The sequence below is a fragment of the Myodes glareolus genome, chromosome X (assembly GCF_982192425.1).
Source record: "Myodes glareolus chromosome X, mMyoGla1.1, whole genome shotgun sequence".
NCBI classification, from domain to species: domain Eukaryota; kingdom Metazoa; phylum Chordata; class Mammalia; order Rodentia; family Cricetidae; genus Myodes; species Myodes glareolus.
This window is the reverse complement of record NC_142053.1, coordinates 144,059,236-144,200,779: the sequence shown is the minus strand read 5'-3', so window position 1 is coordinate 144,200,779 and position 141,544 is coordinate 144,059,236. Positions and strand designations below refer to the sequence as shown.

The 141,544-nt window shown below is 44.6% G+C and overlaps 5 protein-coding genes, 2 long non-coding RNA genes and 2 other non-coding genes across 23 annotated transcripts in view; 4 read left to right on the top strand and 5 right to left on the bottom strand.

The window, feature by feature from the left end:
• Window positions 1–7,681, top strand: part of LOC125417941 (uncharacterized) — a 9,437-nt gene extending 1,756 nt beyond the window's left edge. For both annotated transcript variants that reach the window (XR_015000188.2, XR_015000189.2), the window contains exon 3: window positions 4,486–7,681. This is a non-coding gene — a long non-coding RNA (uncharacterized LOC125417941). The remainder of the gene's footprint in view (window positions 1–4,485) is intronic.
• A 21,469-nt stretch (window positions 7,682–29,150) lies between these two features.
• Window positions 29,151–46,886, bottom strand: Usp11 (ubiquitin specific peptidase 11). The gene is made up of 21 exons (XM_048461380.3): window positions 46,693–46,886; window positions 38,983–39,092; window positions 38,678–38,808; window positions 38,398–38,515; window positions 37,872–38,017; window positions 37,673–37,734; window positions 37,452–37,551; window positions 36,890–37,063; window positions 36,645–36,803; window positions 36,097–36,321; window positions 35,906–35,989; window positions 35,717–35,811; window positions 34,068–34,274; window positions 32,018–32,067; window positions 31,562–31,837; window positions 31,411–31,481; window positions 31,059–31,171; window positions 30,641–30,790; window positions 30,437–30,552; window positions 30,166–30,254; window positions 29,151–29,916 (listed from the first exon to the last, which is right to left on the bottom strand). Exons 1-21 carry the CDS (start codon window positions 46,842–46,844, stop codon window positions 29,785–29,787), a joined length of 2,760 nt encoding a protein of 919 aa, XP_048317337.1. The 5' UTR covers window positions 46,845–46,886; the 3' UTR covers window positions 29,151–29,784.
• A 4,617-nt stretch (window positions 46,887–51,503) lies between these two features.
• Window positions 51,504–62,784, bottom strand: Cdk16 (cyclin dependent kinase 16). 3 transcript variants are annotated; one of them, XM_048461341.3, is made up of 16 exons: window positions 61,969–62,784; window positions 57,338–57,545; window positions 56,677–56,810; window positions 56,451–56,576; window positions 56,273–56,329; window positions 56,062–56,176; window positions 55,173–55,267; window positions 55,013–55,075; window positions 54,636–54,759; window positions 54,298–54,418; window positions 54,123–54,220; window positions 53,936–54,041; window positions 53,813–53,855; window positions 53,582–53,672; window positions 51,853–51,930; window positions 51,504–51,768 (listed from the first exon to the last, which is right to left on the bottom strand). In XM_048461341.3, the coding sequence occupies exons 1-16, from the start codon at window positions 62,767–62,769 to the stop codon at window positions 51,731–51,733; spliced, it is 2,298 nt and encodes a 765-aa protein (XP_048317298.2). In that variant the 5' UTR covers window positions 62,770–62,784; the 3' UTR covers window positions 51,504–51,730. The 3 variants fall into 3 exon arrangements, with proteins under 3 accessions (XP_048317298.2, XP_048317299.1, XP_048317295.2); XM_048461342.2 differs by having other exon boundaries at window positions 62,403–62,541; XM_048461338.2 differs by lacking the exon at window positions 61,969–62,784 and adding an exon at window positions 57,725–57,979.
• Window positions 62,785–67,735: 4,951 nt separating this feature from the next.
• Window positions 67,736–90,161, bottom strand: Uba1 (ubiquitin like modifier activating enzyme 1). 2 transcript variants are annotated; one of them, XM_048461623.2, is made up of 27 exons: window positions 90,021–90,161; window positions 89,203–89,298; window positions 81,570–81,686; window positions 81,393–81,451; window positions 81,127–81,295; window positions 80,904–81,038; window positions 79,855–79,961; window positions 79,539–79,629; window positions 79,307–79,439; window positions 78,710–78,807; window positions 78,285–78,431; window positions 77,975–78,151; window positions 77,762–77,866; window positions 77,595–77,675; window positions 77,204–77,359; window positions 74,433–74,598; window positions 74,110–74,306; window positions 72,071–72,135; window positions 71,643–71,838; window positions 70,958–71,032; window positions 70,656–70,845; window positions 69,594–69,682; window positions 69,264–69,356; window positions 68,950–69,141; window positions 68,434–68,535; window positions 68,219–68,319; window positions 67,736–68,061 (listed from the first exon to the last, which is right to left on the bottom strand). In XM_048461623.2, the coding sequence occupies exons 3-27, from the start codon at window positions 81,684–81,686 to the stop codon at window positions 67,926–67,928; spliced, it is 3,177 nt and encodes a 1,058-aa protein (XP_048317580.1). In that variant the 5' UTR covers window positions 89,203–89,298; window positions 90,021–90,161; the 3' UTR covers window positions 67,736–67,925. The 2 variants fall into 2 exon arrangements, with proteins under 2 accessions (XP_048317580.1, XP_048317579.1); XM_048461622.3 differs by lacking the exons at window positions 89,203–89,298; window positions 90,021–90,161 and adding an exon at window positions 86,396–86,604.
• Window positions 90,162–90,279: 118 nt separating this feature from the next.
• On the top strand, window positions 90,280–91,218 carry LOC125417990 (uncharacterized). 2 transcript variants are annotated; one of them, XR_015000451.2, is made up of 3 exons: window positions 90,280–90,357; window positions 90,525–90,598; window positions 90,723–91,218. It is a non-coding gene; the product is annotated as an uncharacterized LOC125417990 (long non-coding RNA). The 2 variants fall into 2 exon arrangements; XR_007237289.2 differs by lacking the exon at window positions 90,723–91,218 and having other exon boundaries at window positions 90,525–90,694.
• Window positions 91,219–99,027: 7,809 nt separating this feature from the next.
• On the bottom strand, window positions 99,028–127,913 carry Rbm10 (RNA binding motif protein 10). Of its 10 annotated transcripts, none has more exons than XM_048461616.3 (24): window positions 127,538–127,913; window positions 125,494–125,635; window positions 114,951–115,134; window positions 113,171–113,398; window positions 111,394–111,463; window positions 109,584–109,657; window positions 108,100–108,186; window positions 106,175–106,235; window positions 105,879–106,055; window positions 105,349–105,509; window positions 105,100–105,197; window positions 104,920–105,007; window positions 103,337–103,520; window positions 103,097–103,236; window positions 102,864–102,981; window positions 102,686–102,777; window positions 102,421–102,585; window positions 100,636–100,785; window positions 100,476–100,541; window positions 100,212–100,400; window positions 100,052–100,126; window positions 99,653–99,759; window positions 99,447–99,576; window positions 99,028–99,366 (listed from the first exon to the last, which is right to left on the bottom strand). In XM_048461616.3, the coding sequence occupies exons 1-24, from the start codon at window positions 127,605–127,607 to the stop codon at window positions 99,241–99,243; spliced, it is 2,982 nt and encodes a 993-aa protein (XP_048317573.1). In that variant the 5' UTR covers window positions 127,608–127,913; the 3' UTR covers window positions 99,028–99,240. The 10 variants fall into 10 exon arrangements, with proteins under 10 accessions (XP_048317573.1, XP_085540850.1, XP_048317571.1 ...); XM_085684724.2 differs by having other exon boundaries at window positions 105,352–105,509; XM_048461614.3 differs by having other exon boundaries at window positions 127,569–127,847.
• Window positions 127,914–128,209: 296 nt separating this feature from the next.
• Window positions 128,210–130,304, top strand: Ndufb11 (NADH:ubiquinone oxidoreductase subunit B11). Its single transcript, XM_048461617.2, has 3 exons — window positions 128,210–128,558; window positions 129,774–129,904; window positions 130,085–130,304. The coding sequence occupies exons 1-3, from the start codon at window positions 128,358–128,360 to the stop codon at window positions 130,206–130,208; spliced, it is 456 nt and encodes a 151-aa protein (XP_048317574.1). The 5' UTR covers window positions 128,210–128,357; the 3' UTR covers window positions 130,209–130,304.
• Window positions 130,305–134,150: 3,846 nt separating this feature from the next.
• Window positions 134,151–134,341, top strand: LOC125418019 (U2 spliceosomal RNA). The gene has a single exon (XR_007237303.1). It is a non-coding gene; the product is annotated as a U2 spliceosomal RNA (small nuclear RNA).
• A 4,233-nt stretch (window positions 134,342–138,574) lies between these two features.
• LOC125418008 (U6 spliceosomal RNA) lies at window positions 138,575–138,681 on the bottom strand. The gene has a single exon (XR_007237295.1). It is a non-coding gene; the product is annotated as a U6 spliceosomal RNA (small nuclear RNA).
• Between the last annotated feature and the right edge of the window lie 2,863 nt (window positions 138,682–141,544).

Sequence of the window (141,544 nt, the reverse complement as noted above, 5' to 3'; positions counted from 1 at the left end):
TAATAAAGAAGCTGTTTTGGGACTGTGATAGGCCAGAGTAGAGCTAGGTGGGGAAAATTAAACTGAATGCTGGGAGAAAGAAGGCAGAATCAGGAGACGCCATGGAGCCGCCAGAGGAGAAAGATGCAAGCTGCCAGCCAGAATCTTGCTGGTAGGTCATGAGCCTCGTGGTCAAATATTAAATAATAGAAATGGGTTAATTTAAGAGATAAGAGTGAGCTAGAAATATACATGAGCTAATAGACCAAGCAGTGATGTAATTAATACAGTTTCTGTGTGGTTGAGTCTGGGCAGCTGGGACCACATAAGCAGACTCCTACAACAGGGGAGGAGAAGGAAGGGGAGGAAAATGAGGGGAAAGAAGAGAAGACGGGAGGGGAGAGGAGTGGAAAGGAAAGGAGAGAAAAGGAGGGGAAAGGAGAGGAGAGGAGAGAGAAGGGAGAGAGAGAGAGAGCTGCTGAGCCATTTTAGGAATCTAAACAGGTTCTGTGGAGAAGATAAAAATAATGGTGAATCAATCCCACACCAATTATGTTTTAAGGGGGTATTTATTTTGGGGGGTAAAACTTACATACACCATAAACCGTCAGGAAGGGAGCCTAGTCGCTGGAGCAGGAGCTGGGAGCAGGAGCCGGAACCAAGCACCGAAACCAAGAGGCCCAGCTGAGCTTGCCGCTCTTCTTTTAAAGAGAAATATACCACGCCCCAGTGGGCTGGTATTTCAGCGGCTATTGGCTGACGGAGCGGAAGGCACTCCCGCAACATTGTGGGCTCATGCTTCAGCGACTATTGGCTGAAGCAGCGGAAGGTACTCCCGCAGCATAAACTTGCTTCTGATCCCAGCCACACTGAATATTTTGTTGCAAATGGCAAACATCAACCCTAGTATATGGGGAAGTTGCATAAGTAAGGCACTCTCAGTCTCTCTTTTAACAATTTCTCTCTCTCTCTCTCTCTCTCTCTCTCTCTCTCTCTCTCTCTCTCTCTCTGTGTGTGTGTGTGTGTGTGTGTGTGTGTGTGTATGTGTCCCTGTCCCAATGTGTGTGTGGAGGTGAAAGGAAAAACTGTGAGGAGTTGGTTCCTGCCTTCTAGCTTGTGAAGCAGGATAGCTATTTACCACAGAACACAGTTACTCCAGGCAAGTCCTCTTCCCAGTTAAGCCATCTCCCTGAGCCATCTCTCCATGGTCTTTCTTGACTCCCTCCTATAGGATACTTGTCTTGTCTCCTGACATCTCAGAGTACTTTGGTGGGCCAAACATAGTGACAAATGTCTGAAAGGTCAGCACTCAGGAGTCTTGGGCAAGATGGCTGTGAATTTGAAGCTAGTCTGTCTCAAACAAATTAACAAACAAAAAGTATACTTTGCTAAATTTGTCCTAAGCTCCATGTTAACAAGATCCTGTTCTTTTGGTTTACTATGCGCAGGCTAAGGTGATGAAGCTGTGTGCTATCTGCAACAAAACTACCACCATATCCCAAGAGTTCAGACAACAGACACTGCTCACAGTTTTGAAGGCTAGGATCAAGACCCTGGTAGATTTGGTGTATATTTCTGCTTGTTTGTTCAAGATAGGGTCTCACTAAGTAGTCCTGGCTGTCCTGGAACTTATTCTGTAGACTGTAGGGCCCTGTCTCCCCTTACTCCCTGGGGTGCATCTGGAGGACAGTTCTGGTCAGCCAGCTAAAGCTTCCTGCTGTCCCGGTGCTCACTCTGCTATAGCCTGGTGATTTAGCTGTAGGGCTTTGCTTCATCTTTGGTATGGCAATTTCCCACCTGCCCGGGAGAATTCCTACATGGCACCAAGTTCTCTCTCCACTGCTGTGCTGCTCTCCACCCACAACCCCCTGCCTGGGGAGGAGTCCCTACGGTGCCAGGTCCCATATGGCGCCAGTTCCCCTACAGCGCCAGTTTCCCCTCTGGCTGGGAAGAAATTCCTTTACTGCGGCCAAGGTATATTAGCTTGGCATTAAGCTGAATAAAGTGGCATTCGGTGATCTCCTGTCGAATGACCCTGGTCTCTTGTGTCTTTGTTCAATCTCCAGGCCTTTGCCCAAACTCTCGTAAGGTATGGAGGTGCACGACCCTTACCGAGAGGGTAACATGAATTCGGCTGTTACAGTAGACCAGGGTGGCCTCAAACTCACAGAGCTCTACCTTCCTCTGCCTCCCCAAGTGCTGGAAGTAAAGGTGTGTGCCACCATGCCCTGCATCTAGTGAGGGCTAATAGATGGTGCTTTTCCCTATTCCCTCACATGGTGGAAGGGGTCAGAAATCTGTCATGGGATGAAATAAGGTGGCCTTACTCCCTAACCACCATCAGTTTCTAACTCTACTGCCTGAGGGGTTAAGATTTTGACATAGAAGCTTTGGGATGACACAAATTAGCAATATTGTTCCCTTTAGAAATACTTTAACTCCAGTCATTCAAAAGGTTTGTTTGTCATAATGGATACTAGCTAGGTTAATTCCTGTTGAAATAAATGGTACAGGGCTAGAGGGACAGCTCATGGGTAGGGTACTTTCCTGCTCTATTTGAGGCCTGAGTTTGATTCAGAGACCTTACCAGTCAGGCTCTTGCTACATAGTACTCACAATTCTGATCACTTGATGCCTACATCATGGGTTTCAAGCCTTTACTTGCCTGCTATACACAAACCAACTCAAAGAATGCAAATACAAATGGTGCTGGGAAGTCACTCAATCCTAGGCTTCCTGATCTAGGCTTTCTGCTGTGGTGTGGGAGAATTGTCTGTATTCTGTCAATCATGTTTTAAATAAATGCTGATTGGCCAGGCAGGAAGTATAGGTGAGTCAACCAGACAGGAAGTAGAGGTAGGGCGATGAGAATAGGAGTATTCTGGGAAGCAGGAAGCTCCCTCTGCACTCCTGTCCAGATACTGAAGAAGCAGGATGTGACCTGCCCTGCTGGAAAAGGTACTGAGCCATGTCACTAACATAGATAAGAATAATGGGTTAGTATAAGTTACAAGAGCTAATAAGAAGCCTGAGCTAATGGGCCAATCAGTTTTATAACTTATGGAGATCTCTGTGTGATTTTCTTTGGGGCTTGCTTGTTGTGGGGTACCGGGTGGGACAGATATCCCAACAAGCAAGCCAGACCTCATGTTACACTGCTGAGGGTGGTGTGGAGCTGTCCACTGTTATGAATACCTCTTACTGGCACTGCAGTAATGGCATACTTAGCTGGCCTAGCTCTAGACCAGGATATGGCAGTGCTATACCTTCCAGGCAGGTCTTAGCATTCTACTCAGGGGGGTCTTTGCCACAGCTGTTGTCATTTAATATCACCTAAAACAAATTAGTGGTAGAATGAATTTGGACACTCCGTGGTTTAATGGGCTGGCATATGTTTTCTAAAAACTAAAGCTCACCAAGGCCAGCTGGACTGGGACTGATGAAGCGTGTGATCAAACCGGACTCTCTGAATGTGGCTGACAATGAGGGCTGACTGAGAAGCCATGATAATGGCACTGGGGTTGGATTCTACTGCATGGACTGGCTTTGAGGGAGCCTGGTTTCTTTGGATGCTTACCTTCCTAGACCTGAATGGAGGGGGGAGGACCTTGGACTTTCCACAGGGCAGGGCACCCTGACTTCTCTTAGGACTGGAGAAGAGGGGAAGGGGAGTGGGAAGAGGGGAAGGGAAATGGGAGGAGGGGAGGAGGTGGAAATAGAAAAAGAAAAAAGAAAAACGAAAAAAGAAAAAAAGAGCTCTCTCTTCCTCTTTCTGAGACAGGGTCTCACTTTGTGTTCAAACTTATGAGAATCTTCCTGCCTCGGTTTTCCAAGTGCTGGGATTACACCATGCCCAACTACTAAAAAGAGTTCTTGCTTGACAGATGGCTGGAGATTGTAGCTGCAGGGGAACAGGCTATGATGCTTTGTGGCCTTGTTCATCTCTGTACAGTCCATGTAGGGAAAGGCTTGCTGGTCATCCTACAGGTATCTTGCTAGAACAGTTTAACAGTTTTCCCTTGAATGTGGCTTGATGAGCAGCCTGATGAGAAGCCTCCATGAGGCAGTATCTCACTAGTCTTGCTGGCTCTGATGAGACTCAGGGCTTGCTTTCTTGACACACTTAAAGTTGATTGGCAGGCTTCTGTGTAAGGCTATTTTAAACATGGCTGTGATTCACAGTTGGCCCCTGTGACAGAGTTACCTACCCATCTGTGCCTATCACCTGACCTCCTCAGTTCAGTGGTACCCTGTGGTACAGAATGTGACAGCTGACACTTATCTAGAGTGTCTCCTTAAGTGATAAGCAGCTTGTATGCCTAGGCTTAAGGTATCTGTCAAGTTGAATTCATGGGCAAGTGACCAGCTGACCTAGCAACCACCTCTGTGTTGCTTAGGAACCACTTCACCATTTGACATCCATGTATGTAAATGCTAAGGAGGATGTGCTTCCACATGTTCTGGCATTTTGATGAATCATCTTTCCATTGTCACCTTTTCCTACAGTTCTTCCCCCAGTGGCCTTCTGTGTTGAATTGCCTTGATAGCTCAACACCCTCAAGGGATGGAATTCTGTGAGTCACTGGGGACTCAAATGTGGAGTGTGATGGAAGAATTTCTAAAAGGAAGACAAGAATCCATAATTGTATATTTCCTAGAAAAATTTCAATAACAAATACTTAGAAGACTGAGGTAAATGGAACATCATTGATTCAAGGTCACCCTGAGCTAGCACAGTAAAACCATGTCTCAAAACATTAGAAAAAGAGCCTGGTAGTGGGGGTGCATACCTTTAGTCCCAGTACTTAAGAAGCAGATGCAGACCAGTCTCTGTGAGTGCAAGGCCAATCTGGTATACAGAGAGAGTTCCAGGACATTCCAGGATATAGAGAAACCATATTGCAAACAAAACAAAAAAGCAGGGAGGAATTCTAGCTACTCAAGATGCTAAGGCAAGAGAAGCAAGAGTTCAAGTCCTACCTGGGCAGTCTAGTGAGACCTCAAAAAAAATGCGGGAGAAATGGCTCATCAGTTAAGAGCATGTACTGCTCTTCCAGAGGTCCTGAGTTCAGCTCTCAACATCTGAATTGGGCAGTTCACAACTGCCTGTAACTCCAGCTCCAGGGGATCTGATGCCCACTTCTAACCTACACAGGCACTGGGCATGATTGTGCATGTGTGAGTGCATACACAGAGACAGACAAACAGACAGACAGTACTGGAAAGAATGCCACTCAAGGCCCCTCACCTCCCTGAGATTCCATTTGCTACCACAGAGGAAATTAACAGTTGACTATAATGAGACTTCTCCATGGTGCAGCTGTTGGCAAGTCATCTGGGGACCTCCCCACACCCTGGTGGCACAGTTGTCTCTGAATTGCCTAAGATCCTGTAAATAACCCCAATGAATTTGCTAGTTCATCCAAACTGACCTTGGATGGAATCCTTCTTTGGTATATTGGTGGTCTCTCTATCTGAGGTCAATAGATATTTCTTTATGTCTTCCCAAAAAGTCACCCAATGAGCCCAACAGAACAGGGAAGAGGGACTGGTGAGATGTGTCAGTGGGTCAAAGCATTTGTTGTCAGGCATGATGATCTGAGTTCAGTCCCTACAACCACATGGTGGAAGGAGAGAATGAACTCCCAAAAATTGTGTTCTGACCTCCATTTGTGCACCATGGCCTATGAGCATTCGAACACATACATAGAAACACATACACACACACACACACACACACACACACACACACACACATGACAGACAGACAGACAGACAGACAGACAGATAGATAGATAGATGTAATTTAGAGGCAGGTGAATTTCTTTGAGTTCCAGGCTAGCCAGGGCTACATAGTAAGACCTTGTCTTAAAAAATTATTTGAAATAGCATAAAATATCTCGGAGTAACTCTTAACCAAACAAGTGGAAGACTTGTATGACAAGAACTTTAAATCTTTGAAGAAAGAAATTGAAGAAGACACCAGAAAGTGGAAAAAAACTCCCATGCTCTTGGGTAGGCAGAATTAACATAGTAAAAATGGCAATCTTACCAAAAGCAACCTACAGATTCAACGCAATGCCCATCAAAATCCCAGCAAAATTCTTTTTAAAAATTATTTATTTATTTATTTGTTTATTTATTTATTATGTATACAATATTCTGCCTGTGTGTATGCCTGCAGGCCAGAAGAAGGCACCAGACCTCATTACGGATGGTTGTGAGCCATCATGTGGTTGCTGGGAATTGAACTCAGGACCTTTGGAAGAGCAGGCAATGCTCTTAACCTCTGAGCCATCTCTCCAGCCCCAAAATTCTTCAAAGACCTCGAAAGAACAGTACTGAACTTCATTTGGAAAAGCAAAAAAACCCATGATAGCCAAAACAATCCTGAGCAATAAAAGAACTTCTGGAGGCATCTCAAGCCCTGACTTCAAACTCTACTACGAGCTACAGTACTGAAAACAGCCTGGTATTGGCATAAGAACAGACAGGAAGACAAATGGAACCAAATAGAAGACCCAGATATCAATCCACACATCTTCGAACACCTGATCTTTGATTTAAAAAAAAGCAAAAAAAAATCAAATGGAAAAAAGAAAGCATATTTAACAAGTGGTGCTGGCATAACTGGATATCAACATGTAGAAGAATGAAATAGACTCATATCTATCACCATGCACAAAACTCAAGTCCAAATGGATCAAAGACCTCAAAATAAAGTAAGCCACACTGAACCTTATAGAAGAAAAAGTGGAAAATACACTTGAACACATTAGCACAGGGAACCACTTCCTAAATAGAACCCCAGCAGCACAGACACTGAGAGAAACAATTAATAAACGGGACCTCCTGACACTGAAAAGCTTCTGTAAAGCAAAGGACACAAAACAAAACGACAGCCTATAGAATTGGAAAAGATCTTCACTAACCCCACATCAGACAGAGAGGTCTGATCTCCAAAATATACAAAGAACTCAAGAAATTGGACACCAAAAGATCACACAATCCAATAAAAATAATGGAGTAAAGACCTGAACAGAGAACTCTCAACAGAGGAATCTAAAATGGCTGAAAGACACTTAAGGAAATGTTCAACATCCTTAGTCATCAGGGAAATGCAAATCAAAACAACTCTGAGATTCCATCATACACTTGTAAGAATGGCCAAGATCAAAAGCACTGATGACAACTTATGCTGGAGAGGTTGTGGGGAAAAGGGAACACTCCTGCATTGCTGGTGGGAATGAAAGCTGGTACTGTAAGACTTTAAGACAATTCTGAAGCCATTTCTGAACACTCTCAGCCTCCGTGCTTTAGTGCTTACCCTCCTCCCCTGGGAACCAAGGACCTAACGGCTACACATGCACGTATGTTCTCCAGAAATTGGAGCAAGATAACCTTTAAGATGTTGACTCAGTTCCTGAACAATTACCCATACATGTATGTTTTGACTCAGTCCCCTGGGAAACGGGGTCAAAATGACCTCTTACCTCATCTGATCTGACAATAGCTCTCCAGCCAATTATTGGTATTAGCCCTTTTCTAATAAGCCAATCATAATGGTCAGAGAACAACCCCCCTTGCTTCTGTGCCCTTCTCCTTTAAAAGTAGACTGTACCAGCTATTCGAGGTCTCTTGGCTTCCTGAATGCTGAGGGACCCTGTCATGACAGAATTAATAAAATCCTCATGCTTTCGCATCGACTGTGGTATATGAGGTGGTCTCTGGGGGTGACTCCTTCTCAGTGTTTGGATGCTAGGGTTCAACAGTACAACCCCTTTGGATGTCAGTGTGGCAATTTCTCAGAAAAGTAGGAAACAAACTCCCTCAAGACCCAGTAATACCATTTTTGGGTATATATCCAAAGGATGCTCAATTGTGCCACAAGGGCATGTGCTCAACTATGTTCATAGCAGCTTTGTTTGTCATAGCCAGAACCTGGAAACAATTTAAATGCCCCTCGATTGAAGAATGGATAAGAAAAATGTGGTACATTTACACAATGGAGTACTACACAGCAGAAAAAATGACAGCTTGAATTTTGCAGGAAAATGAATGGAACTAGAAAACATTATTTTGAGTGTGGTAATTCAGACACAGATAGACACAATTATCACTCATAGGTGGTTTTTAAACATAAAGCAAAGAAAGCCAGCCTACAAACCACAATCCCAGAGAACTTGGACAACAATGAGGACACTAAAGAGAGACTTACATAGATCTAATCTACATGGGAAGTAGAAAGTAGAAAAAGAGAAGATCTGAGTAAATTGGGAGCATTGGGACCTTGGGGGAGGATTGAAGGGGGGAGGGGAGTGACAGGGAGGGGAGCAGAAAAAAATTAATATATAAATATCAATAAAAAGAAAGAAAGAAAGAAACCCTATTTCGAAGAGGAAAACATCAGCACACCTCTTTTAAAAAGCATTTTGCTGTACTTTGGGGTGAGTGGACCAACAACTGGCTGAGACTAACCAAGATGGCAGAACAAAGGCTGAGATTATTTTTAAGTTCTAAGGAAAGGAATGCATCCTAAATGCTACACATATTTTTGTAAAAAGACAACTTTGGTGCTTGATCTTTGGTGAAAAAAATAGGGAATTTTATAAATGCATCCAAATGTTACTGGAGAGGCAGGAGTTAGGAGGATTATCAAGAATTCACAGGCGGCTGAGGAGCTCTTCCCAGAGAGGTGAGTGGGTGCTCGCCTGGGCAGCCTGCCTGTCCAGGAAGAGAGCACAGCCCCTCCCCCCTCAGCTTCTGTGGCAGGGTCTTCGGTGTTCCAAGGGACCCCTCCCCTCCCCCCACTGCTGCGGGCCCTTTGTCTCCCGGGTCCTGGGAAGACCAACTAGCCCTGTTGCACTGCTGAGGAGCTCTTCCCAGAGAGGTGAGTGGGTGCTCGCCTGGGCAGCCTGCCTGTCCGGGAAGAGAGCACAGCCCCTCCCCCCTCAGCTTCTGCGTCAGGGTCTTCGGTGTTCCAAGGGGCCCCTCCCTCCCGCCACTGCTGCGGGGCCCTTTGTCTCCCGGGTCCTGGGAAGACCAGCTAGCCCTGTTGCCCTGCTGAGGAGTTCTTCCCAGAGAGTGATGAGGAGCTCTATCCAGAGAGTGCTGAGAAGTCCTACCCAGAGAGTGGTGAGGAGTTATATCCAGAAAGTGCTGAGGAGTTTCATCTAGAGTGGAGGAGATGGGCAGGCGCCAATGCAAGAATTCCTCCAACAACCTGAAAGGCAACATGACATCTCCAGAATCCAGGGAGCTCGAAACTAGAAGAATTCAACACCCTACTCCAGAAGAAATAGAAGAAATCGACTCTAAGTGGATCTTTATGAAAATAATAGAGGAACTTAAACAGGAGGTGAAAATCTGCCGTAAAGAAATGGAGGATAAGTATAACAAAAAGATTGAGGAAATGAGTAAAGAAATGGAAGAGAAATATACCAAAAAGTTTGAAGAAATGAGTAAATTCGTAAATGAAATTCTGGGAAACCAAGAAAAAACAATCAAACAGGTAATAGAAACAGTTCAAGATTTGAAAACTGAAATGGAGTCAGTGAAGAAATCACAAACTGAGGGCCGGCTAGCTATGGAAAATCTAGGTAAACGAACAGAGACTTCAGAAACAAGCATAACCAATAGAACACAAGAGATAGAAGAAAGAATCTCAGACTCTGAGGACACCATAGAGAAATAAAACACTCTGACCAAAGAAAACAGCAAATCCAACAAATTCTCATCACAAAACATTCAGGAACTGTGGGACACAATAAAAAAACCAAATCTAAGAATAATAGGAGTAGAAGAAGGAGAAGAATTGCATTTCAAAGGTCCTGAAAATATACTCAACAAAATTATAGAAGAAAACTTTCCCATCCTAAAGAACGATATTCCTATGAAGGTTCAAGAAGCATACAGAACACCGAATAGACTGGATCAGAAAAAAACATCCCCTCGTCATATAATAATCAAAACACAAAGCATTCAGACTAAAGAAAGGATATTGAGAGCTGCAAAGGAAAAAGGTCAAGTAACTTATAAAGGTAAACCTATCAGACTTACACCAGACTTCTCTATGGAAACCATGAAAGCCAGAAGGTCCTGGATAGAGGTACTGCAGAAACTAAGAGACCATGGATGCAAGCCCAGACTACTTTACCCAGCCAAGCTATTGTTCACTATCAACGGAGGAAACAAAATATTCCAGGATAAAAACAAATTTAAACAATACGTAGCTACTAATCCAGCCTTACAGAGAATATTAGAAGGAAAATCACAACCCAAGGAATCCAACATTCCCAACACTGCCTACATTAACTCAGACATCTAGCGACCCTTCACAAGCACAACTCAAAGAAGGAAAACACATACACTCTACTACCCAAAAAAATGACTGGAGTCATCAATCACTGGTCATTAATATCACTTAATATCAATGGACTCAACTCACCTATAAAGAGGCACAGACTTAGAGATTGGATACGAAAACAGGATCCAACATTCTGTTGTTTACAAGAAACACACCTCAACCACAAAGACAGACATCTACTCAGAGTAAAGGGTTGGGAAAAGGTTTTCCAAGCAAATGGACCTAAGAAACAAGCGGGTGTGGCCATTCTAATATCTAACAAAATCGACTTCAAACTAAAATCAATCAGAAGAGATGGAGATGGACATTTGATACTCATAACAGGAACAATTCATCAGGAAGAAGTCTCAATCTTGAATATCTATGCCCCTAATATAAAGGCACCCACATATGTAAAAGAAACTCTTCAAGAACTCAAGGCAGTCATCAAACCACACACACTAATAGTAGGAGACTTCAACACTCCTCTCTCACCAATGGACAGGTCAATCAGACAGAAACCTAACAGAGAAATAAGAGATTTATTGGAGGTATTGAATCAAATGGACTTAACAGACATCTATAGAACACTCCACCCAAATAGGAAAGAATATACCTTTTTCTCTGCAGCTCATGGAACTTTCTCGAAAATTGACCACATACTTGGTAACAAAGCAAACTTCCACAGATACAAAAAAATATTAGTAACCACCTGTGTCTTGTCAGATCACCATGGATTAAAATTAGAATTCAACAACAATGGTACCCCCAGGAAGCCAACAAACTCATGGAAGTTGAACAGTCAACTACTAAATCACCCCTGGGTCAAGGAAGAAATAAAGAAAGAAATTAAAGTCTTCCTTGAATTTAATGAAAACAAAGACACAACGTATTCAAACCTATGGGACACTTTGAAAGCAGTGCTAAGAGGAAAGTTCATAGCACTAAGTGCTCACTTAAAGAAAACGGAGAAAGCACACATTGGAGACTTAACAACACACTTGAAAGCTCTAGAAAAAAAAGAAGCTGATTTACCCAGGAGGAGTAGAAGACTGGAAATAATCAAATTGAGGGCTGAAATCAACAAAATAGAAACACAGAAAACAATCCAAAGAATCAATGAAGCAAAAAGCTGGTTCTTGGAGAAAATTAACAAGATTGACAAACCCCTATCCAAACTAATCAAACGGCAGAGAGAGAACTTGCAAATTAATAGGATCAGAAATGAAAAGGGGGACATAACCACAGACACAGAGGAAATTCAGAGAATCATTAGATCTTACTACGAAAGTTTATATGTCACAAAGTTGGAAAATGTAAAAGAAATGGACATTTTTTAGATAAGTACCATATACCAAAGTTGAACCAAGAACAGGTGAACAATCTAAATAGACCTGTTAGTCGTGAAGAATTAGAAGCTGTTATCAAAAATCTCCCTACCAAAAAAAGCCCAGGACCAGATGGTTTCAATGCAGAATTCTACCAGAACTTCCAGGAAGAGCTAATACCTATACTCCTTAATGTATTCCACAATATAGAAACAGAAGAGTCACTGCCAAACTCCTTTTATGAAGCTACAGTCACCCTAATACCAAAACCACACAAAGACACAACCAAGAAAGAGAATTACAGGCCAATCTCACTCATGAACATCGATGCAAAAATTCTCAATAAAATACTGGCAAACCGAATCCAAGAACACATTAGAAAAATTATCCATTAAGATCAAGTAGGCTTCATCCCAGAGATGCAGGGATGGTTTAACATACGCAAATCTATCAATGTAATCCATCATATAAATAAACTGAAAGAAAAAAAACATATGATCATTTCATTGCATGCTGAAAAAGCATTTGACAAAATTCAACACCCATTTATGATAAAGGTGTTGGAGAGACTGGGGATACAAGGATCATACCTAAATATAATAAAAGCAATATACAACAAGCCGACAGCTAACATCAAATTGAATGGAGAGAAACTCAAAGCCTTTCCACTAAAATCAGGAACACGACAAGGCTGTCCACTCTCTCCATACCTCTTCAATATAGTGCTTGAAGTTCTAGCAATACCAATAAGACAACCTAAGGAGATCAAGGGGATTCGAATTGGAAAGGATGAAGTTAAACTTTCGTTATTTGCTGACGATATGATAGTGTACATAAGTGACCCCAAAAACTCTACCAAAGAACTCCTACAGCTGATAAACACCTTTAGTAACGTGGCAGGATACAAGATCAACTCCAAAAAAAAATCAGTGGCCCTCCTATACACAAAGGATAAAGAAGCAGAGAGGAAAATCAAGAAACATCACCTTTCACGATAGCCACAAATAGCATAAAATATCTTGGGGTTACTCTAACCAAGGAAGTGAAAGACCTATTTGACAAGAACTTTAAGCCTTTGAAAAGAGAAATTGAGGAGGATATCAGAAAATGGAAAGACCTCCCCTGCTCTTGGATTGGGAGAATCAACATAGTAAAAATGGCAATTCTACCAAAAGCAATCTATAGATTCAATGCAATCCCCATCAAAATCCCATCAAACTTCTTCATAGACCTTGAGAGAACAATAATCAATTTTATATGGAAAAGCAAAAAACCCAGGATAGCCAAAACAATCTTATACAATAAAGGAACTTCTGGAGGCATTACTATCCCTGACTTCAAACTCTATTACAGAGCTACAGTATTGAAAACAGCTTGGTATTGGCATAAGAACAGAGAAGTCGACCTATGGAATCGAATAGAAGACCCGGATACTAACCCTCAAACCTATGAACACCTAATTTTCGACAAGGGAGCTAAAGGTATACAATGGAAGAAGGAAAGCGTCTTTAACAAATGGTGCTGGCATAACTGGATGTCAACCTGTAGAAGAATGAAAATAGATCCATATCTATCACCATGCACAAAACTCAAGTCCAAATGGATTAAGGACATCAACATCAATCTGTCTACTTTGAACCTGATAGAAGAGAAAGTGGGAAGTAGTCTACAAGATATAGGCACAGGAGGCAACTTCCTAAGTAGGACCCCAGTAGCACAGACAATAAGAGAAACAATGAATAAATGGGACCTGCTGAAACTGAGAAGCTTCTGTAAAGCAAAGGACACTGTCAGTAAGACAAAAAGGCTGCCTTCTGACTGGGAGAAGATCTTCACCAACCCCTCATCAGACAAAGGTCTGATCTCCAAAATATACAAAGAACTCAAGAAACTAGACACTAAAACTCTAAATAATCCAATTAAAAAATGGGGTACTGAACTGAACAGAGAATTCACAACAGATGAACTTCGAATGGCCAGAAGACACTTAAGGTCATGTTCAACCTCCTTAGCGATCAGGGAAATGCAAATCAAAACCACTCTGAGATATCATCTTACACCTGTCAGAAGAGCTAAACTCAAAAACACCAATGATAGCCTATGCTGGAGAGGATGTGGAGTGAGGGGAACACTCATCCATTGTTGGTGGGAATGCAAACTTGTGCAGCCACTGTGGAAATCAGTGTGGCGGTTTCTCAGGAAACTGGGAGTCAACCTCCCTCAGGACCCAGCAATTCCACTCTTGGGAATATGCCCGAGATGCCCTATCATACTACAAAAGTATTTGTTCAACTATGTTCATAGCTGCACTATTTGTAATAGCCAGAACCTGGAAACAGCCTAGGTGCCCCTTAATAGAAGAATGGTTAAAGAAGGTGTGGAACATATATACATTAGAGTTTTACTCAGCGGTAAAGAACAATGACATCTTGAATTTTGCATGCAAATGGATGGAAATTGAAAACGCTTTACTGAGTGAGGTAACCCAGACCCAAAAAGAGGAATATGGTATGTACTCACTCATAAGTGGATTCTAGCCATAGTTAAAGGTCTTTGGGTCTATAATTAGTGATCCTAGAGAAGCTAAATAAGAAGGTGAACCTGAAGAAAATTTATATAGTTATCCTCCTGGATAATAGAACTAGGCAAGATTGCCAAGCAAAGTCGGGTGCATGGGGGGTGGGGGGGTGGAAGTAAGGGAAGATGGTTAGGGTGAGGAGAGAGGGCGAGAATTGGGGATGGCTTGGGGGAATGGGAGGGGGGAGGGAGGAAGGATGGTTATGGGAGCAGGGAAGTTTATATCGCAACTAAGAGAGCCATTCTAGGGTTTGCAAGAGACTTGATTCTTGAGGGGTTCCCAGTAAAAATTAAATAATAAATAAATAAATAAATAAAAAGAAAAAGAAAAAAAAGAAAAAGAAAAAGAAAATGCTTTACTGAGTCAGGTAAGCCAGACCCAAAAAAGAGGAATAAGGTATGTATTCACTCATAAGTGGATTCTAGCCATAATTAAAGGTCTTTGAGCCTATTATTCGTGATCCGAGAGAAGCTAAATAAGAAGGTGAACCTGAAGAAAATTCAGGTAGTTTTTCTCCTGAAGATTGGAAATAAACAAGAGTTCCAGGTAACCAAGGGTGCATGGGGGGTTGGAAGGGTAGTTGGAAGGGTAGGAGGTTAGAGAAAAGGGAGCAGGGAAGGAATGGGAAATGCTCGGGGGACTGGGAGGGGGGGAGGGAGGAAGGATAGATATGGGTTCAGGGAAGAATATATCTCAACTATGGAAGTCAGTTTAGGGTTACTAGAGACTTGATTGTAAATGGGATCCCAGGTCCAAGGAGAGATCCCCAGATTGTTCTCTGGACAGAGGAGAGGGTGCCTGAACTGGCCTTGGCCCATAACCATACTGATGAATATTTTGCTTATCACCATAGATCCTTCATCTGGCAATAGAGGGAGATAAAGATGGGGTCCCACGTTGGAACACTGGACTTAACTCCCTAGGTCCAACCGAGAAGCAGCAGGAAGAAGAACGTGAGCAGGGAGGGCAAGATCAGAGGGAACCTTCATCTGGCGATGGATGGCGATGCAGACGGAGACCCACATTGGAGCACCGGACTGAGCCCCCCAAGGTCCAAAGGAGGAGCAGAAGGAGGAAGAACATGAAAAAGCAAATCAGAACGGCAAGGGGAGCGATCACCCACTGATACAAGGGGACTGATCTAATGAGAGTTCACCAAGGCCAGTTGACTGGGACTGAAGGAGCGCTTGATCCAACCAGATTCTCTAGAGGAGGCTGGATTCTCTGAATGTGGTTGGCCCGAAGTCTTTCTAAAAAGCCATTGACAATGACTCTGGGACTTGTTTCCTCAGCATATTCTGGATCTTTGGGGATCCAGTCTGATTAGATACTCACCGTCCTGGTCCTGGAGGGAGCGGGGAGGAACTTGAACTACACACAGGGCAGGAAACCCTGACTGCTCTTAGGGATGGAGAGGGAAGAGGAGAGGGAGTGGGGGGAGTGGGAGGGTGTTGGGAGGAGGGGCGAAAATGGAAACTTTTATATTTTAATAAACTTTGATAAAAAAGGCAACCTGAGATACACATTGAGATCCTTTCTCAAAGCAGAAAGTTTTCTGGGTCTAAGCACCATAGCACAGATTTAGAAAAATATATGAGAACAAGTGTGGGAGAGTTAATACGAAAGAGCCTAAAGTTTCTTGGTAAAAATAAAGCTGTGAGGCCAGACGGTGGTGGTGCATGCGTTTAATCCCAGCAATCAGGAGGCAGAGGCAGGTGAATCTCGGTGAGTTTGAGGTCAGTCTGGTGTACAAGAGCTAGTTCCAGGACAACCAGGACTACTACACAGAGAAACCCTGTCTTGAAAATTTAATAAAGGAAAGAAAGAGAGAGGGGAGGGAGGGAGGGAGGGAGGGAGGGAGGAAGGAAGGAAGGAAGAAAGAAAGAAAGAAAGAAAAGAAAAAAAGAAAGAAAGAAAGAAAGAAAGAAAGAAAGAAAGAAAGAAAGCAAGCAAGCAAGCAAGCAAGCAAGCTGTGATGGAGGCATTCAAACCCACAGCATCAGCCAGGTATGGTGATACCCACCTGACATTCCTAATGGGGAGGCTGAGTCTAATGGGCTACACAGTGAGATTTTGTCAGCATGGGCTACACAGTGAGATTTTGGCTCAAACAAAACAAAATGAAAGCATCATTTTTCCACAATAATTTTGAAAAATAGCTAATTGACATTTCTGTGTGGTTGCTCAGGTTTCTTTCATAAGCAAAATAACTCTAAGAAAAGTAGCATTTCTTGTGGCAACAGCTTATGTGGCTCATTTAGCCCATGGTCCTCAGCAGTATTCAAGGGGTAAATCACGCTTCCTTTGGCCACATCCTTTCCACAGCTGGTAGGTCACAGAGTTCATCCTGAATCTCAGGGATCCTTCTCATTACCTATATTTCACAGTCAAGGCAAATTCATCAGGGAACATCAGTATGGGGGAGTTGTGTGTGTGTGTGTGTAGGTCAAAGGACAACCTCAGCCATTGTTGTTTTGTTTTGTTTTGTTTTATGTTAAGACAGGGTCTCAGGCATGGTGGTGCACTTTTCATCCCAGCACTTGGGAGGCAGAGGTAGGCAGATCTTTGTGAGTCTGAGGCCAGCCTGGTCTACATAGTTAATGTCAGGATAGTCAAGGCAATGTAGGGAGACTCTATTACAAAACAAAACAAAACAAAACAAAACAAAAAAAAAAAAAAACAAAAAAAAAAACCAGGGTCTCTCACCAGCTGGGAATTTCCCAAGTAGGTTAGGCTGGCTAGCCTCAGGGATATGTCTACAACTTCCCCAGCACTGCAATTACAAGTATGCACCATCATGCCAACTTTTTTTACATGGATTTGGGGGGCTGAACTTGAGTCCTTGGGTTTGCAAGACAAGCACTTTGTCAAATGAGGTATATACCCGAGTCAGTTTTTAACGACATACAAACTAGTGCACTAGTAAGAGAACTGATTGGCTCCTTGTGTTGTAAGACTTTAAGACAATTCTATTTTGCTTATCACCATAGAACCTTCATCTGGCGATGGATGGAGATAGAGACGGAGACCCACATTGGAACACTGGACTTAACTCCCTAGGTCCAAACGAGAAGCAGAAGGAAAGAGAACGTGAGCAAAGAAGGCAAGACCAGAGGGAACCTTCATCCGACGATGGATGGCGATACAGACGGAGACCCACATTGGAGCACCGGACTGAGCCCCCCAAGGTCCAAATGAGGAGCAGAAGGAGGAAGAAAATGAAAAAGAAAATCAGGACTGCGAGGGATGCTATCACCCACTGATACAAGGGGACGAATCTAATGAGAGTTTACCAAGGCCAGTTGGACTGGGACTGAACGAGGACACGCTCCAACCAGATTCTCTGAATGTGGCCGGATTCTCTGAATGTGGCTGGCCTGGAGTCTTTCTGAAAAGCCATTGACAATGACACTGGGACTTGTTTCCTCTGCATATACTGGATTTTGGGGATCCTGTCTGTCGGGACACTCACCTTCCTGGACCTGGAGGGAGGGGAGAGGAACTTGAACTTCCCACAGGGCAGGAAACCCTGACTGCTCTTAGGGATGGAGAGGGAGGAGGAGAGGGAGTAGGGGGAGTGGGAGGGTGTTGGGAGGAGGGGTGGAAATGGAAACTTTTATAATTTAATAAAATTACTTTCTCATAAAAAACAAAAAAAAGACTTTAAGACAATTCTGAAGTCATTTCTGACAATTCTAAACCCTCTCAGCCTCCGTGCCTTAGTGCTTCCCCTTCTCCCCTGGAAACCAAGGACCTAACAGCTACACATGCACGTACACAGTTCCTGAACAATTATCCATACATGTATGTTTTGACTCAGTCCCCTGGGAAATGGGGTCAAAATGACCTCTTACCTCATCTGATCTGACAATAGCTCTCCAGCCAATTATTGGTATTAGCCCTTTTCTAATAAGCCAATCATAATGGTCAAAGAACAACCCCCTTTCTCCTTTAAAAGTAGACTGTACCAACTATTCGAGGTCTCTCGGCTTCCTGAATGCTGAGGGACCCTGTCATGACAGAATTAATAAAATCCTCATGCTTTTGCATCGGCTGTGGTATATGAGGTGGTCTCTGGGGGTGACTCCTTCTCGGTTTGGACACTAGAGTTCAACAGTGTCCCCCAGATGTGGTGGCCTGACTCTATAACTGTCTGTATTAGTTGTAACCCCAAGATGCCTCTAATAAGCCACATTATGGATTATGAAGAAGCTCAGTAGCAGATTTTAAGCTCTTAACATTAGCCAAGGAGGTCCTCAATGAGCAGGAAACAACCAAAGGGCTTCCTCCATTGAGATTAGTCTTGAATCACTTCATTCTGAAGTCTCCACCAAACTGCAAAGGCAGGCCAGGCCTGAGAGCAGTGGTCAAAGGACAAGGTCAGCACAAATAAAGTAGTATCCATCACTAAGAAAAGCTTTCCGGTGGTGAGAAGAAGCAGATGGGGCAGTTCTTTTTTTTCTGAAGTAATCATCTTATTTGTTCCAGAAATGATTAAAGTGGGTCATCCATCTCCCATGTCTCCAACCACCTCCCCCATAGCTTTGACAAGATCCCAGAACAGAAACAGCAGAGTCACCATGGACACAAATAACTGATGATCCAAATTCATGCTCAGGAACATGAAATCATTTATATTTGAAAATAAGATTCACCACAGTGACTAAAAGCATATGCAGAATCAACAGAGATTCCAATAGAGACTGCCTGGCATCACGCGCCCAGCTTTTACTGTTTCTCACTGCTCAATAATTTATGCATTGTTCTATTCCTCCTAGAATACTAAAATACACACAATTCTAAGAACTCTGACAACGCATTTCTATGAAATTTAGATTACACTGTGGTTTCATTCGTGCCCTTGTAACCGTGAAAACTCAGAGCAGCAAGATATTTGTTTTGAGAGCATCATCATTCAACATGCTTCTTCTATAGCTGCAGAGAAAGAAACCAAGGCCAGAAAGGAAAATTGGACTAGGCAGCAGGCCATATCGGAGTAGACTCTGTCTCCTTAAGTGAGATGATGTGGAAGATACTACTAGAAAATGCTAATTGCAGGTGAAGGAGGCAGACTATGTGACATTTGAGAATGAGCTTTGTCATACATCAAGCACTATTTTGAGGACATCACTGAGCTCTAGAAATTGGATCGTTTATTTATCTCTAATGCTGGTGTTTAGCAATGCTCTAAAAGTGCTGATAGATCACTTTGGGAGGCTATGTTCTCAACAGGGTGAATGCATATGTAACTGTTGACTGTTTAAACTGTGCTCCAGGCTGATGCTATAGCTCACTGGTAGAGTATGTGCCTGGTGTATGTGAAGCTCTGAGTTTGATCTTTAGTACTAAAAATAAAATAAAATAAAATGGAAACAAACCAGGAATGCCATGTGCCTGTAATTCCAACACTGAGGAGGTGGAGGTAGGAGGATAACGAGTTCAATTCAATATCATCTTCTGTTGTATAGAAAATCTGATGCCAGCCTAGGCTATATGAAACACCTCAAAAGATAGACTTGCCCTGCAGTGGTGGTGCCTTAATCCCAGCATTCACAAGGCAGAGGCAGACAGATCTCTGTGAGTTTGAGGCCAGCCTGGTCTACAAGAGCTAGTTCCAGGACAGCCAGGGCTATTACACAGAGAAACCTTGTCTCAGAAAGAAAAAAAAAAGTAAATAGGCCAGCACGGTAGCACACGTCTTTAATCCCAGCACTCTGGAGTCATAGTCTCGGCAGCTCTCTGGGCTAGTCTACATAGTGAGTTCTATGTCAGCCAGGGCTACACAGTGAGGCAGTGAGATGTTGTTTCACAAAACAAAACAAAACAAAATTGTCCAGAAGGCAAGAAGATTGAAAGTTCAAATTTACTGAGGGCTACCATTCAAAGTTAATCTGACAAATTTAGCAAGACTCATCTCAAATCTAAAAAAAAAAAAAATTAAAATGGTTGGGAATGCCAGGCATGATGGGTTCAATTTGGAAGCTCAATACATGGGAGGCTGAGGTACATAGAGTGCCACAAGTTCCAGGCCAGTCTGAGCTAGAGAATGAGGGCCTGGCTCAAAAAGGAAAAGGTGACTGGGAAATAGCTCAGTGGTAGAGAGCTTACATAGTGTGTCAAAAGTCATAGGTTCAATCCCAAGGTCATGATTATTTATTTTCAAAAAAACTAAAATTGAGGCTGGTATGTAGCTAAGTTGGTAGAGGGCCTACCTAGTATAAATCTGTATGTGGTATCCCATGCCTGTAATTCTAGCACTTGGAGCATGGAGTCAGAAGGATCAGAAATTCATCATTCTAAACTGCATAGAAAGTTTGAGACCTGCCTAAGCTATGTGAGACTCTGTCTCAAAAATAAATAATACATGTTATGTTTCTAGCTGAACTTGATAGCAAATACCTGTAATCCTGGTATTTTTGAGGCTGAGGCCTGAAGATTCTTAGTTCAAGGCCAGACTGTCCCAGAAAGCCAAAAGAGGAGGAGTCTGAGGGGTGATATATCAGAGACTGTGTTGGTAGGCCAGTGATGTACAGGCTGTAAAAGAATTCAGCAAGAGAGCAGTAGCATGTATTAGCTACACTATCATACAACTACAGTGGGCAAGACAAATAGAAACTGTTTCTGTAGGGGCTTCTGTCTATGTAGGCAACATGGAGCCTTATGTTATGGAGCCGTGGTTAGCAACAGCCTAGCCTTGAGGAGGGTGGTCTTGTCCTGAGTCTAAAGAATCAAAAAGGGCTCAGCACAACCACCCATACTAAACTGGTATCTACATTTTGCAACTGGAGCTTGTTATTATTAACTATTTCTTATGAAATAATGATCCTGTTCTGTTTGGAGGAAGCAGTAACCTTGCTCTGAGCCCAGCCAGCTGTTCAGGGAAAGCAGCCTTGTTCCAAGGTTACAACAGCTCAATGCAGCCTTTCATCTCATGTGGCATTCACACTGGGGAGATAGTGTGATTGTAGAGCGTTTCTCTAGCGTGAGCAAAGCCCTGTATTAAGTTCCCAGCAACACACACACACACACACACACACACACACACACACACACACACACACACACATTGCACTTTGAAAACAGACCTAGAACTGATTTCTTGAAGGTATTTACAAAATTCTAACTTTCAAAAAATTAACAAGCCCAGCAGTGGTGGCGTACGCCTTTAATCCCAGTAGTCCAGGAGGCAGAAGCAGGGGGATCTCTCTGAGTTCAAGGCCAGTCTGGTCTACAGAACGAGTACCAGGTCAGGCTCCAAAGCTACAGAGAAACCCTGTCTCGAAAACAAAACAAAATCAACAACTACCACACATATGTAGAGGATCTAGGTTGGTTCCATGCTGTCACTTCAGAGTCTGTGAGCTCCTATGAGCCCAGGTAAGTTGTCTCTGTGGGTTCCCTTGTGATGACCTTGACTACATCCCTGCCTCACCCTTCATCCCTCTTTTTAATAGGATTCCAGGACCTCAGCCCAGTGCTTGGCTGTGGATCTCTGCATCTGTTTCCATCAGTCAGTATATGCTTGATCTACCTGTGTGACTCCTAGAGGTCGAAGCAGGGCCTGCCCCTAATGCTTGAGCTGGTTTGGGGGAACCTATTCCTTATAGTGGGTTGGCTAGAACAGCCTTAAACAAGGGGAGATGCTAAATCCTACTTCAACTAGATATGCCATATTTTGTTGATATCCATAGGAGGCTTTCTCCTTTCTCAACAGAAACAGGGGGAAGTGAATTGGTATAGTGGTATATTATTTGTGTTTTAATAAATAAAGCTTGCTTGAAGGTCAGTGCAAAGCCATGCAGGCCAGGCAGTGGCTGCACACACCTTGAATACCAGCAGCCACACTAGTCAGCCACAGAGTCTGGGCAGCGGTGGTGCACACTTTTAATCCCAGCACTAGGGAGGAATATAAAGCAGGATGAGACAGGCCTCAAACTCAGTCTTATTCTACAGATTCGTGGAGACAGGATCATCATTTCGGTTTGAGGTAGAGGTAAGAGTTAGTGGCTGGCTGTTTGCTTTTCTGACCTTCAGCTTGAATCCCAGTATCTGTCTCTGAGTTTTTATTATTTGTGCTACAATTGGCACCCAACATTTTTCATGAAAAAGCCACTGGCACAGGCTGGAGCTGCACACCAGCCCCACCCGGCTAAGCTTTCTTTCCTTTTTTTCCCCAAGCCTCCCAGCGAGTTTGGGATTTTCCTGTTGTAGACTCTCTGAAACAATCTCCAACTGCCACTCAAATTCCAGAAGGACTTGGGCTCCAAATGCTACAGGACTCACCCACCTTTGGTTGGTTCTGTCTTCAGGAAGCCATCCACCATAGGTAATTTTTCTGAGCACTCCCCTGTGTGTTTTTCAGACAGATAGTGCTCTCTCTCTCTCTCTCTCTCTCTCTCTCTCTCTCTCTCTCTCTCTCTCCTGTCTCTCCCCCTCTCCCCACTATGGGTTGCGGGATCTCCCTGAATCCCCTCCTCAAGCTGCTGTCAAACTAGGTAGCTGCCTTGAAATCCAGTCAGGCTTTTACTGTTCCACACAGCAGCAATCAGCCTCTCATCTCATCTTCATTAACATGGTCGGTAGATTTGCTTAGACAATTGGGAATTCTTAAAGGAGGAATAGTTAACAGAGAGAGCTTTTACCCACAATTAAAAAAATGGGAAAAAACCATTACAATGGAGAGATTTGGGTCTCTGTATGATAATATTCTGGACAATTTGAAAATGGAAGGATTAAATGAAAGGATATCTAATTAAGATGGGATTTATGTAATGTCAATTGTAAACATTATCAGTTTTAGAATAAAAAGACAAAAGTCTTAACATTTAAAAAGTTGATTAATCTGAGTGCTAAGATACAGGCCTTATAAAAACATAATAAAACAGATCACAGAGATATTCAAATACAGAGAGGAATTTAATAGAGAGCCGATTTGAGCACTGCATTATAAGAATAGAGAGAAACAGCCTAAGGTTTTCAGACAATCCTTACAGGATTTGTCAAATCCTTACTGGAATTGTCAAATGGCAAAGACTTTGTTACAGTTAATTGGACTCCTGTGCCAAACTTAGAGTTTCATATGGTATGCATTCACCTTTTGTGAAGCAAATGTTCAACTCATGGTCAATTTGTAATAGAATTATCCCTAAAGACTGGTTAGAATTAGTTAAAGGTGTTTTAGAGGCTAAGATTATTGGATAATGGAGTAAAGTTAGAGGTAGGGAAATCTCCCAAGATCAAATTCTTAGAGAAGGAGACCATGCTAAGATAGAAAGGCAAGCTGCATATGATGACCACACTGGATTTATGCCGTCCAGCAGCTTTGAGTGTTTGAGACAGAATTGGAGAAATAGGAAGGAAAATTGAGTCATTTGCTAAAGTTATCCAGGACCCAAAGGAAGCCTTTACAGATTTCTTACAAAGAGTGACTTCAGCAGTAATAGAATTTAACCAAATTTAGAAACTAGACAAATAGTAATTGAATCTCTGGTTTTTGAAAATGCTAAGTCCCTATGCAAAAGGATAATTATGCCATTAAAGGCAAGGTCAGCACTTTTGGAGGAATGGATCTGAGATACAATTAATACTGAATCTCATGACCATGATGATGCATGGACAGGAGAGCTGATTTCCAGAGGTTTGAGGAAAAATCAAAATGTCATATGTTATAAATGTGGCAAACAAGGTCACCTTAAAAGGGATTGTAGACAGGGCATTCCTAGAAACAATTTTTTTTTCTAAAAACAATTCATTCAGAACTTCCCTCCCTTCTGGGTTATCCAGAAGGTGTGGCAGAGGCAAGTGTTGGACTAATGAATGAATGTAGGTCAACGAGGAATATTCAAGATAATCCTTTGTAGTTGTGAAACTCCATGAGGGGCCTCTTGCAGGCCCCTATGCCAAATCCGGTTCAATCTTTACTTGCCATTGTAGAGGAATTGTACAGGAAAATCCTTCCCATAGCATTTAAAGACCCTAATGCCTATAGTAAGAAACCATACTGCTCTGGATAATAGAACAGTTATAGAAGAGAGAACAAAAATTCAGGAGAAACCATAAAGTGAGTATTTTGGCAAACTTCTATAAATGAACAAAGGCCAAAATTAAAAACATAAATAAATGACGTTGTCATTGAAGGTCTGGTAGACATAGGTACGGATGTAACAATAGCTTCATCAGAATCTTGGCATCCAAATTGGCCTATTCGGGATGTAAATGTTCAGTTTTTAGGGATTAGAACTCTAATCCCATGGCAAAGCAATACACGCTCTTAACTACTGAGGTATTTCTCCAGCCCTGAGACAGGGTCTCTATATGTAGCCCTGGCTTTACCAGAACTCACTGAGTGGTCTTGAACTTGAGACAATGCTCCTGCCTCAGCCTTCCTTGGGGAAGAGTTAACTTATTGAACTTTATATGCAGGACTTTATTTACTACATATTCATATATACGTTAAAACACACAAGACATTTATTTAGTTTTGTATTTTTTATTAACCTTTTATTTTTTTTCCGGTTTCTAGAGGTTTTTGCTTTTGCACTCCCGAACCAGCCATCTGACCATATGTTTTATTTCTGTTTCTGGCTAAGAAGAATTGAAGATGGAAGAGACCTGGAACTTTATCTAGGCACTTTATCTCTCCTGAAATATGACCATTTCATACTTGATCATTTCAATTTTTTAAGATTTCAAGTCAATGCTTTTGTGATTTTTTTTTCCTGTTAACAGATTTCTTTGCCTCACAGGAGAATCTGCCCTAAATAATCTCCTCTATCATAAACATTTTTGTTGTTGTTGTTTTGGGTTTTTGTTTTTGTTTTTCGAGACAGAGTTTCTCTGTCGCTTTGGAGCCTGTCCTGGAGCTAGCTGTTGTAGACCAGGCTGACTGCGAACTCACAGAGATCCACCTGCCTCTGCCTCCCGAGTGCTGGGATTAAAGGCGTGTGCCACCACTACCCAGCATAAACAAAATACTTTTGTTTTTAATTCTTTATTAATTCTCTGGGAAATCCATACAATGTGTTTTAATTATATTCACCTTCTTTCCTAGCTTCCCCATATACAACCTCTTTGATACCCACACAATTTTTTGAAGCCCGTTTCTTTTTGACCTCCATCAAACCCAGTTTGTGGTGCTCATATATTCTTACATGTGTGGCCTTTCACTAGAGCATGCAGAAACTATCAAGGGATACCTTCTTAAAGAAAACAATTTCAAACATTAATTGTATTGGTGCCATGGAATAAAGGGGTAATATTTATGATGGAGGAGGGTTATCTGTCTATTGTGTTATTTTCATTGGTCAATAAAGAGACTGCCTTGGCCCCTTGATAGGACAGAAAATTAGGTAGGCGGAGTAAACAGAACAGAATGCTGGGAAGAGGGCTATGAGGCAGACGCCATGGAGCCAGTCACCAGGTCAGACATGCTGAATCTTTTCCAGTAAGCCACCACCTCGTGGTGCTACAGATGATTAGAAATGGGTTAATATCAAGATATGAGAGTTAGTCAGTAACTAACTCTCTAGAGATAATGGGCCAGGCAGTGCTTAAATGAATACAATTTGTGTGTTATTATTTCTGGGGCTAAGCTAGCTGTGCGGGAGCCGGGCAGGATGAAAAGCAGGCCTGCCCGCAGCCCCTCACTACATATTTACATGAAATTGGAGTCCTTGAATATGGACTGCATTTCATCTTATAAAGCAAAAAATCCTCTTATAGTTTCCACATTGTTTCTGTCATGCAAAAGTTTTAGGCAGTTAGTAAAGAGAATCAAGGATAGGCGAGTGACTATGAATTCAGCCTTCTAAATGCTGAAACTACAGGTGGGAAGCACTCCATCTGGCTCACATAGAAGGATTCTAGGAAGCAACTCAATGCTTGTACTATGTGGGAAGCAGTGTTGATGTCACCAGTCAAACAGGACACACTCATAATTACAGTCACCACATAGAGAACTCAGAAAGTTCTCACTCACCTCAGTCCCAAACTAAACACTTTTTTGAACTCGCTTAACAAATCTTGACAGTAATACCTGAAAAGACTACATTCTTGCTAAGAAAATGTAATTCTCAAGACCTGAAGATTCAATGCAATCCTTATGGGCACCTCAGTGGCATTCTTCACACATATAGATAAAACAATCTTAAAATTCATATAGAACCACAAAAGACTCAAATAACCCTGAGTGGAAAAAAAAACAGAGCTGAAAATGCTACACTACCTTATCTCAAAACAGCTGTAAAGGCAAGAGGGTACTACTCTGTATAGTGTAGTACTAGCATAAAAATACTTAACTGACCAGTGGAGCAAAAGTGAGAGCCTGGGAAGAAGTCCTTATCCTTGCAGACCAGTAGATTTTTGACAAAAATGCCAAGAACAGGCAATGGGAAAGAACAGTCTTTTCAATAAATGATGCTGGGAAAGTGGAAAGAGACATGCAGGAAAATGGTAGTTACTTCACACCATATACAAGAATCAATTTAAACCAGGCATGGTACCACACACTTGTAATCTCAGCATTTGGGAGGTGCAGGCAAGATGATCTGACATTCAAACTTGGCGACACAGTGAGCTCTAAGCCAGCCTGTACTACATTTGATCCTGCCTCAAAAAAAAAAAAAGTCAGACCTGTGGCGGGGGGGGGGGGGGGACCAAAACTGTGAGCCTATTTCTACCTTGTCTGAAGGTCAAAGAGTTTCAGCTTGCTCACATTTGTTGCCATTCCTCCCTGACTAAAGGTCAGAGAGTTGGAACTTCTATTCCTTCAAGGTTATTGTTTGTTTCTATCTCAGAAGGTCTCACTTAGATTTAGCTCCAAGAGTTCTGCTCTCTCAAGATTATTGTCAACAGCTGTGGCTAATATCCAGCCCTTGTATTTCAGGAATAGAGTATATCTGTTTCCACCCCAAACAAAAGTCTAAGGCTCCTACTAAGTTTCTACTCCCTTAGGAAGATAACAATGGATTCCACCCAGGGAGTGGTTTACCTATAGAATATTTTGATCTAGTTACTTGTCTTGTTCTAGCAATAGAATGTTTAACTAAGAATGTAGCCCACAACCTTCAACTAGTCTATTCATTTCCTTGTATCATGTTAATGCAGTTTTTTATCTTACTCCTACCTTTGGGGGTTGGGATACTTTAAGCAAATGGAAATTAAACATAGGCGATTTCAGTATTCATTGGAACTTCCTCCCAGTACTATCCTATATGTTTTCTGTTTTATTATTTTCAGTCGTGTTCTCTTTACTATTTTTCTAATCCCCACGCCCCTACCTTGGTAAGTGGTATTTTTGTCGAGGCTGGTCCCCAACACAGACCAGACCAGGCATGGTAAGCTCAATATTTGGGAGGTAAAGACAAGGCAGTCGGGAAATGAACGAGCAACCTCCATCAACAAGCAGAGAACATTATTGCATAATAATAATGATATAATAAATATTCTTGTTCTTTGATTCTGGCTTAGAGTTAAAACTCTGGGATTCCAGGTATATGTTACCATACCCAATGTGTACATTTTATTCCTTTCTTTCCTTTTCCTTAGTGACAGTGTGGGAGGAGCCCATTGTTCATTAAAAAACCCTTTCAAGCATACTTGAACTTATAGTAATGAGGAGGACCTTGGTGAATCACTGGATAGCTTTAGAATAGGGGCTCATTGCTGTAGGAAATAACTTAGTGATTAGAAAGCTAGAAGTTTAGAACTAGCATGATGGTACATGACCACACCCCAGCAGGAAGAACAGGAGTTCAAAATCATCCTTAGCTACATAATGAGTTTGAGGTTAGTCTGGGGTATATGAAATTGTTTCAACACCCTCTTGCCCACCCCTAGGCTTTCAACCCCCACCACCCTAGATAGGAGAGAGGGGCTGGAGATTAAGTTAATTACCAATAGCCAGTGATTTAAGCAGTTGTGTCTACTTACCTGTGTAATGGAATTTCTATAAGCACCCTTATATTAGGCTTAGAGAGCTTCTGGTCAGTGAGCATATATATAAAGGGGCTGGAAGGTGCCCACTCCCCATATCTCACCCTATACATGTCTTCCACTTCACTGTTCCTGAGTTGTATCCTTTACTTTTTTGCCAGACCACTGCAACCTTAGTGGGAATAGCCCTTTGGATGCCATTAATCAGTACTCTCTCCCTCACTAGGGCTAAGTAGCTAATTTATATCCAGATGCCACACATTTATCCTATCTATTCCACCCACAGCTGTTCCCAGGGGTGATGGTTGGTTCCTCTGGGTAGCATTCTATCTTTTGACTATTCAGTCATGTCCTTTGGCAAATAATCCCACTGTATTTTTCTCTGAGGAGATAGGAGGACAAATTCCTGGTGGGGGTTGTGGTGGGACAGAGGACCAATCCCAGAGATAATAGAAACAGTTGGCTGATCTGGCTCAGGTATACTAGCTTCATAGTTCCTCTGAGGACAGGATCTTCTCAGGGAGTAGTATTAGGACGTGACTGGTGGTTGGGTGAGTATCTTTATGTTCCCAATGTTTGCCCACAGCTATGCCTGTCACTTCGTGTCCTCAGTATCTCAGATCCCTCAAAAGATCTTCAGCTCAAAAATCTAGACTAATATGCAGATACACCAATAAGCTGACAGAACCAAAGCCATTCCTTTACTTCTGTACCTGTTTTCAGAAACTAGAGATGACGACTCTAGTAAGAATCTATTATGAAGGCAGAGTAAATATTTGTAAAATGCTTTGGAACCAGGTGTGGTAATGTATGCTTATAATTCTAGTGTTCAGGAGACAGACAGGAAGACTGCTACAAGTTCAAGGCCAGCCTGGTCTATATAGCAAGTTCCAGGATAGTCATATAGTCCCTACAGCAAGCATTTTAAAAGCCTTTGAAAGGCAGTCCCTGTGGTATAGGTGATTAATAACCACTCAAAAGCACCAAGTGTTGTGGCCATGCCTTTAATTCCTGTACTTGGGAGGCAGAGGTAGATCAATCTCTGAGTAGAGGGCCTAGTCCATACTGGGAGTTTCATGACAGCCAGAGCTACATAGTGAGATCCTGTCTCAAAAACAACATACCTACTCAAAAAAGCATCAACCACATACCTCACCTGATCTTCAATAAGTACACAGAACAAAGACCTATGACTAGCACGTGGTAATTACATAGGGAAGAAGAAAAGCAGCACTGCTAAGCATGGGACAGACTGGAATGTTTTATGTATATTTAACACAGGGCAGAAGGTATATGGTGTCAATAAGAAAATACACTCTGTGTTCATGTGAACCCCCATTATCAGCCACTAAGAACACTTTGGGGTGAGGAAAAGATGAGAAGGGGTAACATAAATAAGACTAAGAGGGAAGTCACTGCTGTACAGGCACACACAGGCAGGAGCACACTGCCAGGGGCACAGGGCCTCTTCTTTCTGAGAGAGTAAATACAGCGGTACAAGAAAACAGTAGCCACGGACTAAGCCTGCAATGCTTGGGGGGCAATGAACACAGGTAAGAGGAGGGGTAGACATAAGGGAGTGTTGAAGGGGGCTTCCTTATCTGTGGTAGTCCCAGGACCCCTTAGTTAACATCCATGATTTCAGGATTGGGTGTAGAACCAGAGGCAGACGTCGGGATGTCAGATGAGACAGTCTGAGACTGGCGTCGAGCCACATCTTGGCGTTGGTAGAACAAGACATAGGCTGCCTTGGACTGCAGGAAGAGGACATGGGTCAGTTTAGAAGTCAGAAGGGGGTAATAGAAAAGGGGGCAAGGCTGGGCGGTGGTGGCGCATGCCTTTAATCCCAGCACTCGAGAGGCAAAGGCAGGTGGATCTCTGTGAGTTCGAGGCCAACCTGGTCTACAAGAACTAGTTCCAGGACAGGCTCCAAAGCTACAGAGAAGCCCTGTCTCGAAAAACCAAAAAAAGGGGGGGGGCAAGTGGGGATACAGAAGCTATACCTCAATTTGATTCTCATTCACAGGTGAGACACTATTGTCATCAAAGTAGTGCCACTGGCCACTGTCCTTGTTGCAGGCAAATGTTGTATCTGAAATAAGCAAAAAGCCATCCATACCACCTTTCTGGCTCTCTGGGGTGTCCACATCTACTTTTCTGCTCCCCCTGCCTTGATGATTTTGTCTCTGACTGAGTCACACACTGGGTACATCCTGAGCCCTAGTCTAGACCCCCCCCCCCAGGACATGTCCCTGCCCACAGACTGGCACATACAGTGTCCATCACGCATGCCACCATAATGGTTGGAAACTGCGATGAGATCGTATTTGTACAGATCTGGAGCAGAGTCATTCTTTGGTTTGATGACAAACTCAGAAAAATCCAGATCCCTGTGGATGAGAAGATAGAAACTATGGGTGGGCTCCACCTGTACCTTCCCATTTCCCATACACAGCCTTTCACTCCAAAGCTCCTGACCGGATAGGAAACTGCACCAGGGTGTCCAGCTTCTCCCGAGATAATTTGGAAAAGGAAAACCGCTTCAGGTGGATAATGAGAACTTCAGGCAGCATCCAGAGGTCCAGCTTCTTGGTGGCCAGCTGGTGTTGCTTACAGGAGGAGCAGTACCTACAAATAGAACCCAAGTCAGGAATGAACATGAGCACCTGCCTCATGCCTTGTGTGCTCTTCATGTGCACCATCTGGTCTACAGAGATTCATTCTCATCCATTCCGCCTCCCTCTCAGACAGCTTCACTAAAAGACTGAAGGCATGGATTGCTTCTTTTAATTTTGTAAAGGTTCTCTGACTTTCTGTGTGCCTGGTACTCTCAATTGTTCTTGTTTGTGAGCTAGTACCACTCACAAACTCTCTTTTGACCATGCCAGGCCCTTACCAAGGGTTCTCCTTCTCAAGTGTTTCCACGGTGGTAAAGAGTCTGATGCACTCCTGCAGCTGCACTGGACTTTTCTTCAGCATATATCCCACACAGTCGTGTTTCACATAGCCCTGGGGAGGAGAGTTAGTGTTCAGAGGATCAGGCATGAGGAAGGTCAAGAAAAATAGGGCAGTGTGAATCATAGACCATGAATCATGGCACTCCCAGAAGTGTGCAGGGCCCAAGACCAGGCCAGTCCTGGGCCCAAATCTCTTGGTTCCATTCCTAGCTGAAGTTACGGGGAGCGTGTATAAAGGGTTGATGTTGAGCTGCAAGGGTCTCCCATCCCTAGGGTCCCATTTTCATTTACCTCAGCTTCCACTTCATCGTAGTAACGCCTTTTCATCTCTGGTTCCCAATCCATGGCAATGTATGGCTGGGCTAGGGGTGCAGAGAAGATGGTTATGCTCCTGTTGCTAGTAGATTCTTCTGCTATCTGCAACCCCAGCCAAATGACATACTTTGAATTTCCTCAGGGGAGGTGGTTCGGTCGCTGGTTCCATTGGAGTTCACCGTTTGCAGGGTAAACAGTTGCTTATGCCGTCGCCTTGGGGGCCACTGAGATGTGTGAAGGCTGTTGTCTAATAGGAATGGGCATCTCCTAGTGACCCCAGAGCTGGGTCCAGCCTGCTCCTGCTCTGTTTCTTGGACACTATTGGTAGTGGAAGGGCCAGGCATTTCCTCTTTTTCTTCATCACTGCTGCTATCTTCATTGCCATCATCATCATCCTCATCACCTAGAAGGACATCAGGGGTGGGCACTCCATGGAACTGGGCTTTGATACACATCCTGAGGAACCCTATATGGGTCATACATATCTCCCAAACCTACTGCTCCTCAACCCTTTACCCATACTAAGCAAGATACACACATTCTTATTGGGCCTCTCTCCCTTCTCACCTTCGTGGGGCCTCACCTTTCTCATCCCCATCATCCTCATCTGAAGTGGGTTTGGTCACGTATCGTCTGTAACAGAGCAGAGAAGACTTCCCAAGGCAAGGGGCACAAGGATGGTGGGTCACCCCAAGGTTTTACTTGAGTATGGTAGAGAAGTCAGTGGTAACTTACATACATATAAGCAGGTTTCTTTCTTCCCTTCCTTCCTAGGTATTTTGTTTGTTTGTTTGTTTTGCTTTGTTTTTCGAGACAGCGTTTCTCTGTAGCTTTGGAGCCTGTCCTGGAACTAGCTCTTGTAGACCAGACTGGCCTCGATCTCACAGAGATCTGCCTGCCTCTGCCTCCCGAGTGTTGGGATTAAAGGCATGCGCCACCACCGCCCAGCATGTTTTGCTTTGTTTTTTGTTTTTTTGATTTTGGGTTTTTTTTTTTTTTTTTTGGCTTTTCAAGACAGGGTTTTTTTTTTTTAAAAAAAAAACACTTTATTTTATGTGCATTGGTGTAAAGGTGTCAGATCCCCTGAAACTGGGGTTACAGACAGTTGTGAGCTGCCATGTGGGTACTGGGAATTGATCTCGGGTCCTCTGGCTTGACCACCGAGCCATCTCTCCAGTCCCTGAGACACAGTTTTTCTGTGTAGCTTTAGAGCCTGTCCTAAAACTAGCTCTAGCCGGGTGGAGGTGGTGCATGCCTTTTAATCCCAGCACTCGGGAGGCAGAGGCAGGTGGATTTCTGTGAGTTCAAGACCATCCTTGTCTACAAGAGCTAGTTCCAGGGCAAGCTCCAAAACTACAGAGAAACCCTGTCTCAAAAAAAAAACCTTAAAAAAAAAAGAACTAGTTCTGGCCTAGGTTAGCATTCTTAAGACCTAGAAGGAGCCCGGCGGTGGTGGTGCATACCTTTAATCCCAGCACTCAGGAGGCAGAGGCAGGGGAATCAATGTGAGTTTGAGGCCAATCTGGTCTACAAGAGCTAGTTCCAAGTGAGGCACCAAAGCTATAGAGAAACCTTGTCTGTGGGGGAGGGGGAGGGGGGAAGAAGGAATGCTAAACTAATGTTTCAATACTGAGCTACATTCCCAACCCTTATCTGAAAAAATTTTTATTCTGAGATAGAATGTTTTTGCTTGGTTCTTTGAGACAGAGTTTCTCTGTGTAACAGCTCTGCCTGTCCTGGAACTTGCTCTGTAGACCAGGTAGACCTTAATCACAGAGATCTGCCTGCCTCTGCCTGCCAAGTGCTGGCATGAAAGGTGTGTGCCACCATCATCCAGCTTTGAGACAGTTTTAGTAAATTACACAAACTAGCCATATGATTCTACCACAGCTGCCCAAGTAGCAGGGATCATAGGCATGCACCACCATACCTGGAAAATGGTAAAGTAGTAACATAAATGCATGAAGAAGTTAAGAATACCAGTAGTGGCCTACGTATAACTATTCACATACTGGAGTATGGAATTTAAATCTAAAGTCACTGGTAAACAGATATACAATTAGTTATGAATTTGAATTGACCTCAGAGAAGCCTTAGGATGAATTTTTTTTTTATTTCTTGAGACAGGGTTTCTCTGTGTAATAAGCTTGACTCTCCTTGTCCTAGAACTTGCTCTGTAGATCTGGCTGGCTTCGAATTCACAGAGATCCACCTGCCTCTGCCTCCCAAGTGCTGGGCTTAAAGGTGTGTACCATCACCGCCTGGCAAGGATGAACTTTTGAATTTGAACGAAGGAGAAATTAATTCAGCTAATAATTGCCTTCCATGGTAAGGACTGGATTTTAGATACAAGAATAAACTACCAGTAAAAATACATCCAAGTCTCTCTGTAGAGACAATTACATACAAAATGAAATTGTCTCTACTTTGTCTTGTTCACCTCTATATTCCCAGAACCAAAGAGAAGCACTAGAGGAGGCAGAGGTCTAGAAAAAGTCCTGGAAGTTCTACTGCTATGTTCAATTTGAACTGTCATTTGGATGTGCCAAACTCAGAAGCCAAGTCAGAGTGTTAACCGTGGTCTCCTCACTCAAATCCACCTCCCCTAACTCTAGTAAAGTGGCAGTACTTACGAAAGCCGATACATGAGGATGTTATATAGGCCCTCCCAGGAGAACCGGTCCCGGGGCACAGATACCAGGAGAGGGTGCCCAAAAAGTATCAGACCGTAGTAGGAGTTGTTGTAGTCTCGGGATGGGGTGCGTTCTCGCAGGTAAACAGGAACCACAATATCATCTCTTGAACCCTCAACAGGCTCAATCCGACCGGTCACCTCATATCTGTGTATGTGGTGGGGATGGGGAGGTGGGCAGTCATTAGTTTATTCTTGACTAAGGAATCCCAAGAAAGAATCCCTGACTTTGCCCTCCAGTTGTCTATTCATTCACCTCAGTCCAAAAAAAGTGTAGGCTTTATTCATTTATTATTAGTATGTGTGTTTAAGTATGGGTATACACATACCAAGACACATTTTTAGGTCAGAATACATCTTGCAGGAGACAGTTCCCTCCTTCCATTACAGGTTCAGATTTTCAGGCTTGTGGAAATGTTTTTACCCAGAGCCATCTTGCCTGCCTCACCTAAATACTTTATCATTACTGTTTTGTGTGTATGGGTGTTCTGCCTGTATGTATATCTGTGTATCAAATGTGTTCCTGGTGACTGCAGAGGTTAAAAGAGGACACTGGATCCCGAGACTGGAGTTACTGATAGTCGTGAGTCTCCATGTGGGTGCTGGGAATTGAACCTGAGTCCCTGGAAGACCAGCCAGTGCCCTTAACCACCGAGTTAGCTGCCTAGCCTTTTTCCAAAATATTTAAAGGGTCTAAAAATCTGTGAAATATTGCACTTTATGAACTACTAGATGACTTTGTCTATATATTGTTTTAGGAAGAGCTTTAGTAACAGGAATACTGAGGGGGTTAATAAACAAGGATTAAAACATCTTTTTTTCTGTAGAAAACACTTTTGTTTACAAAGAAAAGTTCCCTTTTCTTTTTTCATTCTATCTATCTATCTATCTATCTATCTATCTATCTATCTATCTATCTATCTATCTATCTATCTATCTATCTATCTGGTTTTTCGAGACAGAGTTTCTCTGTGTAGCTTTGGAGCCTGTCCTGAAACTCACTCTGTAGACCAGGCTGGCCTTGAACTCACAGACATCCACCTACCTCTGCTTCCAGTATGCTGCGATTAAAGGCGTGTGCCACCACCACCACTAGGCTACAAAGAAAATTTCTATTCACAAAGCACTGTTTAGCTTTTAGTTGCCCAAAGTTTTAAAATTGTGGGAAACAAAGCCTAGTTCAGTGGTAGCACACTTGCCTAGCATGCAGGGGGCTTGGGTTCTAATTCCAGCACCTACAAAATAAAGAATGGATACATTTTAAAAGGAGCATATTGCTGGACATAGTGATATACACTTTTAATCCCAGCACCTGGGAGGCAGAGGCAGATGGATCTCTAAATCTGAGGACAGTCTGGTCTACATTTTCCAGGTCAGCTAGGGCTACATAGGGAGACCATCTCTTTGTCTCTGGCTCTCTCTCTTGACATATTTATTTACTTTTGCATATATTGGACTGTAAGTGTAGCTCACGTATTAAGAGTACTTGTCTAATATGCTCTTGAGTTCTGAGTTCCATCCCCCAGCAAGGCAAAACAAAAGGTAGGGGGAGCTTTTCCTTTCTTCATTCCCCTTAGTCTTTTCACTCACACAAAGATATCATCACGATCCAAGATGCTACTCAGAGGATCCTCCAGTTGGTAGAGCTTATAGAATCGGTGACTGAAGACATCAGCTACTATCATCTGGGAATAGGACAGGGGCATGGGGAACAGTCAGTATGCAAGGCCCTTTTTCCTTTAAAACCTACCTACCCAACCTCTCTCTGCAAAGTCTTACCTTGTCTGGTGCAACACTTGTGTGTGTGGACAGGGCCACACATAGATCTGAAATATTGCCTTTCTTGGGGACCACAACCCGGTGCTGAGGGAGAAATAATATCCACAGAAGAGGTAGGTTAATGCAGAAAACCTTGAGGAAAGCAATCAAATTCTGACTTCATGTCCCTCATTGTGTTCCCATACCCCCACCTGTTCTGGCTTGCGGCGGGGATCCATGGGGACAAAGAAGACCTCCAAGACCCTCCTGGGGCAGACAGGCAGTGGGACGCTGAGGTAGCAGAAGGGGTCAAAGGTCACAGACACATTGCCACAATCAGGGCAAACCAGAGTGGACTTGAAGAGGCCATGGAAAGTGTCCACAATCACAGAATCATTTCGTCGTTTGTGGTTTTGCCAGGCTTCCTGTGCTACTTCCTGTTGACAAGTATGGTGGGTTGGAGTAGAAGGAAAAGTTGGGGGTGAATTCATAGGGGTTTTAGGAAAAGGACCTATTGAAGCCTAGTGGCAGAAGGACAGCTAGGTCTCTCTAGAATCTATGTTTACTGTCAGAGCCGGGACAGGATAGGAGCCTAATTGGGGTTACTCTGAGATAGGTATGGGAACAGACATGGTGCTATGACAAAGGTTGTAGTAAAGGTCAAGATAGGGGAACTGAGGAAATAGTAAGGTGTTAGGTAAACCAGGGAAACCAGAGAATTCCCAAGGCAGTGGTCATGCAGCTTTAGTGAGTAGCCTACCAAATCCGGTCGTCCAGCACCATTGCATAGCTCAACATATTCTTTCTTTTTGACTCGATTGAGGTCCTCATGCAGTCCATCCAGGAGGAATGACAGTAGTTCCTGTGAGTCATGCTGCTGGTAGCCCAGAAACTGGGATGCAAAATGGCCAACCTTGTTCTGAGGAGACAGTCGGGTAGTAGAGTGAGCAGGAGTTAGGAGAAGAAAGAGCAAGGAAGGTGAGAGCCCATGGGGTTGAGTCACACCTTGAACACATTCGGCACAATGGAGCGGTGGTAGCCAGACCAAGTCTGCTTTACCAGATCAGCATAGGCCTCAGCAAGCTCACCCTTCATGCCCAGAGGGTTCCGGAAGTTGAGTTCCTCCAGGTAGCGGTTGTTGAGAAAGTATTCCGTAAGCTGTGGCACATTGCTGAGGCACTGTGGTAGTAGGGCCCAGTGAAAGAGGTAGAGGAGAGGTGAGGTGGCTCAAGTGAGAAAAGAAAAGGAAGGAGGAAGGAAAGGGAAATGGAAGAGAGAAGGGGAAGGGTTGGTGGTGGGGATGCAGTAAAAGGATCAGGGAAAGACATCAGTATCTCTGGAGGAGGAAAATGGTAGTGCCAAAGGAAAGAAGGGAGAATGGGGAGCAAGTAGAGGGAGAAGGTGTTGATACTTCAGGAGAAAATGTGGGCACGCTAGATCAGATTTGTGGAGCCTTGGCTTTCAACCTGACCCCTTGTACTGCAATCATCATCCCCCTCCATCCCCTAGCTCTGTCCCCAATACCTAATCCCTGCAGCTGTGCCAGACATAGATCTAATGGCCCAACCTGTAGGGCCGAGTTCATGAAGCATGTGTTGCCCAGATTGGTAAGGCCACAGATGCCCGGCTGGCCCTGGAAGTCTTCATCCTCTTCTGGCATGCTGTTCCTGGGGTTGAATGAGAAACCCTATGAGCTAAGAGCCTACTACAGGTGGGTGCTCTGTATCGGTAGGTTCTGTATGCCTACAATGGGGTACCCCAACTCTGCACGACACCCCCAGGGCTCACATGCCACATAGCTGTGCGCTGGGCCAAGTGCCATCTTTGTTTCGGGTCTCCATGATGACCAACTAGGTTAGAAGTAGAGAAAGGAAAAAGAGAACTATTAATGAAAGGCCTAAAGTGCACCCTACCCTTCCCTGATCTGACTACTGCCAGGAATCTGTCCACCAGGCTACCTGTGCAAAGAAATCCTCTCTATTGTTACCTGCCCAGTCTCAAGGGAAGCATCAAGTAGTGTGATCTGTGTGTTGCACAATCGATCCAAAGAGCCCTCTGAGTTCTTGATCCAGAGGCGTGTATCTTCCTGGGGCTCCACCAGAAATTGCTCCCGAGCTGTTTGCAAGACTAGGTCTGTGGAGGGTGATGGAACAAGACCATATATTCTGGGATCCCAGAATACTGACCTCTTTGATAGCTTTAGCTCATTTTTAGACTTTGTTTACTTAGCCAGTATCTTGTGTCCTCAAATCAATTTCCAAATGAGTGACCCACACACTTAACACACTCATAACTCCTTTGCACCCCACTCAAACAACTGGAATACAGCTCATCCTCTCTGGACTCTAGTAGACACCCAGTGTCCGTGCTCAATTTGGCCACCACTTTTGTCTTCCATGGTTTGATTGGTGTCTTCTCAGGATGCTGTAACTTGATCCTCACACATCCTCAGGTCATTGAGATGTGACTCAAGATTAAAAACAGGAATTTATCCCAGAGGCCCTGAGACTCACCCAGAGAATCAGTATGGCTGAACTGAATGGTGAAAGCTGTTTCCATATCACTGTGCTGGACAAGCAACAGCTCTATTGGGTATAATTCCACCTTTCGTATGCCAGGAAGTTCTATAACCTGTGAAGGCAGAGGAGCACCAATACCCATAAACCTACCCAACTGACAGGGAAATACAGGTACACACAACTCTGGACCTACCCCAACCCTACATGGTCTTCCTCCGCCCCAGTTTCCATAAAAATCTAACATATGCCCCTAGTATCTGCCCCACCCATATACCTTGCGCTCAATAGGTGGCTGGCCATCTTCTAGACCATACCAGCTGACCAGGTAATTCCAAGCAGTCGCTGGGAGCAGCACATAATCATCTCCTTCTAGCAGTCCCTCCCTGAGGTGCCAACTTATCTGATCTGCAGGGAGTAGGGGGTGTGAACAAGACAGGGAATGGATTAAGGAAGAAACTGTTAACTCTGGCCACCCCACAAATGACTAAGCTTAGAGAATGGGAGTATGGTCACTTGTGGGAACAGAGAGGATCAGAACTCCAGAGCAAGGTTGATGGGGGAGATACAGAAGCTCGGTACCTTCGAAGAGTCCAGCATTGTTGATACAGCCAGGAAAGGTGTCAGCATCCTGGTCCCCTTCCTTCACATACACCTCCCACTGTTTATACCAGTGTTGCGCCACAAGGAACCTGGAACCCAGACAGACAACAAGGGTGTCATATGATTATTTAGGAGCTAGCTATACAACTTCTCATCACTTGCACAATTAACCACCAAGCCACTATAATTTAAGAAAAAAGTTTCCAGCAGCATTTAAAAAATAAGTAAAAAGCAAAATTTATTCTGTGAAATGCATATTTGGACATTAGATTATTCAAATTTTTTTTTCATTCATTTCCCCCTTTTTCCTAATGAGGTCTTGTGCCATCCAGACAGGCCTGGAACATACTATATATGTAGCTTAAGTTGACCTTAAGCTCTTCGGATCCTTCTGCCTCAGCTTCCCAAATGCTGGAATTAAAAAGGTGTGTACATAGCCCCCATGTGCAGCTATGTTATGAATTTAGTTTGAATTTGAGACAGGGTTTCACTACACACTACTGGTTGGCAGTGAACTTGTTGCCTCAGCTTCCACGCTAAGATTACAAACATGAATCACACCTGACTTTGAATTTCTGCATTTGTGTTTTTCGACTCTACATTACCCTCCCTACTCCCCAGACCATGCCATATTACTCATTCCAGAAAAGTACACATTCCCACCTAGGAGCTAGCTCAGGCCATAAATCTATCATTCAGCCTATCAGCGCATACACCGCCATTCCTCCTTCCAGCTTTACTGGCCTTTACAGTCAGTTTATGAGGTTCACTTATGAAGTAAAGTTAATTTAGTATTTTCAATGCAAAGGAAGATCCTGCTCAACTTTAAAAACAAGATGTTAGGGGCTGGAGAGAGATGACTTCGTGGTTAAGAGCACTGGCTGCTCTTCCAGAGGACCCAGGTTTGATTCTCAGCACCCACATGGCAGCTTACAACTGTCTATAACTCCAGCTCCAGGGGATCTGAAACCTTCACACCAATCAATGCACATAAAATAAAGTTAAATAAATTATCTAAAAAGTAAATAAAAACAAGATTTCATTTCTAATTATGTATATCTCTATGTGTCTGTGGGTAGAAATGTGCACACGAATATAAGTGCTCATAGAGGTCAAAGGCTTCAAATCTTCCATGGAGCTAGAGTTACAAGCAATTGTGAACTCCCTGACTTCAGTATTGGAAATTGAAGTTGGCTCCTCTGCAAGAGCAGTAAACCGTTTTAACCACTGAACCATCTCTCTAGCCCCTCACCTTAAAACGCAGATTTTTAAAAGAAAATTTAACACTAAAATCACCCTTTGGCAAAACTTCAGTTAGTTTAGGATTGGGGGCTATAGTTTAGTGATAGATCACTTGCCTAGCATACAATAGGTCTTAAATTGAACTCTCTCTCTCTCTCTCTCTCTCTCTCTCTCTCTCTCTCTCTCTCTCTCACACACACACACACACACACACACACACACACACACGCACACTCACACACACCTAACTAGCCAGGTAAGCACTTGGGATGCAGGAAAACTTCTTTAAATGTGGGCCCGGCCAGGCTAGCATAAGATTTAATCTCATAAAAACAGAAAAAAACAAATGTAGACACCACTCTGGAACAGATATCCTCAGAACAAGGTAGTCACTGATGCAGGGATGGATGGGATCAAAGCATATCTGATCAGAAAGAGTTAACTCTGCCTTAAGCCCCAGCTACAAAACACTGCCTGCACACAACACTCCTGCCTCAGTGAAAGCTGCCTCTTACATAAAAAGCTCTCTACTTGTGCCTTTTTCCATCTCTGTGAATTTTCTTTCTTCTTTCTTTCTTTCTTTCTTTCTTTCTTTCTTTCTTTCTTTCTTTCTTTCTTTCTTTCTTTCGGGTTTCTTTGTGTAACAATCCTGGCTGCCTTAGAACTCACTTTGTAAACCAACCTGGCCTCGAACTCACAGAGATCCACCTGCCTCTGCCTCCCAAATATTAGGATTAAAGGCGTGTGCCACCACCGCCCGGCAATCTTGGTGAATTCTTTCATTACTCCTATCACCAGCCTATCACCACCATCCTGCACAACAATATAAAAAGTTATAGATAATAAACATAACATTGCTCGATCAAATTTACTTAAATAAGTTTACTAGTAAGCTCTTTACTGTTCATTATCCTGTGGCGAACATATCAAAATATGATTTGAGTCTTTGGTATAAAATTACTATAGTCTTTTTTTTTGCCACCAAACTATTACCAATTCTTAATGTTTTCTTTTTCACACTTTTAATTATGTACTTGTGTGAGAGTATGTGCACGTGATCTCAGGGGCTCTTAGAGGCCAGGACGTCAGATTTACTGGAGCTAGAGTTACAGGTGCTTGTGAGCCACTTGTGAATGTTGGAACCAAACTCGGGGCCTCTGGAAGCAGTATCTCTTCTTAATTGTTGAGTTATTTCTCCTGTCCCCCTCTTTAACGTTCTTTTTTTATTTTGAGACAAAGTCTTACTATGTAGCTCTGGCTGTCCTAGAACTCACTACATAGACCAAGCTGTCCTAAAATTTGCCTGCCTCTGCCTCCAGAGAGCTGGGATTAAAGGCAAGCGCTATCACCACCTGGCTGCATACTCTTAATTCATCTTATTTGGGTGTTGAGACAGGGTTTTTATGTAGCCCAGGCTGACCTTGAACTATATAAGGAGGATGGCGACCTAATAATCTTTACCACTATGCTCTTATAAAACTAACTATACTTCTCATCTTGCCTGTAACATTTTTGAGACAGGGCTTCACTTTATAGCTCCAGTTGGACTAGAGCTCATTATGTTGCCCTGGATAGCCTCAAACTCATGGCCCTCCTGCTTTAGCTTCCCAAATGCCAGGATTTCAGATGCTTTTGTTGTTGTTGTTGTTGTTGTATTCTTTCTTTCTTTCTTCTTCTTTTTTTTTTTTTACCATGCTCATCTTGTTTCCTAAATATTCTTCCCAGACTGGCCTCAAACTTGTGGCAATCCTCCTGCTTCAGCCTCTTGAACACTGAAATCACACACAAGCTACCATACCTACATCTCTTAAGTACTGCTTATCTGTCTTCCTAAACTTAACAAAAACGTTCTTTTATGTCTAAATTATCTCTGGGAGATAACACAAAGGCCAATAAGAATATATATATATATATATATATATATATATATATATATATATATATACTCACACACACATATATATTCATCCATTTTTGAGACAGAAACTCAGTGTATAACCTGGAACTCACTTTGCAGACCAGGCCTGCCTTTGCTTTCATGGTGTTGGCAGTAAAGCAGGAGCTACCATTGGGAACTTTTAATTTGAAATTTTTGCAATAACTTTCATTTTTCCAACTTCTTTTAAAGATCAAGCTCTCATGTAGCCTACGTTGACCTTGACTTTCTGATTCCCCTGTCTCCACCTCCTTAATGCTGGGATAAAAAAGGGCCTACAAACATGTGTCAGCATTCCCAGTTCTTCCTATTTAATATTTTTTAAATGGCACATCCAAAAAACTTAGCTTTGGAGGCTATCAAAGAACTGTCACTAGTCTGTGGCCAGCCTGAGACCTCAAAAGAACAGTTTATCTTCCCCAGTTAAGAACAACTGATCATGTAGGATTAGACATACTACAGCAAAAACCTTTCTTAATGTCCTATGAAACTGGTTTCTCTTCATGTACTGTGCACCTCTCTAAACCTAGCTACCTTTCTTCCTTTACTTGGTAACTCCAGTCAGGCCTGGTGGAGGTGGCGCACACCCCTGATCCCAGCACTCGGGAGGCAGAGGCAGGCATATTTGAGTTCGAGACCAGTCTGGTCTACAGATTGAGTTCCAGGACTGCCAAGGCTACACAGAGAAACCCTGTCTCGAAAAACAGAAAACAAACAAAAAAGAACTCATAGTTGCTTACTGTTAGGAAGTTGTCTGTGTCCTGTACATTTCTGCCCAGGGTTTCTCAACTGTCCTTGATTCAAATGTGTAGATAATTCATTGTCACAAGAACTAAAACTTTCTTAGGAACTTATTTAAATGTGTTCTCAAAACCTTTAGGGCTGGGTCAAGTGGTTTGCTGTGTTCAGATCCTCAGTATCTATGTAAAAACTGAGCAAAAAGTCTGGCATGGTGGTAATCTCAGCACTTGGGGCAGGGGAGTGGAGACAAGTTTGTTGGCAGTCTAGCTGAAACAGGGTTCCGGGTTCAATCAGAAGCCCTTTATCAAAAAATAAGGTAGAAGGCAGGTAAGATGGTCCGTAGGTAAAGGTGCTTACCACCAAACCTACTGACCTGAATTTGATCCCCCAGGACCTACACAGTGGAAGGAGGTAACTGATTCAGTTCTCTGGACTCCTCAGCAGAGTCACATGGTGTGCCCCACCCCCAAATAAATGCATTTAAGACGTTTAATCAGTAAAGACAACCAAATTAATGAACTGCACTTGTTTAAATCTGCTACAGAACCAAGCAAGGATGGGAGATGTAGATAATACTGACACAGATGCACAATTTGGAGCTAATCCTCGAGTTTAAATGCTTTATAAATACGTATTTCCCAACTAGGGCAATATATATAACATTGAGATACTTTGCTCTTACTTAATTTAGATAAGCATCAAAAAGTAGAGCTTGGCAAAACATATTCATAACAATTCCAACAGGAGAAACAAATTGGCTTTAATATTCAACCAACACTGGTGTGGTAATTTTTTTAATGATGTGAAATTAACATAAAAACCCATTTTAAAATGAACAATTCATTAACATTTAGTACATTCACAATATTGTGTACCCACCACCTCTACTTATTCCAAACCATTTTCTTCACTCCAGAGAAGATCCACTACTGGCAGGGTAATTTAAAAGGCCATTAACAAAGAAGACAAGGCATGAATCAAAGCTTTGAGGATCTTTTGGACATCTCCAAATGAGCTACAAAAAAAAAAAAAACCAGTCTGCTTATTGTTTATTTTCAGGATGAATTGAGGCTATTTCTTTTCGGGGAACTATGATATAATGGCATAAAATCATTATATCCTTCAGTTTTGGAACTGTAATTTATCTCCTCAATCATGTATACACATTTCACTGGCACTGCTATTTAGGACCTCTGTAAAGTGGGAAAACCTAGAAAAGGCCCTAAAATGTAAAGAACAGCAACAGTTTAATATGGATGGCCCTGAGAGGGAGGGGCTGGTGGGCTGGTAATCAGAGCGATTAGAGAAAAAAGTTAGAATGGAAGTAGGGTATCAGCCTCCAAGTCTTGCAAGTCACTCAGGATTTTACCATTTATGCATGAGACAGGAAACTGTTAGACATCCTGGGGAACAGATGGACATGATATATACATATATATTTAAATATGTATTTAAAAAAAATCACTGCTTAAGAGAACAGCATCTTAACATTTGAGAAACCTGGCAGACAAAGCTATAGTTAACAGATCAAGGTTAATGTCTCAAATTAGATCATACAGATTACCATTTATCACGTCATATAAGGGCTCATGGTATGTATCCAGTCTACTTTATAAACACTCTGTGTGTGTGTGTATACACACATATAAATATGAATGGTGGAAAATCTTATGATAATGAAACATGTGAAAAGAGCCCTTTAATGCAAAATTTAGGGTGGCAGTTTCTCATGAAGCAGGGACATTTAGTACATTCACAGGATTTTTTTAAGGTCATGTTATGCATCTTCACATGGGTGATGAATCCACACATAAAATTTTGCATTTTTTAAAAAATAAACTCACTGAAAACAGAAATCAGAATAAGCAGCAGCAGCAGCCAGGCATAGTGGAGCACGCCTGTAATCTCAGCCAGATTTCTGAGTTTAAGACCAGCCTGGTAGACATAGTAAGTTCCCTGACAGCCAGGGCTACATAATAGAGAGACTCTGCCTCCAAAAAGGAGGGGGTAAAACAATACAAGGACTTCTCTGTAAGCCCTTAGATTCCCCAAATCTAACACACTTTATCCATTTGCTCTATTCTTATTTTCCCATATCATTTCTGGGTTATTTTTATTTATCTTAAAATAGACAAAAATATGTGCATTTGTGGTATACAGCATGTGTTGATATATACATTGAAAACACTAAAACAAGCTACTTAACATAGCAGTTGTGTCATAGTTTTTTGGGTTAAGAACATGTAAAATCTATTAAGCAATTTTCAAGTATAGACTAGGTTGCTATTCATTATTATCACCATTTTGTACATGGGTTTCTTGAATTTGTTCCTCTTGTCTAACTAAACTTTGCATTCTAAGACATATATTTCCATAATCTTCTGCCTCTCATATACATTTTTAAATAGGCTAGTTTTTCAATCATTTGATGTTGCTTACACCATGGTTCCTTATCCCTAAATTTTTAGCATGCACTTTTCATTAAACAAGGGATATTCTTTCATTACCACATTACAATTATCACAAGTAAGAAATTATCAAGTAGCGATATTTTATCTACCGACCTAAGTCAAATTTCACCGATTTTTTTCCCAATGAAATTTACAGTGAAAGAAATTATGAGAAAGAACCCTGATTTTTAAAAATAATTTATTTTTCCTGGTTCTATGATCCAACTGAGGATCAGAAGTCGTATTTAATTGTGACTTGTTAAACTGCATTAATTCCTTCAATCTGGAACAGTTCTTCCGCATGTCTTTCAAGACCTTGCCATTTTTGAAGCGTACGAACCATTTCTTTCAGCAGGATGTCCATCAATTTGTGTAAAAATGTTTTATACTATATTCTTTGTAGGTCTTACAAATTTCATAATTTAAAAAAAGGGGCGCAACTCGGAGAGAAATAAGAACCCGGGAGCAGTAAATTTTGAGGCAATGATTAGCAGTTTTTAAAAAATCAGTAAAAACAATTTGTCAAAGCTGTAGATTCTTTTTAAATAACCATTTTCTACTTATTACAAAAATTTCTGAAATAGGAATTTTCTTTCAAAGAACCTTCCTTTATAATCACCTGCGCTTTCTCCTGTCCTAGGAAGGAGATCTTGGCTACGATGAATTTAAAAAAACAAACTATCGCGTCACAATCTTTGCTCTTTTGCAGGCGCCATTTTCTGTCCTAGGCGCCGCCCTCCTCCACAGTTCGCCCCACCTCAGCCCTTAGCCTCGTTCCCAGGAGCCGGGCACCCTCCCCCAAAGCACCTCCCCCTCCGCCCCTCGGCCCACAGCTATAGGCTAAGGAGTTGCTCTTCAGCTGACGCCACCAAGCTCGTCTGGTTCCCAGGCGCTTCAAGAACTCGTCGGCCGTTCCTCGCAACCGACGCAACGTTTCGTAACACACGCCACGCCCCCGAGTTAAGGACGGAGCCAGCCTCCTTTCCAGGCTTCAGGTTCCGAAACGCAGTCCCCTCTCACCCCCTCCCCAGAAGATGCAGTCCCCAACCTCCGAGGTCTTTCCTTTCACGCCCCACCTCTGCCACAAACAAACCCCATTTTGTCCTCAGGCGGCCGACTGCCCCTCTCGGGCCCCGCCTCTTCCCCAAACGCAGGGATTCATTCACTAGCACCTCCACGCCCCCTATCTCCCGCCTGCCCACCCAGCCCCTTCCCCGCCTCGCACGGCTTCTTCGTCAGAAATTTGGCTTCTAAGTACCCCACTGATATTAACGCCCCCACGGTCCCCTTGGCCAAGGCTTCATTGAAGCCCAGCCTCACCAGCTTTCGCCAGCTCGCAGTGGACGCTCTCGCCCATTCTCGACTTGGCGCCACTGTTCGTCCAGGCCTGGCATTGCCTCGCGCTGTCTCTCTCTCTCCTCAGCGGAGGCCGGGATGGCAGCTGCAGCTGAGTCCGCTGCGACCGCCGCCATCACCGACCGTTCTTCTCCAGCTGCCGACGCAACTGAAAATAGGAAGAGGACCCTCAACTGGCACTTCCGGATTCTGTCCCGGAAACGGAAGCAGAGCCCCCCAACAATCAGGGGGCTACTGCCATCTTGGAAACGTCGCAATTAGGCAGAAATTGGGTGATGGGCCAGGAGTTAGTCTGGAACTAAGACACGAGTGCCTTGTGTAATTCTAATACTAGGTCAAAAGGTCTTATGGGAAGGTGGAGGCCAAAGGTTTTCAAGATGAGCAAAAATATGTGTTTAGGGCCTCAGAATGCTTATGGCAACTCTTCCTGCCCCTTGTTCTGTTGAGGACTGCAGCCCCCTATTGTGAAAGCAGCATTTTTGTTAGCCTAAGTAGAATTACCTTATTGCACTACCTTTCTTGTCCATCAAAACCAAATGTAGGGGCTGGAGAGATGGTTCAGCGGTTAAGGACACTTGTTGCTCTTTAATTCCTAGTACCCACATGGTGGCTCACAACCATCCAAAACACCAATTCCAGGAGATCAGGAATGCACAAGTTGCACATACATGCATACAGGGAAAACATTCATACACATAGAGTAAACTAGTTAACTTTTTTATTTTCGTTGTTTTTGTTTAAGTTTTTCCGAGATAGGGTTTCTGTATATCCCTGGCTGTCCTGGAACTCGCTCTCTAGCTGGCCTCGAACTCACAGAGATTCTGTCTCTGCCTCTTGAGTGCTGGGATCAAAGGCCTGTACCACCACTGCCTGGCTCTAATTTCTTTTAACTCAAATTCAAAAAGTTTACCAGCTCCTGAGAGTCGTAACAACTGGAAGGCTTGCCTTCCTGAACTAGGGTGTGTGTGTGTGCGTGTGTGCGTGCCTGCCTGCCTGCCTGTCTGTCTGTTTTTGGACAGGACCTTTGCTAAACTGCCCAGAACTGCCTCCAATTCTATGAAGCCCAGGCTGGCATCTGATTTGCCTTGATCCAACTGCATCAGCCTCCAAAGTGTGGATTCCTGAACTAGAGTTACTCATCAGACAAATCTGATGCACTAAACCACATTTGTTGGAGGCATAATACCAGTTTGCGCGGTTTAAGTGACTTGTTGGGTTTAGATGATGGCAGGTACTGTATTTTTTTGGGTCATGATAAACAATGGGAGAAACTGAGAGCCAAAAATGTCAAATCATTAGTCCCCAGCTAGAATGTGCTGTAACAGTGCAGACCTAGTTGCAGAACTGTGACTTTAAATGCCAGACAGATCCTCAAACTGTGGTCACAGGCTATCAGCTTAAGAAACCTCCGGGTTTCATAAAGTCAAAACTATTTCTGCAGTATCTTCGCTCTCATTTTTATACATAATGGAATTACCCAGAGAGTACTTTGGAATAAGCAAAAATTCTTTGGGTGTCCTCAACCTTTATATAAAGGAAATCTGAAGCCAAAACATTTGAGAACCACTGAAAGTGCCAAGGCTTCTTTTGGTGTTTTTCTGAAATAGGGTCTCAATGAAGCTCAGGTTGGCCTTGAACTCATGGTGGTCCTCCTGCCTTTCAAGTGCTAGGAGTACAAGGTTACAGGTGTGCCAGGCTCTATGCTAGACTTTAACTTCAGCACTATTTTAATTTCTTTGCTGTGGTAAGCACTACAGGATATTAAGCTGTGCCCTGATCTCTACTTCTAGAAAGCGGTGGCAACCCTCAGGACAAATGCTGTGTACCTCCAAGTCATTACCAGATGTCCTCTAGTGGGAAGGTTGTCTCTGGTTGAGAAGCATCCTACTAGGCCGTTACCCTTTTCTATTAGGGCTCTCAGCCCTATAGGTTGGTGATGACTTTAATTCTCTGTACCTCTCTACCTACTTTTCTTTTGGCTGTCCTCACCTGCCAACAACCCACAAAGTTCACAAGATCATGGCTTTGGCGCTGGTTTAGTGATTACCTTCACTATTAATAGTATATACAGGCAAGAACAGACTTTAAGACTTGTCTTTCCATACCTACATAAACCCATGTGCATACATGCCTGCTTGCACATTTCAACTCTCCTCACTCTCACAATGATCTAATTTACCTCTTATTTTCAGTGAGCTTCTGTAGGGACTTTGATAGTGATGGTAGGGTGTCTGTTACTCTAATCCAACCTGACACAAATGAGGTCACAACTTCATTGCATGAGCCCTGAAGAAAAAAAGAGTGAACTCCTTTAAGTTGCTCCCCACCCCCAAAGAACATAGTATTGAAATGGGAGTTTGGCACAACTAGATAGCTGATTTTTAAACCCATCTGAATCGACTCCTTTCATTGCCTCTCTGCAATCTGCTCCTCCCCATCCTAGAGCTGGTTTCTTTGCCTTCCAGAGGCCAATCTCACCCCATACCAATTTCAAGAATGGGGATAGGAAGTTTGCTGAAGAATTTGTAGACATCCTATCCATTACAAAACTGACAGGGAACAGGAATGTGTCCTACTTTTTTTTTTTTTTTTTTGAGACAGGGTTTCTTTGTAATCCTGGCTGTCCTGAAACTCCCTCTGTATATCAAGCTGGCCTCAAACTTTGAGATCTGTCTGCCTCTACCTCCTGAATGCTGGATTTAAAGGTGTGTACTACCACCATCTGTACTACTTTTCCAACTCTGGAACTGGACAACCATTGTAGTTTCAAATTGAGATTTCTAAGTGCTTACAAGGACAGTAATTAAGAGGTTCATTAGGTCACCACTGCTGTGCTCCCAGATAGCCACTAGGCTTGCTAATACTTGCATTTGCCTGGCCTTGCCCACCCCTTTTCTGTTTCTCTTCTTGGTTTTTCTCAAGATGGTGGGATGGAGTATTATTCATGGACAGAGAAAATTAAGGCTGTGCCACTTTTTGTGCAAAGTTACATGTGGAAGCCAGATGAACAGGATGCCATCCTCAATTACTCTCCACTTTGTGAGGCAGGGCCTCACCTGAAGTTCAACAGTTTTTCAGACTGGCTGGCTGGCCAGCAAGTCCAGGGATCCTGTCTCCACTCCCCAGTATTGAGATTGTAAGTGCCCACTACACCCAGCTTTTTTTTTACACCCAGGTTTTTTTTTTTAAAAAAATTAATTTATTCTGTCTGCATATATGCCTGCAGGCCAGAAGGTACTAGAAATCATTACAGATGGTTGTGAGCCACCATTTGGTTGCTGGGAATTGAACTCAGGACCTTTGGAAGAGCAGGCTCTTAACCACTAAGCCATTTCTCCAGCCTCTACACCCAGGTTTTTAATCATGAGTGCTGGTAACCTGAACTCAGGCTTTCAAGATTACATAATAGCAAGCATGTTTGCTACCAACTGAACCATGTTCAAAGCTCAGGCTGTTGAAAACTTCATCATGTAAACAACTTCAAGACTTTCCAGAAACTAGTAGTCCAAACTTCTGGCAGTATGACCTCACTACTGACCTTTTTAAAGTCTATATTAAAGGATTCCTTTATATAACCAGTAGTCAAAAATCTCCCCAATTGGCCTTTTAACTTTCTTCAAACTTCCGTTCTATGTGCAATTCCTCCAAAGTTTTTTTCACAGTTCTACCACACTTCCAGAAACTCCTTCCCAATGCTTCTTGGGACCAGATATGAATTCACCAAGGTCCCAGTAATCAACTGAGCTTGAGCCCCCTTGCCTTTATGATGATTTACAACCAGACTTTTCACTTTAGACTTTTTTTTTAATATTTCATACAGCGATTATGATGCATTCAGGAACCCAATCCCCCCAAACCCCACTAGAAGGGCACCCTCCCTTGCCCTCCCACCCCATTTAAGGGTCCCAAGGCTTAGGGTGGAGGAAGAGTAGCAAACCATCCATCCAGGAGACTGTTCTTGCCCTGCTTTACCCTCCCAGGGATTGGGATATAACAACCAGGCACAAGCTCCCACTCATGTTCCCCTGCTTGTGCTCATATACATACTATATATGGCTCCTCACTAAGCTGGTCAATTCCTGGCAGAGCCCCTACTCAACAGCACCGAGTAGGACAGGGCAGGAGGGCTAGGCAGAGCTGGGCTGGGGAGACCCTGAGAAGGAAGGAGGCCCCAGCTACAGGACTGAAGGAGGGAATAATAGACCCCCAAAATGTCCATCTCCCAGTCTCTGCTAGTTCTCAGGTCCCCCTACAGCTGGGGACACTAGATGGGAAGAAAAGTGGCTGAGGCATGCTTTCCCATAGTCAATCCCAGGGTCTAGTGATGGTTGGATTTGAATAGGGTCTGGGTCCCTGCCTCTGAAAGGCTGGGAGTGGGACTTCATTGCACAAAATACTGTAGGAAGGCCAACACTCAGGAAGTAGGGCCCAACCAGTCTGTATACAGAGATATTGCATTAAAAAGTGAGAACCTCATTTAAAATAATAACAAAAAATAAGGAAAGAAACTAACAAAAAAGAAGTCCCATACAGAGGCAGATGGGACAGGTGGAAACGCAGGCAGAGGATGCCTCAGACCCAAGGCCATCACCACCTTCTAGTCAAAGTCAATCAAGAGCCCTGGCCTGGGCTAGCTCCAAACCTCTGGCTGGCCATAGGGTAGTGGTCCTGTGGGAGAACGTGATGAAGAGGGGAAGGCCTAGCCTCAATGTGAGAGACTGACATGGCCATTCCGTCCGCCGGCAACTACTAAGACAGAGACACAATCAAGCAAATTAGTGGTGAGAGCTTTGTTAGCACCCAGCAGACAGGCCAATGGTTGACAGGCCAGTGGTTGGGTGTTTAGGCAGGTGGCAGGGGACAAGTTGGTAAGAAAGTGTGGCTCAGGCAAGTAGGCAGGCAACAAGCAGGAAGGGCTGCAGATGGGGACTGCCCTGTGAGGGGTGTGGCATCCCCCCAGCTGCTGCCTGCTGGGACCTTGGTCTGTGGCTTAGAACTTGGCTTAGAACTCGGTATCCACCACACGGAAAGCTGGCCTGCCTGCAGCAGAAAACAGAATGAATGGCTATTAGTGGGCAAGCAGGTAGATAGGTGGAGCAAGAGGATGGGGAGGGTCACACTTACCTGAGTCAGGCATAGAAGAGGACCGAATACTGGCCTCCTTTTGTAGCTGTACCTCCTTTAGTGCAAATATGGAAGTAGCTGTGGATGAAGAGACATAGAGACATGTAAGTAGAAGATGATCCATGTGTCTACCCAGAAGAAAACCCTATATGGCCCACCCCATTCTGTGAATTAGAACAAGTTTCTCCTTCTTTAAGACTTTCTTCTATCAAAATGTCTATAACTAAAGAAGATGGGACATGGACTACTTACTACTGGACTACTCATTGAGACAAATAGTATTAAGTTTATCAGGTATGATAATGCCAATATAACTACTACCTACAAATCTACAAGAAAGGTGATGGCTTGGGATTGAATCATTAATTCTGTGGGTAGATATGAAAGGTGATCAATTTTTGTGTAATGAACTTTTATTTTTGGGACATGGTCCTTATAACCCTGGCTCTGCTGGAAGTCACTATGTAGACCTGGCTGGCCTTGAATTTACAGAAATTCACATTCCTCTGTCTGCTGTGTGTTGAGATTTTTAAGCCAGGCATAGTGGCTCAAACCTGTAATCTCAATTCTTAGGAGTCCGAGACAGGATTGTCACAATTCTAGGATAGCCTAGGCAGTACAGTGAAAGGGTTAAGACTGCCCCCAAAATAAAAATAATAGCCCACCAAAATGAGGCTTTTAAAAATCTTTATAGAAAGTCAAGTATGGCTAGGCGGTAGTGGTACACGCCTTTAATCCCAGCACTCGGGAGGCAGAGGCAGGCAGATCTCTGTGAGTTTGAGACCAGCCTGGTCTTCAAGAGCTAGTTTCAGGACAGTCTCCAAAGCTACAGAAACCCTGTCTCGTCTCAAAAAAAGAAAGTCAAGTGTGGTGACATGCAACCTGATCTCAGCACTTGAAGGTGGTGGCAAGAAAAGGAGTTCAAGGTCATCCTAAGCTATGTAGCAAGCCTAAGGTCTACCTGATCCACAGTAATACTTGTCTCAAAAAAACCATACCACCACAAGTCAGGGCTACCTAGTCTTTTAATTTAAAAAAGACAAGAGAAAGATGCCATGCGGTAGGGTTCTCATGGAGGGGCTGCTATGGTGGGGGAGGGAATGGGAAAAAGTGGGGAGGGGAATGGGGAGACTATCTTCTAGTGACAGGAGTAGGAAAAGAGAAGAGAAATGAGAAGAGAGACAGAAAGAGGAAAAGATGGGAGGTGGGCAGGACCCTTTTAAAGGGAACACAGTGAATGTGCACAGGAGGTGCTCTTAGTGGCTGCAGTTGAGGACGCTTCCTGTCAGAACCCCAAGGACAGGCCAGTACAGAAGCCTGAACACTAACATCTAGTACAACCTTACCTCAACAAAGAATCTCCCAAATCCAAAGTCCCCCAGCTAGCTCTATTATTCCAGGAAGGGACCTGGAATGCCAAAGACAATATAAGGAAGCTACAAGGGAACTTTCCCATTGGCTTTGAACGGTCTGAAAATTACATGGGTGTTTAGTTCGCAAAAACTAGTGTAGACTTTTTTTGGATATTGCAACTATATGTACTATATGAGAATTTTCATAAAAAGTGGAAGGACTCCAAGATAAAAACAAAATTTCTTCCTAATACATACAACCTGCCACATGTACGAGGCTGTTTCCGCCTTAGAGATGGTACAAACTAGCACCCTAAATCCCAATGGTTCTGCTCCCCAACTCCAACTTGAGCCATCCATTCCCCATCTCCACTCACTGTCAGGAAGTTTGTGGATCCGCTCCCCCAGGCTGAGGAAGAATGGATGTTTCATGGCATCCTCAGCAGAGATCCGATTGCGACCCTCAAACTGAGTTGGACAAAAGAGAGTATATTGGTATTTTCAACACATAGGTCTCTTGACCTGCTCTCCTCCAGAGCCTGCCCATGGGGAAGGTCCCAACACCTGGAACCCCACCCGTTAAGGTTGGCCTCAAAAGATGGTCTCACCTGCAGCAGCTTGGTGAGGAGGTCAGCTCCTTCGCTATCAAGTCTAACATAAAGATAAGGGGATGCACTTTACATTAAGTTCAGATACCCTGGCCCCTAAATCCACCTACCCATCAGCCTCACCGGGGTGCATGGCTCAAAAGGGCCTCAGCTCGGTACTTGGGATAGTTGTATGTTCTAAACTCCTCATTGGATAGAATGCCTGGCCATGTCTCCTCAGTTGGGGTTCCTAGTACAAAACATGAGTTAACAAGACAAGTCAGGTCCTCCCTGCATGTCCCCACAGTTCCTTAGGCACAAACTTCCTCACCCAAAATTCGGAAGATGAAGTGCAGTTGTTCTTCCACTGTGGAGCCTGGGAAGAGGGGCCGGCCTGTGGCCATCTCATAGAAGATGCAGCCCACACCCCTGGGCAGGAAAGGCACCATGAGTAGGGGACAGTTGGCTGGGCAGTCATTCCCTTCCACACTTCCACCTCTTCTCACCACATGTCAATTTGGGTAGAGTAGTCTGTGGATCCAAGAAGGATGTCGGGGGGCCGGTACCACAGTGTCACCACTTCGTTGGAGTATGTTTTAGTAGGAATTGACTTGGCACGTGCCAGGCCTGGGAGAGGGGAAAAAGAAGAAGCAGCTGAATGAGGCAGCTGTGGGCAAAGATTGGACCAGAGAACAACTGGGACTAAGAATGCCTGTCATAATCAAAGTTTGGAGAGGCTGGAGGAGAATGAGGCTGGTTGGTCATGAGGCTTGTTGGTCATAAGGAAGTTGAGTTGCTTAGAAAATAAGGCTGAGGAGTCAGCAGGAAGGGGGGCTGGTGGTACCAAAGTCTGCCAGTTTGAGCTCTCCCCTCTCGTTGATGAGTAGGTTCTGGGGCTTGAGGTCTCGGTGTAGCACCTTCTGCCTATGGCAGTAGGCCAGGCCTCGGAGCAACTGGAACAGGAACAGCTGTAGACCCAGGAATGGCAGGCAGAAGTCAAAAGATACCCACAAGCCCATCCCCTGGCAGCAGGCAGGCACTGATCCCTCCCAACAGACACTGAGTCCAACCTCTTATCATACAAAAGATGACAGACTCCTAATACCCCCAAAGATCTCCCAGCAAAAACATCATACAGGAAAAGGCTGTTTCTGGGAGATCTGTACAATGAGTGGGTAAGTTGGGGATCCCTCCTAACCCTGCTTTCTGTCCCACACCCACTTTCACATTGTGCATGTTGATGACATTCCCACAGTCATCCAGGTACTGCTTCAGGTCCTTGTCCTGAGGACAAAAGAGGTAGTACAGGAACAAGAGTCACATACTATGTCCCCTGGTCATTTCCCCTTCTCCCTGGGGCCTATCTGTTATCCAACCTTACCAAGTATTCAAAGACCAGGGTGAGGGACTTCTCTGTGTGGATAATGTCATGTAGTGTGACGATGTTAGCATGCTTGAGGTCCTTCAGCAGGGACACTGTAGAAAGTATGGGTCAAAATAGAGCAAGAGTGAGAGCCCCATCTTCAAAATAAAGACAAGAACCAGACAGATATAAGCGTAAGGGTTTCCTTCTTTCCCTGTGCAGTTTAAAGTAATATCTCAGAGCATCTAGCTCTGATCTATGATATGCTAAGAAGTAGGTGTGTCTCAATGGTCCAAGTGTAGAAAGTAAAGTTTAGACAAGAGTATTAAGCAAGAGCATGAGACTATAGGCCCAACTTCATGTGACACCATATTTTTTTTTCGGTTTTTCGAAACAAGATTTCTCTGTAGCTCTGGTGTCTGTCCTAGAACTAGTTCTTGTATACCAGGCTGGCCTCAAACTCACAGAGATCAGCCTGCCTCTGCCTCCTAAGTGCTGGGATTAAAGGCGTGTGCCACCACCGCCCGGCCTGTGACATCACATTTTTACAATCTGCTTTTGCTCTCTGGGAAGAGGCCTTGTTCAAACCTAAGTTCAGAGGCTGGAATTTGTACCTTTTTTTGTGTGTAATTCAAATCTATTCCATGTGACTTTCTAACACTTTAAGGAGTGCTCGAAGAATGAAAACAAACACCATAATTTGCAATTAATTGACCTTCCTTGATCCATTTAGATCCCTAATTCTCTTGATTGTTACCTGGGAATGTAGATGGTATGTATTCTCATGAAGGCCACAATGTTGCACAGGTGAGGAGAGACAGTCCAAAAAAACCCCAGTCTCTGTCCTCACTCATCATAGAGACTGTGTGTGCCATGGAGTCAAGAAAGTCTAAGACGGGGTCTGTACCTTCCCGGATAGCAGTGCAGGGTGCCCCTTCTTCGTGTTCCAGTCTGATCTCCTTGAGTGCCACAAGGTTGTCTGTAAGCTTGCTTTTGCCTTTATAGACAGTGGCATAGGTACCCTGGAATGCGAGAAAGTACAACAGCAGAGGTGCAATGAGATTGCATGGAGTTCATACTGACCCCCATCCTCACCATGGTTCTTTTGACAGTCTCACCTCACCCAGCTTGTCCAGCTTGATATAGGTCTCCAGTTTTCCAAAGCCAATCTCAGACTGTGGGGGTAGAGGAGGTATGCTGAAGCAGGGTTGGAGAAGGGCTCTGGGAGAGTGGGATAGGTGGTAGACAAAAAAAAAAAAAAAAAAGAAAATAAAAAGAAAATAAAAAGATGCTTACCAGGCTGACACGGCGGAGGCGCCGGCTAAGAGGCTTGTCAAAAATGGGACTATTGAGGGTCAGCTTCTCAAGGTAGCCCTCAGGCAGCCGGATGTCAGCTGGTAGTGACAGGCGTTTGTTGATGTCCTAGCAGCCAAGATAAAAGAGAAGCATGATCATAAGCTCCACCTCCCCAAACACAACCCCATCCTTCAACTCTTCCATCAGTGAGACAGGGATCAAGCACCTCAGTGGAGATCTTGCGAGGTGGGTGGCTGCGCATGCGTACTCTCACTGGAGATTGCACCTCATCTGAGGATGTGGCTGAAGCCTGGTCACTCTCCCCATCAGACCCCATCTTCATGTCCTCATATACAATCTCTGGTGGTGGAGAGAGGGAAAAGTAAGACCACTGGAGTCAAGAATACTCCCTCCCACCCCCAATATAATACACTCCTTCATTATATCCAAGTGTATGTACATGGTCCCTAGAGCAGACTAGGATATCCAGGTAGGCCCAGGATAGATACAGAAGGGGCATGGTCATCTAGTAGAGTACTCCATCAAAGATGATGGTAGCTGCCCATAGGTCAGAAGGCTAGTGGTGATAGGCATTGCCAAGAGCCCTGAGAAGGTAGACCCAGGGAAAGACAGACCCAACGAGACTGACAGGGCCACCACAGTTCAGGAAAAAGGCAGAGACAGCCTTGGAGTAGCTACAATAGGCTAGGTACCATTCCTCCTCCTTGGGCCTGAGTATAAAGTCAAAGAAGGAGGTACAGAAAGAGTGTTAGAAATGGATGACAGGAGAGGAGGAGAAAATGAAAAAAAGGAAAACAAAAACAAATCTAAGGAACACACTGGAAGTATCTGGGAGCAAGGAGAGAGAATGATCAAAGTGGATCCACCTGGTGCAGAGCTGAGTGGGCCCCGACCAGAGCGAAGTTCCCCAGGGGCAACACGGATAGGGGCCTCTCCAAGGTCACTGCCACCACCTCCACCACTCTCATCCAGGCCTATCTGCTCAGCGGCACCATTGGTCTTGTCTATGCCTCGGCCCCCTCGGAGTGTCATTGACAGCTGCCGTTTGATCTTCTTCATCCGATCCATGGCAACCTGGACAGGAGATAGGAATAGAAATGGGGATCACATTAGCATCTTCTTGACTATCACGGGCCCCTGAAAGACTACAACAACCAAGAACATGTCAGTGCCCACTCAATCACTACAGATTCTTGAAAATTTGGCATGGATAGGGTCCTTTGTCATTGTTAGACCACCCCTAAGTAGTCTACCTGGGTACTAAGACTTGGGTGGCTGGCTGAGGGCAAGGGTCCACTCAGTAGATTGTTGGTCTCTAGGGCAATAGTCTCACTGTGGGAACATAGGACTCCACAGCAGCTATCTTCAGGTGCAGCCGTAGTGACAGACGCAGCCACAGCTGGGACAAGGGGTTCAGTTAGAACCCAAGGACTAGTGTCAAGGTCCTGGGTACGCCCATAGACTGGCATGTTTTGCTGGCACCAGCCCCACATTGCCCCCAACTGCCAGGCAGAAAGCTCTCTGTGGCCCACAGGGACCCTCCCTCCTTCCCCAGCAACCACTGTCATGGTGACTAATGGATCTCCCCACTTCTCTATCCAAATGGGGGGAGGGCTGCTGAGGCCCAACCACTGGAGTTGTGGTGGGGGTATGTCTCAGCACACACCAGTTATCCTCATGGCTGTTAGACAGGTTCCAAACCCAGATTTTTACAAAGCCAGGTCATATTTCTTTTCTCCTAGAGAATATATACCAGATCTTCCTTATCATCCCAAATAAACACAGCAGTCCTCACTGTGGCCCATGTCTTATATATATCTCATTCATTCCTATTACTTATCTGGTCTCACCTCTTCCTTGATCATTCCTAGTTGTGGTTCTGTACCACTCCCAGCAGTTTATACCTCAGGATCTGTACACTGGTTGTTTCACAGACTGTAAAACATCTCACTCCCAGTCCTCTACAGCCCATTGTTCAAATATCATCTTTTTCATGAGGCTTTCATGAGTTATCTTATTTAAAGTCTCAGTCATCTTGAGCTCCCTCACCTTGCCAATGTGTCCCCTAGCTCTCACCACCACCTCAGAAATAATAATCATCTTCAAGAAATGTTGTGTAGGAAAAAAAAAGAAATAATATCATCTACTTATTGGTTTCTTTTCTTTTTACTGTCTTCTGACCACTGCTACTAGAAGGTCTACTCCTCCACCAGGGTAATTTCTATATGTTGAGGTCATGGCTATATCCTAAGAACCTGGAATAGTGACTGACACTGAGTAGAAACTCAAAAAGTACATAAAGAAGCAGTGAATAAAGGGGCCGAGAGCTTAGGACCAACTTTTATTGAGGTAAGTCCCAGACATTTACAGACTACCCCAAAGAAGGCAAAGGGATGCTAGAATTGACAGGAAGATGACCTAGATGGGCTGCTGAAGGGAATAGGGCCACCAAAAGGTTTAGGTCGGCATTCCCCTGCTTCCTCCTGGATCAGCAAGGAGGGGGGAAAGACCTGGTTCAGGAACCATCTGTACTCACAGCAGGGCTTGAAGATGGCCCAAGGCCCAAGGGAAGCAGAGCTAGATAGGAGGTTGAGGATAAGGCCAGGGATGGATTCAAGAAGAGAAATAGTTTATCTGTTACCTTGAAACAAAGTACTTACTTACCACAGCAGTTCCCCTCCCATTTCTGACTACCACCTCTAGAAGGTGAGGCAAAGCCAAACCTAGCAGAAGAAACCTCAGATAGATAAGGGTAAGATCCACCCACAAAGAACCCAGAATACCATAAAATCCTTACCTTAGAGACTGAACACTGGATCTAAGGCCCAAGAAGCAGCCAAAGACTCCCTTTGTCCCCATATGACACTCCTACTCAGTTATTTTGTGTGTGGTGACAGGAATAAGGTAAGGGGTTAGGAAAATGAGGGCTAGAGAGGGAGTTATGAATTAATTCATGACCTCTAACTGGAACTCTCAATGACTGGTCATTTTCCAGAATTCATCTTTTGGAGGATTTTAAGACAGTTATACAACATTTGAGGGAGCAGACCCCTAAAAACAGATACACTTAAACATTTATGAGCTGCAAAACTTAAATACCATAATTTCAGTTTTCTGAGCTTATAGACTTCAGAATAAGTGAAGGAATAAGAATCAGGACTTAGAATTCCACAACTATATGGTATTTGTTCTTCTTGGTACCCCCTTAAACACACACTCACCCGTCCCCAGGCTACTTTTATAGCAAGGACACACTAACTCCAACCACTGAGCATACAGTTGCCATACTCTAATATGGCAACATGTTCCATTGTGCCCTGACCTCTATAGGCCCTCACTACATCTTAACTTCTAAAACACTCATGATTTCTCTTTTCACCTCTAACTCCCTTCAGCACTCAAAATTGTTCGCTTGTATTTGTCCCCTTTAAACAACTCCTGTCACCACCACATTCTACCACATTCTGAGTCCCTTCCTAGCCTAGATACTTGTTAGCCTCTCTGTAGCACTGTCCTACCCCAATAACATAGTGTCTCCTCTGGATTCTGATCCTCATTAACATGCACTCAAGGTGTTCTAGAGCTGACCCAAATTAGCATTCTCTGGACATTCACATGGCTCTGAGTCACATCAGTACACAGTGAATCTTGTACAATTCCTGACCAATTTTGCTCACACTTAGGCTCCTTCACAGTTGTGAGCCTCTTGATGTGCATGCTGGAATCTGAACTGAGGTCCTCTGGAAAAGTAGTAAAAGCTCTTAATAGCTGAACCATCTCTCTAGCCCTTACTTTCACAGTTGTGTACATCATAACACACTTTCTGTCCCGTACTTCCACTACACTGTCCCTCCCCTCAGCACAAACTGAATCTTCACTCTATCTTGACCCTTGCTAGCACATACTGGGCCTCAGGGAGTCCTGATTCCCTATTAGTATACCTTGAGACTGACCCTCATTTACAGTTCCTCTATTTAACCCTGACCCCCATTAACATACACCAGTTCTTTGGTGTCAATTCACTTTGGCACACTTACTTATTCCAGGCCCCCCTGCTTCAATACCACTCCACACTATTAACCCTTTGGTTCACAGTCGATTTCCTTCACAGCTCTATTCCTCCCACCACACACTAGATTCCCATTCCCCAAACTCTATCCCTGTAGAACTCCCTGAATCAGCTCACTTCAGTGGCCCACGGACAGGAAGAACACAGTATTCACTGGGTTTTGATGTTCATCACATTATTTTACTACATGCTTTCTTCTCCCAAAAGCATACCTTAAGTGTCTGTATGGTTTTAAAGTCACAGTAACAGCCTCAAGGGCAGTGGTTCTCAACCTTCCTAATGCTGTGACCCTTTAATAGAAAAAGTTCCTCATGTTGTGACTTCCAACCTCAAATTACTGCTTAATTAGTATTTTCATTACTACTTCATAGCTGTAATTTTGCTACTGTTGTGAACTGTAATGCAGATATCTGATATGTAGCATTCTGATATGTGACCCCAAAGGGGTCGTGACCCACAGGTTGAGAACTACTGCTCTAGAACTTCATATATAGTATTACCCCACACTTTCTGGAAAGTCACATTCTCTGCCTTCACACTTCACCTTGAGTCTTGCTGTGCTGAGCTCTTTATACTTCATTTACTGGCACTCTCCCATAGATATGTATGCTCTCTTCTGGTAGCCAGGAGTACAGGCCTTCCAACACTCTGCTCCATTACACACACCCTCGGGTCCTTCAACAGTTCTGCCTGTACTGGCATATACTGGGTTCCACACTACCTAGAGCTTTAGTACAACATCTATATACCCTTTCCACCATGACCCACCCTGATCAGCACACACTCAACTACCTCCACGAACACACCCCGGATCCAGAAAAGCTGCCATCCCTAACCCCGTGGACAAACACAATATTAACACGCTCCTGACCCTCATCACCACACACTGGGCCTCAGAACCCCGATTCTATTGGCACACCTTATGGCATTTCTACCATCATTTCTCCATTTACACTGGGCTTCTTTGCGGCCCTGGCCTCCACTAGTATGTTCTGGAACTGCCCTTACACACAACCCCGTTTTACATCCTCACGTCCCTCATGGCCCTGAAACCCCCTTCCATAAGCATTCACTGGGCCTGAAGGTTTACACAGTCGCAAGGGTTTTTACTACCCCCTTAGCAACCTCGAGTCTTTCACGACTACTTCATCAATCCACTCCCATAACTCTAGTCCTTTAATCACCCTTCTCCCCCTTAGCATCCACAATATTTCCCATCCTCAGCTCCCAGGACAGGGGCCCAGGGCGGGGCCAAGGTCAGGGAGGACCCAAATGACCCCCCGGTGCATTCTGGGAAAGTCGAAGGGGAGGGGGCACCTAACAGCCAAGCAGCCCAGAACCCCCTAACTCTTGTCGTAGCACCGCCAAGGATGGGGTTGGTTCTCTAGTAAGAGCATCCCCCACCCTAAATATCGAGGACACGCTCACCGGAGGGGGCGCGCGAGTAACCTCAGAGCCTCGGGGCCGGCGCGGCGGCGCCTGGGGCGGCGGCCCGGGGTGAGGCCGCGCGACCTCCTTTTCCTCCAGTTCGCCGCAGGCGCCCGTCCCAGTAGTCTTCGGCCATGGTTGCTGGGCCCGGGCCGCCGCCGGCTGAGGAGGAAGAGGCGGCGGCGGCGGCGGCGGCTGAGGCGGAGGCGGCGTCCCGCTCAGCCGGCCATGAGCTTGGCCGCTGCGGGCGATGCTCCAGTGCTCGCAAGCGCCCGCTGGAATCCGGGTGTTCACGGCTGCTCGCGACTCAAAGCGAACTGCTCGCGGGGACGCAGCGGATCCCAGGGCCCCACAACCAGCGGCCCAACAGCCGCGCGCGCCGCGCTCCGCGCATGCGCACGCACGCGCTGGAAAGGAAGAAGGAGGAGACTCACCTCGGACTGAGTGTACCAAAAGACCTGTCTGCAGCGGAAGGGGGTGCGGCCATTGCGTGCCCACCAGGGAATGTGGCGTTGGCCCCGGAACGGCGCCAGGGGTATGTAGAGGTGGGTTAGTAGTCAGTCTTGATCTTGCCAGAATTTTAATAGCATCAAGGTGAGTAGCAGCCAGTAGCCCGGCGTACCAGTTACCTTTTGATTCCCCTACAGTCTCACTTGGTACACCCTCATGGTAGCAAACGGGACTTTTGCAAGGAGGAAAAGAACTGGTGAGCCTAGCAGTTCTAGTCCTTTGTGGTGCCTCAGGAAACAAGAATTTAAAGGCTCGAGATGACTTTCTAGGCGAGGTGTCCTGAATTATCATTGGCTTTTCCTCCCTTAGATAGGACAATCAAGCCCCGCCCTGCAGCCCTCCCTCCACTTCTAGCTCGTTACCCACTGTGAAACGTATGTAGCCCCGCCCTTTAAAATTTGTCGCTCAGCCAATCAGACTTGTTTCCTGTGGTGAGGCTGAGCAAGAATGAGGGGCGTGGCAAAGTTAAAGGGGCGTGATCTCGCTTTCCCCTCAGCTTGCCTCGTCCTTTGCACGGTTTTTTATTGGTTTTCGGGCTCGCCTTTTTGTTCTGAGCGCCTCTCAGAATTTTTCTGAATATCCCCTAATATAATTGGCCCAAAGAACACTCACTCAGTTGGGTCCCTCCCTTAACCATTTATCAGGTTCTCCTGTAGCCTTTTGGTGTGGTTGAACCTAGGCTGAGAGGAAAGGCGAACGTTTAAGAGGTGCAGGGTCAGATACAGAGCTGTTAGGAACTTTGGCTTGGGCGGAGCTTCTTGCTTCCTCACCCTAACATTCGCTTACATGCTCCCTTGATTGGGTTTTCTTGAAACCTTTCTATTACCTCATCTTACCCGCCACAGACTTATTTACTTACTAGGCTCTTTTACATGGCCAACTGCCAAGCACATATTTAACCTCTCATTCCTCTCCCTAGAAAATGATTCCCTATATCTATCCCAAATATTGCTGCAGGCCTTCTTGAGACTTACTTACACTGGATGAAGGAACTTCCTTGCCTCTTCTGGGCTTCCCTTGGTCGGCCTTTCAGCCTTCCCTTCTCCCTTCCTTCCCTGTTAGGATTTTCAAGCAAGGTTCATTGGCAAGGATTTAGTCAGCCATTAAAGACCTCATTGCTAGGATAGACATCAGGTCTGTCACTTAACTGACTTACTCTCCTACCCTTCCTCTCACAACAGGAACAATTTTACTTGTTCTTGAGTATAGCAGGCACACTTGTCTCTAGGACTTCATACTTACATGTATGCCCTTTGCTTGGAATGCATCTACCCTATATCCATACTCCTCGTTTCTTCCTGTTGCAATCCCATTATTCCAGATCCCCACTTGTCTCTATGCCGTTCGAAAATGTAGTTTTAAATTTCTAGATGTTTATTTATTTGCAATGTTAAAGTCCATTCCCAACCTGTGTGTCCTCCACTGTTGAACTAATATGGCCTTGGTCAGCACTTGTTTTGTATTTGGACAGGGTCTTTTGTAGCCCAAGCTGGCCTTGAGTTCACTGTGTAGTGAGTGAATGGCCTTGAAGTCTGGATTTTCCTGCCTGCACCATTCAAATGGGATTACAGACACCACCACACTTGGTTTTCTTTGCACTCTGCCAATTGAACTACATTTCCAGCCCATTTGCCTGACTCATTGATCAACTTTTAAACAATTAAAAAGTAAATAATGGGGGGCTGGAGAGATGGCTCAGAGGTTAAGAGCATTGCCTGCTCTTCCAAAGGTCCTGAGTTCAATTCCCAGCAACCACATGGTGGCTCACAACCATCTGTAATGGGGTCTGGTGCCCTCTTCTGGTCTGCAGACATACACACAGACAGAATATTGTATACATAATAAATAAATAAATAAATATTTTTTAAAAAGTAAATAATGGGACTGGGGCTGGAAAAATGGCTCAGTAGTTACAAGCACTTGCTGCTCATTCAGAAGACCTGAGTTTGGTTCCCAGTACCCGCATCAAGTGGTTCAGAACTGCCTGTATCTTCAGCTCCAGGGGATGTCATTCTTGTAAAATATATAATTACATGAAGTGAGTAAACACAAATGGACACAAATGTTTCACTTTACATTTTTCACTTGCTTTTCTCATCGAGTGTGGTTCCCTTATCATTAGCACTTTGACCAATAGTATAAACAATATAAAACTAGCCAGATGGTGGTGACACTCGGGAGGCAGGTGAATCTCTGAGTTCAAGGCCAGCCTGGTCTACAGAGTTAGTTCTAAGACAGTCAAGGCTACACAAAGAAACCCTGCCTCAAAAAAAAAAAAAAAAAAAAACCAAAACCAAAAACAAAACCAAAAACAAAAAAAACCCCAAACTAAAAAAAAAAAAAATTTGAAAAAAGGGCCTCAGTCTATCAGAATGTTGCATAGTGAGGCAACTTTTAGCCTTCTACCACATCCACATGGCATAACTCTTAAAACATTCAAACAACACATACCTGGGACACATTGGAAAAAAATTTATAGGCCAGGCATGGTGGTGCAACCGCTTTAGGCAGAGGTAGGTGGATCTCCGAGTTTGAGGACAGCCTGGCCTACATATTTGGTTTCAGGGCTACATAGAGACCCTGTCTCAAAAAAAAAAAAAAAAAAAAAAGAAAGAAAAAGAAAAAAAAGAAAAAAGAAAGAAAAAGAAAAATAAGGCTGAAAGGATGGCTCAGCAAGTAAGGGTACCTGCTTCCAAAATTGTGTCAGTTCCATCCCTGGGACCCATATGATGGAGAGATCTCCGCATATACACTATAACATGTGGACCCTCTCCCCCCATTAAATGAATAGAATCCAATTTTAAAAATTTGTATATGAACACACTTGTGTCATAGCACACAAGTGAAGGTCAGAAGACAACTTGCAGGAGTTGGCTCTCTCCCCCAGCAAGTGGGTCTTGGGAAACGAACTCAGGTTGTCAGGCTTGATAGTTACCTGCTGAGCCATTTTACCAACTCAGCTTGGTTCGAAACAAGTCTTCACATAAGCCAGGCTAGCCCAAACCCTTCTCTTCCAACTATCTCACCAATTACAGGTGTGTACCACCACACCCAGCTCTATACAGAACTGTGAATTGAACTCAAGTTTGGTGCATGCTAGGTAAGCAATAGCTACAGCCCTAGCCCATGTTTAAAAAATAACTGTGTATGGGTGTTTTGTCTGCAGGTACATCTGTGTTCCATGTGCGAGCTTGGTGTCCAGATCAGAAGAGGACACTGGATCCCTCGGGACCATGGTTATATAGTTTTGAGCAGGCATGCTGGTACTGGAAGCCCAAACAAGGGTCCTCTGGAAGAACAGCCAGTGCTACTAACTGCTGAGCATCTCTCCAGCCCTTCAGCTTTAGTTAGTTGTGCTTTTTAAAAAATATTATGTATACAATATTCTGTCTACGTGCATGCTTGAAGAGGGCACCAGGCCTCATTACAGATGGTTGTGAGCCACCATGTGGTTGCCGGGAATTGAACTCAGAACCTTTGGAAGAGCAGGCAATGCTCTTAACCGCTGAGCCATCTCTCCAGCCCCCTTTATGTAAGTTTTATAAGCCTTTGGACAGACATGTTTTATTTGCTAATGTCTCAAATACCTATAATAATGGCACAGTCACTGGCAGAGTCAGCACTAAACAAATAGTAATTGGCTGGCAAATAGTTCCAACACAAGAAGCACTATCTCTTAAGTTTGCTAGGTACAAGGGGCCCAACACTTGTTTGCTGAGCCCTGTTTCCTACCAGTCTGGTTTTGTAATGGTATATACACAGCAGTAAACTGGTATGCATGGTAGTGATCTAAGATACAGCAAGGATTAGTGGGTAACTAGCTGTTCTAATTTTTTGGTCTCATGTAGCCCAGGCCACCTCCAGAGTGATGGGATTATAGGCATGGACCATGGTTTCAGAAGTTGGTATCGATGGACAATGATATCGTATACAAGAGAATCCAGGAGTAGTGGTAAAGATACAAAAATGTCCAAAGAATCAGTTATAACAAAAAAGGTAGAAAACGAAGTATGTAGGATGCCCATGAAGGAACTGAGATGGTAGAAAATCAGTGCAAAGAATAGTATATGTACTGCTTGCCTGTAATGGTGTAACAGCAGTAAAGTGCTGATAGTTGGAAAACTCTAAATAGATGGTACCACCATGAGACACCAGAGGTACAGTACCTCTGTCATACAAAGTGGTATGATGGGGGACTAAGAAGGAACTTATATGGAAGGATAAGTTCATTCCAATACATCAGGCCAAGAAAAAAAAAAGTATGGACAGAGGTAGGCAAGAGCAAACACTGCCTAGGGCGGGCCAGAAGCTGATTTAGGAGGTAGATGTGGGAACAGGTTATGATGGGAATTAAGCCAACTCTGGGAACAAAACAAACAAACAAAACAACAAAAAAACCCATTCACCATGGATGGAGATGACTAGCTAGGTTGGCGTTTTCTTTTTCTTTTGTTTTTCAAGACAGGGTTTCTCTGTAGCTTTGGAACCTGTCCTGGAACTAACTCTTGTAGACCAGGCTGGTCTCGAACTTACAGAGATCCGCCTGCCTCTGCCTCCTGAGTGCTGGGATTAAAGGCATGTGCCACCACTGCCCAACTAGGTTGACATTTTCAACTGTTTGGAACCCTCAGCTAAGACAAGGAAGTAGCACAGCAGCTCTGGGCTTGGTGGAGCCATTGATGAGCCTCTTTGGTCCCATAGCCAGCTCTTCTCTGGAAGGCAGGAGGCCTGGGCACCTCCAAGAAGCACATATGGGCAGAATGAAGCAGAAGATAGACACAGTGTTCTCCAGATGTCCTTAGCCAAGTATGTCCATAAAAACTACAGTGTGCCTTATGACATCGGTGTTCCCTAGATTGGCTGTTTACGGCTCCTCAGCATGGTATTACCTGGACATTCCTGGCTGCTTCAAACTGGGGAAGGGATTTGCCCAAAGGATGGAATGCCAAAAATATGCTATCTTAGCCCTTTGCAGCTGTATTTGTTAAGTGTGTTCACTGTGAATGGAGGCAGTTAGGACATAGAGAACACAGGATTTGAACCCAGCTCAAATCACTCAAATCACACAGACCCAGGTACCTGTTTATATAACTTCCCTGCTACCTCCATGTCTGTTACATAGAATAGACTGAAGAGATCAACTCCCATTATTCTCTGCCCAGGAAGCTTGTAGCTTGAGTAGCTCATTGAGCTGCTATCTGAACCAGACATTTCCAGGATGTTCCTTTCTTCTCTGGAAACAGCCAGGATGGCTATATCTGGGTTATTATCTTTTTATTGGGATTTAGGTTCCAAACAAGGTACAAAGCAGTGGTGAGAGGGTCTTGGGATGCTGGGTGATAAGGGAATACCAGGCTTGGCTAGATGGACCACTGCCAGAGGCCAAATGGGAACTAGTATTGGAAGGGATCTGGGGGAGAACTGGAGCTTAGGGGAATGCACAGAGATCAGCGAATGGCGTATCGTACATAGGGGACCTCGACGTCCTCGCCACTTTCGTCGTTGCAGCACAACTCAAGCACCAGTGCCCGCACATGGCGGCCCAGCTTTCTCTTTGACACACGGCTCACAATTTCTGTCATCCTAGGGAAAAGGGTGAGGGTAAGGGCAAGAGAGGAAGGGAGGTAGGTGGGGACACGGGAGGTGATGGGTAAGAATGGAACAGCTCCAAGCTGAGGCTCCCCACCCAATGAAAGGAACACAGGGCCTTTCCCAGCTTGCCTGGCAGTAGCCTACTTACGGCTGATCCAACCGTTCCTTGAGCTTAGCAGCTGGCATGAAGAAAGAATAGAGCATGGACACACCCTGGGACAGCATGGTGATCTCTAATTTGTGCTCTGTCTGGAGGGCAGAAGGGGGAAAATAGCATTGTTATGATGGTGGGAAGGCCAAAAAAAAATCATCTATACATCCCATCCTCTAGGTGGGATGAGAGGGAGAAAGGGCCTTCCTTACCTTAAAGTAATCAAGGAACTGTTTGAGGGTCATCTCCTCACCATTAGGCTGCAGCCCTTGTACTTCAAAGCGATCCCACAATGTCCATTCTTGATTATAGTACTGCAATGCAAGAAAAGAACAGGATGTGGGCCATTCCAGAAGTCCCAACCCTCTGCCTTCCCTGCCCCCATTCACGCAAACCCAGTAAGTCAGATCAGAACCTTTTGTTCAAAGTCTCATGGCTCCCATATCACTCTGAGTAACAAGTGTTGAACCTTTACAATTGAATGACAAGGTCCTATGCCACAAGAAGAAATTCTTATTCTCATCTTCTACCCATTATCTTCTCAATCACTCTGATCTACTGACTATTATTCCTTCAACATGCAAAACATACTTTATACCTTAATACTCTTGTAAAAAACATGCAGGTATATTTCAATAGGAACTCTGATCTAGTGACCGGGTAAAATGTAAACCAAAGCCAGTTCTATTGAGATACAGCCCACTACAAGTCTCCATCTTCTGATGTACCTGGTGACGAGGTGCAGCAAGAGGTTCCGAAAACCCAAAGAAGGGCAGGGCCAAGTTCAGGAAACCATTTTTGTAGGAATCAAGCTGTTGGTGCCCCTGAACCACCTTGTACAGCTCCAGACACACAAGGCCAACTACAGCAGCTGTAGTCGTGGCAATGGCTGGGATGATCTTCCCTGCAATCAGCTTACTCTGAGCAACAGATCAAACAAGATGTTAGTTTTAAGTTGTAAGGGGTTGAAAGTCTAAAGAAGGACACAGATATAAGGAACTCAAGCCTGGAAATGGTAGAACATCAGGCTTAGAGTCCTTACCTTGTGCCGGTCTGCGGGGGAAATATCATAGTTTTCAGCCCGAAGATTGGATGCAGCCACAATGAAATCCATGTGGAAGTTGCTGTCATCATCCTGAGTAAGACAAGGAGATCAGATGAAAAGTTTTCCTGGCCTCTTGGGATGTAGGTATCCTCCAATGCAAATTACCTGCTGGTCTCCCCCAGATCAGAAGGAAATCTACATGGCAGCCCATGAATCTGATCACCATAAAGGGATGAACTGGCTCTATAGTCTTAGATCCCCATTCTTTATAACCCTGTCTATGCTTAGCTCACCCCAAATGTCCTATTCAAGGCCCCTCCCAAGCACCTTCTCAAAATCAATGGGGTACATCTTAAATCCTGGTAACTTGTCTGGGCTGGGCAAAGTGGCTTTGAGCTCCTCAAGACGGCTGTCATCTGCACAAAGAGAAAAAACACAGCCCTTTAGATGTGAGGGAGTGAGGGTGAAAGCCTAGGTAGGGCAAAAGAAATTCAGTTAGATACAGAATTTGGAGAGAGAGAAAAAGAGATCCTAGAATGAAGGGGCAAAGGGGAAAAGCAGAGCATAACAGAGCAAACCTGAAAAAGGCTAGAAGAGGCTATCAAGATCTGGAGAGATACTAGGAGCAGAAACAAAAACCACAGGAGAAAGTGGAGGTGAGGTGGAGTGATCAGAAGGGGTTGTCAGTCTTGAGGACATACTGTATAGAGACACAGAAGACATGGTGGGAATATAGGGAAGTACACAGCATGAATATATGAGAAGGATCTGAGGGGAAGGTGGAGAATATATGAAGAGAGGTGAGATAGGGAGGAGGAAATATATAAGAAGAAAGTCAGAAGGAACCTTGAGGAGGTGGAAGAAAATACTAAAGGAAATATATAACAGTAGGTATTTCAGAAGGAAGACAGAGAAGAGGGAAGGTCAACACAGGGTGGGGGTAGTATACAGAACTATAAACACATTACAGATATCCAAAAGGGAAGGCAGAGAGAGTGAATAAATTATAAATTATGATGGGTGAAGACATACAGAGAAACAGGGTGGGAAGGATGCACGAACAGGGAGACATGGGACATATGAAAGAGTCAAAGTGGGCAAGAATCAGGGGGAAACCCCTGCTGGAGATCATACCCCCTAGGAGAGGCAGAGAAAGAATAAAACCAAGGAAAATGCACACCAAGCAAGAACAAAGTTTGTTTTCCTGGTTGCTGGAATGGGAAAGAAGAGGAAGGGAGGGAGAGAATGTTCCCCCAACAGACTGTCTTCCTTTCAGGTGAGGGAGGTACAAAGTAAGGTGAGGTCACAGAGATACTAAAAGAGGACTAATGGGGAAGCTAGGAACAGGTAGGGACAGTGATTTCTGACTAAACTGTCAAACACCCTCACCAACAGAGGCATTGGCGCTCTGTAACTCCTGGTCAGAAACATGGATCTTGACACCAGACTTGGGGGTGAATTCGGGAACTTGTACTGACTGCAGAAGTGAAGCCACAGCAGCTCGATCTTGAGAGCCAGTCAACCCATAGGTCTGGGCAAAAAGGTTGGCAGCAGCCATCACATAATCCAGATGCAGTGTCTAGGGAACAGCAGGGCACAGTAGGGTTAACACATCTGCCCTTGGATAGGAAGCCACCACCTCCTTCCCATCCACCCATCCAATCCCAGGAAAACCCAACAAGGAGACTTACATTGTTAACATCAAAAGTAAGTGGATGTGGACAGCGTTTGGGTCCAGACCAAAATGGGGCCCCTGAGCTGGTAAGCTAAAACAAAGAAAGTTTCCAGAAGTAAGATCTTGAAATGAAGACCTCTCTGGGCAATCCTGACTTGTCATCTTGGCTCTGGATGCAGCCCACCTCACTACTCTTGGCTGGGTCCTTGAAGAGGGCTGGAGTCAATCATCTGAGACTCAACTACCATCAATTCTTAGATACTTTCTTCACAAATCCCTTTAGCAGACTGGACTGAATCACCAGACGTGTACTTAATATTTATAAATTCCAGTGAATCAGATCACAACTGTTCCTCCTTCAAGCTAAAGAAAGGAACAGAGAGAAGTGATTTGTCCAAATTCAGAGAGAGCTGGTATTTGAATAAATGACTTCTGAATCCCTGCTTCATGGTCCACTATAGCCCTGGTAAAAATCAGGTCAGACTCAGCCTATACACCACAGTGAAGGGGAACAGCAACAGAACCAATTAATTTGCTCCAAGAAAGGAAGGAAGAAATAAGATCATTCTTCTGACATCTCTTGCTTTGGATACCAGGCACATCTGAACTAGTAACTGGGAAAAATCACTTGAAGAGACTGCAGCAAACTTGTGATTGCAAGGAAATACATGCCACCATATGGACACATGAATGAGCATTACCTGGTCAGGAGGAAAGTTGTGCAGCAGTTGTCGGATGTTGTTACAGTACTGGGTGTGCCAGTGGTGGCAGGCCCAGGTCACGCAATCACCCCAAGTCTGTGGTCGCTGCAGCACCAGGCTGCGCTGCACAGCCTCCAGCACCTCCAATGGCTGGGTACCTGCCAGCCGCAAGGTCCGTTCCACAAACTTGGGGTCTCTATTAGGAAGTGAAAAGAGCCAAAGGGCAATATTACAAACACAGTGGGCCCTGAGGTAGGCTCTAGGGCAATCTTACTTTCTCCACAGAAAGCTTGTCTTGATCCCCCACAGCATGAGAAGTGAACATTTAGAGTCCTTTGAAAAGTGTGTCTAGTGCTGAGGGTGACAGCTGAAAAAGCATAGAATGTCTTTGCTGGCAGGCAGGAGAGTGGGGTATGTAAGTTACTCACGTGAGGTACTGATTAACATTTTCTGCTGGTTGCTTGAAAAGGCCTTCAAATTCATCCCGGGCCCACTGCAGATGGAACAAATGGATTTTATGGAATGATGGACAAAATGTTTTCACAGGTGAGTCATCATAGGTAACCCAAGTAGGAAATACACAGCAACTTGTGAAAGAGAAGCTCCTAACTTTCTCCATTCCTTCATTTTTGGCCCTTCAATTTAAGTCAACGAACTTGATCTGAGAAATAACTATTCCTAATGTATGTGTAAAAAAAAAGCATCAAGAACTGTACATGTGTACTATGCCTTGATGAAAAATGTGTATTGGCTAAGTGATTTTACAACTTAAAAACAAGATTTACAGCAATTAAACTTGCAGCAGTTCAATGCTGGGCACAATTGCATGAAACCCTGACTTAACAAAAAAGAGTAGAGAAGTGTTTGTCTAAATCCTAGGTTTGATCTCCAGCACCAAAACACAAACAAACAAGGAAACAAACAAAAATAGATTCAATCCAACAATGATTCCTATCTATTCTCTAGGGATTTAGCATAAGACATTGGCTCTATCCTCTTTCCTATGTGTACTTAAAGTGGTGCCAGCTAAACAGCCCAGTGAGATAAGAGAGAGGAAGAATATAAGGCACAAAGAAGTTAAGTTCATGACCACAAAATTGGTGGGCACACAAAACTGACACAACCACAGTAGGCTCAGAAGGGGAAATGAAAGATAGGTTTGGTCTTTCCCCACCCCTCTATTTCGACCCTTCCCCAGTGTGTGGACTCCAACACTGAACCTAGAATTCTGATAGCAATATAGCTATACTTGTGGCCTGAGTGCCCATCACACAGATGTGGTCACTTAACATTTTAGCTTCATTATATGCAGCACTGTTCCATATGTGCATCATATACAGACTACCATTGTGACAAAGCAGTATTAAACTCATTTTGCACAATTGATGGAGAAACCCGAATATAATGTGCTAGAGACAAATAACTAGAAGAGAGTGAAGGAAAGGAATATTTTGTTTAGCAAGAAAATAATGCTTTGGAGCCAGACATGGTAGCATATGCTTATAATTCCAGTACTCAGGAAGTGGAGGCAAAAGGGTCAGTTTAAGGTCATCTTCAGCTACACAGTTGAGTTTGAAGTCAACCTGGAATGCATGAGATGCTGTCTCAAAAGAAACAAAGAGGAAAAGCTGCCATGTAGGTACTAGGAACTGAACATGGGGCCTCTGTAAGAGTAGCAAGTGCTTGGGAGGCAGAGACAGGTGGATTTCTGTGAGTTCAAGGTCAGGCTCCAAAGTTACAGAGAAACCCTGTCTTGAAAAATACAAAAACAAACAAAAAGTAGCAAGTGCTCTTAACCACTAAACCATCTCTCCAGTCCCAATTTAAAATTAATATATATGGGTATTTTGCTGCATTTATGTTCAGGCACCACATGCATGCAGTACCCATGGAGGGTATCAGATCCCCTGAAACTGGAGTTAACACCATTGTGAACTGCCATGTGCCTGTTGGAGACTGATTTCAGGTCCTTTGGAAGAGCCGTCACTGCTTTTAACTGTTGAACTATCTCTTAAGTTGTTAGAGTGTGACATCTAATGAACAGAAATCAAAAATCCACCACCTCTGCCACCTCAGTACTGAGATTAAAGGCATATGCTACCATGCCCATATCAATCTAAGAAAATATGACAAACATTGTTAACCCTAGGTAAGGAATGACATTCCAGTATTCATCATTCTTTTGTTTTTGTTTTCTGAGATAAGGTGGTCCAAGGTGGCATTGACCTCATGCCTTAGCCTCTCAAGTACAAGTGAGCTACCATGCCTATCAACAGCAGTGGTTTTTACCTGTCTATGTACTGGAAAAGTCAAAAGTAGAAATTACAAGAATAAATCATTTCAGAAGTGCCAACTGCCAGGATGGTAGAAGAAAAACAAGTCTTATACTTAAGCCTGTGACACTCAAAAGTCAAGGAAGGGCCTGGTGGGCATTTCTCCTTTCCCCTGAGCCCCACTTACCACTTACCTGTAGAGTGTGTTCAATGGCATTGGGAAAGTTTTTCAGAGTGCAGATGGGAATGGATTTCTCTGGTGGGTCCTGGCTAGAGCTGTAGGATTCTGTCAGGAAGGGGATCACCACCTGTACGTTGCCCTTCGTGCCCAGTGTGCCAGACTCCAGTAGTGGTTTCCGATAGTATACACAGCGGCGATCCATGTACATGCCTGTATGATAGGTTAGGGACAATGATGTGATAGCCAGGAAACAAGAAAAGGCACACTGGGAAAGAACAAGAGGGCCCACACTCTCCCTCTTTTGCCCTTGCCTTCTTTACCAGCCTTCAAACTTACGGGCATCTACATTGTCCAGGGCATTGGCCACACCATCCAATTTTTGGAAAAAATCATCATCATAGATGCGCTCTGTGTCAGGACCTACACGGTTCTGGTGGCTTGTCACCTGGATGTAAGGATTCATCTGGCGTACAGCTGCAGCGGCCGTGTCAGACTTTAACTTCTGTGAAAAGTTGAGGGTACAATGTGGGACTCAGTTATTGGTGGATTCACTCAGCGTCATAAAGAGCTGTCCCCCTGAACATTCATCTAACATTAGAAGAACCAGCCCAAGTTCAGGAGGCTCCTTGGTTTAGCAGGATATTGAACGATAATGCCACACGGGCCAGAGCTGAGTCATATGTGGCAGTGAGATGGAAAAAGCAGCAGAAGACAAGCATCCATTGTAGACAATGGACTAGCCACCTGTCTTTTTTTTTTTTTTTTGAGACAGGGTTTCTCTGTGGCTTTGGAGCCTGTTCTGGAACTAGCTCTTGTAGACCAGGCTGGCCTCGAACTCAGAGATCAGCCTGCCTCTGCCTCCCAAGTGCTGGGATTAAAAGTGTGTGCCACCACCACCCGGCTTAGCCACCTTTGTTTTGTTTACCTGATACCTACTATTCTTTTAGGGAGCAGCAGGTTGGAGATTCTCCCAAACACAAGTAGATGTTAGACAAATAAGTGGTTTCATAAGTGTTATGAAACCAAAGTCAGGTCATATCCCTCCTCTGCTTAGAACCTTGGCTCTCATCCCCACTCAAGGAAAACTGAATTGGTTCCCAGGACCTTTCAGAGTAGAGCATAGTTCTACAGGCCTTGGGCACTTCCAACCAGAAGACCATCTAGTCTCCACACTCACCATAGCTTTGTAGAAATGAGGTCTTTCTTAAAGAACTAATGAGATCTGTAAACTAACCACCCTAGCAAGCCCAGCTTGCCCCTTTACACTTTGCAAAGTACCAACATTGACTCCAGATCTCACTGTTATATTGTATCTTTGTTATTTTGTTGTTGTTTGGAAACAGGATCTATGTAGTCATGGTCATGGAACTCACTTTGTAGACCAGATTGGCTTCAACTCAAGAGATCTGCCTGCCTCCTGTGTGCATCTGTGGGCCCAGCTGTATCTGTATTATATCTATTATGCATTCGTCCTTTACTACTTACCTTTCTCCACTAGCACCTTTACTCTTTTTGTTTGTTTGTTGAGACAGGGTTTCTCTGTGTAGACTTGGTTGTCCTGGAACTCACTTTGTGGCCCAGGCTGGCCTTGAAGACAAGAGATCTGCTTGCCTCTCAAGTGCTGAGATGAAAGGTATGAGCCACCATGTCCTACCTCATTTTATTCTTTAATGTACCTCAGGTATGTACAATAATAACTCCTAAAGTAACTATTCAGTGAATAAATTAATGAATAGGAATACTGGGCAGTGATACTGGCCTTAATAGAAGGTCTCACAGATTTCTGATATCTCAGTTTCAAACTGCAGAGAAGAGTTACCTGGCCAACTACAATGCCATCATTCAGGAGGCCTACTTTGAAAAATGGCCCTTGGTTGGAGTCTAGGATCTTAGATTTTATGGAAAAGTTCCCATCGCTCCTTCACCTAATAATAATGGCTCAGTGTGCCTGAATTGTTTGTGAACAGTACGGTTTATGTTAAACACTGTCTTTCCTCCTAGAGTCAAGAAACCAGATCCCAGTAAAAGCCCTAGGTAGAGATAGGCAGGCTTCCCTGGCTAGAAACTTTTCAGGTGTATTGTTATATTTGTTACTGGGGAAATGAAGTCCATCTTCTGCAACTCCACTGGGAGATAACTCTTAGACACTTGCTGTTGATTTAACTCCATGAACCTTTCTTCCTTTGCTGATTATACTGTGTCCTTTTTCTGTAAAAAAAAATCAGCCACTAGTATCCTTTAGGAAAGCACTGAGTTTGGGCAATATTTTTGGGAACCCCTAACACACTGTTCCAGAGCAGCACTGATAAGAGTTGGAGCGATGGTTCAGTGGGTAAGAGCACTTGTTGGGTCTTCCAAAGGACTCAGTTTTGGATTCCAGTACTCACATCTGATGGCTCACAACCTCTTATAACCCCAAATTCCAGTTCTAGAGGATCCAATAATCTCTTCCAGTCTCTTCAGGCACCAGGCACTAGGCACTCACACATACATATATAATAAAGATATCGTTGTTGCTGTTTTCAAGACAGGGTCTTCTCACTGTGCAGCCCCAGCTGTCTGGAACTCAAGAGATCTGCTAACCTGAGTGCTGAGATTAAAGGCATGCCACACCACACCTGGCAATATATCTTCTTTAAAAAGTTAAGGAAAAGGTAAAAGGAAATGAAAGGACAGGGGCTGCTAGGTCCCAGCACTTCCAAGGCAGAGGCAGGTGGATCTCTGTGAGTTCAAGGCCAGCCTGGTCTACAGAGCTAGCTCCAGGACAGGCTCCAAAGCTACTACAGAGAAATCCTGTCTGGAAAAACAAGACAAAAGAAAAGGGCAGGGGCAGTCTCACTCAATGGCAGTCTTTAACTAGCTACCCAATATTTGTAAAGCTCTAAACTCAATCCCCAGTACTGAGAGAAAAAAGAAAGAATGAAAAAGAAACTTTTGACTTGATGGTGGCTCAGAGGAGAGACAAAAATGAATGATTCATGGTAGGGCTATTTAATTTTTGCTAAATGAATATCAAAAACAGAGGGCAAGAAGGGCAAATTCTGGGGACAAGAAAAAGGAGAAAAGTGAGATGTCAAAGTTTCATCTCCTGCTTCCATTTATCTCACCGTGACATCCCAGGGCCGGAAAAGAAACTGTCGATTCAGATTTGATTTCTCAATGGTGTCCATGTCTGTGACAATGACTTCTCCACCCTCTCCACAGCCTAGCCCAATCATGGCAAAGTTTTTGAGCAATTCACAGCCAATGGCCCCTGCACCCACCTAAAAACATCCAAGAAGAGACACAGAGGCAAGTCAGGGTAAAGCAAGCAGATATAAACCATAAAATTCTTCATGCCCACAGGAAACAACAGGATTGAGCAAAAAGGTCTAGTACCACATATTTAGTCCCAGGGTTGTAAAGACACCCCACTTCAGAATGCAAAAGAAAACCCCAGAGGGAGTGGCCAGAGACCAAGGGAGGTGCACATGTTAGGTGTTCAATGAGGTCACTCACCAGGAAGTACTTTTGCTTGCCCAGCTTCTCTTGAAGGTCTGAGCCAAATACAGCTACCTGCCCATCGTAACGGTTTTGACGCTGGGGGATATAAAATGAGGAGGGTCAGAGAGAAGCTTCCCCAGAAACACTCCAGAAAATGCCTTTCTTCCAGTCCATTCACATACCGGGAGGCACTTATCCTCTGTAAGAGCCTCTTTGTCTTCTGGGAGACATTCAAGAGCATCAAAGTATAACCACTGCATGATGGGCATAAACTTCCCAGAGCAGGCCTAGTGGAGAAGGAAAAAGGAGGTGGTCAGTGATAAGCAGACCCTGGTACATATGGATAGCAAATAATGAAGGAAAGGCAAAACCCAGTCCATTCCCACCCTGCTAACCTTCATAACTTCCTGGGCAGCGAGGCCCCCAATGAAAGCATTTATGGGTGCCAGGTCCCCAGCAGCAACATAAGCTAGCTTTCGTATAAGGTCTTTATCCAAGTTGTCCTGTTGCACTGCAGGTGGGGACCGAGCATTCACAGCCTGAGCTAGGGCCACCAGTTCTGTTGCATCTTCCTGGTAGGGCAAAGGAAACAAGTAAGCATCTCTCAGGTTACTGTCAGGAGATGGACAGTAGACAGGCAGAGGTATGGTGGGCCTTTAGCACCAAGGATTTCTATTCTGGCTGGCTGCTGGCCCACCTACCCACCTCATTTCGTGGTCGAGGTGGTCGGTTGTGCTGAGCACAGAATTGGTGCAGAGCTTGGAAGCCAATGTGCAGTTGGGCAGGGCGAGAATACTTAGCAAAGTCAGTCATTACAAAGTCAGGCTCTGCCAGTGATGCTGGCAAGGATTTCTAAAAATGAGAAGAAAGGAACAGAGAATTTGAAACGGTCTAGTACAGTGGTTCTCAACCTGTAGGTCATGACCCCTTGGCAAACCTCTATCTCCAAAAATATTTACGTCACCATTTACAACTGCACCAAATTACAGTTATGAAGTAGCAACAAAATAATTTTATGGTTGGGAGGTCACCACAACATGAGGAACTGTACTAAAGGGTTGCAGCGTTAGGAAGGTTGAGAACCACTGGTCTAGAACCACCCACCAAGAACCACTGTACCCAATACTCACAAAGCTAATCTTTTTAGGTACTTTGACCTGACTGACGATACCTCCACGGATGTAGTCAGAGAAGTTGGAGGTGTCACATATACTAAAGGTATAAGGACCTAGAGTGGATAGGGAGGCTGTCAGTCTTACATACCCTCCTTAAAGTCCACACAACTCAAGTGACAAGGAAAAAAAAGGCCTGCCTGACCCAGTGCAGATGCCAGGTACTATCTTTCAACCCCAGGCCCCATTCGTGAGATCAGAAACCATCTCCTCTGCCCCAGAATCAGTTCAGACCCCATGAGAGCCTGTGTCCCTGACCCCAAGTCTACACTGGTGCTATTCTTACCCAAACCAGCTTAAACATGAGCAGATCTTCTGATCTGCTCTGTTCAAAATACAGGAGGCTCCTTCACCTCAACTCAGATCCCAGAGGCCCATGCTCCTATTAACAATTCAAACAATTGGTCCTTCTCCCCCATGCCCATCAGCTCTGGTGGGGTCCCTGATTCTCTGAAGCACCTCAGGCACTCAGGCTATTGCTCCCCTCACTCTTAACTCAGGAACTCCTCCCTTTGATCTCCAAGACCCTAAGGTACCCCCATAGTCCCAGCTCACCCAGCACTTTGATCTCTATGGGCTGACAGCCATTGAGTTGGATCATGCCCTGGACTTCTGAGAATGAGACAAAATCACCACTCTCAAATCCATGTCGGGCCTCGTCAAGGCAGGTAACCACACCGGGATTGTCCTGGTTAAAAAGGAGTGAGCAAGTTAAGGAATAATAGAAGACAAGAGAGGACTGCCACTGCCTGTCTGTCTTCCAGACCACTGGGGATGGCCTCCTTACCTTGGTCACCATTGAAACCATAGCACTGAGTGGCTGCTCCCCATTGGAATCTGTGAGGATCATTTCCTCTCCAAAGTCACAGAAAAGTTGCCTGTAGAGAGTGGCAAGAGGACTGATGCTTGAGGCCACAAGAGTCCCCAGGCATCCTTCAAGGTGCAGTGGATACTGCTGAGGAAACTTGGCACATCACAATGGGGATGTAACAGCACTAATGCCACACAGATAGAGGTGAATATAAAACTTGAGTGGCAAAAGAGGGATGAGGGTCTTTGGCCTAGGAAAGTTTGTGGGGAGAGGCATGGAGAAGGACACTCACCCAAATAAGCCTCGTGTATCTGCTACCACTAGCTTGATGCCACGGCTATGACAGAACTCACCCACTCGCAGTTGTTCTTCCAGGGGGCTGTTGGTAAGGACCACCACCTGTAGAGAAATAAAGTCCATGTCAAGAGCCCAGAACTAGGGGGAAAGGGAGAAGAAAGAACAATGGCAGCAGACTAGTAGGAAGGTTCAGGCAGTTCTGAAGGCAGAGTTGTTCAGGTTCTCCCTGGTCCTCTAGGCCTCTCTCATAAAGACCTTCTGGGGATTAGACTCAGTGAGAGGAAAAGACAGCAAGGAGAAAACAAAGGCTTAGAGCATGCCAGGAAAGGTAGTGGTACTGGGCATAGACTGCAGAATAGCTGACTCACTTGTTTGCTAACTGTCTACAACCCTGCCATGCCCTGTGAGACATAGGCAGGGTAAAATTATCTCCAACCAGAGTCTGCGCTCACTCATACTATACCTATCTGTTGGTGGCTCTCAAGATGCTGCCCACTCCACAAGTTTTGAAACTGCTCTCCACCTTCTCCAGAAACATCCATCCCTGCCTACCAGGGTGAGTTCCTACAACTCTGTCAGACTGCTGCTACTGCAGCACTTTGACTCTTGAGGACCTTAGCCCCATAGGGCAGACTTTTAGCTCTCACAGCCTAGACTTTTTAAACTAGTAAATGCCCATGCCACTTTCCCTGTGTCCAAATTGCTATTCTTCATTCTTAACCCTCAGAGGAACCCCATGAAATCAGTACTGCTGTGTTTCCTATTCTAAAATGGAAAGAGTAAGGCCCAGGATCTAAGTGACCTGCCTAAAGTTACACTAGAAGAGCTAGACACAGCAGTATAGTTTGCCTCCAGTGTGTTCATAACTACTATGTTGTTTAAGTGGTTTGTCCACATCTTTTCCCAAAAGGTAGGCACAGGGTCTCATCTTGCCTGCATCCTCTCTGATACCCCAGACAGCTGATTAAATAGTGAATAGTACCAAAAAATACCAAAGATGAGTTCCAAGAAAACCAAACAGGAAACTGAGCGGTAGCCAAGTACCTGGAAGCCACTAAGGAAATCCTCAACAAGAGGCCCTGTGTAGGCAGTGACAGGCACATAGCTGTTGAGTTCAGCAAGTCGGGGCTGAGATACCTCAGCCCGATTTTTACCGATGTCTTCCTCTCGAAGGTAAAACTGCAAGAGGGGATGACAGAAAGATAAAAGTGAGATGGCTGTGGCACACAGAGGCTGCTGCTTGGAAAAGAATGTTGGGAAGAGGTACCTGGGAGGAGAGATCAGCCCACTGGGTAGTGCCCTGGTCATGTAGGGTGACAGCCTTGACCCCACCAAGGATGATGTTCTTAGCAATTTCCACACCCAAGCCCCGCAAGCCTGAGACAAGCACGCTGGATGTCTGGAGCCTTTTCATCGCCTCATGGCCCAAAACATACCTGTCAAGTTAGAAGAGATTCCAGATCATTGTCCAGCCCACCTGATCCAAGTATTTCAGTACCCCTCCCACTTCAGGGAGACTTGGGCCTAACTTACAGCTGCCGGGAGTAAAGGCCCTCGTCTATGTCTGCTTCACTGCCGTTCTTCGCCATTCCCTGGGGATGGAGAGCAAGAAAAGATTCAAGACAAGTACAAGTGGGGTATTAAAATGGAAAGCAGTAAGACTCCTCACCCCATCATCATGCCAGCTAATCTCCATGGGAAGGTACTTACGTTGGTTGGCACTGAGGGCACTTCGGACAGCACGGACTGGGCAGGGGAGCAGTTAGAACCCGGCTTTGGATCAGGCCCGGACACGCGACGTTTCTTGGACAGCGGCGAGCTGGACATCTAGAGGAAAAATGGCAGGATATTTTTCTGGTATTTTTTATTTGTTTGTTTTAAATACAGAGCCTCACCGTGTAGCCCTGATTGGCCTTGAACTATTTTTTTTTCTATTTATTACTAGTAATAATTGGAGAAGACTTAGGTATTAGCAAATCTACTTTAGAAAAGAAACTGGTAGCAGGGTGGTGGTGGCTCACACCTTTAATCCCAGCACTTACTTGGGAGGCAGAGGCAGGCGGGATCTCTGGGAGTTCGAGGCCAGCCTGGCCTATAAGAGCTAGTTCTGGGACAGGCTCCAAAGCTACAGAGAAACCCTGTCTCAGAAAACCAAAAAGAAAAGAAACTGGCACAGAGAGATGAAGTGGCTTGCCCAGGTTCACACCGCTGTCAGACTCAAGATTTGAACCAGGTTTGGCTTGCAAATCCACACAGCTTAGTGCTAAGTCATTTTGTCTCTCCCTAGTCCAGCATAAGGGAAAGGCTCCAATCCTATGGAGTAAAAGACCATTCTCAGAGGACAGATGTGGACTTAGGAAATACTCAGGTTTTAAATCTTGACCCCTTTATAGGTATCATGTGGAGCTGTTCCCTCACTTTAATATGGCTCCATGGTGTTGCTGAGATGAGAAAAGATACAGACCATAGGCCCTAGTGGGACTCAGAGCAGAGCTTAAAGTCCTGCACTTCTCCCAGTCTTAGGGGGTAGAAAACAACCCAGGCCAATAAAACAGGCCACTGGAAAAGAGAAAATGCACACTTCTAACTAAAGTCTCTTCTGTATGTGAAATCCTTCAACAGGTTAGCAGGTCAGAGGCCACACTAAGCACTTTATGAGCCTTGTCACTGTCTGTCCTCAGGGCAACCCTGTGGGAACTGCACTACTACTATTTACCCCAGCTCACACGGAAGGAAAAACTTCATTCAGGGATGTTTGGTGACTTGACCAAAGTTCCTACTCGGAGTGGTTGAACTGGGATCAGACCAGATCCAATGACTCTGAAGTCCAAGCCACTTCTCAGAGTTAGCAAGTTTCATGCTCTCAATTGTCCTGATCCTGCAAGGCAGGATTTAAGGTCCCTGTTGAACAAATGAGAAAACCTGAGCTCACATGGTCAAGTGACACACTAGATCCCAGATGGGAGGAAAACCACCACCAATATAACCTGCTGTTGGAAGTGAAATCTAGCGGCGGTGGACTCAGATGCTTGGAAATAAAAGCTAGAACCCAGAATCATTTTTCAGGCGCAATGGCTCTTCAAAGCACTGAGTATTTGCTTATACCCTGTCTTCTACTCACACAACTGAAGCTTTTTCTGACCCTCAATAGCACCAACTGCCGCCAACATACCTAAGATTCCATCTTGGCACTATCACTTTCTAATATGAACACAATGACAAGAGCTCCCTACCATCTACCCCATCAGTCCCAAGAGTAAAGGGCTTTGTCTGACTCTAACAATGCCTGTGAACTACATAACCCTATGCTCCTACCATAAATAGAAAGTGAAAGCTTAAAGAACTCCACTCACTTGCCCTGGATGTCACTTGCCCAGTATCATGCAGCTGGTAGCAGTTTGTGAGATTTTTTTTAGGTGAGTAGTGTCAGTATTTGGCTCTGGGTCCAGCCCAGGCTGCTCTGAGATGGAAGGTAAAGAAAGGGAGAGGAGGCGAGGCAGGAGGCTGCCTAGAGCCAAAGTCTGTCAGAGAAATTGCTGGGAATGTTGAGATCCAATCTGGGTAGGAAGAGGCTTGATAAGTCAGGAGCAAGACAAAAGCAATTCCTATGTTCCATTTACTGGCAGTGACTTGGCATGAGATCTCATTTCCTCTAAGTCAAGTTTCTCCAAAAGTTAGGAGAAAAGGAACTGTCCTGATGAGTCTAAAAAAACTATCCGTGGTTTCAAAACTCAGGGACCCGAGGACACGAGTTCCTCCCCAGGCTCCGACAGCAGCCTCCAGTACTTAGTTATCTCCCTTGCCTTGTCAGCGGCTGGTTTGTCCAGGGCATATGCTTTCTCCACTCCCTACATCAGTCAAGACCCAGGGCCAGAGAGCTCTTTATCAGACCTTTTACCTCTCCACCCCTAGTGCTGGCAAGAGTCTAAGCATGATTGGGATGACTATTCAAAAGTGGACTTCGAAGCCAGGTGTGGCAGTACATGCCTGCAACCCCAGGGCTTATGAGGCAGAGGCAAGAAGCCTAAGTTTGAGGCCAGTATGAGCTGCACAGTGAGACCCCATTTTGAAAAAGAAAATAAAAAGGGACATTTCAATTGCCAGATTTTGGGGAACCCCTTTATCAAGGCAAGTGGGAAGAATCTCAGGCAGGGACCTCTGGATAAGAGCTAAAGATTCCCCCAGCCTCATTCAAAAAAAAAAAAAAAAACACCCCAAAAACCTCAAATCCACATCGTCTCTCTCTCTCTGTCTCAACATGTACTTAGCCTTCTCTGTTGGGCTAAATCTTCCATAACGTGCTTGGCAAAGCTGAAATTAAAGCATTTCGAAACTTACCTGGGGTCTCCAAACCAATGACTGAAGCCTAAGAATAATCTACTCCCAAAACAGAGATCGCTGAGCAGGGGAAGCCTGCCAATTAACTCAAAGAAGCTATAGTGCTGGGGAGGATGTTGAGGCCTGTCAGGCTTCCTGGGAGGTGTTAACTGAGAAGTCCTTGAGAGTGTGAGAAAGGCATTGGGAAGTGATTGAGCTCAAGGAGCTCTGAAGGAAACAGGAAGAGACCCAAAAGAGACCTCAGCAGGCCTTACAAGTATCGGGGGCACTGGGCAAAGTCTTAAAGATTTAAATCTTGGATCTCTAGAAAGAAGTGGGAGAATGCAGCACCTGAGACTACTGCAGGAAGGTGTTGAGGCCGAAAGAGTCTCAGATTCCAGTGATAGAAACCCTTCACCAAAAATAATGGGAATTCACAGAGAAAGGTCTCCATGCGGAGGACACTAGAGCGCCAGGAAGTCATGAGGTTAAGTGCAAAGAAGCTAGGAGAGGTCTCTGAGGGCACACTCTTGAAAAGGGATTTCTAATGGAGCAACAAAGGCCTTGTGTTGTTCTAAAAGGCAACAAAGCTGCTCTAATAGGGTGGAAAAGGGCAGATAAGTTTCAGATAGCTTAAGCCTTAAAAAGGTTACTAAGTGCTGAGGATGGTGACGCACACCTTTAATCTCAGCACTAGTGAGGCAGAGGTAGGCTGGTCTCTAAGAATTTGCGGCTTGCCGGGTCTCTCTCTCTCTCTCTCTCTCTCTCTCTCTCTCTCTCTCTCTCTCTCTCTATATATATATATATATATATATATATATATATATTTATTTCAGGGCAGCCAAAGCTACCCTGTCTCAAAATAATAATTATAAAAATAAAGGTTACCAAGCAAATCCTGGCTAAATCTCCAAGTGGAGTTAGGTTTCTCTAGCCAATTCTGTGACTCCATGACTCAACAGATATTAAAGTTTTCTACTCTGGTGGAGGATAAGTAGGTCTGTTGGAGAAAAGGGATCTGACAGTAATAGTGGGGTTCAATGAGGCTAAAAGCAAAAGCTGAGACTTCCTGAATGAAGACGGTAGGAACCTTTAAAAGGATGAGGGCAGATTCTGATGCCTATTGTTAGATTAAGGAATCTATAAGGAGAGAAGCTACTCTGGTATCTGCTTTTGAAGGCAGAAGTTGGGTCTAGGATGAAACTGTCTGGCAGATGAGGTTACAAATCAACAGGGTCTGAAAGAGTAGATGGCAGCAGGAGATTACTGACGGAGAATTGTGTCCAAACAGGTCCTCCCTAGTGTCTAGTCCCTTGAGAGGTTCTAGAGGAAAGATACTGGAGGTTAAGGATGGTTGATGGGGAAAAGATGAGGCCTATTGAGGAGACAGCCTAAGAAAATGAGAGCGTGAAAAAGGAATACTTAAAAGCAGGCAAAGTCTCTAAGGGCAGATTCTAGGAACCAACAGAACCTCTTAAAGAGTCTAAGAATGCTAAAGAGTCTAAGAATGCCAGGATACCACGATGATGCTATGTCAAGGCGGCATTGGGAGACCTCAAATGTGGGAATGAGTCTCCACAGGAAGGCCAGGCATATAGCTTTTCACTCGGTCTAATCCAGATGGCAGCTCAACGGACTGATAGTATCCTGGGGGGGGGGAGGGGGAGAGGGAGATTCTGGACGAAAATGCTAGACAAGGCTCTTCTTTCGGAAATGAAGGCCATGCGGACCCTTCCTGAAGTCTGGTCCCTCTTAAGCCATGAGAGCAAATAATGAAGGACTAGGAGGCGTCTCAAGGGAGATTTCAGGGCTCGGGACAGTCTACAATAGCACACAAGTATGGATGGCTTTTACAAGCAGTAATGCTGAATTTCTCTGCCTTTATGGGAGACTGCCGGGAGTTCTGACAGGGCTAGGGACGGGATCAAGATATCTCGTTATAGCTGTTGAGCCAGAAATCTCCAGAAGCCGAGATGGTGGGGAGGGGGGGTCTCATGTCAAGGTCAGATCTCAGAGCCCAAGGGAATAGGGTGATCCACGACAGAAATGATCCACCCCGCCCTAGGATTTGTACTCCCCCCACATTCGCTTGTCTAGTGACTGCTGATACCAACGACACCGCAGCACACCCAGACATAGGGCTGGCAGAGAGCCAGCAGGGACCCTCCCATGCCTCCCAGAGCCCTTGCTTCGAGCCAGGTGCAGAGAAAACCTATTACCAATGCCGGTTCCCCGGGTCGCGCCGCCGCCAACTCCTCAAGGAGCCGAAGTCAAGCTCGGCCGCCACCGTCCTTTTTCTCCTCCTCCTTCCTGCCGCCTGAGCCAGCTAGGATCACCGCCGCCTTCTCCTCCCCCGACCGCTGTGGTTGTGGTCTTCCCTGCCACCTCCCTCACGCCAGCAGCCGACACAAGATGGCGGCCGCAGAGCCCAAGGCCGGAACAAAACCTTGAGCCCCACCCCCAGAAACCCGGATGCAAGCGGACCGCGCCCACTCATGAATCATGTATTTTCCCTGCCTGCCCAGTTTGGGACTTCTGTAATTAGAAGGAGAACAGCTCCACCAAGTGGCTCCAGAGGCAGTAACTAGAAAAACAGGTAGAGCAGAAGGCCACGCCCCATGGGATACGAATAAAGAATAACTGCAGCTAAGCTGTCAAAGAAACCAAGGAAGGACCTCAAGGCCATTCTTCCTGATGGTGAATTATAAAACAAGACGATGGTTTACTAAGACCAGGCAATCAGAAAGTAGATGTTAAAAGCACGGCAATCACACCCCATGCTCATGAATAATGAATGTTCTTGCTGCTGCCAGGAATCAAGGAGACCAAAGTGACATCTTACTCATGAATAATGCAAAACGCTCAGTGGGCTGAAACAAAAGAGGCAGGCCTGCCTTATTGCTCCATCTAATACCCAGTAAGCAAGAAATGGGGCTACTGCAGGGAATATGCACTCCCTTGGCTCCTGAATACTGAATGATATTGTGCCTGCTCAACTTGGAAATAGAAAGGCCAAGGAAGGTTGCATGGAAGGGGCGGGGGTCATGGTACATGCCTTTAATCCTAACACTAGGGAGGCAGAGGCAGGCAGATCTCTGAGTTTGAGGTCAGTCTAGTCTACAGAGCGAGTTCCAGGACTGCCAGGGCTACACATAGACCCTGTATAGGGTGTGTGTGTGTGTGTGTGTGTGTGTGTGTGTGTGAACTAAAAGAAAGGTACACCCAGGTAGTACACGCATAGTGACATATGCCTATTAATCCTGGCACTATACTAACGGAAATGAAAGCTGGAGAATCGTTAGTTTGAAGCCAGCCTGATTACCATGGAATCCGGTCTCAACAAAAGGACAAATTCTGTGAGGCTTGTGGGCCCTGCCCAGCAAGCACAGATTATGAGGTAACAGTCAAGGTATGTGTCATAGGGGAATAGGGGATAACCATTCCCCTATTCCTCTGTGAAGCCAGAGGGGAGCACAGTCCTTGTTCTTTATCCCTGACCATCTAGGGGATTATCTTGTCCCAACTAAATCCAGACTCACTACATGCCTTTGATAGACAATAACAGTAATAAAATCAATTCACCTCAGGTTGGAGATGTAGGCTACAGATAAAGTACTTCCCCAACATCCTGGGTTCAATCCATAGTACTATAAAAAACAAAACAAAACACACCAATCCCCACTTCAAAAAAAATCTATCCAACTCAGACTGATAAAATGTGTCATGAAAATGGGTATGGAAAGGGTCTTTGAGCAGTGTTGCCACAAGGCATTGTAACAATTTTCAAATATATATAACTAAAGTTAATATGTAAGCATATTTGAATTAATCTAAAATTACTTATGTGTGAGGATATATCTAGTCATTACAGAAAGTATCCACTTGAATGTTTTCAGATCCAGAAAATGGAAATTAAGAACAAGAAATTACCCTGTGATTGAATTTCAGTAAGTAAAACAGTGCCTGACACACATACCATATAATTAACCTGAGCAGTAGCAACACTGTTTTCTTAAAAGTCAGGGTCTTGCTGGGGTGTGCTAGTATGATTCCTGTAATTCTATAGTACTTGGTAGGCTGAGGCAGGAGGATCACTAGTACCCGGCAAGTCTGGGGAAACAGACCCCGGAGAAAGGGACATAGATAAACAGCCACACAGAGAGGGAAGAGAGGGAGAATAGAGAGAAGAGAGAGAAGGAGGGGAGAGAGCAGAGAGGAGGGTAAGGGAGCAGAGGGAGGGGAGACGAAGGGGAAGAAAGAAAGGAAAGAAAAGAGCTAGTTTTGCTGTGTTGCCCATACTGGTCTCAAACACCCTTATTCAAGAGATCCTCCTGCTTCACTCTGTCCCAACTACTCCTTGTAATTCTACAATACTTGGCAGGCTGAGGCAGGCAGGTCCCTAATTCTCTGGCAAGCCTAGGGAAATATAGTGACAGCCTGGAGAAAGGAGTAGGAGACACAGAGGGAGAGGGGAGAGGGAGGGAGGATATGAGTACCATGGAGCCCACCAGAAATAGTACCATTAAATTGGTTTGGGGAAGGCCATTATCCAACTCTGAAACCAGACAGGTCAGATTTGAATCCTAGTTCAGCCACTCACTGTGCGACTTTAGGACAAATTACTTACCTGTCCTGTGTCTCAGATTCCTCATCTATGAAGTAGGATGAAACCTACTTTTGAGAAGTTGTGAAGATAAAATGGTTAATAAAAGTAACTAAATGGGTGTAAACTATTCTTATTATCCTAAATACCCACTTTTCGGGCTCCGAAAAATACTTGCTCAAGATCCACAACAGTAAAGATGGATGGGATTTGAATTCAGAGTCTTGGTTAGTAATCTAGAATTACTGAGACATAAGGCACGAATAATAACCACGGCATCATCTCCAATAGACGCCAGGTTTAAATCCAGGAACCAGTGAGGGAAAGCTAACTGCGGAACCCGCAGAAGCTGTAAAGGCCACGCCCCTCATAAATTAAGCAGAGTTGAAAAGCTTTTTAAAATACCCTCGGGGCGCTACTCACCTTCACAGATTGTATGGATTATCAATAAAGTCTAGTTTGTGAGGCAGACTTCGGGATACCCCGTCAACACGCCCCTTCCGTACGTTGATCCGCCCCCTAGAGAGTAATTCATAAGCTGACACTTCTAGTGGACCAGGTGCGAAAGAGGGTTCACACCACAGCCCCACCCCTCATAAATGAATAAAGCGGCAAAGGACCGCTCAGTAGCCCGGTGACTCTACGTCCGCTCGGAAGAGCCCAGCAGAGAGAGTCTTTACCAGCCTCGGTTGAGAGGTTCCTCTCCTGGCGTCTGGGACCCTAATGTGTCCGGGTCTCACAGCCCAGGGTAACCAACCGTGCAGACCTCATCACCTAGTCAGAGGTCACAAAGGGCATTTATACCACAGTGCCACGTCGGTGGTGGAACCTTCTTACTGTCACCCGGTCCGGTGCTAAGACAAGCCATCCCCAACCCCCCCTCCCCCGCTTTGACTTTAGTAACTTCAAACTTCTCTCCTCTTGGGAAGCCCGAAAATCCTACCCACCGACAGAGTACTCATACACAGACCCTGAGCCTCCCTAAGCGCCCCCTAAACCCTGCTTCCAAGGGGGTACAAATCTGCGTCTGAGAACTATCCCCATAAAGCAGACTACTAAATACCACCCAAGTCCCCAAGAACCGCCTCGAAAGGGTCTCCTCAAAAGTAGACACCTTCTGAATGCCACCCGGGCCCCAAAACCTCCAAATATGCCCATTCGGAATCCCTGAAGTTGATATTAAGGAAGCACCCTCTTCCAAATGCAGTCCAGGGGCTTGAGGGCAATTTGCTCCCGCTCACCCCCAGTGCTGGGCGGAAGCTTCGCCTTCCTTCAGGAGATAAGCCGAAGCCACAGGGCAACGGAAGAGCAAACCACCTCCGACGGGCAAAAAGAACTAGAGTTTGCGCGAGCTCGGAAGCGCGGGGCCTTAGAGGGCCGGGTCTGGGGTGTACCATAGATGCCTGAATAGAGGGGCGTTCTCCCTGCTTCTGTGTCTCTGGCGCGTGGTTTCAGGCCCATATATCCCCTACAGATTGTGGTACGACCCCAATGCGCGGTGCATGCTGGGAGTGGTAGTCCTGTCCCGCTAATGCCTGGTGCACGTGGTGGGCATCAGCCCCTAGAAGATGGGAAAATGTAAGCCTGGGTTTATTTCCTAGAACTGTGTACTCTGTGAGGGTGGGAAAAGAAAACGGAACATGATAGTGTCTCCAGATTAGAAGATACATTCAACCTTAGCACGGGAAGGCTGAGACTCGGGTGACCAAAAGCGTTCATTAATTTTTTTTTTCCCGTTTGTGCAGATCAAAATGTGGGCCAGGTGCTGGCACTTCTTCCTTGCCCTCATAGAACAATATCCTATCTTGAGAAACAGCAGGTAAACATAACAAACAATAACAAATAATAGCCTGACATATGCCTATGCATTATAATAAGCAGCCGGCAACTACATAAATAATTATATATGAACACATATGTGTGTGCATGTTTTCCTTTAACAGGATCTCCTTATGCAATTTGGGCAGGCTTGGAACTTGCTATACAACCCAGGCTGATTTTGGATTTAGGATCCTCCTGCTTCTTCCACCAAGTGCTGGGATTGCTTGCAGGCATGTACCACCATGCCCAGCTGCAAATATTAATATGTAAATGCTCTACATCTGTTTCTATCTAATGTATCTTATATTTAATGCATTGTGTAAATTATATAACAGTATGACTGACTATACATTGTATATACAGCTTATAAGTAACTATTATATATAAAATCATACATTCCTTAACAATAGTGATAGTTTCTAAGAACTTAGGCAAAGTCTTACATGAATTTACATAAAACCAAATGGTACAGCCCCTGCTCACCTAAGCTATATGGTTTAGCCTAGGACTCCTAGGCTATAAACTGTATATATAATAAATGTGGCAAAGTATAAGTGGTATTTGTGCATCAAAACAGAGTAAAACTACAGCAAAAATGCTAAACTATATGGGGTGTACTTGGTGGTAAAATGCTTGTGTAAAATGTGCAAACCCTGGATTTGATCCTTGGCACTTCAGAGTAATAATAAAAATACAATAAATTAAACAAATACTAAAAACAGTATGCTGGAGAATAGGGATGGAAAAAAATAGACCACAGTAAGGTTAATTTGTTGGGATAGGTTGCAGTTTTATACAGGTGGTGATGTGTGAGCAAAGATATTTAATGTAAAATGCTTCTATCACCTCAGATTCTGTCTTTCAAATATTGCCAATGACCTTCACATTTGCTCATCTGATTTATTGAGCAGTGCAGAGTTCTGGGAACACAACAGAGACTATCCTTGTAGTTGTCAAGAACATTCTTCCCAAAGGTATATCCCTTATTATCTCTTGCATGGGAACAGAGGAAAGGTGTTGTGTAGTGGGAACACTAGGAGCAGAAAGACTTGGTTGGCACCTGTGAGAAAGAACACAATGGTTTGTAGAGTTGGAGAGGAAGAAGTAGGGGCATTAGAAGATGAGGCTTGGGGACAGATCAGCAGCGGTCTTGTAAACTAGATAAATATGTTTAGCATTTAAGATTCATGAGAAGGGGCTGAGGAGGTAGCTCAGTGAGTAAAGTGCTAAGTGCACAATATTGAGGATCTGAGTCTGATCAGGACTTGAGCATACATATTAAAAACTGGGCATGGTGGCTTAGGCCTGTAATTACAGTATTGGGAGTTAGAAACAGGATACCTGAAGCTCACTGGCTAATAGGTGAGTTGCAGGTTTAGTAAGAGGTAATTCCTCTAAAAGGTAAAGTGTGTGTGGAAAGGAAAGGAGAGATAAATAATACTAAGGGTGTTTGAAAAAGCCATATGGAAACTTACTATTTTTATAAGCTTACTTTATACATATATGTGTGTGTGATATGTACATATACATACATACTTTTACATATTGTAATGGAGATAGGCAACAGGGAGTGATGATGCCCCCCTTCCCTAAGAGCCACAGACTAACAAAGCCCCCCAAGTGCCTGGCAAGAGAGACTTCCCTTCTAGGTTTTCATTGGGGAAGGTCAAAGAGAATCCCCAATTGGCTATTGCCAATGCTGTTCGGGAACTTGCAAGTAAGACCCTATTGCTAAAGATACCACACACTTTGGACACAGGACTTGGAGGGACTGAGCTGAAATTGACCTAGAGCAGTGGTTCTCAACCTTCCTAATGCTGCAACCCTTTAATACAGTTCCTCATGTTGTGGTGACCCCAACCATAAAATTATTTTTATTGTTACTTCATAACTGTAATTTTGCTACTGTTATTAATAGTAATATAAATAGGCAAATTATCTGATATTTGATATCAGACCCCTGTGAAAGAGGAGTCGCAATCCCTCCCATAAGTTGAGAAACACTAACCTAGACATTTTGTCCCTGAGGACTAGCTCCCACAGTATCTGAAGGTACTGTGCAAATAAGGAATAAAAATAATGAATAGTCCTACTAGCTAAAAAAACCTAGGAACCATAATGACCAACCTAGCAAGAAGTGCTACAATAGTGGCACTTTTATCTTGGCAGTAACTAAACTAATAGCTGTTTAATTAATTGGGCTTAAGGCCCACTACATGGGAGAGAATACATACCTGGTACTGTAAACCTAGCCAACTACCTGTGGCCAGAAATGTCACAGACTGTAGAAGGGAACCTACTACTGCTATCTTCTGGAGAGTCACAATAGTTTCTAACTGTATTCTACATACTTATCCTTATATTCAGGTAAGTGTAGCTATCCCACTTACCTAAAAAAAGCTTTATTTTTGCAAAAAACAGAGACTTTTTAAAGATTTGTTTATTATGTATACAGTGTTCTGTCTGCATGTGTCCCTGCAGGTCAGAAGATGGCGCCAGATCTCATGATAGATGGTTGTGAGCCACCATGTGGTTGCTGGGAATTGAACTCAGAACCTCTGGAAGAGCAGCCAGTGCTCTTAACCTCTGAGCTGTTGTCATTCTGTTGACTGAGGTTTCTGTCCTGCCCGGTTCCCACAGTCATTAAGTCCCAAAGAAATCACACAGAGTTCTACATTAGTTATAAACAGATTGGCCCATTAGCTCAGGCTTCTTATTAACTCTTATAACTTATATTAGCCCATTATTCTTGTCTATGTTAGCCACGCTGCTTGGTACCTTTTTTGGCGAAGCAGTCACATCTTGTTTGTTCTGTGGCTGGATCACGACTGCAGACTGCACTTCCCTCTTCCCAGCATTCTTGTTGCCCGGCCTCTACTTCCTGCTTGGTCATCCCACCTATACTTCCTGCCTGGCTACTGACCAATCAGCATTTTATTAAAAATAATACAAGTGACAGGTTAAAAGACAGCACTCAGCCATCTATCTCTTCAGCCCCAGACAGAGACTATTAAGACATTACAGAGATCCACAAGTGGTCAAAATTCAGAGAATAAGTGATCATTGGATATCAAGCCCCAATTGGTACATTTATAACACAACCCCCATATCTAAGGGAAAATCAGGGATGGGGGTGGAAAGATTATAATGCCAGAAGACCAGGAGAGAAAAGAGTTGGGGGGGAGAGTGGTGGAAATGATATAAGTTCTCATGTATGAAACTCTTTAAAAATGAAATAATAAGGTGGGGCATGTGAGACGGCTCAGCAGGTAAAGGCACTTGTTCAAACCTGACAGAGTTTGAACCTTGGAATCCATATAACGTTAAAGGAGAGAACCAGTTCTACAAAGTTGCCCACTGACTTCACATGTGACACATACACTAATAAAACAACAAAGTTTAAAAATAAAAGTGGAGAGTGACAGATATCAGCCTCCATACATGCACACACAGTTCTGTACACTTGCAAATATACATGTTTCATCACATTCAATCTATGAGCTGTAACAATTTTTCTCTTTTTGGTTTTTCAATAGGGTTTCTCAATGTAGCCGTGGGGATCCTAGAACTCGCTCTCACAGAGATCCGCCTGCCTCTGCCCACCAAGTGCTGGAACTAAAGGCATGCACCACCACCATTTGACTTCTTTTTTATATTTTTATTTATTTATTTGCTTGTTTTTCATGATAGGGTTTCTCTGTGTAACTGCCTTGACTGTCCTGGAACTCGATTTGTAAACTAGGCTGGCCTAGAACTCATGGAGACCCACCTGCCTCTGCTTCTGTAGTGCTGGGATTATAAAGGCATGTGTCACCACACCTGGCTAGGATTTTATTTCTTGGAATAGCATCTTACTGTAGATCAGGCAGGCCTGGGAACACATTTAGATACTGGGGCCAACCTAGAATTTTCAGTAATCCTCCTACCCAACCCCCCAAATGTTGGGATTATAGGCATGAGCCGCAATACTCAGTTGTAACAGGATTTTAAACACAGGAATCACATAATAAACACATTTTATTTTATTGCAGTGTTGGGGAGAGAACTCAAGGCCTTACACATGCTAGGCAAGCACTCTACCAACTGAGTCACACCCCAGCCCAATTGCAGAAACAGTCTGGGTGTGTGGAAAGAACATTTATAGTGGGAAGTGGGGAAGAAAAACCACTGGAGGTTAACTGTTAAGAATTCAAGAAGTGGGCTGGAGAGATGGCTCAGAGGTTAAGAGCATTGCCTGTTCTTCCAAAGGTCCTGAGTTCAATTCCCGGCAACCACATGGTGGCTCACAACCATCTGTAATGGAGTCTGGTGCCCTCTTCTGGCCACCAGGCATACACACAGACAGAATATTGTATACATAATAAATAAAATAAATATTTAAAAAAAAAAGAATTCAAGAAGTAAGCCAGGTGGTGGTGGCACACACCTTTAATCTCAACACTTGGGAGGCAGAGGCAGGTGGATCTCTGTGAGTTTGAGACCAGCCTGGACTACAAGAGCTAGTTCCAGGATAGGCTCTAAAGCCACAGAAAAACCCTGTCTCGAAAAACCAAAAATAAAATAAAATAAAATAAAATAAAAAAATCAAGATGTAATGCTAGAGCAGCCAAAGTCAGTAATGTAGAAGCAGAGAGGAGGGTCCCATTCTGGACTGATTTCAAACTTCTACGAGTTAGATTTGCTGAGAGATCAAACAGATTTGAGGTATGAAAAATAAAGCCATTGCTGACCCATTAAGTTTCTGGCCTGTGTAACTGGAAGGATGGACTTGTCATCCACAGGCATAGGAAATACTCTACTAGGACTGGGCATGGATGGGGCAAGATGAAGGGTTTGGTTTTGCCTGTATTACATTTAAGATGCCTGTTAAGACACTCAAGATGTTGCTCTAGAGAAGAGTTGAGACCAGGCATGGTAGTTCACACCTGTATTACCAAGACTCTGGAGGCTATGATGGGAGGATTGCTGGGGAGTCTGAGGTCAGCTGAGTTCCAGTCCGAGCTACTGTGAGACTCAAAACCAGCCAGGTGAATGCATACAATTTCTTGGGAGGTGGAGACAAGAGAATCAGGAAGACAAGGCCGTTCTCGGTGATATAGCAAGTTCTAGGCTATCCTGAGTTACATGAAATCCAGTTTCAAAAATACAGATAAGCCAGGAGGTGATGGCACATATCTTTAACCCCAGCACTCAGGAGGTAGAGGCAGGTGGACCTCTGTCATTCAAGGCCATCCTGGTATTTTACAAAGTGAGTTCCAGGATAGCCAGGACTGTTACAGAGAAACCCTGACTCGAAAAAACAAAAAGAAACTATATATATATATATATATGAAAAACGAGAAGATTTGAAGACTAAGTATGAAATTCAGGGTGAAGTCTACACCGAAGATGTGAATTTGAAGACCAGAACATGTGGCAACTGAAACTATGAATGTGAGTTTCTAATTGTCTTCACATTTACCAGCGAGATATATTAAGGATATAACGTATGTTGCATATACAGTAATTGAAGCACGATTTGGACTTTAAAAAAGGAAGAAGGACAGAAGGGTATTACAGTTAGAAGGGACAACTCAAGAAAAACTGTGGAACTGGGAAAATAAGCAAAAGGGTGGGAAGTAAGATTATTATATCATTTCTATCTCCTCTAGAAATGTGTGTCTGTTCCTTCATAGTCTCACAAAGAATTTTTTTCTCTGGAACCCTAAGAATCTTTTGTATATTAACCCAGATTTTCCTCCCTGCCTTTTTCCTCTTTCCCTCCCCTCCTTCTCCTAATGCAGTCATTGTCTTCCTATGTTGCTCAGGTTAGCCTCAGACTTTTGGGCTCAACTAATCCTTTGCTTCATCCCAACTTTCTATTCTTTGCCCAAGTAGCCTATACTACGTTTGACTAAAACTTTGTTCAAAATGGAGTCCTAAGAGTGACAGTGTATCTCAGTGGTAATAACACTTGTATACTATATGTGAGGTCCTGGGTTCAATCTCAAACATATACACAAAACAACAGATTCCTGGGAATGAGAGGGGTTCAGAAAGTTGTGGTGTGTGCATTTACTTCTGCATCCAAGGTCTGATATGTGTCAAGCCCTGTTCTAGGCAATGGTGACACAGTAAGAAGCAAGACAGACAAAAGTCCCTTCTATCATGATTTTTGTTCCAATTCAGGCAACAAGTAATAGAACAAATATGGAAAAATAAAATTTTCTATGACAGAATGTATTGTGGAAAGTAGCACAAGGGCATACAGGAAACATGGTAAAGGAGGGCTGAAAATTTTCCATGGAGTAGCCAGGGCAGACCTCACTATGGAGGTGGTGCTAGAATGCTCAGATGGCATGTCTCTTTCAGCCTTCCTTTGACGTTCCTGATCTTGATGCTTTTGAAGATTACAGGCCTTTTTGTAGCTCACCCATTTGGGTTTATCTAATGTCACCTGACATAGGCTGAGGCTCTGTCTTGGATAGTGTGACTCAACCAGGTGATACTATGCCTTTCTCATCCCGTCTTTCTGGAAAAAGAACTTTTTTTAAAAAAAAGATTTATTTATTGTATGTGGTGTTCTGTCTGCATGTATACTTGCAGGCCAGAAGAGGGCACCAGATCTCATTATAGATGGCAGAGAGCCACTATGTAGTTGCGGGGAATTGAACTCAGAACCTCTGGAAGAACAGTTTGTGCTCTTAACTGCTGAGCCATCTCTCCAGCTTGGGAAACAGAATTTTAATACACCTAATTCTAATATAGATGGAACCTGTCAGGTTTCTCTACCGTAAACTTACTATTTTCCCTCAGTATTAAGCACATTTATGGGGGCTGAAGAGATAGTTCTGTAGTTAAGAGCACTGGCTGCCCTGGAAGAGAACTGAGGCTTGGTTCTCAGAACCTTCATTGGAGGCTCACTGCATTTAGTGATCCATATTCATGAGTTCATGCACAGATTCAACCATGACAGAAAATATTCAGGGGACAGCTGAGAGTATCAAGGAGAGCCCTGGGTTGTCCCCAGCACCAGTAAATAAAAAGTTAGGGGAGAAATTATTTTTTCTACACATTTCATATTGTATATAATATATATAGTACATAATATATATATATATATGTGTGTGTGTGTGTGTGTGTATTGTACCAGATACTATACATCATCCATAGATGATTTAAGTGTATACAGATTCTATACAAATATTCTACCATTTTTGTGTAAGGAACTTGAGCTGGGCATGGTGCCACATGTCTAAGATATGGTAAGGAGCAATAGTTATCCCAGAACCAATTTCCTGCAGGTAAGTGACACTGTACTTCCACCTTCTTCCTTTTGTTTTGGTGTTTTTTTCCTAACTTCTTGTATAATCTATATATGACAAATGCCATCCCTGCCTCAATCCTGTTCTACCTAACTAACTACCATCACCAAATTGCTTTGATTTCCAAGTTCCACATTAATGGAATCATTTAGTATGTACCTTTGTGTGACTTTTCACCTACTTGTGTTTGTGAGGTTCATTTGTTGATACTTCTATTAGCATTTTCTTTTTGCTATATTTCATTCTACAAATACATCAAGTTTATTTGTTTTGTTAGACTTTTGGACTATTCCCAGTTTGGGGCTATTACAAATACAGCTGGAACAAATATGCATACAAGCCTTTTCATTTATGCTGGCTAGATATCTGGGCATGGAATTGCTAGGTGACAGGGCACATGCATGTTTAATTTCATATGAAGTCAGTTTGCCATACCACTTTACTCTACAGTTGCCAAGGTGTGTGGGTTCCCTGGGGATTCTGGAATTGGTACTCTATGGTAGGAAGGAAAACACCTGTGTCGTTAGGCCTGCATTCCTAGTCTCATTTTGCAGCTCAGTTGACTGGGGTTTAAAAGGCAATCCCAGTTTTATGCTCCACTCCATTGTGAACCTTTGTCAATACCATAAGTATAATCTGGGAGTCATGGCTGTAGACCATAGAGAGTGAGGTACTGTATTTACAGATGTGGATGAAGGGTGAACTTGATTGATGCTCATGACATCCTTGGGCTGGAGACTTACCGGCCAAGCTTCCTGTATCCCTTTGGGGTCATCAACATGTTGACAAACAGGGTTTAAGCACCTGTTGTGTTCTACATATAGATGCTTGAGAACATTGTCCCCTACCCAGGAGTGGCAAATCAGAGTTTAGTCTAGGGACATACATAGGCTAAGCTTAGCAGATGAGGGTTAAATGAGGACCAGGGGCTGGGGATTCCCAATCTAGGTTCTGAATCACAAACTTTGGTCTCTAACAAAAATTTTACTGGTTGGGATGCTGGCTAAAAACCCATGTATTTATAGTCATCAATGCCATCCAGCTTAGCCTAGTAGCTATTTATGCATTCTGTGCCTGTGTAATCACAAAACATGCTAGGGCATGAGAAAGTAGAGATGAAAGATGCAGGCTTTTTAGATTTTATTACAAAAGGAACATGATTTGAACCCAATTTCCCAGCAAAAGTTACCCACTCCAAGTCTAATTTGGTGAGAGCTTCTCTGGTTGGGGAGCAGGCTGGTAGGTAGAAGAACCTCCCTAAGATCACTCCACACCTCATCTTTTCTGTCCCTGGATGGACACACCCCATGTCTGCAGAAATTGCTTTCAAAGTTGTTCACTGGGCCTCATTGAAGCGGGTCACCATTGTCTTGTGCAGTGTCTCCTTGTAGGATTCTGTTGAGGTGACTCCATAGGAACTGCCCCGGGCACCCAGGCCAGAACCTCGAACCCGTGTTTGGGCCTGTGTAAGAGAGGCAGGTTTTGTCAGGCTGGTAGAGGTACACTGGGAATGTTGAGAACAAGAATGTCTCATGCACTCACCTCAATGGGCGTCACAATGCCCTGTTTCTTGCGACCTAGACCACTGCCTTCTTTCCAGCCCATGGCCTGGAGCATACGACTGCCAATGTTGTCACTGCCTAATCCATCCCGAGTGGGCTGTTCAAAGTCACTGCAGGTGACAGTGTACAGTGTGAGTGGTGTGCCAGCCCCAGACCCCCTCACCTGGTACCTGACCCTGCACTCACACAGAGGCTGTAGATATGCCACCATATTTCCTCCTTTTGGGTTCTGGTGGCTCGGGGATACCATACTTCTCTCTGCGTTCAGCTGCACGGTCTCGGTACTTCATTTGCTACAAATTAGCACATGTGGGGATGTTGGAATTGGCTATTATTTTCAGCAAACATAGGCATGGATGGGGCTGAGAGGGAGGAGGATTACAGGCCTCTCCGTATGGCCTGGTCATAAGTCTTGAAGGTCAGGACATGAAGCGATGGGAACTGGGAAGAAGTCTCACAGCAATAGGATAACACATGGCTGTCAGGCTGTACCTGGCTAAGGAACTTTTTAAGTCCCACTGCCTGGAATGACAGGGACTTGGAAGGGACAGATGGAATGGAGCCCAGGAGTGGGTCACACCTCACCTCCATGTCATTCTTTTCTAGTGCTTCCAATTCGTTTTCTGACAAGTGGGCTCTGCGGTGAATCTCAAGGTTTTGCTGTAAAGGGGAACAGGAGAGAGTAAAGCAACTGGGCTGGAATGAGCTAGACACAGGATACCCTGCCAACTCTCTGATCAATTACCTTGTGGAGCCCAGAGAGCTGCTGGTGCCGGATGAGTGCCTCCTTGCTGGGAAACTGGCGGCGGCAGAGCAGACAAGCTAGCTTCTGCCAATCTGTGAGCTTTTCTTCCCGCTCTGGACCCCCTCGCTCCTGCTCCTCCTCACTGTCACTCTCCCCGCTGTAGGCTGCCACCAGTCCTCGAGGTGGGCTCTATAGAGGGTAAAGGCAGACAGTCAGCCCTGCTGAGATCAGAGACCCCTGCCCGTTTTTGCTCCAACAACTCACTGGGCGGTCATCACTGGCCAACTTTGGGAGATCCATGCTGGTGTGCTGTCTTTCAGCTAGCGCTCCCTGAGGTAGAGAACATAGAAATTCAGGGCTCCACAGAGGATCCTAAGGAGTGATGAGATTGTTGGTGGGGTACAGATGGACAGTTACAACACACCTTCTTCTCAAGGATGGCATAGCCTGCATCTGCAGTGGCTGATTCCCGCCTTTCATCATCTCGTAGGGCACTAATAGGCTGGAAACTGTTTTTGAAGTTTTCTTTTTGCTTGTTGAGACTGCGGGCCCACCGCTCCATGTCCTTGGCAATCTGGAGGTAGGGTGGGGGGTGGAGGTTAAAGTTCCCAGGATTCCTCAAACTTGAGGTTCTATTTTCTCACCCATGACCCTTGCAACAGTAGCCCTTCCTGCCCTGTAGCCACAAATCTGGTACCTTTCTTATCTGAACCACTGTAAAAGGCTGTGTATACCTAGGCTATAGCTCTTGGGCCTCATCCTTACAGAACATTCCTTTACAAATAATAAACCACGCCCAAATAACTCCACTTCTTCCAAATCATCTTAAAATAAACTCATGCCAAGGAACCCTCCCCTCTACTGGGCCCATTTCCAAATATTCCCCTGCCTCCAACCCACTCCATGTGGTTTGCAAAGGCAAAGGAGGCAGCAGAAAGTCAGGAGGGCAGCGGGGCAGTGGTGATGGTAGTACAAGACTCTATTTTCTGTATTGGCTAGGGATTCTTTTCAAGCCCCTTTCTGGTTACAACCCCAACTTTTCTTTCTTTTTCAGACAGGTTAATTTCTCTGAGTAGCTCTGGCTGTCCTGGAACTCACTCTGTAGACCAGGCTGGTCTTGGAGATCTACAGGCCTCTGTCTCACAAGTGCTGGGATTAAAGGCCACCACTGCCTGGCTATAACCCCAACTTCTGATTGGCATTTGTATTCCTATTTTTCATTTTTACTTTCTAAAAGCCGAGAGCTACATACTTGTGTACGAGGAGGTGTGGTACTAGGCCTTGCTACATACTAGACAAGCACTCTTCCACTGAGCCACAACTCTAGTCTTGTATATAATTTTAATTTATGTGTGATGTGCTGGTTGTTTTTTGTCAGCATGATACAAACCTAGACATATCTGGGAAGAGGGATTCTCAATTAAGAAATTATTTTCAACAGATTGGCCTATTGGTCTGTGGGCCATTTTCTTAATTACTACTGACCAACATGGTAGGACCCAGCTCACTGTGGGTAATGCCACCCCCTAAGCAGGTGATCTTGAGTTGTATAAGAAAGGAGACTGAGCAAGCCATGGAGAAGAAGCCAGTAAGCAGCACTCCTCGCTGATCTTCACATCAGTTTCTGCCTCCAGGTTCCTTCCTTGACGTCCCTTCATGATAAAAAACCCTTTCACGTCCACATTGCTTTTGGTCAGTGTTTATCATAGCAACAGAAACCTAAGACATGTGGCATGGTGTTACATTTAATGTTCTGTGTTTTTCCTAGGGCATGATGCATTTTTTATAATTCCTCAGGTTGCTGAAGGAATATTTATTGCTTGCTTCTAAGTGCGGTGCTTCCATGTCTCTACAGATATGCTGAGACTCCCTCTAACTGCTCTCTACTAGAAAACCCTGCAATGTTTCTTTCCTTAATCAACTTTTTATGGGCCTATGAGAATTTATCTGGGGTCAATAGACATCGACCAGCAGCATGAAGGTTCCCTTCCTGGGACAGAGAAAAGCTGCCAGAGCTCACCCAGATGGCACAAGTCACTTTATGGTGGTAGGTGGTCCTGCTACAGTTCAGAGATCTGGCTCAAGAGTCCTGTCTGTCTGAAGCAGTTACTACCTTTGTCAGTGCCCATCCACTATTCTACTTTCCCAAGGCAGGAGAGGGCAAGAGGTGACAGAACATAGACTCCAAACAGCCTGGCTGCTGGTTCACCTGTTGGGCTGTCTTTGTCTTATGCTTCTCTTTCTTCTCTTTTCCCTCCTTTGATGATGCCCCCGTCTCTTTATGTCCATCAGCAGACTGCTCCAAGGCAGGTATGTAGGTTCGCCGCTCCCCGTCCCAGTATAGGTACTGTTGGCTCTGAGCATTGTAGTAATACTGAGGAAAAGAATGGGAAGAGGGGACATGAGGAAGGACCTCTAGGGATAGCTGCTACACAACCACATTCGTTTTCCTTAGGCCACCCTCTGTCACCTACCTGAGAGTTGGGGTCATAGTATAGTCCAGTCTGGGGGTCATAGTAGTAGCCAGATGTCTCATCATATTGGTAAGTAGAGACATCAGGAACAGCTGTAGTGAGGAAAGGCAAGGTTGTTGAATTCCTGCCTGCCTAGAGAAGAAGTCCACACCCTTACCCACAGACTATGGCTACTCACGGTACTGGCTGTAGGATTCTGGGGCAGTGGGACTGGTGGCTGGTGGTAAGGCAGAGCTGGGATGAGTAGGGCTCTGGAGCTCAGACTTGAGCACAGCAGGTGACATGATGGTATATGACTGCTCATGGGTTACACAAGGGAACTGGACTTAGTGTCGGTTAATACACCCCTACCCACTCACGATGCACCCTGCCACCCTACCAGCCTCCCCAGAATAGCAATGTCATCCTCACCTGGCTGTTGGAAGTTGTGCCCTGGCCACTGCTTCCCTCAGCTGACTGCTGATAGAGCCCAGGGGCAGCACCAGGCTGGGCTCGGGAGAAAGCCTGCAGTGAGACAGAGTCTGCCCCAGTCTCAAGGGAGGCCTCAGGACCTGAAAGGAAAACCAAGGAGAATGTCCATGAATGTCAGACTATAAGACAACAGGCTTCTAGGCCCCACAATTAGCCTCAGCAAGAGAGGATGAGGCTCACCTGCTCCAGCTGGGTCCCCTTTGGTCCCAGTCATGCCTTGGCCCTTGGTGTTCTTAAGGTAGCCATGGGCATAGAGGGAATCTGTGCCTTGGCTGCTGCCATAGCCCTCATCCTGTTGATAGTAGCTGTAGTCAACTGGTGGCTCCTCGGGGGCAGCCCAGGCACTCTCTCCACCCTGGGAAGCCTGAGGGAGATCATTAGAACAGGAGGGGACATAAGGGATCTGTTAGAAGCATCTGTTCGCCATGTGAAGCTAGCATTTCTACTTGATAGAAAAGCATGCAGTCTTAAAGTAAGTAAAAAGCAAGGGGTCCTGACCACAAGATAACAGTAGAGGAAAAAGAGACTAGAAAAAAGATAAATGCCCAAATGCTACCCTTCCACCCTGGGCTGACACTGGTGTGTTAGGCCTCAGACCGAGTAAGACACCCCCAATCTCTTCTTTTTTTTTTTTTCCTCTTCCCGCCTTTCCTCCTACAACAACCTGGCCTGGAACGTGTAGCAATCCTCTTGTCTTTGTCTCCACTCCCCATATCAGTGCTAGGATTACAGATATGTATCATATCTTGCTATCCTCCAAGTCTTTATTCTCTTCTACCAAGTTTTTCACTTCCCTTTCATTTTTGTTTTTGTGGTTCTGAGACAGGGCCCCAAACTCACTATATAGTCAAAGAGTGGCCTTCAACATCTGATCCTCTTGCCTCCATCTCCAATTTTTTTGATATTAAGTTTATTTTTATTCATGTCATATATGTGTACAAAACAATGCATCTCTCTCTCTCTCTCTCTCTCTCTCTCTCTCTCTCTCTCTCACACACACACACACACACACACACACACAATACACGACACATTATACCAATTCAAGACAATTAAAAAAGTTCTACCCAACAGCATCAATTGGAGCACCAATCCAAAGAGTGTTGTCAAAAAAAGTACAGGAGGGGGGGCTGGAGAGATGGCTCAGCGGTTAAGAGCATTGCCTGCTCTTCCAAAGGTCCTGAGTTCAATTCCCAGCAACCACATGGTGGCTCACAACCATCTGAAATGAGACCTGATGCCCTCTTCTGGCCTGCAGACATACACACAGACAAGAATATTGTATACATAATAAATAAATCAATATTAAAAAAAAAAAAGTACAGGAGGTAGGGATGGAGGGAAGATTCAGCAGATAAGAGCACTTGTTGCTCACAACCCAGGTTCAGTTCCCAGCACCCACATGGTGGTTCACAGTCATTCAAAATTCTAGGTCCAGGAGATCAGACACCTTCTTCTGACCTCTGCAGGTACTGGGCACACATGGTGCAATACATAGGTACAGGCAAAACACTATACACATAAAAATAATGTTAAAAAACACCTTAAAAAAGAAAAAAGTCCAAAAAGTGACTGGGAAGGATGGAGGATGGAGTGGGAATGGATTACTGTCTACAGAAGCAGGAGCAAAGTCAAAGGCCTACAATACCTGTTATAAAAGGGCAGAACATTTAGATAAAAAGCCAATTTTGCTTTTGCAGAAAGAGGACAGAAAGGTTATGAAAGTCAGGTGCCAGGGTGATGAGGCAGAGGAGGCTAAGTACCTGTGAGATTGCCCACTGGGCAGCAGCAATGGCAGTACTGGCCACAGAGGCAGCATTGATGCGACTGCCTTCATTGGAGGCCATATCCCTGGGGAGGATAGTAGAAACTGGAAATGAAACGGGGAGCCCCAAGGTGGTGGTGGGCAGCAAGCTGTAAGGGAGCTTAGGTAGGGCTCTGACCTCTTAGAACCCTTGGCAAACTCCACGTTGATGGTCTTGCCATCGATGGTGAGCGGAGGGTGCAGGGCCTGCAGGATCTGCAGCAGCTGGGCTGCCTCCTATGGGTAAACCGAAGGGTCAGGCCCGGGGAGGCCCCCCGGCTCCATTGCCCCATTTCTAGATTGGGACCGCGGTGGGGTAAAGGACCCTCCTCCCTACCCTGGGGGCCGGGACCATAGATGCCCGGCCCCCCCCCTGTGCCGCCCTCACCACGATGGTGGAGAGCTGGATGAAGGCGAAGCCTCGGTTCAGCTGGGTCTGCTTGTCCTTTATAACACGCACATTGGAGGACGACAGCACTGCATACGGTGCTAGAGCACCCAGGATGGAGTCCATGGTGCTGTGTGGGTTCAGGTTGCGCAAAATAATGGCTGTGGGAAAGGGCCCAGTGTTAGGACGCACCTCTCATGGTCTGCTCATGGACCCAAGTTGCCTCTATGCTCAGTACCTTCTGCTTCCTCTTACCTCTTCCTCTTAAATAAACTCTGCTTGTCAGACCAAGTGCCTGCTCTGTCTCTCATCCACCAGGAACCCTCTCACACACACTCCCAAATTAGCTTGTGGACAGTCCTTCCCTTGCTCTCTCTATATCACATGTTTTTCCCCATACCAGGTAGAAACATTCCCCCCCCCCCACCTCATAAGAACCAAGTTTTGTTCATTACCATATCTCTGGCTTCAGAGGTCCCAAACCAGATGCCGTAGGGCATAGAGGAAGGAGGAAAGAACAACTGACTCACTGTCATTGGCATTCTCGGAGCTTGGCTCGGAGCCCTGGGACAGGGCTTGGGAAGTCAGTACTCCCTGGGCCTGGTAGGGCTGCGGCAGTGGGAGAAGGCCCTGGCTTAGCTCCCGCCCACCCAGCGGCAGTGCCTGCTGATCCAACCGGGTGCCAAGGGGCAGCTTCTGCTCTGCCTCTGTCAGGGATGGTGGGAGATAGGCTGGTGACAAAGGTGGAAGCTCCATGGATGGTCATACTCCCCACCTCTCCACACTGGCCCTTCACCCATTTCCAGTCCCAGTTAGTACAGCTCACCTGATTTGGGCACACCACATTTGAAGCACTTCTCGCGGCGTTTGAAGTTCTGGACACCACACTGTGAGGCACAGGCCAGGTGGTCAGGGCTTTCCACGATATTCTCCAAATATGGACCCACAGAACAACATAATAATCCCCAGGAAAGGAGCTTTTGGGGTCAGGGGTGGCAAGAGTCTTCTGGAACTTCAATCCTGGGAATCTTCTCTGACAACTGGTTCCAGCACCAGCCCTCTTAACTTCAGCAATCAGCAACTCTCGCTGTTACAGCAGTTGCTTCTTTCCCCATCTTGTTGAGAGACTATCAGCTCTCAGGATTGTTCCCATGATCCCTTTTCCTGAGACTTGCTTATCTAACAGAAATTTTCATTGTTTCCTACTGGAAGCCTTTGGTAAGATCCTTCCCATTCCTTCTTGCTAGAAATAGGTTTAATATAACTAGTTTTTATTTTTTCCCCCTTGGATAGTCCAGCTACCAAAGACCTTGTCCAGCTTCCAACACATTCTATCCCTTTTCCAGTCAGGTATTAAGCAGCACGCCTGTGTCAAGCCCTACACCATGTGATCAGGAGAGGCTGCTTAGACTGTGCTGACTCAGGTTAGGGGCAGAGAATGGGTTGAGAGGGACACAGTTCACTGGGCTGTGCTACACAGAAGCAGGAAAGTTACATCTGGGAAGCCCAGAGATTTTGCTGGGAAGGGATCTTTAGTGGAGGGGCTAAGAGACTTTGTACAATTAGTGAAAGGGAGCATGTAAAGAGACAAAAGTCAAGGCTGGCAAGGGAAGATGATGACAGTTAAAGGAGGACCTCATGCTAAAACTATATGTTATTAGAGTTTTAGCAGAGAAGGGAGGGCATGGTCAGAGCTGGGTTTCAACTGCAACATTACAAGTAAGGGTGGAGAAAAGGATGAGACTAATGTAACAAGGAGCGTTCTGTGGGAACTGGAAGGGAGGGTGTAGGAATTGGCATGAATATGGGAATGGCAAAGAAAGGAAAGTGGCTATTCTGAGATAGAAATGAGAGGGCCTGGTAACCAAAAGGCATGTAGGACACAAAGGAGAAGAACAAGACAAAAAAAACCCACTGGTTTCAAGGAAAATATGAAAAGAAGATAAGCACCACTTATCACTTTGTTCTTCCTCTCTTTCTAGAGAGGTTGGACATCTCCCCTATATAAAGATGACAGGTACCACTCTCCCACTAAACAGACTGCTTCTCAGGGAGATGACAGGGTCTTCCACTAGCTTTCTCTCTCAGCCTTCCTATTAGATTTCGGGACTACAAGACAGCCCTGGCAGATGAGGCTGTAGAATCACAACGCTGGCCTCAGGGCAGACCTAAAGCCACTTAGGGAACAGGAAGTGGCCCCATAAGCTAAAGGCTCATGCATGGTTGCACCTTTCTGAGCCTCAGCTTCCTCTTACACTCACACAACTTACAGGGTGGACCTTCAAGGTTGAGTTACCCTCAGAACACTCTATGCTTCTTTTCAAAGGTAACAATAGCTACTTAAGAGTTGAATGTAGGCCAGAAGTCTTTTTCTATGTTGCTCTCTATCAACAGTTTCATTCTCTCAACAACTTAATTAGTGCTCATTCTCACCTCTTAAAGCTGAAAAAAAGTGATGTACTATCAAGGCAGACTTGAGACAGTCTGTAAGCAGCCTGTCTCTGAAGGTGTTTTACACACCGTAGTAGGCTTATGTAGTCACTGGTTAGTCACTTATGCTATTATTTCTTTTAAGTCTACTGGGCCTGTAGGCCAGGCTATGTTTGATGAGGGTAGAGCCTTGCTGACTGGGGCTGGACAGCCTGTTCCCAAGCTCACATTTCCTCTCACAGGCTCTGAGTGAGTGAGCTGCTGCTGCTCCTGCTGGGGCAGTTTTTCCCCACAGCACCAGCTGGCCACCCATCCCTGTACCTTATTACACAGCCAGTCCTCATTGATCTTGGGCTTGGGGTCGCTGTAATGCATGGATACTTTCTGGCCCAGGATGTTGAGGGAATGCTGTGGGAAAAAGCAGAGTACAGTGAGGCCTAGGTAGCAGTGCCCCACACACCGTTTCAGCAAAGGAGAAGAGAGTGAGCGAGCCCTTCAGCTGGATGGATGAGGGACAGGGAATGAAGGGAGTTTGGAGAACTGATGGAGGGAAGAAGGAACAGAGGAGGGAGGGAAGGAAAGCACCACAGCTCTCAGGGTACAGCTGCTTACTGTTTATGCCCATATACACCCACACACACCCACACACACCATCAGGCACATAGTGCTCGGTTGACCAACGACTGCCGAGTTGGGAGTGTTCCCCCAGCTTGGTCCTGACAGTGACAGGCCACAACCAGGGCCAGCACTACACAGGCTACACTGGGAATGAGGGGAGATGGGCAGGGAAGAGAGAGGAGGGGAGAGAAAAAGAGAAAGAGCGCACGAGCGCTAGTGCTGGAGAAGGGGAAAAAGAAAGCCAATTTAACAGACGGAGGTTTCCCGCCATGAGGCCACTTTCTCAAGGTTGAGCGGGTCCTGGGCCCACCGCACTAGCCTATTGACCCGACCCACAGAGCCGGCCACAGGGTTGCCTCTGCCAGGACCCTCCACTTCACCACAGCTGCCCGTTCCTCCCCTGACACTTCTCTCTAGTGCTCTCTACACCAGTGATAGGATAGGGCTGGGTAGCCAGGTTAGACCCTTGAGTCTTGGAAGGTCCCAACGCAGTTGAGTTGGGATCTAGTGCCAGGCTAGGGGAGCCAGCTCCCTCCGTTGCTGACAGAGCACAGTTCCTTATTGAGAAGGTAGAGGTGGGGCCTCCTGTGAGTGGGGAGGGTGCTGTGAATGGGATGGACCAATGAATTGAGCCCAGGGTGTCAATAAAACTATCACACTTGACTGGAACTTTCAACCAAAAAGCAGTGTTGTCCCTCTGCATGGAACTCAGAGGGCCAAATTCACATGCAGGAGAGAGCTAGCAAAACAAGTCTTGCTAGTTTGTGTGCCAACATCTATGTTCCCCAGTGGCAGGATTTCAGTGATCCTGAGAGCACAACCAAGTTCTGGCTCTGCTGACTCAGGAGCAGAAGGTTCCTGCTGGGGTGTGGGAAGCTAGGGGAAGGAACCTACCCTGGCAGCTCTTTCTTTGAGAGCTCAGCCAGGAGAGGTGAGGGAGAGCTAGTACCTGGCAGTAGGAAGGGGTCAAGGGACAGTGTTGAGAGTGGGCCCCAGATGGGAAGCCCAGTGGGTAGTGAGAGATGGGAAGAGGAAATAGTGGTGGTCAGGAGGGGAGAGAAAGGGGGTAGGGGTATGGGACACAGGGACACAGGGCAGGGAACTGTGTCCATAAGATTCAGGCGATGGGGAGCGCTCGATTATAAAGTAGTATTTGTTGGGGGGGGGTTCAAGTGCGGCAAAGCAACCTGATTGGCTTCCATCCATCGTGTAGCGTCCTGCAAGTGACTAAACTCGACGAAGGCGAAGCCCCGGCTCTGACCTGGAGACAGCATTCAGATACAGACGCAGTGGGTTAGTCAACAGCTTTGGACACACGGCGTTCCCAGGGGCAGAACCCGAGGGGAGAGGACCAGGGGCAGAGAGGGAAAGGGGAAGAGGAGAAAGGAAGAGAAAAGTGATCAGAGAGAAAGAGAACAGGGAAGATAGGAGTCAAGGTAGATGGTTGGGAAGGGCAGGAAAGAGGGAAAAGGGAAGGAAAGAAAATAAGAATAGGAGAGTCAGATCAGGATAGGAAATGTATATCCCAACTGTACAGTAAGATTTGGGGTGAGGGGGGCTTAGGCAGACTTGCCTAGCCAGCCTGGGGTGACAGATGGAGAACTGAGAGGGAAGGGATACAAGGAGAGATGTGTCTGTAGAAGAGAAGACTGCTTTGACTCCATATAGGCCAAAGCAAATAACTCATGGGCAAGCCTAGAGCAAGGCCAGGAGGATTACTGGAACAGGTGTTTAATCAAAAGAGCAAAAGAGAAGCCAGGCTAAGTTGGTCTGTGAGGCTATTGGGGGTGGGGGTAGTGTTTCGGCCAGCACATAGGAAACCAGGGGGTTGTTAGGGACACAATCTCAGCTTAATCTTGGTGTAGGCAAAGGGGAGGATAATCACTAGGGAGCCACTTCAGGGCCACAGTGGGGAAGACTATAACTACTGATAGTCAAGATTCTCCCAAATAGGCAGATGGTGGCTGGAGCTGGCCAAGAGGACGTTACAGGTAAGAACAAGTGCCTAGGAGAAATGTCCAAAGCCACTGAGAGGCCATACCTGGAATGCCTCCTTGGGGAAAGAAACACAGATTCTGTCAGTGATTGGTATAGCTAGAGTAAAGCAGAGCCAAGACCTACATGTCACTGAGACAGACTCCAGGCCTGGCCAGGGCCTTGGGGCTTACGATTCTGGGAAAGTAACTCCTTTAGAGGTAGCAATGGAAGGAGGCTTGAATGTGGTGGGTCTGGAGGGCATGCTTCATCTCCAAAAGAATCACCATCAGGATGCATGGGTGGGTAGAATTGTATAGGGGGTAAGCAAAGGAGGATGGAGGGAGGAGATATAAGGAGAGAAATTGAGATGGAAAGAGATGCCCAGGCAGAGTGAGGCCCCACTGTGCCTGCCTTGGGGAGCCTGGGAAATGGTCCTGCAGAGACAACTCTACCCACCCTGCTAAAACCTCAGGCCAGCTCCAAGCAGCCTGCAAGAGGGAGAGAGGGAGAGAGGGAGGGAGGGAACAGGCGAGGCCAGAAAGTTCTGGCTGCTCCTTAGGATACACGAGCCATCCCCCACCTCCCCTCTTGGGGCATACTGGTGGGTCCATGTGAGACCTACTTTTGGTTAGAGGCTGTTGTCAAAGTGATGTGAAGGAGACCAAGGGGCAGAGGAAGGAAAAGGAAGTATATGTATTAGGAAGGGTCACCACTTCAGATACTCAGAGTCCCCAAGAGGTTTTCCAGAGCCTGGCCCTGGCCTTGCCCCTGGGAATAGTCAGCTCAACCCAGAGCTGCATCCCTTTCAGGACAAGCCCCCCTGTAGAGGCTGTTGGCTGGAGCTGTGAGAGTGGGGGTGGGAGAGAAAAAGAGAGGACACCCTCCCCAAGCTGCCCATTCCCAGCTGTGGCAGGAAGGGGCATAGGGAGGGGAAGAGGGAGGGAAAGGCAGAGGCAGAAGGGAGTTTTGGAGGCTGAGGTTGGCCAGCAGAAGGGGAGGGCACTGGGAACGAAAATTCACCTGAGGATTTGTTTCGCATCAGCCGAACCTCCCGTGCTTGGACACCATGGGACTGCAGTTGGCCACGGATCTGTTCAGGAAATAAAGAAGTGGAATGGATTTAGTAAAGAAAGCAGCTAAGTATATGACACACACACACACACACACACACACACACACACACACACACACACACCCTATGCCTCTTTCAAAGCTTTCCCCAATAACAACTGCAACCCACACTGGTACTCAGTCTTGCTTCCAGTCCCGGACTTGCAGTAAGTGAGTCAAACACAGACAGAAACACAGTACAGGGTAAAGGATGGCAGCAAGATGATCCCCAGGGGCACAAAGACAACAGGAGAGCAAGTGAGGCAGCAAGTCAGGAATGTTGGGCAGGGTGATCTGACAAGAGGCTTAGTAGTAGCCAAGAAGCATAGAAGGTGGAATGCAATTCTTATCCATCATAAAGGAATTACTCCCTCTCCTACCTATGACACAGAGAAGGATAGGAGCCTGAGTCATTTCAGCCGTGTGAGGAAGAGAAACTTTAAGACAAAAAGGCATGATGGTTGATCTGGAAAGCTTTCTGAGTGAAATGAGCCTGAGGGACACTACAGAGGCAACTGAGGACCCCAGGTGAGACAGTCTCTAAGCTGGCAGTACCTCCTTTGGTGGATGGGGAATTTATGCCAGATACTTTTTGGGGAGAACAATCTGTGCTTTTGGGCATCTGTTCCCCATCAGGGTAACAGACAAGAAATAAAGTCTTATGAACACCAGTATGCAGGAAGATGAAAAGTAATCAAGACTCCAATCAAGGAAAGTTTGGGAAATAACAAGAACATGGGCTCTGGAGTCCAGCAATTCAGGTTTAGACCCCAACTCTACTTTGCCACTTGTTGGAACATAAAGAAGTCACTTTACTGACTGGGGCTATGTGGGACTGACTACAATTCGTACCTTCCAGAAAGAGCCTCTGTGAGGATTCCATCAGCCTGGCACATGGCCCACCCTACAATAAAACCTCAGGTAAAAATGTCAGCAATCAGCCTGATCCTAGAAGGACTTCTTAGTGGGGATTACTACTGTCACAAAAAGGGCAGCTGGCAGGCATTCAGGGAAGCACTGCTCAGAGAACTGACTGGGACTGAGGGCAGTGAGGGATACAAGGATCAGGGAGACTAATCAAAACTCTACTTTAGTAATACTCTTGGATTTCAAATGTGGCTTGCCATAAGACATCTATATGAGAAGGAAATGAGTGAAGAGAGTAAGATGGAAGGCAGAAAATGTCACAAAGGCAAACAGGGTCAAGAAGCTATTAAGAGCCACCTATAGGTAGCTGTGGCCAGGCTGTCACTGCTGACAAAAACAGAGGAATATGGAATTTCAGAAAAGCCTTGTGGACCCTAACATCTTACTCTCGTGTGTCTCTGCCACCAAGAATATCCAACACTGGGTCTGGCCCTCCATCCACATATACGAAAAGGATGAAAGCCAATGGAATGTGCAGGAGGGATGCTCTTCTCTCATACCCACCAGCACTGGACACCCACGCTACTGCCCTTGGGCTAAGCCAGCCTGTCTGCTGCCTTCTCCCTTCCAGACCAGGAACTGATGGGGCCCATCCTGGAGGATGGATAGTGCTGGGGGACAGGAGCTGGTGGGGGAGAAGAGAGGGAAGGTGTTGTGGTTGGTCACAAAGGATGGATATAGAATAGCTGAGGGCCCTGGAGAAGACCCAGCCTGGCCTCCTGCTCTGCCACCTGCCCAGGGCCATTGGGGGGGCACGTACGTCATCCTCAGTGGCTGCCTGTGGCAGCATCCTCAGCATGACGATGTTACTGGCCTTCTCCTCCTCCTCCTCATCCTCCTCCTCCTCCTCCTCATCCTCCTCCTCCTCCTCCCCTTGCTCGGTCCGATAGTCCTGGTCCCGATAGTCGCCGTCTCTGGGGAAGCCTGGCGGGCCAGTGGGACTGTGCCTGTGCCGCCTCCGCCACCTACGCTGAGTCTCGGAGCAATCCTGGCCGACAGAATAAGATGAGAGACACCAGACGGGCAGTCAGCCTGAGTGGGCCTAGTGGCTGGCGGATGGCTCTGAGACAGGCGGGCTCTGAAAGCCAGGGGTGGGCAGGCGGGCTCCGGTTAAAGGCTCAGGCAGGCAGAGTGGGTAGGCCTTGGATTGTAGTCTTTTTAAGGCTGCAAATGTTCCTCAGGATACTTCTGGGAGCTGCCTTCAAAGAATGGCAGTATTGGTGTGGAGGAGGAACTCCCAAAGGCAGGTAGACAAAAAAAAAAGAAAAAAAAACCCACAGCTTAAACCTCCTTGGGATAAACTAGCCCAGGTTTTAGACTTTGCCTTCAATTTCTTCCCTTTTCTTCCTTTGCCAGCTCAGCTAGTATGTGTACAATTATTTACTGTGCCACTGAAAAACCACCTGCTTAGGACTGGGTCCTGGAACCAAATCAGCAGTTTTAGAAACAGTTTCAGATATGAGTCAAAGGCAGCCAGCAGGAGTTGGTGGGCTACTATGCTCCCCCTTGATCCTTGTTCCTCAGCCCTGACAAAGTCTTTGTTCATTATCAGTTCTTTCACAAGAGAGTATAGCTGCTAATTCTTAGCTGTTGTCTGATCTACTAATTTCAACACTAAGCAGATCAGGCCTAAGCCTACATCCTCCCACCTGCAGAGGACAGGCCCAGACAATTGGATGCTGTATTCTATACTTGTCAATGGTCTCTTTCCAGGGTCCATTGTACCCATTAAGAGACACTGCTCAAGAGCAGGCAATTGAGAAGCCTGGATGCCTATAGGCCCTGGCTAAGCAAACAAAGTATACCAAGGGAATAGCCCCTCTGCCTAGAGGGTAGAGGGTAGCTCAAATACAATTCCTCCTCAGGTCTCAGCTTGCAAGTGTAACCTTTCCATCCTACTAGACAAAGAGCTGTCTGCTTGCCTGCCTGCTTACACCAGGTCTTTGACTGTCCCCTCAGACTGGAATTCTCTAGGGCAAGGGTGTTTCTAGCCCTCAGATGTGGGCTCTCTCATGGTGAGCATCATGCCTCATCCTTTAGGCTAGAGGTAACTACCAACAGAACTGGCTTCCCCAGAGGTCCTTTCCTTTCCTTCTATCTAAAGGTTTTGTCAAGATCAGGAACACCCAGTGTTAGCTTCCCAGAGTTGTTTGGCTTGGATGATATTCTGTTCTCAAGTTGTCCTCCCAACCCTAGATGCTGGGTCCCATGGCAGAGACCCTTTTGAGTGCCCTAAATTGGTGGGGCAGGCAGTATAGTGCTTGCAGTGAGCCAAAGACCAAAACTGAACAATAGGGAAGAAGGGAAAGAAGTAATGGCTAGGAACCTTGAGAAATACAGAGTCAAGCAGTGTGGAAGCCAGGGAAACCCAACTCAGAAGAATCCTCCAAGAAGGGGCAGGGACAGACCCTCCCCTAGTTGACACAAAGCAACTGAGCAATCCAAAGGCACAGGAGCAGAACATGGCCTACACCTGGTATTGCAGGTAGACACATAGGCCTTTCAGGAGCATTTTCCCCAAGACCTGGATTTGCCCTCACCTCTGCACTTTGCTCTTCAGATGAGTCATCATACTCATGTTTGCCCTCCTGACTGCCATACTCTCGGGGGTAGGAGCGGTAGTCCATGTCTCTATAATCATGGTCCCGGCTGCGGTTCTCTCCACCATCATCCTGTGAGCGATCAGTGGCTCCATAGCGGCCAGTCCTATCACCACGACCACCTCTAGGAGAAGAAGGATGGGGATTAGACCATTTTTCCCAAAAGGCTCAAGATGTAAGAGTTACCCCACAACCCTCTCTCAAGGACCTCAGTCCCACTCCCCAGAAAAAAAAAAGACTCTGAAAATCTCACTCCACTACATGGACTAACTACTATATGCTCTTAAAGTCAACCCACTTATCTCCATCCCTTCCTCATTTCTGGTCCACATGTATCACAAGCTTCCTGAATGGATTCCTCACCTCTATCTAGGCTTCTCCCAGTTCTGTCTCTGTACCTAGAACCCCAAATATGAGTACTCTCTAAGATAAAGTTAATCAACCCCAGCCACGTCATTCACTTTAGTGATTTCCTCTAAACAGATAAAACACCCACATTTTCAACAAGATCCCAGTAAGCCTACAGGGTAAGGTCTATGCAGACCTATCCCTGCCTGCACTATGTATGCCACTCTATCCACTTCACAGCCATCTTGCTAGAACTGGCAGCTCTCTAGGTAAAATTTCTTCAACTGCAAGGATTTTGTAAAGGGTCTGAGTTCCTGACGCCCAAATGGGCAGCTGACAGCTGCCTATAACTCCAGGTCCACTGCCCTTTTCCGGCCTCTGATGGCATCTGGATTCACATGTGCATAACTCCACACAGATACATACACATAATTAAAAACAAAAAATTTTCTCCAATTATAGTTAACTGTAAAATATTATCTCAAAGTTGATTTAATTTGTAAATCTTTGATGAATTAAAAGAGTACTACAGGGACTATGGATATAGTTCAGTAGTAGAATGCTTGCCTAATATATGAAAATCGCTGACTTCCATCTCAGACTCTGGGGGAAAAATTACTAGACATAGGCCCCAGTTGCCCAAGATCCTGAGGCAGAAGGCTTGAGCCTAGAAGGTCAGAGTTAGCCTGGGCAACATAGCAACCCCCACATCTAAAAATATTGGTGTTGTAGATGTAGATGTACAGGCCTAGCATGCAGAAGGCCCTGGGTTCTATTTCCCATGTCACAAAAAGTTAAATTACTTAATGGTGAGTTCTAGGAAATGATGGACCGTGCCTGCTTAGTCCTTATTCCTCAAAGCTTAACATAATATATAGGACTCAGTACGTAGTAACAATCAAGTATCTTATGGCAGGCATACCAATAATCACAGCATTTGAGAGGTAGAGGCAGGAAGATCAGGATTTCAAGGTTAGTCAAGGTACAAAATGAGTTTAAGGTTACATAAGATCCTATCTTTAAAAAAAAGTATTTTGAAAAGAACCAATACATGTTCATTTAAAAAGAAAATATACTGCTATGGGTGTTTCTCTCAGTGTCAGACCCCGTGTTTATTATCCAGCATTGAAGAAAAAAAAATAAAGATGTAAAAAAGAACATTGTTAAGCAAGATGAATCAGACCTCACAGAAGAATGCAACAAGATTCTACTTATGAGCAGTAATAACAGTAGAATGTCCATTATTGACACCACTCAAACTACATTATTTTAATGACACTAGCTAAAGCAATTAAATAAGGGAAGGAAGAAAAGGCATTAAGAACTATAGAGGGGGGCCTGGAGGGTTGACTCAGTGGTTAAAAGCACTGATGGCTCTTCCAGAGGACCTGGATTCAATTTCCAGCACCCACATGGCAGTCAACAAGTCAACAACTGTCTGTAACTCCAGTTCTAGGGGACCTGATACCCATGCACATAAGATAAAAATAAATAATTAAAAAAAAGAACTGTAAAAGTAAAATAATCATCATTATTTTTATCTAATTTTAGAATAACCCTGCAAAGCCTAAATCAATCAAAAGAAAGATCACAAATAATAAACCAGGAGCTGCAGGTACAGTTCAAGGACAACATATTCATGACTCTAATTCCAGTATCCCCAAAATAATAACAGTGATAACGATGACAATGAAAATCAAGGGCCAGAGAAACAGCTCAGAGATTTAAGGAAGTTTGGTTCCCTGCAGCCATGTTGGGCAGCTCACACCCAGAAGTAACTCTAGCTCCAGAGAATCTGATACCTACTTCTGCCTCCTGAGAACATGTAAACATACACTCACAGACTCACATAAATAATAAATTTTATAGAGATTCTGGCTATAAAATTGATATGCACAATACAAAACACCCTGGTTTGATTCCAAGCACCCACACAATAGTTCACAATAGTCTATAACTTAAGCTCTTTTGGATCTGAATGCATGTGCACAAACACACATGCAAACACACATATATATAAATGAAAATAATAAATCTTATAAACAAATAAATAATTATCCACGTATGTGTAAGATCTTATGACTATTCTTCACATATGTGAAGATTTTCTTGTATAGTTATTTTTTAAATTATTTATTTATTATGTATACAGCGTTCTGTCTGCATGCATGCCTGCAGGCCAAGAAAGGGCACCAGATCTCATTACAGGGGGTGGTGAGTTATCATGTGGTTTCTGGGAATTGAACTCGGAACCTATGGAAGAGCAGTCAGTGTTCTTAACCACTGAGCCATCTCTCTAGTCCACTTGTATAGTTATTTACTTTTTCTTTGGTTTGGTTTTAAGATAGGGTTTCTCTGTGTAGCCTTGGCTGTCCTGGAACTCAATCCGTAGACCAGAGAGCCTGGCTTCAAACTCAGAAATCAACCTGCCTCTGCCTCCAGAGTTCTGAGATTAAAGACATGCATCACCACTGCCTGGCATTTTTTTTTCTTTTTAAGGATAGTAATGATTTTGTTTGAAGTGATTTCTGAATTAGACTTGAGGTTATGGGATTTTGTTTTGTTGAGAAACAACAAAAGTGAGAGCCCCTTCTGATTATATACTACCAAGCAGCAGCAGCAGCAGCAGCATGACTTATCTCTGGCGATGTTGACCTTGATCATTCAAGTGGTATTTATCGTTTTTCTCAACCTACAAAAAATTTTAGGGACTAGGGAATGTAGCTCAGTTGGTAGAGTACTTGTGTAGCATATATGAAAACCTCAGTTTGATCCCTGCACAAAAACCAGGCATGGTAGTACATGCCTATAAATTCAGCACTTGGGAGACAGAGGACCAGAAGTTGAAGATGATCCTTGGCTACATAGGGAGTTTGAAGCTAGAGACCCTGTCTCAAAAAATATTCCTATTTTTCCTTTTTCTGTACTCTACGGTTTAATTTAGATGAAAGTCATTAAGATTAGTCCACACTCAAGAGAGGAATTAAGCTGTTTTTGTGCGAGAATAAATATCTATGTACCTATCTTATTTAGAATTTATCTTATTTGGAATGTTTCTTCACTCCCTCCCTCCCTTTCCTCGTTTTGAGACAAGGTCTTACTATGCAGTCCAGACTGACTTGGCATTCACTATGCAGACCAGGCTGGCCTCAAAGTCAGAGATTCACATGCCTCTACCTCCTGAGTGCCGAATTAAAGGCATATGCCATCATGCCTAGCCTTGGAATATTTAGATCTGTGACAGTCTTTTCTCAATATTTTTGTTTTTTCAATAATTTCATAATACACACAACATATTTTGATCACACCCATCCCCCACTTCTCCCTAACTCCTCCCAGATCCACCCAACCCCTCCCAATGTCTCTTTTTTTCAATAGTCCACTGATTTCAATTTGTACTGGCTATATACTTAATAGGTGTGGGGCCCTCTACTGGAGAGTGATCAACCTATCAGAGGCCACCCTTCCCAATAGAAAATTGGCCCTCCCTTCCCAAGAAGCCATCAACCCAGAACATTTTTATTACACAAGATTTTAGAAAGTTTAATGTTTGATAAAACCACACACGTGCACACACACTCAGGGAGGGAAAGAGATTTAGTATAAAAGGTTATGTTTCAAATTAACAAGGCAATTCACTAGTCAATAAATAATAGTATCTATCAATAAACAGTATCTAGTTGATAAATACTAATAGTTATCTGGTCTAGGAATCAACAAGTTACAATCAGCGGGTCAAACAGCATTTTTGTTCATTTTTTAAAAATTTCTAAAAAAATTAAAAGGGGGGGGCTGGAGAGATGGCTCAGTAATTAAGAGCACTGACTGCTCTTCCAGAGGACCTGGGTTCAATTTCCAGCACCCACATGGCAGCTCACAGCTGTCTGAAGATCCAGTTGGAAGGGATCTGACACCTTCACACCAATGCACATAAAATAAAAGTTAAATAAACCATAAAAATATTTTTAAAAAATTTCTGAGGCAGGGTCTCACATAGCCAGGATAGACTTGAACTTTTGATCCCTTGCCTCAGTTTGCAAAATACTAGAATGAGAGGTATGCTCTACCTCTGGAGAGGTGTGCTCTGGAGAAGCTGAGGCAGAGGGTTATGAGATTGACACTATCCTGGAATACATAGCAAGATTCTATCAAAAAAGGAAGCTGAATGTGGTGCTTTACACCTTTAATCCCAGCACTTGGGAGGCAGGGGAGTGGGTAGATCTCTTTGACTTTCAGGACAGCCAGAGTTGAGAGAGAGAGAGAGAGAGAGAGACAGACAGACAGACAGACAGAGACTGACCCTGCCTGAAAAAAACAAACAAACAAAAAACACAAAACCAAAAACCTAGAGGAAGGTAGGGAAAGGCTGGCTATGACATGGCACTTGCATTTTTGAACTCATTGCAGCTGTGGTCACCTAAACAAGATCTTTTTTTAAAAATAATGTTTTTTTAAAGATTTATTTACTTATTCTGTACACAACATTCCTTCCATGTATGCTTGCATGCCAGAAGAGGGCGCCAGATCTCATTACAGATGGTTGTAATCTCATTACAGATGGTTGTAAGATCTCATTACAGATCTTATGATTGGGCCCATCATACTCTGTCACAGAAGTACAAGGTGCTCATAGGTCCCCATACCACCATGAAGGTTTATAGACAGTTAATAGTTGATGGAGTGAAAAACATTTTTTCCCAGTGGTAATGTTACTGTGAATAATAGCACTGATGAAAAGTACTGCAGAGGAGGGCACAAGAATCAGTGAGTAAAGGCACTTACTGCCAAGGAAAGAACTGAGTCTCACAAGTTGTCCTGTGACCTACACACACACACACACACACATGCCCCTCCTTCAAATAAATAAATATACTATTTTAAAATAAATATACTATTTTTTAAATATATGTGAAAATAGAAGAGAAAATTGTTGGGAAAAGGCAGGGACTCATAGGAATAGGAGGGAGACAAGCGGAGAGAGTACAACTGAAATATATTATGAAGACATATTAGCTCATTGTACTGCACAATCCTGCTTAGTTGGTTTTCTTGGGACAGGTCTCATGATATGGCCCAAACTAGTCTCAAACTCAGGATCCTCTTGCCTCAGTTTCCAGAGAGTAGGCTTAAAAAAATTCATCACCACATCAAGCTCAGAGAATTTTCCTGGCTTATTAAAAGTTATATGTAAAAAAATTCCAACACACACACCCTACTTTATTAGAGAAATTTTGACTGGGCACTGGACACATGCCTTTAATCCCAGCACTTGAGAAACATAGGCAAGCCAATCTCTATGTGTTCCAGGCCAGCCAAGGCCTACAATAAATAGTTAAGACCCTGTCTCAAAAAAAAAGAGCTAAGTGGTGGTGATGCATGCCTTTAATCCTAGCACTTGGGAGGCAGAGGCAGAGGCAGGCAGATCTCTGTGAGTTCAAGGCCAGCCCGGTCTACAAGAGCTAGTTCTAGGACAGACTCCATTGCTAGAGACACCCTGTCTCGAAAAAACAAAACAAAACAAAACAAAACAAAACCAAATGAAGCACACACCTTTAATTCCAGGACTCAGGAGGCAAAGGCCGGCAAATTTCTGTGAATTCAAGGCCAGCCTGGTATACAGGCTGCACAGAGAAACCCTCAAAAACAAAACACCCAAATAAAAAAGAGAGAGAGAGAAACATTTTGGGCATGTTCCAAAGACTAGGGACAGTGATCTACTGCACCTGACACCTAGTACTCATCTCTCTTCCCTCTTCTTCCCCACTTCTATCCCTCCACTTGCACTGGTGATGGAACCAAAGGTGTCGCACATGCTAAGCATACATTCTACCTGAGTTAGACCCGCAGTCAGCCCTCAATATTCTGTTGTTTTTTGGTGTTTTATAGGAGGCGGTGTCTCCAGCAGGCATGGAACTCACTACGTAGTAACTTGAACTCCTAATCATCCTGCTTCCATCTCCTGAGGGCTAGTATTATAGGCTGTGTGCTATCACACCTAAATTGACCCTGAATGAATGAATAAATGAGCGAGTAATAAGCAAACAAATAAATACATACACACACACACACTTTTTTGTTTGGTTTTTGAGACAGGGATTCTCTGTGTAGCTCTGGCTGTCTTGGCATTCACTATGTAGACCAGGCTGGCCTCAAACTTAGAGATCTGCCTGCTTCTACCTCCCAAATTCTGGGATTAAAAGTGTATGCCATTACCACTGTGCTGAATATTCTTTTTTTAAATTTTAATATGCATTAGTGTTTGACCTGCATGTTTTTGTGAGGGAGTAAGATCCACTAGAACTTGAGTTACAGACAATTGTGAGTTGTCATGTGGTTGCTGGGAATTGAACCTGGGTCCTCTGGAAGATGAGCCAGTATTCTTAACCACTGAGCCCCTGGGTTCTCCAGCCCCTGGGTTGAATATTCTTAATTATAAAAATCTCATATGTGAGCCAGGCGTGGTGACACACACCTTTAATCCCAGCACTCTGGAAGCAAAGACGAACAGATTTCTGTGAGTTTTAGGCCAGCCTGGTCTACAAAATGAATTTCAAGACAACTAAGGCTATTACACAGAGAAACCCTGTCTTGGGAAAAAATTCCATGTGTGTATGGTTGGAGAGATGGCTCTGTCAGTAGAACCCTTGTTTCTAAAGCATAAGGACCTAAGTTCAGATCCCCAGAACTCAGATAAAAAGCCAAGTGTAGTAGCATGTGCTTGTAATCCAGTGATGTCAAAGCTGAGAGGAGATAGGTGGATCTGGAGCTCAATGGCTAGGTAGCCTAGCCTACTTGGTGAAGTTCCAGAACAATGAGAGACCTGCCTCAAACAAAAGGTACTCAAGTGTGGTACTCAGAGCTGCCATCTGACCTACACAGTATGTCCACATACATGCATGTGCACAGCCCTACACATGTATACACACACATTGACATGGGCACATACATATACACTAACACACACACACATACACATATAAATAAAATAAAATAAAATAAATTGGGGTTGAAGAGATGGCTCGGAGGTAAAGAGCACTTATTGGACATGGATGCTGGGAACTGAACTCTTACCTCTCAAAGAATGGCAAGTGCTCTTAAAAGCTAAACCACCTCTCCACTTTCCTAGTGATTGCACTTTAACAGAGTAAGTTACTACTTAAGCAAACAGGTAAATTTTTATGCCATTTAAAAGTATGCTTCCTTGGGGCTGGAAAGATGGCTTAGCAGTTAAGAGCATTTACTGTTCTTCCAGAGGACCCGAGTTCAACTCCCAATACAGAAATTTGATGCAATCTCAATTAAAAGTCCTGTGTTTGAGATGATTTTTTTAAAGTTTGGAATGTTGGGGGATGGAACCCAGGGTCTCTCACACATACTAAGCACAGGCTCTACCACTCAGCCCTTTGATTAGTTTTTTCAAAACTGGATTCTAAATGAGCTAAAGATGTGAATGCAAAAGGTTAAGACTATCTGGGATAGGAAAAGAAAAGATTGTGAAATCACAAATATGGCAAGATCTGGTCATGGAAGTACATGCCTCTAAGCACTTAGGAGGTAGATTTTTATGAGTTCAAGTCCAGCTGGGTCTACATAACAAATTCCAGGACAGTAAGAGCTTCATAGTGAGACCTTGTCCCCAAAAAGAAGAAGCAAGAAAGTAAGGATTTATTAAGAACAGATCATCAGGAGACTGAGGGAAGAAGATCACCACAAGTCTCAGGTCAATCAGTCTGTGGTGGGTTCTAGGACAGCATGGATTATAGTATGAGATCCTGTCTCAACAACAACCACAAAAACAACAGTATCTATTCTTGGCAGGCACACACACATTAAGTAAAACGTAACATGTACACCTCATGGTGCCTTTGGCACCAATTAGAGACAAAACATTTTGTATATTAATGACAATAGAGACAGCTAAAATATACAGTGCTGAGTAATATGGAGTTCAGAAAACAAAAGGAATGCTTTTTATAAGAATTAAAAACAGACACTTGAGATAACACTATTTTAGAAGGATACATAGTAAGTACAACAGAGCTGGTGCCTACAGAGGTGGAAATTGGGAATAAACTGAAGAAAAAAAAACAAACACAGTAAGAGAAGAGGCCTTGTGATGACAGGTCTTTGATAAAATCTATTTAGAAATGGAAAATGTGACTAATTCAAACCTCTACATTTTGGATCCTCTAAAAACCAAAAGAAAACCAGTAGTTTTACTTGGCAACAAAGTCCAAGAAAGTATAGCTACCTGAAGCTCAGTCACATAGTACTTGTAGTGATTATGGTTGACAATCAAATTAATCTTCCCCTAAGCAAGTACTGTATTGAACTTAACACTTCACACATGCTAAGTAAGAGTTCTGCCACTGAGTATATTTCTAGCCACCAGATGCCTTTCAAAAGACACTTTTAAAAGGAGGCCAATGCCAGGCATGGTAGCACATGCTAGTCCCAATATCCAGGAGGCTTGCTGGTGCTGGTGTTTGCAATGAGTTCCAGGTAGATAGAAACTACATGGTGAAACCCTATTCCAAAAATAACTATGGGTTGGAGAGTTGGCTCAGCAGTTAAGAGCACTTGATTGCTCTTCCAGAGAACCCAAGCTCGGATTTCTAGCACCTACATGGTGGCTCACTCACAACTGTCTGTAATTCCAGTTCCAGAGGGCCCAATGCCCTCTTCTGGCGACATCAGGAACACACGTGGTGCAAAGACACATGCAAGCAAAGCATTCATGCACATAAAATAAATAAATAAAATGGCATTTATAAGCTGGGTCTAGTAGTATGGGCCTGTAAACTCAGAGACTGAGGTAGGACAGTTGCAAGATCTGGGCTACAGATTGAGTACAAACAAGCCCAAACTGGGCAATTTACAATCTATCTCAGAATAAAATGTAAAGGGCTGAGAATATAAAATAGCTCATTGGTACAGCACGTGCTGAGTTCAATCCCCACACCCCAGTAACCCATCCCACAAAGAGACATTTCAAAAACTGCTTTCTCTCCGGTGTTTCATAAATTTATTAACTAGTTTTTCTCATGTAGCACAAGTTGGTTTTAAATTCCTGATCCTCCTGCCCCCACCTCCCAAGTGCTAGGATTATAGGTACACATCACATATCCAGCAAATTTATTAAGAACAGACTTTCTCAATCTTAAATTCGGTTTGCCTTCCTGGGCTCTTTTAAAATATGGTGGATTGGTCATTTGCTTCAGAATCACCTGAGGAAATAATCTACCAGGATCTTGTACTTATACCCCAAATCGTACCAAGTATCCTAAATGTTTGTTTGGTATCAGAGTTGAAAAGCAAAATAAAAGCATATAAGTCCAGTGAGATGTCACATTCCCAGCTACTCAGGAAGACGAATTTGAGTATCACTTGCACCTAGGATTTTGAGACAAGCTTATCCAACAGCAAGACCCATCCCAAATCCAAAACAAAGTGCCCTGTATGCACTGGATAAGCTGTCACTCCAGTTCTCTTAGGAAGCTGAAGTTGGTCAGTATGGACTATGAAGGGAAACTGTGTCTCAAAACAAAACAAAATTCACCCTTCACAGGCCTGGAAGATGCTCTATTAGCAGTGAACTGTGGTTTAAGTATGAGGGCCTGAGCTCAATTCCCCATCACCCATATAAATACACCAGGTGTGACACATGCTTCTAATCCTAGGGCTGAGGAAGTAGAGAAAGAGGACTCCCCCGAGCTTGTTGGCCAACCAGTATAGCTAAATCTGGGAGCTCTGGTTTCAATGAAAAACTCAGTCTCAAATAATAACAGGGAGAGCAATTGAGGTAGATACCTGGCATCACTCTCTGGCCTCCTCACCCATACTAACAAGAAACCTATTCTCACATCCAGCCACGGTACTCATCAGGCTGTTTGGCAATCACCTGTAAGACCATACATAGCAAGACCTGTAAACTTGTAAGACCATACATAGCAAGACAGTCTCTCACAAGGAGAGACCTACAATCATTATATCTCATTCATCTCTGCATTCTCGAAACATAGAAACCACTCCTTTGCTGTGTTGTTTCTTCTGCCTAGAAGTTAAGTGTCCTGGATTGGTGCTCACATGGGGGCATGCTTACAGTGCTTGGGCGCAGAGGGAATGGATAACTCACCGTCTTTCATACTCCATGTCCTGATAGGATCTTCGGGAGCTGCTGGGGCCCCTCCTCAGTCGCTGGCTCCTTTTCACTTCCCAGCCACCCCTGCTGCTGCCACCATGATCTGCCAGCCTGGGTGATGCCTCCTGCAGAGACTCTGCAGAGGATGAAAGGAAGAAAAGGGTCAAGGCAGTTGGTGCAGAGAAGACCTTGAGAGAATGTCATTGTCAAGGCTCTCTACTGTCCTGTAGCCCAGGGACATTGTTTTCTACTTCCTTGTGCTCCTGTGAACCACTGCAGGAAGACAGCCCCCATTTGGCTCTCTCCTTCCTTTCCCCACAAGCATAAGGCAAGATTCTACTTCCCCAGAAAACAGTAAGGCCCTTTATTAAACAAAGAGCATCTTACAGAGATTTGGTGGTACCACCAGCTGTGATCAAGGCTTTGTACTCTTACTCTTAGATCAAGTGCTGAATGATCTGCCTAGGATAAGTCACAGAAATAAGACCACAATAATTGGATGGGGATATAGTTGTGAGACAGAACACATGACCAGCACAGCCATGTTCAAGGCCCCTTGGGTCACATCCCCAGCATCACAAAAACAAACAGCAAAACACCAAAAGACAAAAGAGTAATAAAAGACTTCACAACAATGGAATCCCAAGCACCTCCCCAATGAGTCAAGGTATCATTTCATCCTCCCAACAAGATGTTAGCTATACTCTGACAGGGCAGTTAGAAACCTTCAAAGACTTTTGGAGGGAGGGAGGAAGGGAGGGAAGAAGGGTAACACACGTAGGGGCTAACTTGGCAACAAGACAGCTGCCACCTCCCTGGGCTCCTGGCCAACAGAGCTCTGGTCCTCATACAGCAAGTGGCTCAGCCATGATGTGATGTGCAGTCAGGTCCCCAGGTGGATCCTCTCCCCAGAGATCATAGGCTAAGTTTTCAAGAGGCAAAAAAGGCCTCTTTCTGAAGCGGTTCCAAAACATCTTGTTCTACAGAGTTGAAGGGAGCAGTCAGTTCATCCAACTTTTGGGGATGCCCCAAGAATTACAAGTCCTGAGAGTGATGCGACCCAACTAGGGATCGGAATTATCCCTGAATCTTCAGCTGCCGCCCACTGTACAGGAACCAAGGAAAGCAAGGCCCTTAGAGTATGGCCTAACACTAGGCTGCCACCACACCTTTCCTTCAAGTACACATGTTCCTATTTTCTCTTCCACCTCAAACCACAAGAAACCAGCTAACTGCTCCCAGATGGGGGAAAACAATCAACCAGGAACCCTAATAGCTGAGAACCTGATGCAAACCCATCAATGGCAAAAGGGTGAGTCAAACATTGTCATATACATAGCACAGATAAGAATCAAAGTTATAGTCGAGCCTCCAAATAACCAAGGGCCAAGATCACAGATGGTAACCCACAAGAGACATAATTAAACAATTCCCCTTTTAATATTTGAATGTCAGTGTCAGATACAACTCCCAAAAGAATAAAAGTCGCACCTATATTCTCTATCCACCTCACCCTCCCCAGCATTCAATAAATAGGTTGGGGTCGGCCAGTAACACGACAGTTTCCTGGCCGATAAGAACTGGAGATCAGATACACACCCCAAGGATAAAAACCGTAGTCACTTTCTCTCTCCGCGCTCACCACCTCCCATCCCCGCCACATAAATGAAAAGAGGCCGCAATCGGAGTATTTCCGCGTGGATAACAAGTAACACAGGGCACAGCCAGCACACCCCTGCTCTTAGAATACCCCCGCAAAGTCGCAGACACGCACGTTCCAAAAGATAAAAGTTCGGTGGAGCAAACACAGTAAGTCACAGTACCCCACTCTCATCTGTCCCTCCCTTCCCCCACCCTCGTGCACCCATCCCGTGTCCCAATCGCGCACGCGCTTTTGCTTTCATAAGAAAAAGTGGGGGGACACCCTCTCTCAGGTGCATCCGTCAGTTCTGTGTGAACCCCGAAGTGTGCAGTCCGTCCCCGCGCCTCTTCTATGCACACCGCACCACCCCCCACGGCGCACGCCCTGCTCCCTTACCTCGGCCCCCACCACCCGCAACAGCGCTCACCTTCTCGGCCCGGGCTGTCAAGGGAGGGCTCCCAGGCATCACCTCCGCCAACCGCCACCTCCTCCAGAACTGTTACTTCAACGGGAGCCGATTGAGTGCAACAACTAAGTCCAAGGCTGGTGGCAAAAGAAGGGAAAGGGGGAGGGGAGACGCGCCCGACGCGCTGCCCTCCCAAGGAAACTCAGTGCCGCCTTCTCCCAGCCGGCTGCAGTCACCGACACAAAATGGCGACGAGGAGACGGGAGCCGGCGCTCCGACCACCATCCACCTACTAAGGGAGCGCGCTCTGGCTGGCCTTGACGATTGGTTGCTGTCCGCCATGGGCTGGTCCTGGCCTTCTCTGATTGGCAAGCATATGCTACCTCCCCATTCCGTGAGAACGCCCCGGGAGTCCAGAAAAAGAGTAGCTATTGGCTACCCCTATGAGGCCCGCTTTTTAGAGCTTGCTTTGCTATGAAGTTGAAAGACAAGCAAAAGCTCCACCTCTTTCCCCACAAGGCCATCTAGATGTCACCACTTTCTTCTTATGAAGAAAATAAACAGACCTCTCAAGACCAAATTTCTCCCAGCCTGACAGAAAGGATAAAGTTGATTTGATGACGACACGACGTGGGAAGTAAAACAGAGTCCACACCTCGCCACGCTCGAAAACAAACTTAGAACAAGGATCTATTTAGCGAGGTGAGGGCGGAGCGACAAAAATCGCGCTGGGATCAACCGCAGCTGCGCACATCGCATTTCCGTGTCTCTCCCCCCCCCCTCCCTTCCCCGACCCAGCCTCAAGCTGTCATGGCGGCCAGGCTGTTAAGTTTATATGCTCGCCGCCTTTTGGCAGCAGCGACAATACGAGAGCTCCCGGCTGCCCGCGTTCGCTGGGAATCCTCCAGGGCTGTAATCTCCCCGTCTGCTGTGGAGAGAAAGCGGCCGCAAGAACCGACTACACTTTGGCAGGAGGACCCAGAACCCGAGGACGAAAACCTCTACGCGAAGGTGAGAGGGAGTGTGTGTGTGTGGGGGGGGGGGGAACGGGTTGCCGCAGGGGCCGATCTGGGACCCAGCAGACCGGTGTCGAAGAGATCCTTCTCCGGCTCAAGGCTTGCGCCCTGCACAAGGTCTTTAAAGATTCACAGTTTTGGCTTGTTTTTCCCTTTTTTGTTTTGATATCTTCGGTCTAGGACTCAAAGGAGGATTTGCTTTGTTTGTAGACAGAAATCACACTTAAAGTGGGCAGTGCCCAAAGTGCGTTAGAAACATTATAATCAGGATAATTCTAAATTCTGAGATGGCATGTGCTCGGTTCCTGTGTAGACACTTTGTATCTATGTTCAAAAACAGCGTGATTTTGAGGTAGACGCTACTACTGTTACCATTATGCAGATGAGGATACTGAAACAGTTAAGTTGCTTGCTCAAGATCACATAACCTAAGTAGGAAATGGACCTGATATTTGAATTTAGGACTAATTGGATTCCCGTGCTTTATGAATAACAGAGACCCTGGAGTCAGACACCCTGGGTTGAAAATTATTCACTTGTATGACCTTGGGCAGGTAGTTTATAGTTTCTTTGTAGAGTGAGAACAGTAATAGGACAACTAAAATGGAACTGCTTAATATGATTAAATGAGTCAGAATGGTCACAACAGCTCTGGCCACTTCAGAAGTACTCAGAATTAGAAGATGTTTATTATTGCCATTTCCACCGTACTAGGATAGGTGAGGTTTGTATTTTTGAAAAGGCCTGGTGTATAGGTACTTCATCAACACTAACCTCTGGTTGAGGGGCTATATAGGGTGCTATAGGGTAAGTAGACCCATAGGAAATTACCAACATTCAGCCATTTTTAAACCTTTATAAATAGCACTTCCCAAGGGTACAATTTAACAGACAGGGTGATTAGGTAATGTTTCCCAAACAAGTAGGTGAGGCCAATTACTCATTTGGAAATAAAGTTAAAACCTTGGATGAGGGGAGAGGCATGGATCCAGCTCTGATTAGATTTAGAGGAAGCACTTTCTAGGTAGTGGGAAGAGCAAATACCAAAGCCCTTTGTTGGGAAGGAACTTCACAACCTTAGAATAGGAAAAAGATTTTAGTGAGGAATAAGAAGTTGGTTTGAGGGCAGATTAGAGACCAGATCATGCAGGACCAGCATATATTTTTATTATGCGGGAGGAAGCCCTTAGTGATCTTTCCTTCTCCTCAGAACCCAGACTTTCACGGCTATGACCAGGACCCTGTGGTGGACGTCTGGAACATGCGAGCTGTCTTCTTCTTTGGTTTTTCCATCGTCCTGGTCTTTGGTACCACTTTTGTGGCATATCTGCCTGACTACAGGTATGGGGTTTTCCAAGAGAGCAGAGTGAGTAGAAAGAAGCAGGAGCAAGGGTAAAGGTTGAAGGAGTCTCTGGCCAGAATCCTTGCCCTGCATTGATTGGTGGGATATGGGGTGCTGAGGAGGGGAACTGGTGTCTAGTGAGGCTCTCTCACATAGACCACGCCTGTTGCTGCTTCTAGGATGCAAGAGTGGGCCCGCCGGGAAGCTGAGAGACTTGTAAAATACCGAGAAACCAACGGCCTCCCCATCATGGAATCCAACTGTTTTGATCCCAGCAAGATCCAGTTACCAGAAGATGACTGATGAATTACTGAGTGGGGCTTAAAAAGCACTACTTTGTCTTCCCTGCCTGTTATTCTTCTGGTTCCTCAGAGTACCTTATTAAAGGGATTGAAAGAATGACTGGTTATTGTTGCTTTTGTTATGGAAGAAATATATGAAAGTGTGTGACAAGCCTTACTAGGGCCACTGCTGCCTTTCTTGTTTGTCTAGAGCTGTGCAACACCAAAGTTTCGTGGCTTAGTACTCTATTCCATGGCCCTGTGGTTAGCACAGTTAGGGGATTTGGCTCCTCTTGGATCCCAGGTGGCTGCTGTTAGGTAGTAACTAGGGCTAGAGTCATCTGAAGCACATCTGGTCTGTACAGCCAATGTTTCTGAAAAAAACAAACATGTCTGGCACTTCAATCTTCAGCATAGTAACTTGGGCTGCTTATAGCAGTGGTTCTCAATCTTCCATATTCTACCAACCCTTTAATATAGTTCCTCATTGTGGTGACCCCCCCCAACCGTAAGATTATTTTTGTTGCTACTTCATAACTGTAATTTTGCTACTATTACAAATCATAATGTAAATATTTTTGGAGATAGAAGTTTGTCAAAGGGGTTGTGATCCACAGGTTTAGAACTCAGAGGGTAGTTGAAGGTTCTAGATAGAGATCCAGCATCTAGGAAAAAATTGACAGTAACTATTTATACAAAAAAACTACCACACTGTAACCTTTCTACATTTGAATATGTGCTGAAATAACTGGTGGGCCACAGCAGAGTTTTTCCATTGCTGAGTATGGGTATTTGGCTCCCCGCCTGCTTTCTCTGCTTCTCTCTGGGGTTTGTGGCTTCTCTGCTTTCATCTTGTGTGTTGGCTCAATGCTTCTCTTTTCCCTTCTAATCTAATTATGGATGGTCTCCAACTTGACATACATGTAGACTATGGTTGTAGCTCAAGGTTAGAATACTTGCTGAGTATAGGTTCCATCCTAGCACCAAATACTCCAAAAAGATTGCATGTTTCCGCTTGTCTCTCTCTTTTCCTTTCCTTCTCGCCCCTCTTTCCTCTTCCTCCTTCTCCCTGGCCAATAGCATGTAAGGAAATAATTATCCCTGACACTGAGATTTTTATTTAGCAACTTATAGATTATGGAAACATCTTTTTTTCACCCATTCATTGTACCTTCATTCAAACTCTTGCTTGCTTTTTTTTGAGATAGGGTCTCATATAGCCCAGGCTGAGATCGAACTCATGTAGTAGCCAATAATGACCTTGATCTCCCAATCCTTCTACCTCGTAAGCACTAGGATTATAAGTGTGTACCATGTCTGACTCACTCAAACTCTAACCATTATTTTGACTAAAATTTGCAGGCACAGGCTTTTGTAGGACTTTTATCATTCATCATGGTAGGTATCATCTGCATCCTAAAGCTAAAATTTTCATAGGTGTCCTGGCCCTTATAACCCCATATGATTTCCCATACTTGCTTCTTTGGGTGTTGCTCCCATGCTTTTCATATGCATTTCTAAATCTATAAAACACTCAGAGGTTAGTATTATATATAATCTATGTAATGAAATTACATTTGTGTGTGTGTGTGTGTGTGTGTGTGTGTGTGTGTGCTTGCTTCAGAAGACAATTTGCAAAAATTGATTTCCTCCTTCTGCCATGTAGTTCACAGGGTGAGGAGCCTTTATCTACTGAGTTATATATCACTTTCCCTACACCATTTTACAAAGGGTAGTCCGGATTATTAAAGGCCCAATACTTACCATTCTAAGCAAGTGCCAATGATGTCAGGAATCAGCTGATAGTTAAGAAAAATTTTACCAAGGTTCAATACAGAATGAAAAGATTCCATTGCTTGTATCATTTTCTCAAAAGATCAGAGGTAAATCAATGGCTTGATGGGAGGCACTATTTGAGTTATCCCTCCACAATGCACAGTCATTCTCCATTAGCCTTTTCACCTCATCCTAGAATATGCCATGGGACTCCATATGTCTCCCATCTCTGAAGAACTAAGTGGAGCTGACTCTTACTGCTTTGAACAGCTTGAAGCCAGGGGGATGTAAGGCTACACTCTCATCTTCTGTCTATGAGGCTCCACATACTTGACAGCCTTTAAGCCAATGCTACAGCTGGCTTCTGCCTCGCCATTGGCCATATTTGGCTGCTGAAAGGACCCCAAGCTAGGTAAATAATCTCTACTTGGCATACTTTAAGTTATTTTATTGTTTTTAATTATGTATATGTGTGTGCCAGTAGCTACTCATGGAGGCCAGAGGTATCAGATCTCCTTGGAGCTAGTGTTACAGGTGAGTCATCCAATTGGGTGCTGGAAATTGTACTTGGGGACTCTCTTCAAGAGCAATTTGATTTCTTAGTTACTGAGCCATTTCTCCAGGATCCAGCATACTTTTAAAAATTATGTATTTATTTTATGTGTATGAGAGTTTTGTCAATATGTATGTCTATGCAAAATGTGTGCAGTGCCCATGCAGGCCAGAAGAGGGTATTTCCTGGAACTGGAGTTAAACAGTTAGTTATGAGCCACCACGTGAGTGCTGGAAATTGAAGCCAGGTCCTCTGAAAGAACAGCCAGTCCTCTTAACTGCTGAGCCATCTCTCCAATCCCACCCCCAGCATACTTTCTTTTTCTACCCTTTCTTCTTTTTGTTTTTGTTTCTTGAGACAAGGTCTCACTATGTGGGTGGCCTAGAACTCACTCTGTAGACCAGGCTGGCCTTGAATTCACAGAAATCTACTGGCCTCTGCCTCTGTCTTCTGAATGCTGGAGTTAAATACATGCACCACCCTCCTAGCCTCATTTTTTGTTTGTTTTGTTGTTGTTTATATGGTCTCACTATGTAGCCCTGGCTGTTCTGGAACTTGCTCTGTAGGCCAGGCTGGCCTCAAACTCACAGAGATCTGCCTGCCTCTCCCAGTATACTTTCTTACAGACAGGAGAGAAATGTGCAGTTAACTCTAGGTAAGTATGATTGCCTATTCCTGGAACAAGCCATGTTAGGATTGCTTCCATGGATGCTACCTACACCCTGGGGTGGCTTAGCATCAGTTAGTTGTATGTCTCTTCACCTACAGCAGAGATAATTTATCATTGTCATGTCTCTGGGTACCAAGTGTTGCATTAAGTTTTCCTGGGGAGACAAGTACAAGCATATTATCTATTCACTCCAAATAGTTCACCAAGGACAAACTGGGGAGATGAGAAAGTCCTGCATGTGTGAAGTCCTGAGTGAATGTGTGCTGTTGACATAGCCATGGCCATGTCAAGGACCCCAATGCCTCAGATCCATGGGAAAATGGTAAAGCCTTCCCCAAGCCTAGCTTGGGGAAATGGCAAAGGCTTCTTTCTTCCTGGCCAAGTGCAAATGTTGATAGTGTATACAGAAAACGTCCACTATAGCTTTCTCCACAGTTCCATATTTACATTCGGAAGACTCCTACCCCTACAGAGACTGTTCCTACTGATATTAACTAATCCTGTCTTCTTCATTCAGCTATATTCCATAAATCCTGGCTCCTTATTTATCTGGATGTAATAATACCTTCTCTCATATAATAAGCATGCCATGCTTCCTAGAGTAATATGTATGGTTCCTCCATCAGAGAGCCTAATCTACCAGTTTCCAGCTTTTCTGTGTGTCTGTGTTTGTGTTTTCTTCACTCCATTGCTGCCCCAGTCAGGTCCATCCTTGGAGCCATGTAACGTACTGGAGAAACATTTTCACCCAAATCTAGCTTGGTAAACCTATGGGTTTAATTGTGGTTACTTACAGGATCATGGGTGACGGGTTCAACTGTTTTCATTTTAAGACAGCAATGGCAATTCCAAGCCTGGAGAACAGCATTCCACAGGCATATAAATTCTAGAGGGACTGGTGTCAGGTGCATTCCGCTCAAAGCAGTGCTCAGCATAGTGTGTACTTGATGAGCATTTGGTCCATTATCATATCTCAGCCTTTTAGCTAATATGAAGTTTTGTATCTATTCTTAACCAGTTTACTATCTGACATGTCCTTTATCTGAAGAAAATGTACTAAATGAATTTTTTTAAGCAAGGAGATGGAATAGTTGATTCTGTCCATTCCTTGCATTAATCTGGTATTATGAAACCCCTAGGAATTAATTCCTTTGGGGGATTTAAAAAAATTGGTATGTTGCCTCTTGTGTACATGACACTGATCTATCCATGGTCTTCTGGCTTACAGATCAAGAGTGAATGCCTCTTTTTCTCCCAAGTTCTACTTCATCAAGTACTCAGCCCTTGAGAAGTTTTCATTCTTAGCTATACATGAATTGAATCCTAAAACCTAGAGGGTACACTTTGACTAAATCCTAAAGTCCATGCCCTAGCCCCTTCTATTCTGCTGCAAAGACCACTCTCTCTTGCTCATTGTAACTCAGCCATACTGCCTGCCTGCTTTGGGTCACTGACTTAAAATATACATATATGGGACTAGGGAAATATAGAGCTCAGTTGGTAAAGTTGGTAAAGGCCTGAGGTTAATCTCTGACCTCCATACATACATGTATACCCACAATCATGCAACCCTCACAAATTAGAATATATATATTCTAATATATATATATATATATTTAAAATAACAGTTGACACCAGTCCAATATATCTTTCATGTCTTTACATATGAAGAGGTACTTCATCTTACGCTAACAATTATAAAAAAAAAGGCACAGAAAGGAAAGGCAAGTTCCCAGTGGACTATCAGGTTGACACTAAGCATTTTATTCTTGTCACATGATCTACCATACTGGTTTCATGGAGAAGAGGGAAGGAGGAATATGGTCAAAGTATATGACTTGCTTGAAAGAAATTGTATAAAACTCAACACTACATACAATAAATATATGTGTTACATATTCATTAGGGGAAAAGCAGTCTCCTTGCTCTGATGTTCAAAGTGCAATTTTTCCCAATAAACTTTTTAATTTTTTATGTCCATGGATGTTTTGCCCACATGTATGTATGTGGACCACATGCTTGTCTGGTGCACAAAGACAACAAAAGATGGGATCCTCTGAAACTGGACCGTGAGCCTGCATGTGGGTGCTGGGATTCAAACCTAGGCCCTCTGGAAGTATAGCCAATGCTTTTAACTCCTGCCTCTGCAAAAACTGTTTTGTCAAGGCAGGTTTTCACTATGTAGCTCAGGCTGACTTTGAATTCTGTGATTTTCTTGCCTCAGCCTCCCAAGTACTGGGATTACAGGTATATGACACTATCCTGGCTCAGTAGAATTATTTATAAAATTTAATGCATGGAGAGGAAAATGCATACAAAGCTCATTTTCTTTTTACAAATTAACCACACCGAGGTGATTAGCTTAAGAAACAATATGAGGTCTTTAAGGCATTGAAGAAAGAAATTGAAGAGGACACCAAAAAATGGAAAGACTTCCCATGCTCTTGGAAGGGTAGGATCAACATAGTAAAAATGGCAATTCTACCAAAGACAATCTATAAATTCAACGCAATCCCCATTAAAATTCCAACAAAATTCTTCACAGACCTTGAGAGAACAATAATCAACTTTATATGGCAAAACAAAAAACCCAGGATAGCCAAAACAATCTTATATAATAAAGGAATTTCTGGAGGCATTACCATCCCTGACTTCAAACTCTATTACAGAGCTACAGTAATGAAAGTAGCTTGGTACTGGCATAAAAACAGAGAAGTCGACCAATGGAATCGAATAGAAGACCCGAATATTAACCCACAAACATATGAACACCTGGTTTTTGACAAAGGAGCTAAAAGTATACAATGGAAGAAAGAAAGCATCTTCAACAAATGGTGTTGGTATAACTGGATGTCAACCTGTAGAAGAATGAAAGTAGATCCATATCTATCACCATGCACAAAACTCAAGTCCAAATGGATTAAAGACCTCAATATTAATCTGACCACACTGAACCTGATAGAAGAGAAAATGGGCAGTAGTCTACAACATATGGGAACACGAGACCACTTCCTACATATAACCCCGGTAGCACAGACAATAAGGGCAACATTGAATAAATGGGACCTCCTAAAACTGAGAAGCTTCTGTAAAGCAAAGACACTGTCATTAAGACAAAAAGGCAACCTACTGATTGGGAGAAGATCTTCACCAAGCCCGCATCAGACAAAGGTCTGATCTCCAAAATATATAAAGAACTCAAGAAACTAGACTTTAAAATGCTAATTAACCCAACGAAAAAATGGGGCTCTGAATTGAACAGAGAATTCTCAACTGAAGAAGTTCAAATGGCCAAAAGACACTTAAGGACATGCTCAACCTCCTTAGCGATCAGGGAAATGCAAATAATCAAAACAACTTTGAGATACCATCTTACACCTGTCAGAATGGCTAAAATCAAAACCACCAATGATAGCCCTTACTTGAGAGGATACGGAGTAAGGGAAACACTTATCCATTGCTGGTGGGAATGCAAACTTGTGCAACCACTTTGGAAATCAGTGTGGCGGTTTCTCAGGAAATTCGGGATCAATCTACCCCAGGATCCAGCAATACCACTCCTGGGAATATACCCAAGAGATGCCCTATCATACTACAAAAGCATTTGTTCAACATATGCTATGTTCATAGCAGCATTATTTGTAATAGCCAGAACCTGCAAACAACCTAGATGCCCCTCAATGAAAGAATGGATAAAGAAAGTGTGGAATATATACGCATTAGAGTACTACTCAGAGGTAAAAAACAATGACATCTTGAACTTTGCATGCAAATGGATGGAAATAGAAAACACTATCCTGAGTGAGGTAACTCAGACCCAAAAAGATGAATATGGTATGTACTCACTCATTAGTGGATTCTAGCCATTAATAAAGGACATTGAGCCTATAATTCGTGGTCCTAGAGAAGCTAAATAGGAAGGTGTATCCAAAGAAAAACATGTAGTTATCCTCCTGGATATTGGAAGTAGACAAGATTGCCAGGCAAAAATTGAGAGCTTGGGGGTGGGTGGGGTGGGAGTAAGGGGAGATGGGGAGAGATAAGTGAGAAAGGGAGGATGGGGAGAGCTTGGGGGAATGGGATGGTTGGGATGGAGGAAGAGTGGATATGGGAGCAGGGAAGTAGATATCTTAATTAAGGGAGCCACTTTAGAATTGGCAAGAGACTAGACTCTAGAGGGGTTCCCAGGTGTCTAAGGAGATGTCCCCAGCTTGTTTCTTGAGCATCTGAGGAGAGGGCGCCTGAACTGGCCCTATCCTATAGCCACACTGATGAATATCTTGCATATCACCATAGAACCCTCATCTGGCCATGGATGGAGATAGAGACAGAGACCCACACTGGAGCACTGGACTGAGCTCCCAAGGTCCTTATGAGGAGCAGAAGGAGAAAGAACATGAGCAAGGAAGTCAGGACCGCGAGGGGTGCGCCCACCCACTGAGATGGTGGGGCTGATCTAATGGGAACTCACCAAGGCCAGCTGGACTGGGACTGATGGAGCATGTGATCAAACCGGACTCTCTGAACGTGGCTGACAAGGAGAGCTGACTGAGAAGCCAAGGATAATGGCACTGGGTTTTGATTCTACTGCTTGTACTGGCTTTGTGAGAACTTTGTCTGTTTGGATGCTCACCTTCCTAGACCTGGATGGAGGGGGAGGATCTTGGACTTCCCACAGGGCAGGGAACCCTGACTGCTCTTTGGACTGGAGAGGAAGGGGAAGGGAATGTTGGGGGAGGGGGAGAGAAATGGGAGGAGGGGAGGAGGGGAAATTTTTTAATAATAATAAAAATAAAAGTAAAAAAAAAAGAAACAATATGAGGTCAGGTTGCGGCGGCGCACACTTCTAATCCTAGCACTTGGGAGACAGAGGCAGGCGAATCTCTGAGTTCGAGGCCTGCTTGGACTACAGAGCAAATTTGAGGACAGCTAGAGCTGTTACACAGGGAAACCCTGTCTTGAAAAAGCAAAAAGGAAACAGAATACAAGGTCGACTTATTTTATTATTATTATAGTGTGTGTGTGTACAAGTCTGAGCGAGCACATGCATACATGTCCAGAAGTGAAGGTCAGAGGATAACTTTGTGGAATTTGTTCTCTCCTTTTATTATAGGTTCCAGGGATTGAACTCAGATCACCAGACTTGTATGGCAAGCACTTTTGCTTGCTAAGACACCTTGCAGGCACACTCTCCTAACTTCTAAACTATAGATTCTGTCGATTTTTTTCTTAAAGCTTTTATTTTGAGACATCATGGAAATAAGCCATACAGGGGCACATGGAAAAGGCGTGATTACAGAACGAAGTTAACACGAAAGCATCAATGACTGTCAGCTAATGTTGAAGCTGAAGTCCTGGGAGTTTGACATGATCCAGGGCCTGAAAGAACAAAATTATGGAACACTTCATGAATTTGTGTGTCATCCTTGCGCAGGGGCCATGCTAATCTTCTCTGTATCATTCCAATTTCAGTATATGTTCTGCCAAAGTGAGCACTAGACTACATTGATTTTGAAGTTCCTATACAGTGTTCTACCTGCATGTACACCTGTGGGCCAGAAGAGGGCACCAGATCTCATAGATGGTTGTGGGCCACCATGTGGTAGCTGGGACCTGAACTCCGGACCTCTGAAAGAGCAATCAGCTATCGGATGTTCTTCATATCCCGAACCTGAAGGGCCCTGTCATGATAGAATAAAAATCCTCTTGCTTTTGCATCAATTGTGGTTGTGTGAGTGGTATCTTGAGCAACTCCTCCCTGATGTTTGGACTTCTAGTTAGTCTTAGTATCTACGTGGTTGCTCACAACTGTCTGTAACTCCATTTATAGGAGATCCCATGCCCTCTTTTGGACTCCGTGGTCACCAGGTATGTCTGTGGTACATACATGCAGGCAAAACACCCATACACACAGTAAAATAATTTTTTAAAAAAGTTTCGGCTTTGGCCAGCCTTTAGTGAGAAGGCAGGAGGTTCTCAGAAGATCAGATGGTAGGAGGCTCAAGGAAGTAAAGGGCATGAATGTAGTATCACTTTCAGTGCCAGGGATCAGATTCCATTACCTGGGGATAACTGCAAAGGTTAAAAATCCTGAGAGTAAGCTCAGCAGATGGCCTAGCCTCTAGAGCCACCTATTTACCATGCAGTTCACTACTAGAGGGAGTAAAAACTCTGAGACAGGGTGAAAGTTTCTCTAAGTCTTCAGCCTCCTCCCTTGCACAGGGTGTTAAAAGCTAAACAGAATTTGCAAGCACTGAGTCTGGTCCTCCAGTCTAGATCTCAGTGCTGTTTGCTTCTTTCACTCTCCAACACAAGTTAGCAACAATCCTGGGTGTCTTCGAGTGTCATAACTACAACTGAACAATGGAGAAAGAGACTTTGGAGCACTCATAAATGGGATGTCTTTACCAAACTTGTCCCCTCAAGGCTCAAGGATATACTCAGAAGAGAAGGCAGAAAGATCGTAAGAGCCAGAGGTGCTGGAGGACGCCAAGGAAACAGCATCTTCCAGACACAACAGGGGTGATACACATATGAACTCACAGAGACAGTGACAGCACACATAAGGCCTGCAGAAGTTCAAGACAAACAAAATTCCAACATGAAAGGGAAAAGGACACAAAAGTCCACCCCTCAGTAAAAAGGTATATGCAATTGATAGCTTTTGGGAAAGGTAAAATCCATTTTCTACAAATGCAGTGTCACTGGATATAACTGAAGCACTCCAGGGCAGACCCCATGCCAAGGAGTAGTTGACTAACACAAAATGGACTCCATGTTTTTATGTGCTTTTTGTTTTGGTATCATTTTTTTGAGTGTGGAGTTTATTGAGATAAAGGGAATGGGAAGGGAAGAGAGAATAGGAGAGAGACAGAGATACAGACACACAGAAAGGCAAAGGCCTGCTTGCCTCTTCAAAAAAGCAGCAGGGAAACAGAGCTTGTTTTGGTATCATTTGTTTTGTTGTTGTCATTGCTTATTTTGATTTTTCAGGTTTTTTTTCTTTTTGAGAGGGCGGGAGGGAGGGAGAGGAAGGGAGAGAGGGAGAGAGATATTTGCATGGGTAGGGAGGATCTGGGAAGAGTTTGGGGAACAGATATGATCAAAGTACACTGTATGAGCCAGGCGGTGGTGGCACATGCCTTTAATCCCAGCACTCAGGTGGCAGAGGCAGGCGGATTTCTGGGAGTTCGAGGCCAGCATGGTCTACAAGAGCTAGTTCCGGGACAGGCACCAAAGCTACAGAGAAACCCTACTTCAAAAAACCAAAAAAAAGTACACTATATGAAAACATTGAAAGAAAGCCTACCATGACCAACAGCAACTTGTCAAGGAAAGGGTTCGTTTTAATTTACCATTCTGAAATCATACTTCATCACTGAGAGAAGTCACAGCAGGAACCTGGAGACAGGAACTGAAGCAGAAGTCATGGAGAAACACTGCTTACTGACTTGCTCTACAGGGTTTGCTCAGCCTACTTTCTTATAGACCCACGACCACCTATCTATGGGTATCACCACCCACAGTGGACTGTGCCCTCTTGCATCAATTGCTAATCAAGAAAATGCCTCCACAGACTTGGCTATAGACAACCTGATGTAGTCATTTTCTCAACTGAGGTTCCTTTCTCCAGATAACTGCAGCTTGTGTCAAGCTGACAAAAAATTACCCAGCACATATTAAAATGGCAATATTCAGACATGTTAGGTACTTGACTTAAGAGTTTGACTCCAGTAGAGAAGTGAAGAATATCAATAACACTGAGTCCCTTGCACAAAACCCTCATCAAATACTGCAACAGGGAGGGCAAGATTACTCAGCAGGTAAAGGGACCTGCCTCTAAGACTGATGGGCTGAGTTTGAACCCTGGAACTTACAGTGAAAGGAGAGAACTGAGTTCCACAAGTTGCTCTTTGACCTCATAAATAAATAAATAAATAGTAAAAGAATTTTTAAATTGCTGTAACAGACTCAGCTCCAAGAGGCCTTGCTACTTAAAAGGGACAAGAGCTCTGTGCTGGCTAGTCTTATGTCAACTTGACACAAGCTAGAGTTATCTGAAAGGAGGGAACCTCAATTGAGAAAATACCTCCATAATATCTAGTTGTAAAGGTTTTATTTTTTTTATTTTCGAGATAAGATATTTCTGTCTAACAACTCTGACTGTCCTGGAACTTGCTCTGGAGACCAGGCTAGCCTAGAACTCACAGAACTTGCCTCTGCTCCCAGATCAAAGGTATGTGCCACCACCACCCAGCTTTTTTAATATCTTTTTTGTTTAGTATCTTATATAGAGATAGATTGTTGAGATAATGAGGATCACATCCCCCACAAATTCTTGACACATCCTAAGCAGATG

Excerpts from the sequence above, each read along its gene's own strand:
- Usp11 (XM_048461380.3), bottom strand. The coding sequence starts at position 46,844 with ATGGCGGCGGTCGCAGCGGACTCAGCTGCAGCTGCCATCCCGGCCTCC. Across the intron at positions 36,322-36,644 it reads GTGCTGGACGACCGGATTTG|GAAGTAGCACAGGAAGCCTG; the intron begins GTAGGCTACTCA and ends ACTTGTCAACAG. Across the intron at positions 35,990-36,096 it reads CCCGCCGCAAGCCAGAACAG|CACCGGGTTGTGGTCCCCAA; the intron begins GTGGGGGTATGG and ends TTTCTCCCTCAG.
- Cdk16 (XM_048461341.3), bottom strand. The coding sequence starts at position 62,769 with ATGATAATTCAGGACACCTCGCCTAGAAAGTCATCTCGAGCCTTTAAA. Across the intron at positions 55,076-55,172 it reads CCCTGGTCTTTGAATACTTG|GACAAGGACCTGAAGCAGTA; the intron begins GTAAGGTTGGAT and ends TTTTGTCCTCAG. Across the intron at positions 54,221-54,297 it reads TCTACCCAAATTGACATGTG|GGGTGTGGGCTGCATCTTCT; the intron begins GTGAGAAGAGGT and ends TTTCCTGCCCAG.
- Uba1 (XM_048461623.2), bottom strand. The coding sequence starts at position 81,686 with ATGTCCAGCTCGCCGCTGTCCAAGAAACGTCGCGTGTCCGGGCCTGAT. Across the intron at positions 78,152-78,284 it reads CACCTCGACCACGAAATGAG|GAAGATGCAACAGAACTGGT; the intron begins GTGGGTAGGTGG and ends TTGCCCTACCAG. Across the intron at positions 69,683-70,655 it reads GAGCGCCAATGCCTCTGTTG|ATGACAGCCGTCTTGAGGAG; the intron begins GTGAGGGTGTTT and ends CTCTTTGTGCAG.
- Rbm10 (XM_048461616.3), bottom strand. The coding sequence starts at position 127,607 with ATGCCTGGGAGCCCTCCCTTGACAGCCCGGGCCGAGAAGGTGAGCGCT. Across the intron at positions 100,786-102,420 it reads AGACAAAGACAGCCCAACAG|ATTGCCAAGGACATGGAGCG; the intron begins GTGAACCAGCAG and ends CCCTACCTCCAG. Across the intron at positions 99,577-99,652 it reads GGCATATCTACAGCCTCTGT|TGACTTTGAACAGCCCACTC; the intron begins GTGAGTGCAGGG and ends TGTCACCTGCAG.
- Ndufb11 (XM_048461617.2), top strand. The coding sequence starts at position 128,358 with ATGGCGGCCAGGCTGTTAAGTTTATATGCTCGCCGCCTTTTGGCAGCA. Across the intron at positions 128,559-129,773 it reads ACGAAAACCTCTACGCGAAG|AACCCAGACTTTCACGGCTA; the intron begins GTGAGAGGGAGT and ends CCTTCTCCTCAG. Across the intron at positions 129,905-130,084 it reads GCATATCTGCCTGACTACAG|GATGCAAGAGTGGGCCCGCC; the intron begins GTATGGGGTTTT and ends TGCTGCTTCTAG.